Here is a 144,179-nt window from a genome sequence, read left to right on the forward strand (position 1 = left end):
GCTCCTATTAATTACTGGTTATAGCGAAGGTAGGAGGGACGCAGTGGCTCAGTGGCTAAGATGCTGAGATTGTCGATCAGAAAGGTCGGCAATTCAGCGGTTCGAACCCTAGCGCTGCATAAACAGAGTGAGCTCCCGTTACTTGTTCCAGCTTCTGCTAACCTAACAGTTTGAAAGCATGTAAAAATGCAAGTAGAAAAATAGGGACCACTTCAGTGGGAAAATAACAATGCTCCATGCATCTTTGGTATTTAGTCATGCCAACCACATGACTAGAAACGGAGATGAACACCGCCCCCTAGAGCCAGAAACGAGTAGCACGCATGTGCAGGGGAACCGTTACTTTAATAGAGAAGGTATTTGCTTTGGATGAAATGACAGTACGGGACATGTATTTGCCTCAATAGGCACCAACTGTCCCACAGCTGTGACCCTATGAAAAAAATAATGGTCCTTCTCTGTCACAGCACCTGCTCTCTGAGATCAGGTGTCTTACATCTGTGCAGCTGCTACCCTGATAGCATTTCAGAAAGCTTTGCATTAGGGTGGTAGGGGCTAGCTTCATCTGATCTGCTCTTCTTCATTACTTTTCTTTAAATGCTTTATTATAATATTGTATTCTTATATTTTGTTTGGTTTTATTTTACATCACTCAGATGGTGATTCCACTCAGAAGTGTGGAATCAGATGGTACCTAAATTTAATCAATGTAGGGTTAGACTAGAAGACCTCCAAGATCCTTTCAAACTCTTGTTATTTTGTTATTCAATTAAATAAATTAAAATGCAGTTTGCCCAATAAGGTATTTAATGTCCGTACCACCAAGATAGCTTTCTTTCAAATGTTTCACTCACCCAGTGCCAAAGTTGAGCAGTCCTAAGGCAGGCCTGTAACAATGTTTTAAGTAGTAAGTTTTCTGGCTCATCAGACATGGGAGTGCAATTTGGAAAAGCCACGTTTGAACAGAAGAGGTTTTGTCCAGAGTTGAAGCAGAGTTCCACGATAAGGATGAAAAAGATGAACATTACTTTTCCATGGCTGCATCTGGACTCTAGATTCTTAAGAGGCTTGTTTTGTTCTTGCCTTAAGGCCTTTTATTACAAGTTGTTTTCTTGTAAAGGTGGCGCAGTGGTTAAATGCAGCACTGCAGGCTGACTGCTAGATCAGCAGTTCAGCGGTTCAAATCTCACCGGCTCAGGGTTGACTCAGCCTTCCATCCTTCCGAGGTGGGTAAAATGAGGACCCAGATTGTTGTTGGGGGCAATATGCTGACTCTGTAAACCGCTTAGAGAGGCCTGAAAGGCCTATGAAGCGGTATATAAGTCTACTGTTATTGCTATTGCTATTATTGCTTTTGTTACAAATTTCTATTCCAACAACTGCCTGGTATCATTTGAAAGTTTTACTTTTGTTTGTCTTAACTGATCATTAGTACTCTGAAGATTTTTTTTAAAATAAAGGCACAGTAATTATTATTGCCACCAGTACTTCCTACAGGTAAGACTTCTTTTGAACACTGTTCTAGAGTTTAGTCCAGTATAACTTTTGAAGGAGAATGGTGGCCTAGTGGTTAAGATGGTGGGCTTGTTGGCTGAAAGGATGGCAGTTCAAGACCCAAGTACTGCACAATGGAGTGAGCTCCCTTTCCTGCCCAAGCTCCTGCCCAGCTAGCAGTTCGAAAGCATGCAAATGTGAGTAGATAAACAGATACCACTTCGGTGGAAGGTAACAGTGTTCCCTGCACCACAGCGTATAGTCATGCTGGCCACGTAACTGCAAAGTGTCTTCAGATAACATTGGCTCCCTCGGCTGGGAAATGGATAGAAGCACCGCCTCCTAGAGTCAGACACGACTGGATGGGGGAAATCTTTACATTTGACTTTTTATAAAGAGAACACATCGAAGAGGAAAAACAGTTTCACCTAAGACTCTTTAAAGAGTCTTCTCCCTGTCCCATATTAACACCATGTTTTTGAAATAAATAAATTATAACATGAGAGAATGCAAATTAGTTCTTGAGTGCAACCTAATCTGAACAGAATACCAATTCTCACAGCAGTTGGAGCACATTATCTCTGAAAATTGAACTTGAACTTCACGGGAAATCTTTTCCTTGATGTGATCAGAAAAGGGCCGAGTTTGTTTAGAATGAAATGGGGAAAGAAGAAATGCCAAGTATTTATCGGAAGGATGTATAACTTGAATGGAAAATATCAGGCTTAATATCCTCATGCTTAATTTCATGCCTTAAGAAAATAAAATGCAAATGGGGGGATGACCCCAAATAAACCCCAAAGCAACTTCCCATGATATGTCCAATGAACTTTTAAGTTTACACGTCTACCATGCAAAGAAATACAAATAATGCCTGCTAATGCAGCAAAGAAAATGCAACTTGTGTCTGATAGAATTTTTATTATTATTATTATTATTGGACAGATGAACTAAAATAAGCCAACAACATAATTATATGCCAACAGCCATCTCTCTTAGCATAGTGATGGCAGACTGTGTGCCCCCTTCCCATCCTGTCTCAGGCCCCCTTTGGCGAAAAAGAAGCAGTCATGGCTTTTACCACAGGGTGGGATTCCGCCCCTGGCTAGTATATCTTCTGGCATTTCTCTCTAAAAATACCAGAACTTTTGTAGGTGCTTTCAGGATCCACACGTTGAGGCCAGGGAGATCAGGGAACCACCTTCCTTAAGTGCACTGGAAGCCTTATTGCTACTTTAGTTGGGCCAAAACAATTTTCCTCCCCGTTAAAACCCAATGAAGGGTTGATGCAAAAGGTCTGAGGGAAGGGAAGGAAAAGGGTCAACTGAAGTAAAAACAAAGACAAGTCTCAATGTGCCCCCCCATGTAAGCCACTTTACATGTTAAGTCACGGTTTACAACTTTTTTTAAAAAAAGAAATGGCAGTACCACCATCTTAGAGTGGAAATGAGACAGATAAAAAGAGAGCTTGCATTCAAAGACAAGGATCACTTCCCAAAAGGAAGTGGGCAGAATGGGGGGAAAAAGGGAACACAAAAGCAGTAGCCCAACTCAAAAAATGTGGTTCGTCTCTTAAAAACAGCACTCATAATCCATTGGATAAGGGAGGAACAGGAGAGAAATGGAGGGAAGGAAAAAAAATCCCCACAGAACTGGTGCAACGTCTTGCCAAGGATGATGCATTTAACCAAAACTCCATACAGTCCCTTGTGTCTACATGTCCTGTGGTGGCAGCATAATTGCTCAAGCTGTCTTGGTTGTGTATGTGTATGTGTATATATATATTATATACACATACACATACACACACACATAAGCACATATACATATGCATACATCCGAGAATAGAGAGTAATTTCCTTTTTTAAGCGTTGGTTTTGCTCTGGTTGGGAAGACTCATCTCTCCTTCACGTGGTTCTGTGCTACTGCACTACTACTACTGCTGCTGCCGCTGCCGCCACCACCACTGCCATTGCCATTTCCGTTACTGCTACTACTCCCACTGCTGCTGCAGAGGATCTCTGTGAGGTCATCCATGATGGTTGTTTCTTTAGGGTCCACCAGATTAAACTCCCGGATGAAAAGGATGAAGTGTACGTAGAGTGTGTTCAAATGTCCATGCAATTCCAGTGCCAGAGTTTCCTTGAAGTGTGACGAATAGATGTGGGCTAGCACATGGAACAGATACTTGCAGATCTTCTTCACTAGGGATTCAAATGAGTTTGGGAATTCTTTGCCTGTTGTGAAAAGAAGGAGAGTGAAAGGAAGAGAAGCCATCATCTTCAGTTGAACGTCTGAACATATTTGTTTCCTTGAAAAATTCGTCTCACGAGTTTAATTCTCCTGAGGCGATTTGCAAGCAATTAAAAACAGTAAAATAATTATTCATGAAATATTGTTTAAAACAAGCAGCACATCTCTTAGACTCCTTCATACAGGGCAATTGGTGTTCCTCTGGGAGAAAGAAATCCAGGTAATTGGCCTTCTGCAAAGATTGTCCCGTCAGCCTTACTTCCTTCAGGGTATCTTTTACAGTGCAGATGGTGGCAATGGCTCTAAAGCCAGGAGGAGAAGAGACCGACTGGAGCCCCTTCGGCTTCGGTAGTGATGGCCCACAACCTGAGTCATGAACAAATCCTGTTCAGGCTACTGCACCATACTTTTCTTCATTCAACTCTATTAGATACGTATTAGGTTGAGACAAGCCTGAGAAGTCTTTTTTTATGCTTAAAAAGTGTGACTTGCTCATTTTGGAGAAGGTGATTATTTCAATCCCAACCATAATACATTCTAGATTTTAGATGAAAAACATTTTTGGCCAAGTCTGTTGCTGAACTAGAGGTAGTAAGGTAAAATGAGTAGTGTGCACAAATGAAATGAGATATGATTTAAGTTCATTTAATTTAAATTGGATCAAACAACAATGAATGAAAGCCATAAAAATCTGTCTGAATTAGGGTTTTTCCTGAGAATAAACATACCATATTTAGTAGGAAAGACATCCTCATCCGTCACTAACTTCTGCACTGAACTCATGACAAAGTCAACATATTGAGGGGCTGTACATTTGATCTTCTTTCCTCGTTCATCATACCAGTAGTATTGTCTGCAAAGAGAATGAGCAGTATGGTAAAATCTGTTCTGGATATGTAAGTTACCAGATAAGCTATAACCCACACATGAGGCTCCCATGATTATCTCTTGTGCTTCTCTTCACCTCCTCAGTTATCATGGAAAGAAGTCAGCAAAGAATTGGGGGATTTAAAAAATAACTGAAATACCATGTGTGCTTAAATTCTTTCTTTACACACAGCCAAATCACACCAAAGAAAGCCCAAGGGCAGCTCTTAACCTGAAAAAAATAGCTCATCTCAAGACCACCAAAAAGCAAACAATACTGCCTTAGCTGAGCAGCTAAAATCCCAATTAAAGTTTTAGAGTACTGTTATTAGAGCTTAAGCTCGCCACTCTAATTTGAACGAATGACGTTTGTAAAACTAGAAATTGGTGAGAATCTGGTGTCGTGAGCGATGATAGTGCTATAGTGCTTGGGTCAGGATAAAGTTTCAGCAACTGCCATTTGTTTATAAAGCAATTCTATGAACCCTTGTTCTACTTTAAAAAGCAGATCCTATATATGGCAGAACTACTATAAGCTTTATACTATGTTTCAACTGCAGAAACACACTGAGAGGCCCTAGTCACACTTTAGGATGCTGTTTTAGGTGAGGTGACACAAGCCTTTAGCAATGTAGTTTTCATAAACCAGTTTGTCACAGAATGACTATTTTAAAGATTTACTATATACATATGGACACACTTTAGTCTCAGGTTTTAAGGAAACAGTACTTGAAAATGGAACAGCCTTATTTTGTTTTGAAAGTTAGCAAATAGGAATATTTACAAACAGTTCCTAGAAATCTTGATTTAAATAATTAATATCCCCACTTCATTTCTGACACAACTTTGATCACATGTGTTAAACAGATGTGTACATTGTACTGAGTCAAGTGGAAAGGCACTTACTTTTTCATAAAATAAATAGAAATTTTGTCGAGTTGATGAAAAGTGTTATGCTAAGGGATTCATCCCATAAAATGGATGTTACAGGCAACAATTTACATAGTTCCAATTTAAAAAATGAACTATATTTAAAAATATATTTAAATTGAGCATATATTCTGTTGAATTAATCTTTCTCTTGAGTATATCCTTCCGTATTCAAATGCAGGTTTGCATTTTATTAATAGAATATTAAAAACGAAATGTAAGAGCAAACAACTCAATGTAGAATTGTAAGGTCTCGGATTCTGGTTTTCAACAACAGGCTGATAGATACAAATGCAGCAGATTTTGTATAGTAACATGAGCTGTCAGGAGATGGCAGCATAATAGCAGATAACTTTAACATAATAAATCCCATACAGTAGCTAGCACACTTCTTCAACTAGTCTTAAACATAAAACTACATTTTATATGCATTTTTAAGTATAAATTGTAGTTTGTGGTTGTGAAAACGTTGATCTATTATGAAGAGGGGAATTCAAACATTTCTTGGAAGTATCACATCAATTCAAAAAGCTCCTTCAAAGGAGGTATTTTCATCACAACTATATGAATAAAGATTCTGTGCTCTTGCCATGACATTTTTAAAAGGAATGCAGATTACATCTAAAGATGCATTTCATTCATGGGGCTTCAGACTGTATTAGTGAATTTTTAATGGAGCCAGCACATGTCTAAGTCTAGTACAGCATTTATAATTAACTTAATATTCAATGAAGTCTTACATTGTTGAAGGAAAATATATGACACATACTTAATTGTCATAGGTGTGTTATTATTTGAAGAGCCAGAGCAGGGCGGTGGCTAAGAAGTTGAACTTGACGCCCCTGTTTCAAGCCAGCCATGGGAGCTCAACTGAGTGTCTTTGCGCTCAGTCCCACCTGTCCCAGAGGTGGTTCTTGTGGAGAAAAAAAACATAGGAGATGGAGTAGTGTGAACTGACCTGAGCTCCTGGAAAAAATTAAACTATATAAATTGTACAAGAGGGATTTTAAATTTAATGTTCTTCACATTCAAGAAATAAACTTCAGCCAGTCTAACCTTGACCCCATTAGATAAGTTGTCTTGTCTCTTCCAGCCAGGAAGACCATTGGCAATGCTGGCTAGAAAAATGTAAAGTCATAATTCTAATTGGAGGGCAACAAGCTGAAAACTTTACACTGTTAGCAATTTTACCATTGTTTAGTGAGAACCTTATTGTATGAAGCAACACCAATTACCGGTCGGTACTATTACTAATGGAATTTTGGCAGTTTCAAATATTCTGTCCATGGAGCCCAACCTATCTTCAAAATGCTATCTCAACAACAACTCTCATTCTTGAGAGAGAAGAAGAATTTGACTCTTGATACGATTTATTTTATTTTTTAAAAAAACCAATTGCAAGCAAAGAGAATAGGAATGAAATTCCTCCAAATTCAAGCTGCTCTGATCATTAGTGGAGTCACTGAAGAATCTCTAAAACAAGACTGCATTGCCAAAAAGACAAGATTTTGTTTTCCAAATGTAAGACTTTGTTCCTTTTGCCTAATGGTTGGAGGTCAGCAGTTAGATAATATTCTTGCCCAGGACCTTTCCTGTGTCTCATTTTTACCAGGAGATTAAAGGGGAATATTCCAAAAACACATATCCAGTATTCTGTCATAATCCCAAATAGAATGAACATAAAGGTAAAGGTTCCCCTTGCACATATGTGCTAGTCGTTCCCGACTCTAGGAGGCGATGCTCATCTCCGTTTCAAAGCCAAAGAGCCAGCACTGTCCGAAGATGTCTCCTGGTCATATGGCCGGCATGACTAAACGCCGAATGTGCACAGAGTGCTGTTACCTTCCCACCAAGGTGGTCCCTATTTTTCTACTTGCATTTTTATGTGCTTTCGAACTGCTAGGTTGGCAGAAGCTGGGACAAGTAATGGGAGCTCACTCCAATACGTGGCACTAGGGATTCAAACTGCAGAACTGCTGACCTTTCTGATTGACAAGCTCAGCGTCTCAGCCACTGAGCCACCGCATCCCTAGGATGAGCATAAATATCCTTTATTCATCTATGCAGACTAATAAGGACAGAATGTGTGGAAAGATTATCACATGCCTTTGTTTATCAACATCGATGAAGAAGTCCAGAAGTCACTCCAAAACAAAGATTATGAAACAACAGTCTATGTTCCCTGAGCTTGCATGTTAAGAATAAAATCTAAATCTAAAATTTAAGTAGATAAGAAGAGTTTCTAAGTGCAAAAGTGAGCAATTTCTGAAGTGTCCAGGATCCAGACACTTCCTAACCTTCTGAAAGGTTTTTTCTGAATGATTTAGAATATGTCTGAGAGGCCTCTGTACTTTTATTTCATCCGCTTTTCAATGTGTTCTGGTACTCCCTCTGAAACAGCACAATTTATTGTACATATCTCCGTCTTTGATAGACAAACAAAAACTTTTCTGTGTAGAAAAAGATGAAACTGATAAACTTCATATTTTTATAAAAAATTAGCCTTAAGCCTACCACCCTCATTTTGTAAAAGATTCTTTCATGTACAAACAAAACTGTTTTGTGTGAGGATATGTTAACAAATATTGGCTCAGAGCACAAAAATGGTACTTTGCACATAACCATTTTCAGAAACAGGGTTAGACTATGAGATGTTTTCATAGTACTCAAAAGAGGATTTAAATTGTGTCTTATGTACTTTTAAACAGTCATGAGCTGAAGAAAATAAATTCCATATGAAAATTTTTTAAAAAGATCAAAGGGCAAGGAGAAAACAGTAGCAACAGGAAAATCTCGCTTCACGCAATCAGTAGGGGAAGTGCCCATTTTATCAAAGAAACAAAAGAAGAGGTTAAACATTAAACTTTGACATCTGTCTCTAGATAAGCTCAAAGCTGCTGCTCAGATTGGGAAGAGTCTCTATATACAATAAAAAAAGTTAGTGAGATCTGGCCACAGAAACTGGAGCAATAGTCTTAAAGAAAGCAAATCCTTAAGAAACAACCATCTAAGCTTCCTAATATAGTATAGTAACAGCTAAATAGACACACAGAAACACACGTATGATTTTTTTAAAAATTATTCTACCATAGAACAAATATGCAAAGGTCAGCCAGTAGTAGACCCAAAAGATGCATAGCTATTGTTTTAACGGTACTTAATTTATGCTACAAAGATATTTCTAGTTGCAGAGAATGTTATTTATTAAGCAATGAGCAAAAGCACATAGAGAGGCTGCTGAATCTAAACAAAAAGGAAATTCATGCAGATAAAATTTAAGCATATTCTCTGTCTTACATGTATTTTGCTTATGTCTGCAGACTTCTATGAAAATAGCACCACACTATTTCTTATTTGATTCAATAGCCTTATTTGTTTAAATCAGTGGTTCCCAAACTTTTTCAGTCCACAAACTGATCCTCAGTGCCCCCCACCCAGTGGTGGAATTCAATTTTTTTTACTATCGGTTCTGTGGGCGTGGCTTGGTGGGCGTGGTTGGGGGGGTCATGTGACTGGGTGGTTTGCAAGATGGAAGGAAGATAGTAACAGTAAAATTCAAAATTGTAACAATTAATTGCACATTTATTCAAAATCTAATTTAAAAACATTTTTAGTTAATGTTAATTCAACAAAATTGTTGAACATGATCCAGTGATACCAGGTTTTCAAAGTCTGATAGTCATTTATCAAGAATCTTAGTAACTAGTAACTTAGTAAACTCAGTAGAATTTAGTAACTACTTCACTATTCAGTAAATTCTGTGTAATACAGTACATGCCTGATCATTCACACACACACTGCTGCCTTTCCCCCCCAAAATAACAGGGTGGGGTGGGGGTAGATAAGGAAGAAGACTTTGCTCTGTGGTATCTGCCATTTCAGAAATGCTCATTAGACTGCTCCACATGATCAGTCTTTCCGTATTCCTCAATATATTGGTGCCCAGCAGATGGTCAAAACCCTAGTAGTATTTACGGAGCTGTAGATGATACTATGGCAAAATGCAAGCCTTGCAGCTCATGTATACTCACACAACATAAGAGTGATGCTATTATCCAGATTTATCTGTGACAAAGGTCTCACTGTGCATAAATATCAAGATAGGAAGGGCACTTTATTAAAAAAAACTGCAGCGTTTTGACTCCATTTGGTTATAAAACATCTTGTTTGGCATACTGGGAACATTTAGACAGCATTTTCTTCTAATATGGGATGTTGTTCTAATAATTTTGTTTTGTTTTGCTTTGCTTTTTCCTGTATGTGACAATATCCAACTTTGGACAGTAATTAGACCACTTTTTTATTTACTTTTTTTAAAACAGTATATGTTGGAAATGCTTGTCCCTTTTCCACAATCTCCCCTATATTTCAGCCTTCAATGAGATTACTTTGCAACTCAAAGTTTGAGAAACCACTCCAAGTGCCGTTCCTCCCACTCCTCACTTTTTAAGGCCATCTCTACAAATGGAGCGAGGTGGCAGAGGGGGGGCTAGCCACTCTCTCTTCCCCCCCCCGCTGCATGTTTACCTGTGTTGCATTTCTAAGGTAGGAGGGGTAGAGATAGGCGAGAGTGGCACGTCCGTGTGGAACGGGTGCAAGAGGGATTGGGAGGGGTGGCTCTGTTGCACAGGCATGCCATGGAGCAATCCTCACAGAGGCAGCTCGCAGCGCAGCTCCGGAAAGGGAGTCAGAAGTAAAGCCATTTATAAAAGCGTGAGAGGCAGGAAGGCAGGCAGACGCTCTTGTGCAGTGACATCGGACTCACTGCATAATTCCTGAAATGCAGGCCCAAGGACAGCCCCGTTCAGTCCCGCATCTCTTCTCCGTGCACAGCACACACAGAGTTGTATCAGAGGAGAAATGCAGGCAAAAGGCTCTTCTCTTCTTCCTCTGCTCCCCCCTTCCCCGCCCCCCGGCCTGACATGCTTGTATACCTCCTGAATGAGCGAGCGAGCGAGTGAAAAATCCTTTCATATCTTTATTATCTAAGTGGTAATTATTTTAGGTTCTTTCAACTAATGTGTCTCCACCCAAAATTTAATACAAGAAAAATTGCCATTGTCCTTCATGCATTTAAATTTTTTTTAAAAAATCAAGATTTTATTTTTAGAGCAGATTATTTTGACTGGATATCTTCAATCTCAGGAAATATTATGAAGCTGCACAACTGAGAAATATCATGTGATTGAAATCCAATATTGAACCTAAGTTATAGTTTGATTTGGAGTTTTATGACAAATTTAAAAGAAATTTAAATGCACTGACCTAGGGGGTATCCCTAAGGCGCCAAGCCACATGGCACTCTGCCTGCTCCCAGGCTTCCGTGGCTTGGCACATTTGAGATACCCCCTAGGTCAGTGCATGGAGCTCTGCCCGGCTGGAGAGGGTGGTTGCGCGAGTGCCTGTTCCGTCCCCAGCTCGCATGCCTCCCAGCCTCACCATGCCCTGGCCCAGCTCTCCCTGTAGGGTCAGGGCACCACCACCGCTTTCGCCGCCATGCTTCAAGCACAACTTCTTCTCCGGCTTCCAAACTCTGGAACTCGGCTTCCGATTCTTTCAGCAACAGCCACTCTAGGAGTGCGCTCTATGGTTGTGGGCCCTATGGCAGCCAGCGTGGTGAGGCTGGGAGGCATGAGAGCTGGGGGCGGAACAGGCGCTCTCACAACCACCCTCTCCAGCCAGGCAGAGCTCCATGCACTGATTTAGGGGGTATCCCAAATATGCCAAGCTGCGGGAGCTGGGGGGGGGGCAGATAGAGCACCACGTGGCTTGGCACTTTAGGGATACCCCCTAGGTCAGTGAATGCCGCTCTGCCCAGCTGGAGAGGGGGTTTGCCTGGCGGCTGCTTGTGAACATGGTCACCTCATGGCTGCTTCATCCCTGAGGCTGTGCCTGGCTCTTTGGGAGCCCGCTCACAAGGGAGCAGCCTCCTGGCAACTCCCCACTCTGGCCAGGAAGAACGCCACTTCCCAACCTAGCGGTATCCCGAAGGCAGCAAGCTACGTGAGCGCCTTTCTACCCCCCTAGCACCCCTAGCATTTTCGGGGACCCATGGTAGATGGGTGTAAACTAATCAAGGAGAGAAGCAACTTAGAACTGAGGAGAAATTTCCTGACAGTTAGAACAATTAATCAGTGGAACAATTTTCCTCCAGAAGTTGTGAATGCCCCACCACTGGAAGTCTTTAAGAAGATGTTGGATAGGCATTTGTTTGAAACGGTATAGGGTTTCCTGCCTAGGCAGGAGGTTGGACTAGAAGACCTCCAAGGTCCCTTCCAACTCTGCTATTGTATTGTATTGTAGATGAAAAGAAGTACCATTTTAAATTAGGCATGATGGATTGAAGTATTAAGGATTCCTAAACCTGGTGATCCTAGTGAGCTATAATAGTGTTCCCACATATAGCAGATAAGAGAATAATGTGAATTTGGTGTGACTGAGTCAGCTAGCTCTTTTATTTTATTCAAAAGACCTTAGTCGCACAAAAACATAACTGAAATTATCAAATACAACTACTGAGCTGGTGTATGGGATTGTCTCTGGAGTAGACTCATAAGCAATAGGCAGCCTTCTGAAAAACTTCCCTGAATCAATCTGTAGCCTGAATCAAGCAGCAGATAATTTTAAAAAAAGTGATTTAAAAAGAAGCAGTTCCATGGTTAGGATATAAAGCAGTTATTAATGAAAACTAAATCAAAACAGTGCCTAAACCAATATACAGAAGAGTGAAGCTGAAAACTGAAGCAGGCAGGAAGAGGAAATAGTAAACAATTGAGTCACAGAGATCATTAATATGAGTGTTGAAATCAACAAGCAGCTAAGTTAAGGGTCTGATTGAAATCTGAACTCATACATGAAGAAAAATTATACTTTCTTCATGTAACACAGAGCTTTAGCCAAATACAAACAAACAAACAACCCTCCACAAAGTGAAGGATAGACTAAATGGGTAGGATTTGGAAATATTTTTCTGTGAGAGAAAGTGACTACTCGGGTCATAATAAGAGGAAAAAATAATGTAGGCTTATTCAGGTAAGATTTTTCCTATGCTGTTGTGCTCTGCCCCTCCCATGCTGGAAATGTGGATGCCATTCCTAAGTGAGTATTCTAATCTCTTGAATCCAAATGAAATGTCACACAACAGGAAGTTCCATTTTAGCCTTCTGAATTGATTGCTCTCTTTTTTAAATGTTAATGTTTTTGGGAACATTTTTCGAACGCCACCCCAGTTAGTACCAGCATATTTACCCTTAGAAATATCAAACTAGAAGGGTGGATGGAAATAGTGAACTATCCACCTGCAAATTTTAATGCTTGCTAGGTAGATTTTGCCTTTTATTAACATTATCCATTGTCCAGTGACAATGCCATTTGCATTACTTTTTCCCTATGTATTCTGAGTTAAAAGTATTTTCTTCTTTCAAGAGTAATGATAAAGTAATGCAATTTTTACACTCAATTTACCCTGCAATTGTACAGGGACAATTGTTTTGCATTCCTCAATTGGAAAAGAAGAAACATTCATGCCATCAAAATACAACAAAAAAGCTACAACGTACGTATTGCATACTGCCATGGTCTGACACGACTCTCCTGTACAGAATTCGGAGATGGTACTATACTGTAAATTGATATGGTGGAAGAACGTCGTCGCTGAAAGACAAAAGAAAAACCAAAGTTTCCATTATTACTCTGCAAGTTTGGAGGCTAAAAAAGAGGGCTTAAGAGATGGGAAATTAGACATAAATGAAATCGTTCATTCAGCATTATCACAACTACCCAAGCATTTTCTTGCTAAGAATTGTATTAGCCACAGCTGGATCTGGATGTCTTAGGGAATGTCTTTCATCCAACAATTTCTCCTCAGCCACTAGGCAGTAAGCAGCATTCTTTAAGGTTTCTCCTGCTACCAGTAAGTACAAAAGAGGGGCCATGATGGTGGACGTTTACTATAAAGGAAATTCCCTTCCTTGAAAAGAGTTTGTCCATGAGGCAAGGATGGCCCCCACATATACAGCCTTCAAGAAGGAAGTGAACCTGTCTGTCTGTCTGTCTTTCTGTCTCATTTATATGGTCAACCATCTCACAGAAATGGGCAGCATACAACAACCAATAAAAACAAATACATCAAATAGTTGCTATAAAACGAAATCAATATAAAAATAAAAAGACATTATAAAAAATAAAGCATATAAAGCCACATAAAGACAGTAAGGAATCACCTGTAACTGAGCATTTAAGAGTGTTCCCAGTGCCCCGAGACCCCAAATCGTCTTGAGGAACTTCTGGAATCATAACAAGGATAGAGCTAATCTGACTTTGGGGGGTGGGGGTGGAAGAGAGTGGTCCATAGGGCAGATGTTACAGCAGAGAATGTCTGCTTCCTAGCATCCACCAAATAAAGACCCTGATGTATGGTGTTTGCAACTTCTTACTCTGGTAAATCTAATGGGATGGGCCGATGAAATTGGAGAGAGGTAATCATTCAGACAATCTGGTCCCATGTCATGACGGGCTTTAAAGGTTAAAAACAGCCCCTTGAATTGAACTCAGAAAACATTGCAGCTCGGGGGACAGAGGTGTAATACTAGAAGTGCTGTTCTGGGAGCACACATAACTGATAGGGACCAAAAACTGGAATGTGAAACTAGTATAAGACAACAATTCTGTGTTCCTGATGGTGGCCCACTCTCCGTCTCGCACAATACTTCTCCATGGTGCTCCTCCACCGCTTTGGCAGCCTCATCCCCAAAACCAAGTCCCCAAAGACCAGGGACCTAGAACTTCCCATTATCCTAATCAAACCTCCCTAGATGGGAAAGCTCTCAGCACCAGCAAAACCCCAGCTGCCCTTTCCCCCACACTACCACCCACCCCCACATATCACAAGACTCATACACACACACACACACACACACAAACAGGCTCCCTCCCGTGCTGCTCTCACCAACTAATGGAGGGCTCCTCACATTCCTCACTTCAAAAAGAAGCTTCTTGGGTGAGAAGCTAAACATTTTCAAGGAAAAAACTAAGACAGTCCAGTTGCCTTTTTAAAGCACCTTTGGGTCAACCATGACCTAGATGCTTGAGAATCCCCATAGACACTCTGCAAAGCAGCTCTTTCACTCTCAAAGAAGCTGGCTGAAAAGGATTATGCCCGGAATCTAAGCAAAAAACCATGCTTGGATTTCAGGAAGAGACTTTTCCAGCTAATTGTCAGGAAGCAAGATTCTCCTTTTATCTATTCTTTCACTCAAGAACATCTTTGATTATGAAAAACAACCAACACAATGTTCAGTTGTTGCAAATCTCATAATACTTACTGTTGCTAGCTAGCCACTCATTAAGGTCTATTTCACGTGGTAATATAACTAATTCTTTGAATTCAAAGTCCGTAATCCTGGACTTCGTATATTCTGGTTCAAGATACAGTTTCTTTTCCTCTGTTGCAGGCTTTTTACCATTTGGTTTTCCCTTGGATTTCCTGCAAAAGAAAAGGGGAAAAAATAGATCAGAGATTAAAATCAGAAATGTAGGTTATCTAAACTTATGTTTTCTCCAATTTAGCCTAGCCTCTAACATTTCTCTGAAACATTTGCTAACACTACAATCACACCATAATGTCATATGGTTCTTTTTGTGTGTGATTGCAGCTACTCCCTTTTTTGCACAGTTCCAATCACCAATTTTCATTCTGATGTTCTTAAAAGAAAAAGAAAAACCTTTATATGTGTGTACTTCTATAATCCAGATTGTAAAACATTATCTTCAACTTCAGGTTTTTTTGCTGGTGTTCTGAGAATTCTGGGAGTTGAATTTTATACAATTGGAAAGGAGTTCAAGGTGAAATTTGCTATTTCAAATAATAAGAGAATGAAGTTTTGTTTTACTAATCAAGGAGATAAGGAACCTAGAATTAAGGAGAAATTTCTTAACAGTGAAGACAATTAACCAGTGGAACAGTTGCCTTCAGAAATTGTGGCTGCTCCATCACTGGGGGCTTTTAAGAAGAGACTGGACAGCCACTTATCTGGAATGATACAGAGTTTCCTGACTGAGCAGAGGGTTGGAAAAGAAAGCATCCAAGGTCTCTTCCAACTTGATTTGTTACATTGTATTTGTTTCTTGATTCTGAATTATATTAAAATAAATCTGTAAGTCCCATGCTCTTGTAAGAGTCACTGTTGTGACACTACAGCCTTTTTTGTGGTATTTTACATTTAATGAAGTGAGATTCTGACTCTTAGATTTCTTTCTTTTCATTTACACCTCAATTTTTCTCCAGATACTTCAAGGCTGTAAAGGTCAGGTTCCTAGGTTGTCTCTCATCGAGTCAGGCTTGCGCTTTTCCTCTGCCCTCCATTCAAGCAGAGACTTGATTCAAATGCCAAATACTATTCAGCAAAAAGGAATGTGGAGATTCATGCACGTGAAAAACCTGGATCTTTCTTATTTAGTCTAACTAACTATAATCATTGGAGGCCATCGGATTGACCTCTTCTTCTGCAGTGCCAAGCTACAATCATTGGATCCATTTGTCCAGCTAGTAAACAGTACAAATCCAGCTGAAACACAGCACTTTGCCTCGAGCTAGCCAAGAAAGCACACCACCCTGTGTTTGCCTCATTCCAAAGAAAGTCCTGTTCCACCTCTTGAAAACTTCAGACAAACTGGCTGGAGTTGTGTGGTGTGTTCTTTAAGGAAAATCTCATCATAGAAAAGGATTTGAAAAGCTACGAAATAGACAAAGAACAAAGAATATAGTAGTCTTAAAAAAATAATATTTGCCAAAATTGCAATTACTTGAAAAATTGAGTGAGATGGAGTTTAATATTACAGAGTCCTCAGCCTGAGGTGTAATCGTAATGGATTTCTTGCTCCAGTAACAGGTTAAGCTTGGTGACCTTTGAGCATCCTTTTAATTTCATGATTCTATAGATCTAACTCTGGGTAAAGTTTAAAGGCACACTGTACAAACATGGATCATTTTGCCACATTCAAAGAAATTGTTTTAATAGGGTTTTTCTTTGGATGGTAAACTTGGGCTGGCTGACTTTCTTTGCTAGCTTCAGGTGAAATGCCTCATTTCAACTAGATTGGTACTATTTACTAAGCAGGATGAGCTGGAATTTGACCTTCCTGGGTGGCAAAAAAATTATAGCGTCTGCTTCAAATTATTACAGTCAAGCTATTGACAGTAGCAAGAAAAAGTGATACCACTGTTTTCCTGTGGAGGAAAACATCATACTAAAGATAACAATTGATATTGTTACATTTCCTCATTTAAGATGGAAGACTGTTGCTACTTTAAAGGTGAGATTAAAAAAATACCGTGTATGCTTTTAGGCAAGTGCAACTATCCACAAGGAGGAGGGGAAGAGGACAAAGAAGACATTATTATGTCAAGAAACAAACAGCCATCATAAGATAAGCATACAATCACTCAATCAGGGAGGCATTTTAAGAAGCAAAGAGCTTGAATTTAAAAATAAACAAAACATGAAAGCCTGCTTACTCAGAATGCAAGTAATTTGCTGAGCTATCTGATATTGTTCTCTTCTCAACTCTTTAGAACAGGGGTCCCCAAACTTGGCAACTTTAAGACTTGTGGACTTCAACTCCCAGAATTCTCCAGCCAGCATACCTCTGCTCTAAAAACTGCCTACCATTCAAATTTTCTTTCATCATTTGGAGAGAAAGTGGAAACAGTTTTAAACAAGCACGGAGCTTCAGAAGTTATCATTTCTATTGCCGGAGAATGTTTACGGTGATGCTGAAGTCTGCAGCATGCCAACTTGGATTCTGAAGGAAGTATCCATGGGCACAATGGTGCACATAAGCAACATATTTGGAGATCTAGGATTTTTTTTTTTAACATGACATCATGTGATATCATATGAGCATCCTGGAAGTTAATAAAATATGTTCATCCCACTTTCCTTAGAGAATCACATTGAAGATATTTGGGGAAATAACATGTTTGAAAGAACTGAAAGTGTGTTTTACAAATGAGCAGAGAGTTCATAACCCTAACTCTCAAGATTTTCAGTTCGGGGTAGGCTGCTGTTTGAAATACTGGCTTTCAGTTCTTGCAAAATCGGGGTTCCTATTTGTAAACATAAATGTGCTGGCAAAACAAGCAAACTATTCACACTAAGATTTTTTTCACAAACCATCTAGCAACGTCTATGCCCGCTTCTGCATCACAAGTTATTATTTCCACCAGTACCTGATTAATCTGTAATCCTTCCACTAAAAATACAGAATACATAGTTAAAGAGGCCAATGAAAAGCTTATTTCATGCAAAGTCTATTTCACGATGCTTAAATATCAATTAGCATTCAGTTTACAGGTAGGCTCTTCTTTCTTGGTGGCTCAAAAGTCAGCTTAGATCTCTTATAGTCTCTAGGGAGATAAAACTTACTACTGTAGCCAGGAGAAGCAAATGTGAAAACTATTTTTTTTCTCTCTCAAGGAAAAACTGACCCAAAAGTTACCCAAACCAAACTTGATAGACAAATCAGAGAAAAGGGAGAGCAAAACAGAAATGAATGCCAGGAAAAATGGGTGGCAAATTGTACAATAAATAAGGATTTGCTTTTAACTTTTTCTGCACACAAAACTAGCCTACTTCTGCACACCAGCCTACTTCAAATATAGTTGAGAACAATAAAAAGTAACAGAGTTGGAAGGGACCTTGGGGGTCATCTACTCCAACCCCCTACTCATGCATGAGACCTGTACTAGGGATTCGAACTGCCGATCTTTCTGATCAACAAGCTCAGTATCTTAGCCACTGAGCAGCAAGCAGTGTTGGAAAAACTTAATTGTAGCAGAAATTATATAAAGCATCCTCTTCATGGAGGCTCTTTGTCAACCTTGGGATTGTTATTTTTGGTGTTCACAAAAGCTCCGACCAGCTTCTCAAACTCTCCAAGCACATGGCAAACTTTTGTTCTTAATTTTATTGTGCTTATCTCAGAGAAGATGGTCCCTGACAGATGACTCCCAAGCAAGTCTCAGCTTTAAGTCTGAGGGTGGAAAAAGGACATAATAACGTTTCTGGGAGCAAGAACTCAGACATTTATGCCTTAATCCCAACTACTTCCCACTGTCTTTTGATTTTACTGCATCACTGAATAATTTTTTATATCTAATCAGAGGACGGGATGAGTTGTAGATTCTGAAAGAAAAAGACTGCCCCATTTCTGTATTAAGGGGGAAAAATTGCTTCCTATCTTGCATCTAGTTTGTATGCTTTATCTATGAGGTTCATTCTATTATTTTTATAATCTTATTTTTTTAATCTACATAAAAATTCATTTTTCAAAAAAGTATCTCATAATACAATCCCTTACATGGTATTGTTGTGTCTGAAGTGTCTATGGGTTGAACTATTTGCAAAGTCAAAATGCTAATGAATAACTTAATTCCAGGTTCACACATCTTTATAAAGTTAATTGTACACAACTATCATCTCAATAATTAGTAGCAACAACTTCTTATAAATAGCAGACCTAAATAGTTATTATAATAAATCTCAACTCTAGAAGTTAATAATAAGGTTCCAAAAACTTTTTCCAGCCATCATTAATACTTCACTTCCTAGATTAGCATTGATGATTTTTAAAATTTGGTGATGTTGAAAACTTGCAAACCAACTTCCAAACACACCTCATTGAGCTTCACAGATGGAAGCACATTATTTTGTACCTGGAAACTAATATCAAGGAATAAAGCTCACACTCATATCCTGTCAATTGCAAAAGTCCCAAATTTTTTATAAGGGTGCAGTTCTTTTACAGCATACGGAAATCATAAATTTGGGAATGAGTACTTAACTTCCTTATGAGAGGAAAATTGTTCTGTTTTAAATGAATAATCTAGATAAAGACAACTATGTAAATGTATTTAACTATATGTACAACTACAAAAAAACAGATAAACAGAAGATTCTACAGAAGAAAATTATAAACATTAGAAATGTAAGTGTCACTCATATCTTCTGTGAATCTTTCCATCAAATCAAGTAAATTAGAAATGAATTGCTTCCAGGGTCAACTGTACCACTGTAGTCAAAATAAAAATTATAAACAATGTTTAAATAAAACTACAGTAGCTATTATTCATCAAGAGCTAGGGGCATGTACAGTAAAGATGATGACTAATCAGAGGAGATTAACAGGAGACTCATATACCGTATTTTTCGGAGTATAGGATGCACCCTTTTCCCTCAAAAAAGGAGGCTGAAAATCTGGGTGCGTCTTATACACTGAATACAGCATTTTTTTGTTTCCAAAAAACTCGCCCCCCTTCACCAAAATGGCCATGCATAGCCTATAGAAGTCTTGCAGAGTCTTCCTGGGGGTTGGGGAGGGCAGAAATGAGTGAAAAACAGGCCAGTTTTTGTTCAATTTTGCCCCTCCCCCGGGAGCACTCTATAAGCCTCCTAAAAGCTATGCGTGCCCTTTTATTGAGAAAAAATGGGCCATTTTTTGCAAAAAATAGGCCATTTTTTGCTCATTTCCACCCCCCAGGAGCACTCTACAAGCCTCCTAAAGGCTATTCATGCCCTTTTCTGAAAAAAAAATTGGGCCATTTTGGGAGGTCTGCAGAGTGCAAAAACTTTTTTTTAAATTGCCTCTTCAAAACCTTGGTGCTTCTTATACTCCAGTGCATCTTATACTCCGAAAAATATGGTACCTAGTTACATAAATCACAATTCTATTAAAAGTAGATGGTTATAGTCTTTGTTCCAATTGACTATCTAGTCTTATTTACTATTTAAGTTTGCCAGATGACCTTTACTTTCAGGGGTGATGTTCTTTATTTGAAATGTATATAAAAGATGAATAATCCATTCCATAATTCCAAACTATCTTATCTTTTAACTTTGAATTTGGCAATCTAATCACCCTTTGGAATTCGTATAAATATCAAACTGCAGTCCAAGTACCAAATATGCTTGTTATTTTCCTGGAAACACAACTGAGAATAACAAATTATAATTCCATGACTTCCCATCCAATCATTTTCCAAATTACATTTTTTTTTAAATTTAGCCTTATGAGAAATATTGGTTGTTCCAGAATAAACTACAGTTAGTTGTTGACTTACAACAGTTCATTTAAGTGACCCCTTTGAAGTTATAACAGCACTGAAAAAAGTAACTTTTGACCATTTTTCACTCTTATGAACATTGCATCATCCCTATGGTCATGTAATCAAAATTCAGGTACTTGGCATATGATTCATATTTATGACAGTTGCACTGTCCCAGGATCATGTAATTCACCTTTTGTGATCTTCTGACGAGCAAAGTCAATGTGGAAGCCAGATTCACTTAACAACTGCAGCAAGAAAGATAATAAAATGGGGCAAAACTCACTTAGTAAATGTCTCAATTAGCAAAAGAAATTCTGAGTTCAATCCTAGGGTAAATAGACAGAGTTGTACAATTTGGGAGAACATGAAAGCAAATAAACCTATTGTAATATTTCCCCCCCTTTTTCCCCAGTACCTCTAAGTTCGAGACAAATTCAAGGATAAGTAACAAAAAATATACTTATTTATTTATGTACTTCAACAGTCAGTTTGGTGTAGTGGGAAAAGGTATCAGGCTAGAAATTGGGAATCTGTGAGTCCTTATGCCAAAGCCAGCTAGATGACTTTGGACCAGTCATTCTCTTTAAGCCCTAGGAAAAATGTAATGACAAAACTATTCCCCAAAAGTCACTACCAAGGTAAATGCACAGTTGTCCATGTAATTACCAGAAATCAAGACTACATTAAAGGGTGTGTGTATACAAATATAAGCACACACTTCAGATAATGATCAGGAAAGTTACTAGAATTTCTGTAAAATCATAATAAAACCTTTCCCAATCCGACGTCCTCCAAGTTTTCCACCATAAATGCTAGTCTGTGTGACTAATGGAAAAATGTAGCAGGTTTTAAAACATCTTATGAGCACCAAGTGGAAGAGGGCTCTTCTAATATATTCTACCATCAAACCATTGGTGAAAATCTAACAAATTTTGTAAGCTACAGCACATAACACAAGATGCTAGAAATTCTAGATGACATGTAACAATGCTTCCTAGTTACATAATTCAATATACTTATACTCACATAATAATTAAATCATCATGTAATTTGGCTGGTTTTGCTTAACAAGTCATATGAACCCAACCACTGATTTTTATTACATAGTTTTTCTTACTGTGATGTATTCAATAAACTATTATAACAATAACTTAGCATAATGTTCATATACTACCACAGTCACTTTTGGCTGGTTTCTACAGGACAACAAGCTCCACAGCACAAAATATTACATATGATGCATTGAGGCATAACATTCTGATGAAACTTCATTTGTGGATTTTGTGCTTGGGGGGGAGGTCAAAATATTTAGGAAATAAACATTAAATCAAGTAGGAAAATAGGCACAAAAGTAATTTTCCTCAGAACTTCAAATGGTTATCTTCAAGAATCATACACAGAACTGAACTTTGTTTCCTACATAAACTTTCTGAAGAAAAGATGGTTGACACGAAACGTTGTTTGTCAATTTGTCTACCACAGAAAGAAATGAAAGTTTAATAATGAACACTATTGCTGTCACAAGAACATATTGTGTCTTTTTGATTGATTCTAGCAAATTTCAAAACATGATTTGGGGATTTTCAGATGGTTTTCTGTGTTTAATTAACTGTTACACAAAATAAAAGTAAAAACCTTGTGATGTGATGTGGAATGGCATGGTATGGCATTTTATGGGTAAAAAACTGGCTGAGAATGTAATTTTTATAATTATTAAGACTAGACTTACTGAAGTCTTGGATGACAAGGTGACAATGATGGCTTAGTTACAGATTTGGAAAATGCCTCACTTGACTCTGCTTGTGTGATATAGCCCCTACTCCACCCAACAAAAGAGTAACAATTATTTCTATTAGCATTTACTTTAAAAAAATACAGCTTGCTCATGAGTATGTTCCCCACGATCTGCCTTGTGCCACTTGTCTTCAGGCAGTGTTCTCTGTCTGTTGACAGGCCATGCCGCCAACCTAAGGCAGCTCCTAATCTCACAAGACCATAATTCTTAAAGCAGCTCCAGTGAATGCTCTTCCATGGCTTCTGTAGCTTCCAAACACCATGCAAAAGTATGCCATGTTCTCAAACAATTTCCAGAGGTTCCAGAGGCCGTGCAAGAGCATACCCGATTTGAACACGGCCACTGCAGTCTCCAAACATCACATGAGAATGGGGGGGGGGGATGCTTTTCAGAATAGCTATTGTCAGGTGTGGATGAATGCTGGGATATCACCCAAAACACTGTGACATGCCATTTCAACAGGCATGTTATGGTTTCACCTTTAATGATATACACCAAAGCTTTACAAATCACGCTGTTTAATTTATTACAAACACACATGAAGTATTGTGAAAATGTCGGCTTAGAATACATCTGGAGAAATGTTAGTAGTAAGATAATTAACATACATCTTATCATATTCATAATGCTTTCTAATTACCTCAGATATATACCTAATCACATCACAATTACAGCTTAGGTTTCATGTTTGATTGTTTTTAAGGTATATTCATCAAAGAGGACAGGAAACTTGGAGTCCTCAGGCTACAGGTAAACTCTTTTTATATGGTTTCAGAAATCATACTGTGGATTTTCAGTGGTAAACCGCTAAGAAACAAAAGGATTATTTCTTGCCATTTTGGCAGAAAATGAGATAGTATCTTGAAATCCCAATCCTAACTGCACCTCTGACAATTCTGCCTTCTTCAATGATATATTTGACCTACTAACAGTGTTTTTTTTTTAAAAAAAAAATTGGCTGTTGAAGTATCCTGACTGATACTTAATAGTTCTATCACTTCCTTTCACCTTGTTTCCATCAAGTCTTTTTACTGTTTTATGATGGATGGATGGATGGATGGATGGATGGATGGATGGATGGAATGGATGGATGGATAGATGGATGGATGGATGAAACAAAGGAAGATACATTATATGAAAAAAAATTGTTCCTAGTTTATACATATTTTTAAACCTTGACCACATATAATAAAACTATTCCTTGGTCCATTATATTAATCAAAAGTCAATTAATACAGAAATCTACTGACAATCCAAATTTGTTAAACTGTCTTTGTTAACACTGCAGATTATTATATTCTCCATCCTTGTCAAAGCCATAACACTTGATACAATCCAAATTGTTAATATACTGTATAATTCAAGGGTATTACTGATTTTTTCAGCAATTATGAATATTAAAGCAAAATGTGGCAATAATGGGACAAAGTAATATCATATGAGTAGGTGTCCCTTCACCCATTTCAAATTTTTGGCACAGTGAAGTAGACTGCCAATCTTTCTCATATATTATCTGAGAATAAAATGATGAAAAAAAATCCTTGTTTAACTAGAAGTAACATCAAAAGAAATATACTTCATATTCTTTAAGATTAGTAATCAATTTGTAAAAATGAGATTTTAACTAAAATTGACTTATAGCAATACTCTTTAAGCGTTTATACAGAAACAGAAATTCCAATATAGACAATAATTGGGGACTTTAGCTGCTATTGCCTCTTGACCAATTTGTGAAATCAAGAAATATTTTAATGTAATACACTGTCATTTCACAATGTTAAGCAATCTAAATTTCTTTTGCAATAATGCAAATGGTTTAAATATTTGACTGGTAATAAATTGATCTAAAGTGTTAATTATCTCCACTTATCAGTACTATCACTTCAAACAATCTCCCCAAAACACTGTCCATGATTATGGAATGATCTTGAAGTTGATTAAATTAAATGAGGGGTTACAATGCATATACAGACTGAGCTCTTTTCAACCAAATAATTGTGCAAATTCATACTAGCTTTGTCTTTCCTATTGAGCAATTGTTCTATGAAAAAAAATGGGGAAAACACATCTATCAGTATATTTGATCTATGGTAGTGTGGAAATCAATCAAGAAAATGCTTGAATATCTCAAAGTGGGAAGGCTCCAGGAGGGACAAAAGAAGAAGGAATATGGAACAGAGAGTAAAAGAGACACAACAGAGAGGGCAAGCAAGATAGAATTGTGGTTGATCACACATGTGTTAGATTGAATTTGGCTCATTTTTGTCCATTGAATGACTCCTTCTCAAGGACCTGGGATAGGCAGATGTTTAATAATATGAAACATTATTAAATATTGAAACTAATTTCTGTGCGTGACCCGACAAATGTGCATCCGACAACAGCACGGCGCCAAAACCGTGGCGATAAAACAATGTCGACAGCGCGCTGACAAATGAGCACAGAAGTGCACCGACAAAAGAGCGCCGACAGAAGCGCCATTACGGTTAAGGTAAGGATTAGGGTTACGTTTAGGTTTAGGGTTAGGTTCAGGGTTAGGTTTAGAGTTACGTTTAGGGCTACCTTTAGGGTTAGATTTAGAGCACACTTCTGTCGGCGCTCTTTTGTCAGCATGCTTCTGTGCTCATTCGTCGGTGCGATTTCGAACTCACGCTTTTCTCCCCGCGGTTTTGTCGGCGCGGTTTTGTTGAGTGTGCATTTGTTGGTGAACCATTTCTGTGAGAAGCAGCGGCAGCAATTTTTCAACCTATCAATATATTCCATTATATATAAGGGAATATATATAGCTCAGGGTTGAACTGTGGAGTCCTTGATGCTTTCTAAGCTTGGCTGTTCGTTTGCAGATGCTTCATTACCCCAGCAGGGCCCCATGAGATTGCCTAATGAGGTAGTGAAACTTCTTCAAGCAAACAACCAAGCTCTGTACCATTACTATCAATATTTTCTTTGAAGCTCTTGAGCAAGCTCGCAGTTCGAAAGCTATAGCAACATATTTGAGTAGTTTATTAATATACATGTTGGAAAATATAGAGCACACCCTGTATCTCTAGTTCCTCAACCTTTATCTCTAGTTCCAAGGCCAGCAGCCTCTCTGCTTCCACAGCAAACCCTTCTAACTTCCCCTCCTAATAATGTACACAATACATTCCATTCCTAAGGTACATGCACAATTTCCTAAAGCCTTCATCAACGGTTCATTCTGTTTTTCACACCACCTACTTAGACTTTCCTTTTCCTCTCCGCACCCTTAAAGTAAGAAAAAAGCAAGAGTAAAAGTTTCTCTTTCTATCCAAACCAGAAGGACTCAGTGAAACGAAAGTAAAACATTTGGTAAAACATAAAATATCTTGGACATAAAGGAAACAAGAGTCATTGAAGAAGGCCCTGATATTTGAAAATGTCAAAGGCAATTCAGAAAAGACTCCAGAGAAGATATGATCTCCTGGTACTATCACTGATATCACGTCCACGAGTTTACAAGAAGCAATCACTGGCAAACAATCTTGGTGAACTGATGTTCATCAGGTCGTGAAGTGTCAGAAGTGACTGAATAATTAAACAACAGGAAACATCTCTCCCATTAACAATAAAATGAAGTTATTTTTTCTTACAGTAATGATATGAGACAAAATATTAAGTTAATAGTTGTAAACATTCCATGTAATAAAGTAAATGTTCCATATAATAACTCATAGTCATCTACCACCACTTTAAACCCTTCTCCAAGTTCTGGCCAAATTGTAGTTTTTATTGTGACAAAAAGTAAAAAAAAAACAAAAGGAGAGGAAATAGTCATATTTTCTGCATTTATTGCATTTAATTTAAATATTCAGTCAGGTTTAATATTATCTTGGGCCCACCTCTTTCACTCACCTGATGTTCCCCATTTTTGGAGTGCAGTCTTCAGCATACCAGTTAAAAGCTAAATCTCTTTGGCATGGAAAGTTCTATGCTTCTGAAAGGAGTAAAATTACTGATGATTCTAGGTAAGCATTTTAAAGATCTTTTTGTTGAAATACTTCAGTATCAAAACACTTGAAGGCATACAGATATTTTTAAAAAAGAAATGCCCAAAAGGATTTGAACTGGGTAATGTACACAATTGAGCCCAAAATTTAGTGAGAAAGTGAGGAATTTGTTAAGTAAATTGTGCCCCATTTTACAACATTTCTTGCCTTTTTTGTTAAGTGAATCACCGCAGTTGTTAAGTTAGTAACATAGTTGTTAAGTGAGTCCAGCTTCCCCATTGATTTTGCATGTCAGGTCACAAAAGATAATCGCTTCACCTTGGGACACTATTATCATCATAAATATGAACCACTTGCCAAGCATCCAAATTTTGATCATGTGACCAAGGGGATGCTGCAACAGTCATAAGTGTGTAAAATAGTCAGAAGTCACTTTTTTCAGTGCCGCTGTAACTTTGAATGGTCACTAAATGAGCTGTTGTAAGTTGAGAACTCCCTGTAGTGAATAAAAAGCTACAGCAGAATGTTTGGTAAGCACATTGGTTGGGGGAAAGGTCCCTTTAGTAGAATTGTCAGCACCTCTGTTTCCTTTGAAAATGCTGTTTGCCTTTCAAGACAAAAATAATCCCATTATCCATAAATTTAAATGCATCTGCTCTTTAATTTTTGCTGGCACTTTATTATTCTAATTAGGCAAGCAACAATGAAAAAAATAATGGTTTCCACCCATATTTGCATATTAGTCATTCTTGTACTTGCTTTTCATTTCCTTCAGTCTCCCAGACAGAAACTGGTTATCTATGTCTTGCTGTTTAAAAACAAAACTGGTTTTCTAAAAATTCCAGAAGCATTCCACTGCATGTACAAGCATGTATTCACTAAATTTTCCTATTGGGTACTTTGGTAGAAGAAAATACCAGTACTATTGCTACCAGAAGCAAGACTAAATTGTTTTTTCGGTAGGCCAGCTTTATACCAAAGTTCCCTAGTGATAGAGATGAGTGTGCCATTCAGAATTTTCTCTTCAGGGAAAATAGCTAAAATATTTTCAATATGGTACAGCCAGTAAATGTTCCTGCAGGTTCACAAAAAGAAAAAGAAAAAGGCAAATTCCTTCATTGAGCTGCATAAAGTCAGAAATCCTTTTCCAATGTATCTTTTCTAGACATGAGCTAATTGTGGGCCCAGTGAAATCGCCCTCATAAAAGAAGGTAATACAAAGAAAAACAAAACACTTAAAAAAAAACCTCATTGGTAGTTTATTTAGGAAGAGAAGGAAGGAAGAGTGTTCTTTCCATGCCAGGGAAAAGGTTTTATTTCATATTCTCATAGCAAAACTTTGCCTTAAAAGGCAATAGCTACATTGGCGCCTGATTGAATGGGAAGCCTGGCAAGATTGTGAAAGAGGCCAAGTGCCACAATGTTACTTCATAATCTAGCATTCTCAGTATGAAAAAAGGCTCTTTTGCACCAGGCATGACATTGAACTAATTTAAGAATGATTCCATTCCTATTTCTGGAATGAAGTATATTGAATTAAAGACTCTTGGGTTACTTTTCAATAAAAGTCACAAAGAATCAAGATTGGGGGGGGGGGAATACCCACAATTTCAGGATGTAGAGGCCACTGCCACTGCCAGGGAACATTGCAAGCAAATGCTAACAAGTGGGAGTATAAGGGAACACACAATGATCAACACAACCTTCCTGTGAAAACAAAGGGGGAATAGCACAGTAAAAATACAGGATACAGATGTTTTAAATTAAATTAGTCAAATAAATCTCCCCCCCCCCCAGCCACTACACTTAAATCTAATCATTTTAATTAAATTTATGTAGCTCTAGTGTCACATACTTCAAAATGCAAGTAAGAGATACAATTTTGGAATGTTCTTCCACATAAGCAGTCTCTATAAGTAGAAAATTAGTGTATCATGGGTAAAGGATCTTTCCATTCTTTTCTGTTTTCAGGAAACTATTTTTTACATGCAGCCTAGTGTTATTTTTACCTAAAACGTCTAGTCTGTCTTATACTTTTTCACCTTGCTAATTACACTGATCAACAACAGTGGCATTAAATTAGCCCTCTTCTAATATTTTAAGCCTTCCCACTAACGTAAAAAATAAAAGTAAACTACAAGAATGCCAAACTTTCAAACACTGATTGCAATTTAGGAAAATATATTTAGCATTGCAAAAGGCTTGCATATTTTAACAAGCCTTCCATCCTTTCTCATACGGAATTGCACTTAACTGAGCCACTGTTAACACAGACAAGAGTAGCACATACAGTGTGTAAATACAGGTAATACTCAACTTGCAACAGTTCATTTAGGGACCATTCAAAGTTACAATGGCATTTTAAAAAGTACCTTGACTGTTTTTCACTTCTGATTAGTGCAGAATTCCCATGGTCATGTGATGAAAAGTCAGATGCTTGGCAACTGATTTATATTTATGACAATTGTATCCCAGGATCATGTGATAACTTTTGTGACCTTCTGATAAGCAAAGTCAATGGAGAAGCCTGATTCAATTAACTGCCATGTCACTAATTTAACAAGTGATTTACTTACTGTGATTCAGTCAACAACTAGAAAGGTCATAAAATGGGGCAAAAGTTCCTTAACATACATCTTGCTTAGCAACAGTACCATCTGCCTGTAAATGTGAACTGGTGGGACTACAAAATAGAGGAAGCAATAGAATATGAAGAAGCTAAAATGTTCTGGAGCTATAGAATTCACACAGACAGGCACCTGCCACTTAATACCTCTTATTTAACAACACCAACAACAACAACAACAACAACAACAATAATAATAATGCCAAAACAAACTGGATAGTGGGCACGTCAGAACCTGGAGACAGAACTTGAAGAAGAGAAAGAACTGGACAAAATCACAAAAGACAAAATAATCTGCAAATACTGTACAAGCAGAGCGACTGTGGCAAAAGAAAGCAAAGACAGTATCAATAGTACTTTGGGTACCATCCTAAAACATCTGAAGCACCTCTTGAACATCATATCAGCACTGACAAAAACACCATCTGTCAATTGCAAAATGCAGCTTTACTTGGAACAGTTTACATCCTGTGACAATAGCTTAATATTACTAAACAATATCTGTTTATTTCAGGTGCTTGACAAGGACTGATAAGTGAATAAAAATGCCTAATCCAGTCTAAATATCTGGCTGATTGTGCTGCCAATCATAATAATGTAACTTTTACACAAGGGCTCTGATGTCAGAAGATACAAAATGAGAGCCAAGGTGGCGCAGTGGTTAGAGTACAGCACTGCAGGCAACTTCAGCTGACTGTTAGCTGCAGTTCGGCGGTTCAAATCTCACCAGCTCAGGGTTGACTCAGCCTTCCATCCTTCCGAGGTGGGTAAAATGAGGACCCAGATTGTTGGGGGCAATATGCTGATTCTGTAAACTGTTTTGAGAGGGCTGAAAGCCTATGAAGCGGTATATAAGTCTAACTGCTATTGCTATTGTTATTGCTAAGGCAAAGCCTACTCAATATTCAAACTAACAGCATATCATCTTTTGGATTACAACTTCTATCATCCTTGGGAAAGACTACCAATAGTCTGGATTAACGGGACATGTTATCTTTCAGATACTCTGGAAGCAAAATGGTAAAGACATGAACGCAAAATATACTACTGTGGAAGGATTAGCAGGGAAATAATTCACTTTTATTTCAATGCAAAATAACTAATTTATACCACCTCACGAGATTGATATCCCATTGCCATTTCTCATTAAGCATGCTGCCCATATGCTGATTAAAAGGTACATATTAATAAAGATAGAATATTTATGTTACAGGTTTCCCATTATGAAGGGCTACAGTTGGCCCCTATTGAAAGACAATAGCACTGTAAGGATTCCCCTTTATTCTGCACTGAAACACATTCTACTTTTTTTAACTCACACATATATTGCCAGTCAGAGGGTTGTATCAGCTGTGGACAAGAGTCAATGAGTTGTTTATGAGAACTTATGGTATCAAGCAAATGTTTAAAGGGACATATCATACAGCATATTTTGGAAAGATGACAATGAAAAAGAAAACTATTCTGTTTCTGAAAAAGTAGGAAAAATGGCTGTATCATCTAGGTATTGATAAACTTACTCATCTTTTAACTTGTCTATATTCCTTTTCACTAAAGTAGTAGCTACAACTATTATCAAATGGCAATAAATTGCTGCCATTTTGCATTTATTTTTAAGCATTATTCAGCTGAAAAAAGGCAGTTAAGTTTGCACATTTGCTTATCGAAGCTATACTAAATACATCATGATTCAATCAGGCAGCAATTTTATTGGCTTTAAAAATGAGTTGAGCGAAATGATACAAGATGTGTTAAATCCAAAGATTTGTCAGCCTCAAACAAATAAAAACATATTGGCTGTCATGAATTATATAATAGATAATAATAATAATATTTTAAATATGTGAATAGGTACATATTTTTAAAAATGCCATTCTGAAGACTGGTCCAAGATGGTGATACCATTTACTTTAGCTGTGGTGCAACAAAGGTACACACACCGGTCAACTGCAAACAGTAAAACTTAGCAACTGGAAAGAGGGGGAACAATCATATTAAAACAAGATGTATGAAAGGTTATCTTTTTGTTCATAATTGCAATGAAAATCGACCGACCCAATTCCATGATGATGCTACAGTACTGATGACCAAAAATGCCCATCTTCACCTATTACTATCCACTGTTCCATCCAAGACAGCTCAGCTTCTCAGAACGTATGTTCTCTGTTCTACAGTCTTCTGCAGGCTAAATATTTTCAACACGGCACAACATGTCAGCTGAGATCAGCCGTCTTATTGTTGTTTTAAACTCCCTAGAGCAAAAGAACAGGTAATAGGCCTGTCTTTAGCTCAAACTTGCCTGGTCTTGCCAGAAAAGCCAAATAGGGATGGAAAGAGCTCCAAACTGAAGCAAATTGGTTTGTTTTATGAGAGCAGAGGAAATTCAGACATTTTCCATATCTCCCCACCACATCTGGTCTCATTCACCATGTGACAATAGCAATAGGATTCTTCCAAGTTGGCCCTTTGGCATTTGTATACTGAAGCCAATATATGAAAAAACTGCCGGAAGCATATGGATATTCTAGTTAACCATCTGTCAGTATTTAATCCATTACTGGATAAAACGAGCAGTCTATTATCAAACAACACCTGAACATGAAGGTGACCATATAGACTTGATAGGACTGGCATTCAAAGCACAAGGAATCTTGAATTTTCTGGCAGGACGACTGACAAGGCAATACTGTTTCTTTAAGATTCAAGCAATTCTATTAAACAGTATGATGTTTCACTTTATCAATATGTATTATCTTTCTGGACATACCATAAAATATATAAAAAGCTGGTTTGCCCTTAGGACTTGCAAGCATACACAATTCTTAGAAATATAGGGAGTTTCATTCCAAGTATTTTGATAATTTAAAAGTAAAGATAAAATTTCCTTCAAGCCGAGCTCCATGTTGTAATTTTCTTGGCAGCAGTACAGAAGAAGGTTGATATCATTTTCTTCTGTGACATTTTATCAACATACTGTTCTACCCTGTAGCTAAAATATTCCTCGAAGAGCTCCTATCCAAGTGCCTGACTCTGCTTATTTTTTTAAGCCCAAGTAAGGGAAGCCAGGGAAATGCCACCTGCTGATAAAGTTGCCAAACCTTAAATTTATTGTTCACTTTCATTCTCTTTCAGCATATTTTCAAAACTTACAAAATTCAGATTTATTACTCCATGGCAATGGAAACAGCCCTCATTTTTATTCTAGTTACATTCTAAGACTCCAGAAACAAGAGATCGGGAAAAGTTCAAATTATTGAACTTAAAAAAATATTTTAAAGAAAACATTATTTTCCATCTTGATAGAGATAGCATCCAGGATTGGGTTGACATCATCTGTACACCGATTGGACTGAGTCTGTCACAACTTTTAAACCGCACCCTTGTTGCCACGGCTCCCCTTCTTTTGACTCAATGTCAGCGTGGATAGGACGTGTTCTTCCTTCTCCTCTAATTGCTTACTAAAAGGACTTTTATTCATGTTCAATTGACATTTGTGAATATTCTTTCCATCTGTGATTACTGCCAGCTCTACCCTCTCCTAGGTAGAGTCGCTGGGATTTTTCATTCAGTAGTAGCCCTGAAGGGCTTCCTTGCAGCTTTGAAAATAGAGGTTTGCCATTATCTGTAGAGTCGAGTGATCTGCTGTTTAAGTCCTTTCAGCGAGGTTTTTAAAAAGCGGTTAGCATTGTCTAGCACTCTGACCACGTTTGAGCTACAGGGCTGTTTTGGGCTGTCAGGACACTCAGTGAGCTGTGGCTACAGGATCGAGGCTTTGCATCTTTTTTCAGATTGAATTTGACAGCAGTGGCCACTTTTGAGAGCTTTTGCGCTCTTTAGTTTTCAATCTTAAAACTGGTGATCGCTCTTGTAGAGGCTTGTGGAGTTGGTACTCTTATAGCAAGTGGACCTTTTAGGTGGATTCAGCCCCATTTAAAGCCAGCTGGCGGCAGTAACCTCACTCCTTTTTGAAGCCTCCAAACAGCCGAAGTTGTATTCTGCCTGACAACAACTTCTTAGCTCCCCAGTCAAACATGGGGACAGCAGGCAACAGTACTGGAGCTGATCTGAGCAGGGAGATGTAGCTGGAACCTCTAAAATGGGGCTAGAAAGAAAGAAAGCCTCTAAAGCCTCTAGAAAGCCGAGCTCTAAGTCTATCAAGAAAGCTTCCCAACCCCTTAGGGGGTTTAAGCCTGCCCCAAAAGATGAAGGCGGGAGGCAAAAGACTCTAGAGAAGATTTGCCTTAAAGCAGATAAGAGGCTGTCTCTTTTATCGATACTTGCTGAGCCTATTCAACCAGGCTTATTATACCATATCATTTTATTCACTATGAAAAATCAATTTATCTTCAGTGAACTATCAAATTTTGGATATTTTTCCCCAAGCAGTTCTAGGTTGTACAAAAAAAGGATTGGATAATCAGTAGTTTATCATGCCTTCCATTCTAGTAGTCTACAAATTTTGTTTCTGTCTAAAAAGAAATAATAGGAATCACAAGCAAACCATGAGTAAACAGAAACAAATACACTTTTTGTGGCATTATTTAATAGGTTTACAGTTGAGCTACCTGAAGCAAAATATTTAATTTAATCATCAAATATATATCCATCCATTATGCACAACTATTCCATAAACTTTGCTTAAACTTTTTTCATCAGTTTAAATAAATTTTGCCTTCCTGCCAATTTTCTACCAATGAGGTATGTACTACTTGATGTATTTCTAATAAAAAGTAAATCAAATTTCAACTTGGAAAGATTAAAAGATGCAGAACTCCAGCTGCAGACAATAATTTGCTCGGTCAAATGTTTGGGTTGCTGAACTATTTTAGGCAAATGGAAAGTTTGAGAAAAGAACAGAACATGATAAAAATAGTTCAGACAACTCCCAAATTACATTTTGCCCACTGGTCTCCTGTTTTTTTAAAAAAAAAAAAATACTGTTTAAACAACTTTCTATATTATTAGTTTTCTAGCAGAGTTAATCAGTAGATCATATTGGGAAAGAGAGCGTTTTATTTAAGCTTCTTGCTATTTAAATGAGACATTAGATGGTCCATTAGAGATAAATTTTAATGTATTCCTTAAACAAAGATTTATTAGAAACTTGTTTTAAACTGGATAAGTATGTAATAAGTGAATTACTTCATAATAAGTAGAATGTTTTATTTCAAATATTTTATCTTTTACTTTCAATTAAATTGTTACATCAAATTATTATAAAATTGATTGTGGCCTGTACATACCTACCCAGTAGGATTGCTAATGATTTTATATTATTTCTAATTATGTATTGCGGGGAAAAGTTCTAGAAGGCAGAAGTTATATTCATTAAAAATGTTATTATTACAAGAAGAAAGCTAGACATATAACTAAATAAATATGGAATAACAACTTGCTTGTAATTTATTTCAAGGATATTTCATCTGCTTTACTTTAATGTACTAATTATTTAATCAATGCAGCAGAATTAATATTTCATAAAATCCCATCAGACTCTGCAACTAAATAATGTAATGGGAAGCTGTAATATTAAAGAAATAACCTGTTTCAGTACTATACTGTCTTTTATTTACAGCTACTTAACATTCAATAAAAAGTAGTATAAAACTACAGGTTCAAAAAATAACTTATTTTAGTTAACTATTGAAGATATAAATTGATTGGCTTCCTCCCCTGAGCTGTTGGCAACCATCGAAATTCTGTTTCTTACTTTTTATTTTAAATCAATCTAGGTGAAAAAAATGTTCTAGTAACAGTGGATAAATATAAACAATACTGGGATGGACACGTGTTTTTAATTGCATAAAAAAGATAACTCTGAAGACTCTTGATCTCTCTTCTTTAATTCTCTTAGCAAATACTTTAACAAAGGCAACTCATTCCAACTTTTATATAATTAATGTGTGGCTGATTTGATGTGTTAAACTGATTTTAAGCTGACCTATTTTCAGACTCAGAGCTGTATTCTGTGATGACAATTTAATGGAGCCCCCAAAAGAAGCAATATAGAAATTATCAAATCAACAAATCTACATTTTAAAAATGTTACTGAAAAAATTATTTTGAATGTTACTGTCAGAGACAATCCACCATCATTGACATTCATATTCAAAACTATTTCCCTCCAGGTGATAGACATGTCTGAGAATCTTGTGAATCGTCTATGACACATCCGGATGGAATCAGATTATAAAATATTAACCGATTCTATTCATGTGTTTATTCTTTGGGACCCTTATATGTTAATTGTTTCCTTGTGCCCCTTTTCTAATACTCTGATTACTGTCTATTTGCTCTAACAGAACTCTTGAACATTTGTCTCATCAATCCTGCTAATTAATTATTCCAAGCAGAATTTGATAGTACAGTGAAATCTGCAAAGAATTGTCTCTTTCTGATCTTTCTGGTATCTAACTTGCGTATCTGAGCACATTTGAAATTGCAGTTTGTAATCTGTTCTATTGCCTCTTTGAAAAGCCCAATGAACTAAAGAAATACTCCACATTTTTTCTTTGATTTAATCATACGCATTGCTTAAGGCTACAGAAACACACACAAATAGACAAATTCTATCTCAAGAGCACTCACATTCAGTGATTTAAAAAATTGAATTCAGTTACTTCTATAAATTAAATCCCGTAAGCACATCTTCAAGATTCCCTCATTCCTGGATATTATTCTGTTGCTCTTGATCACAGAGAAGAGAAGACTGTCCACAAGGGGTTGAAAACCTGTTGCTGAATTACCATTTCCCCTCTGATTTCACAAGACACCCTCATGTTTTTAAAAATGTCTTAGCAAACACTAGAGCTGGAAGCTTTTTGCTATTGTTCTTGTTTTGATATGATTTTGCCTCATTTTGAATTATGCCAATTTTTTACGCATCTCAGAATACCAAATTCCTAAATATTGAAGGGAAAGAGAGAAAAGGAGGAGTCAAACGTATCACTTTTTATAATGTACTGGAATATGTATTTTCTAGGCCAAGGTTCTCTAAGTGAACCTGTAACACAAATGCAAACTTTAGGTGTCTGGTAGTTAAGAAGGACACAATGACTGTATGATGCTATCATCTTTTTCTTCTTTCTTAATTAGTTTGATTCAGCAAAAAAAATGGCAGCGCACACTATCAGGCAAACCACAACTCCACCTCAGAACAGAGTCATTGCATTTAACACCCTGTAAGATATTCTGTACCGAGTCATTAGTGTTATATTCACAATTTATGGTGCTTTTTATAACTGGCAAGTTTGCTATTTTTTCCATTGGCCACGTCATAGCTACTAAGCGTACAAGTCAGGGTCGGTCACTTTCATACAAAAAGTAATGCAGCTGATGACAAAAATTATGATTTATAGGAAAATATGTTAATTTCAATTTACTGACGTGGAGTAAAAAAATTCATGTCATTTCCATGGCATAAATACCATAAACAGGGCAGGAAAGAATCAGCATTTTTTTAAAAATGCTAACTTCCAAAACAGAAATGATATATGCTTGATTTTCTAAGCCACGTGTATCAGCACTGTTCCACAGCAACTTGTGTATACATTTTAGCCAAATTTACAAAGTTGGAGCTATAGTTTTGCCATGTAAGCTCCTCAGGTGTCAATCAAAGAAGACTACACGTTGAAATAGAGAGTGGAGGAGGAAAAGGAGTGCTGCATCTTTACAGACATTACTGTTGTGCACTGAATCTCAGAATAGCAATAAAGCAAATTAGAAGCTTCCTACTGCTTCAGAAATTCAGGTTCTAAAGAAATTATCCAGTTATCCCAAAAAGCCTAAATATAAGAGTCATCTTCATAGCATCACGTGGCAATCACAGTAGCCATACCCTCTCCCCAACACACACAAACACATAAGTAGACACACACAGAGATGATATTCTAACTAACAATTCACACCAATTGACATAAAAACAGCCCATTCAAACCTGACCAAAACAAGATGTCTTACAATAAAAACTACCAATGTTTAAAAACACATTAGCATTTCATTTAAGTAAGATTTATTCCAGCGGAAAAGTACTTTCCATTTTAATGTCTACAAAAGAATTTGTGTACAGTCACAATGGGCAAGTACATTCTCCCATCAAAAAGCTGTCCTTATCTCACAGCTCAATGTTATATTACACTTTTCTATGAATCAATACATACTTTCAGCATGTTTTATCATTTCATCTCTTTTAGTTTTTTTAGGTATTTGCGTTCTGTTCCAAAAACCTGTTTTTGGATTTGCTATACATTTATAAATAAAAACATCAGAAATAAAAGTCTTTAGGAAACTTGAAGTCAATTTTAAAGAATAAGACACTGCATACAACATAACTTATTTTAACATTTAGAAAGGATCAACTGTTATAAGAACATGTCAATTTATTTCTCTCATTTCATGTGAGTGGCATTTGCAAATGGAGTATTTAAACATCAGCATTCTTGAAAGGTAAGCTCCTCTTTTGATTCTGAATACTAAATAACAGAAAATATTTGGGACAAATTCAAACTGTTTAAACTAATATCATCTTTACTAAAGGTATAGCTATTTCTCCTAAATGTGAGGCATTGACTAACTTAATCTTTTAAAAAAAAACTTTCTTGCAACTTATTTCTTCGAGGTATCCTGCCCTTTTAATCTGCTTCCCCCCCTTAATCTGATTCAATCAATGGTGGTTTTATCATTAAGTATCAAAAAGGGGCAGATTATCCCATGAATTAATTAGTACCACATCTACTGCAGAATAAGATATAAGAAAAAAAGTATAAACAGTGTTTACCTTAATACTTTTCCTACTGCTTGTAGAACCATTTTGCAACTTATTCCAGTTTTGGGAGTTTGAGAAAGTACAGGTCTTTCACTGCTGTGGTTACAATGATCCCCAACCATGTTCAAGAGAGACAGAAAGAGAAGTGGGGAGAGGGGTGGTGTGATGGTGAGAGAAAGAGAGAGAAAGAGAACTGGAAGCTGCTAGCACCGACCTCGATAGCTCACCCTCTTTCCTATCCTCCTCAAAAAACTAGTCCAACTACATTCACAGAGTTCACAGCTTACTTCACTCTAACCCTCCCTCCTTCCTTGCTTCAGCCAATAAGAAAGCAGCAATGGAAACAGGAAAAAAAAAACCACGCTCAGCTAGAAAAGGCAAACAGCTGCTCCTTTTTACAAATTCTTCAGTAAAAGCCAAGCCTGGAAAGTTAATGCCAATAAGGAAGCATCTGAATTGGTTTTTTCAGGCTGGCGCCGGCTGTAAAACAAGACAAGAGAAGTAGTGTGGGGAATAAGCAAGCTTCTTTCAAGCATCTAGTTTGTACTGCAGTTTTATTAGGGACGATGCATGGGTAGAGGAGAGGAGGGGACTGCTTTAATTTGTATTAAAAAACAGAACTGCACGAACAAGTGAAAACATTTCATGATAAGCAGTTTCCTGTCTCAATCTTTACTCTTCAAAACATCAATTAGCCTTTGCAAATTTGTCTTTCATAACTATGCTCAATCTGATTTTTACCTTAGTATCTAATGTATTCACCAATCCTTCCCCCCTCCACACACACAGAGTTGCATTGCTATAAGCACACACTCACACAGACACACACACAGACACACTAAATGTTACCTGCCAAGTGATCTGGCACTAAAATAGTTCAGTTAAGAATTGACTGGTGTTAGTCAACAAGCATGCTATTCACCGTTTCTTAAATCACTAATGCCTATCAACAGTGATAGACTATAAAAACTTGAGGTAATGCAGCAAAGAAGATACAGATCAAGCATCCCATCTCTATCTCAAATGCAAAGAGCTGCTTTCGCAGTGAATGGCTAATTTAACACTGGAAGGTATTTTATAAGTATTGCTCCATCATGGTTTTAATTCATTACCAACAGTGTTACGTTTAGTGAGAATTTATCTATTCAACAGATCTCTCAATTCAAACATACGATTAGCAAACCAACACTAGCTAGCCTCATTCATATCCTTATAGTTATGAAACAGGCAAAAGGAGGAGAAAAGTTGTAAATAATAGCGAAGATTCAATAAAACTATGAATATATATAGGAAAATTAGCTAGTTATAGTATAAAGATAGTCAATAATAATGATCTGATCTTATTATATGCATGTTTCTTACTTTTTATGGTTATTTTAAGATGTATATAGCTGCCCAGAGTCATATCTGCAAGATGGGCTGCTATATAATTTTGATAAATAAAATAAAAATAAACAAATAAAATTATGTCCAATTCTTTGGAGGGGAGGTTGTAATAATTTATAGCAGGATTGTTAAACTCAATTTCGTTGAGGGACGCATCAGGGCTGTGTTTGACGTCAGGGGCCCGGAGTGTGGCCAGAGTGGGCATTGCCTGTTCGATGTCACTCATATCAGGGACAACTGTGGCTCTCCCGGGTACCATTTTCCTTGGAGAAGAAGGAGGCCGTCACAGCCAGAAACAGAGCTTGGGAGCCTGGCAGAGGCACTGTGGGCTGGTCCCTCACTGTTTCCAGGGTGGCCCCCATGGGCCAGATCTAAGCACTCCGTGGGCCACCCTTGAGTTTGACACTCCTGGTTTATAGAATCAAGTTTATGAAAGAGGTTAAATATATTTTTTCCAGGTATACCTCGCCTTCCATTGGATATTTTTTCTCTAATGTACGTTAAAACAAACCAAAGGAGATAAAACTGCAATTTGTCTTATTATTGTCTTATTTATTAGACTGCAATTTGTCTAATAAAATTACATACTAGTATAACAGTGGTCCCCAATCTTTCTGGCTTTGCAGACTGGCAGCAGCAGTGTGTAGTGGTTTTGTATGCACATGCACTGCTTGCACAAATGCAGCTTTCAATGCTTGCTTGCTCGCCCTGGTACTTTTCCAAGGGGCAGTGGTGCAGCGGCAGGCTGCAGACCAGGGGTTGGGAACCTCTGCAGTAAAGCAAATTTTCCATTTTCAATCTTATAGTCAAGTAGTCTCACAAGAATCAAAGAACATACTGCTAATAAAAATTTCATTTACTGTAGCTTTAATCCTAAAAAAAATTATTTAAATACTTTTACAGCAACTTGTTATTTATTTTATTTTATTTATTGAATGTGTTTGTTGTCCATCTCATAATAAAACTACTGCAGCCTAGAGCATTAAAGTCCTAACAATAAATATCTCTGAAACAATAGAAATCCCAATCAAGATAAAATTATGATTATAAATTAAAATGGGGATGGTGTTGCCTCCTAATTCATCAGTGACTTCCAGTGTGAAATATTCCCATTGGTTCCCCAAAGCTATCTGGTGAAATCAGGTCTTCAGGCTCCTGCAGAAGGTAAGAAGGGTGAGAGCCAATCTCACCTCACAAGGTAAGATGTTCCCAAGGGCAGGAACCACAGCAAAGAAGGTGCTTCTCTTGGACTCTGCCAGTCAGAATTCCTTGACTATTAGGGCCTACAGCATGCCTCCTCTGCCAACACAGGTGAGATGGGCCAGTCCCAGTGGGTGAGATGGTTCATTAAGTAACCTGAACCCATGTCATGCAGGGGTTTAAAGATAATGACCAACACCTGGAATGAATTGCCTCCGGAAGCAGACTAGCAGCCAGCGCAGCTCACCGAGCAGTGATGTAACATAGATCATTCTACGGACGCTAATAACTGCCTGTGTCTCCACACTATGCACCAGTTGAAATTTCCAAATGCTTTTCAAGGATAGCTAAAGCTGGCTGTATTTAAGCAAGTAATAGCAAAACACTCTTCACATCTAATGTAAATGGACATTAAAACAAACAATACTGAGAATTTAACTATTCTGTAGATAAACTTGCAATCATTGAAGATTTTTTTAAAAAATAATCCCTTTGAATGAGAAAACATTTCCAAAATGTAAGTTCCATATTATGAGACTTCCAATGGCAATATTTATTTAAAGAAAGATGGGTATAAATCAAATTAATGAATGAATGAATAAAGTAACCAAGTTCAATCCCTGTCTGTTAACAGAGTTTATCTGAAATATATATTATACACTTTCTTTACACACTGTTTGAACCATACGTCCTGAATTTGCCTCACAGCAGTAAACCCTATATTTGTTATTATGCATTCCTTTTGACTTACATACTTCTTTATTCACTCTAACAAAACAATTACTAAGTGTGCATGAACATTCAAACACATTGTTAATGTTCAGTCTGATAAACTGTAAATACAGCACAGTCATTTTGCCTCAGTAAAAGGAAATCCTCTGCCTAACAATTATGTAGATGCATCTTGTAATGCACGTAAAAAGGAAAGCTTTACAATAAGCTTATAAGCTATTCTCAAAAGACAACTGATTGTTATTCCAAGCAACAAAAAACTCTAATAAAACTCTTAAAAAATAAGCATTGCTTTATTTATTAGAAAGCATTAATAAAAACACAATACTTTTGAGAATTTATAACATAACTATGATCAACTGTTGCTTAAGTAGTAAATATTTATACTTAAGTAGCTGTTTGTTTGCCTCTTTCTGGAGCAGTCATTAAAAAATACAAAGAAAGAATATTAATATCATGAGCCCTCAGAAGAAAGACTTTTCTCTATTATAACAGCAACTAATGAAATAAGTGTAATATATTACTGTTAAAAATACAAGATAACGTTAAGAAATACAGTTTGCTCAGCTCTAGCTGAAAGGCTATGTAACCTAAATTGCAACCTATATTAAAACACCAAATTGTAACCTATTTATATACCATGTCCTCAACTTATTTGAATGACTCTATTTCAATATAATTGTGCTTCTGATATTATCTGAGAATATAACCTAAATATACTAGAATGTATTTTAAAGCCACTAGAAAAAATATTTTCATTTAAATGTCTAGCAAGAGCTTTCAAGGAAGAAAAGATTAATTGCAGGTTTTCACATGAAATTACTGGGAGAGTTGTATCTGTGCTGTACCAAGCTATTTGAAGGATGAAACAAGAACATTTTTTACAACTTTTTCTCGTATGCATTAACTCCTAAAGATGATTTGCTTTCTGTGTTAAAACTGAATTTCCTGAAAGAAAATTTTCTGAAGTAGTTTTGTAGATGCTTTTAATTTCTTGGTTTCTAATTTTGCTTAATTCCTTAGTGTTCAGTGGCTAAGATGCTGAGCTTGTTGATCAGAAAGGTCAGTAATTCGAATCCCTAGCGCCATGTAATGGAGTGAGCTCCCCGTACTTGTCCCAGCTTTTGCCAACCTAGCAGTTTGAAAGCATGTAAAAATGCAAGTAGAAAAATAGGGACCACCTTTGGTGGGAAGATAACAGTATTCCGTACGCCTTCGGCATTTAGTCATGCCAGCCACATGACCACAGAGGTGTCTTCAGATAGTGCTGGCTCTTCGGCTTTGAAATGGAGATGAGCACTGCCCCCTAGAGCCCGAAACAACTAGTACATATGTGTGAGGGGAATGGATGGAAACTAATCAAGGAGAGAAATAATCTGGAATTAAAGAGAAATTTCGTAATAGTGAGAACAATTAACCAGTGGAACAGTTTACCTTCATAAATTGTAAGTGGTTCGTCACTGGAAGCTCTCCTGCTTGAGCAGAGGGCTGGACTAGAAGACCTCCAAGATCTCTTCCAGCTCTATTCTGATTGATTGATTTTCCAAATAAATTCTGAAGTTAAAAATGCTTTATGGAAAAGGAGATTGGGAAATGCTTAGAATTGCAGGGCTCAACTCTCCATTCTGGTACACAGCAGAACCTATTTTTTATTATTTTCCATTGTATTTATCATCCACTTCCCCTCAAAAAAATTGTCCTAAAATATCTAGGCATGCTCAGAATACTTAAGTTTGTTTTTTAAAATAAATCTGATGATTTTTGCCCATCTTCTGACAAATGAAATACAAAAAATACCTTAGTTCAATCACAAAAAACTACTGACTTCCCTCTGAAGTCTGTCATGACTATACTTCAACATAACAAGGCTATTAGCTACTTATCTATCATATTTATAATTTAAAGTGCAGAGAAAATTATTTAATTTCCTTAAAACAGGAGCCATTTCAGATGAGTCAAATATAGTACTTTTATCAGACTTCTGGTTGAGAGCCACGGTGAGCTAAATGTCTACTTTGCAGTAGGGCAGGACTATGACAGAGATAAGTGCAGGAGGCAGGATTTTGGCTGCCAAAATTCTCTCTGGATTAGGGAAAGATCTTTAAGATAGCCTGTGTGACTCCTTAAAGCCGTTTCTTGTGAGTAAACTGCAGGAATTATCTTTTTGCAGTTTGCTTTTGGATTAAGCAGCCAGGATTTGAGAAAGGCACTATATTTGCTCACAGTCATTAGTGCAGCCATTTTAAAGAACATTAAACTTGACTGAACCTGAATTCTTAATCACTTTTTATTGGTGCTCCCCTCCCCCATTGGTTTAGAAAAATTAATACAATACAATAGCAGAGTTGGAAGGGCCCTTGGAGGTCTTCTAGTCCAACCCCCTGCTTAGGCAGGAAACCCTATATTGTTCCAGACAAATGGCTATCCAACATCTTCTTAAAGACTTCCAGTGCTGGGGCATTCACAACTTCTGGAGGCAAGCTGTTCCATGATTGATTGTTCTAACTGTCAAGAAATTTCTCCTCAATTCTAAGTTGCTTCTCTCCTTGATTAGTTTCCACTCATTGCTTCTTGTTCTACCCTCAGGTGCCCTGGAGAATAGTTTGACTCCCTCTTCTTTGTGGCAACTCCTGAGATATTGGAACACTGCTATCATGTCTCCCCTAGTCCTTCTTTTCATTAAACTAGACATACCCAGTTCCTGCAACCGTTCTTCATATGCTTTAGCTTCCAATACTCTTCAGAATGACGTTATACTGCCCTCACTGGGTGAGTTGCCTTCACTTTAGGGAAAGAAAGTTTAAATATAATTTTAAAAACTTTTGAAAAATATTGTTTTCTGGATTAATTATCAAAAGCATACTTAGAATATGGATTTTAAACAATTTAACAAAGGATTAAGATCTCAAATGGACTTGGAATTACAACTAACTTTTCAGAAAATTTCTTCTCATGAGAAAGTGGCATAGTTTACTTTTTTACCAGCCAAAATAAGATAATGGGACTTTAAATGTTGGAAACTAGAGTTGGGCACTAGGCGGAGTTGGACTGGAGTTGGACACTAGGCGGAGCTATAGGATAACAAAAGAATGGAAGAAAATAATTTAATAGTGAGCTATTTGATGGAAAGTATGAAAAAATTATGAAGATTTTTGACAAATAGTCTTCGAAACTCTTGCAAATGACTGATAAATGGACAGTTAAGGATGCAATGGAAGAAAAATAGGAGGCATTGGATAAGTTTGAAATTAACTTGGATGTGGAAATAAACGTAGAAAGGAAGAATGCCAAAAAAGGATGCATTAGAGTTTCAAATGAAATGGATGATGTTTTAGTGCCATGTATAGAAGTTGTAAATAAAGGAAATATACAATTAATACACAGAAAGGGAGGGGGAGGGAAGGAGAGAGAGAGGGTTCCCCCCCCACCATTGAATGTACAAAAGACATCTATGAAAGTTTTGAAGGACTTTTTGAGAACTGATCTCCCCAAAAAGGATAAATTTCTTTATCAGATTTACAAAACAGATTTGCTAAGGTTTGAAAGATCTTCTGGGGAAGGATTAAAAAAAACAGTGGCAAGAAATTAAGATGTGGGATTTTATTTGAAGGATAAGATAGTTAAAAGAATAGGAAGGAATATATAATTGGCTTATTTGATCAAAGTTAAAATTGATAATTACTTGTATCTGACAACCCTTACTGGACTTTTGCTGACATGGAATGAATAATGAGGAAAAATAAAATTGTTTGGAAAACATGGTATATTCATCATAAATTGTGATTTGTATTTCATCTATTGCATCTCTATTAAATCAAAGAAATTCCAGTGGAAGAATTAGCCTCAGAGGAGCAAAGGCAGCAGCAGATCATGGCATGGAAGACACTGCAATACTTTGAGTTTAGGCTTGGCATTGTTGGAACCATGTTCCACCAACATGGATGCCCCCCTCTCAAAAAACATGAATGTCCTGCTGCATGGCAGACCACTCCAGCCTCACAAAATCCTACCGTATCACATGGATTCAGGCAATTTGCAAGGAAATTAAAGGTACTTCCAAGACCTGACATATTTAATTGACAAACATCACATCAATAAAAAAACCAGTATCCACGAACACTGGCTGACAGTCAAATACCATGATCCCAAATCCTTAATCTCTACCCAGACTGACACCAAACAGCACCAGTTTGATTGGAGCAACACAAAAATCATTGGCCATGCTACCACCCACCATACTCATGTGTTCATCAAAGCCTGGCACTTCACAAGCAATTCCATCCGACACATTGACCTGCAACCAGCCTACGAACCTCTCAGAATCCATATCAACCACACAGCCAACAGAGACAGTACCAACCCTCAACCAACCCATGCAAGTCCTCCCCCCAATGACCGTCACCTGATGTAATCACAAGACTCTTTTCCCCATCACAAGACTCTCACTGATGACTCACACCTGACCCATCACAAGACTTCCACTTGACACACCCACACCTGAAACCCGTATAAACAGAAGAACACTCTTATTTTGGAATCTACTTTATTGCCACTACACAAAATATCTATGAAGAACAGTAGAATGCAACCATTATTTGGACTATTTTTCTTATGAGAGACTTTCACAATGGATATTTCTTTTTTTTAAAAATTCCCTCTTGTTAGAGAATGGATAAAGTGCATACCTACAGTCAATTAATAAGATTAGCTTGTGCATTTTTATTATTGAAATTATTCTATAAATATATTTTAAAAGGTTCAGACGGATAATATCTTCTAGGGCTTTGCAGAGATCTGGTAAGGGCGAAGTATGATTTACACACACACACACCTAAGATGTTCTAATTTTAAAAAAGACTAGTTTGGCTGGGATGTTAACTACAGTTTAATGTTATAAGAATAAGCCTCAGCAGGATTAGAGCTTGAACTCTGTCCTGACCACCAACAGTATGGCTAGGAGGTGTCTGAAAATACTCATTTTCACTGTGTTTTAATTGTAGTATTGTAAGTCATGGAAACTTAACTATGTATAATTAGTTTTAACTACGGGGAAAAATGAGTCACTTTCAAAGCATATTTTATAAACGTGTCTTATTTCAATTACCAGAATTATAATTAACCACATTGGAAGGACAGGGAAGAAAAATGGAAGCTTATGAGCCTCAAGGCTTTATTTAATACAAGTCAAAGTTTAGCAGTACATCCAAATAACTACTCAATTATGACTTATTATGATTAACATAGCTAATGTATCAAATTTAAAAAAATCTGCTAAGCTTATGAATTCAATACTGATGTGACCAAAAAAAGCTATCTACAATGAAAACTGTTATCTATATAAATAAAAATATAAATGTTTGTTTGTTCAAAATCTTAAATCTCCGAAAGTTCTTCACCGATTACTTTGAAATTTTGACACAACGTTGCATTTGAATACGCACGTGTTTTTATATACGTATATTATATAGATGTCACACCTGTGACAGCTAAAAACATGCTTTTTTGAAAACCAGCACCATCTGTTGGACGTAAAAGCAACACACACTATACTAAATATTTCATGACTCCATTTCAATGTTTCCGATTGCATTGTTATATTGAATTTTCATAGATTTTGATTTATTTTCATTTTGATTTAATTATTTCATGTGACATTGCGTTGGAATTGAGCTGTGTCGTTTACCATAGTGTTCATTTCGTGAGTACAGTATATTCGGAACAGTTCGGCCTCTCTCCAGCTTCGTCCTGATGGTCCCTTTATATGTGTGGCTGGGCTGCGGCCGCACCCTTTCCCCTTTCTGCCCCTCCTCCAACAAGCTTCGGCCATTTCTGCCAAGGGGAGCTGAAGTCCTTCGACCTCCCCCGCCCCTCCCCGCCCGCCAGGCTTTTGCTGTCTGTAGTGGGGCAGCACCTGCACCATCCCTTAGCCGCCTCCCCCTGCCCTTAAGCCGGCCTCTCCCTGCCCAGCCCAGAGGAGCTCAAGAGGAGGCAGAGGCGGAGCATCTCCTCAGCCTGGCTGGCCGTGCGCGCTCTCCACCCCCCCTCACAGCGAGCTAGCTATGGCCTCACCAAAGCGGCTCCAATGGGGCAGCGGCGGCGGTGTCAGCCTGAGGGGCAGCGGGGCTGGAGCGGCCGTTGGGTGCCCCGTGAGGTGGTGGCTGCAGCGGCGGCAGCATCTCTGGATGGGGCCGTGGCTGGTGGGGGCTGCCTCATGCCTGCATTGCCAGGGGTGGCTCCATCCTCCTCCTGCTGCTCCTCAGGGGACGCCAGCTGTCTCCTCTTGCCACCGCCGCTGAGGAAAGCCGGGTTGGGGTGGCGGCCACCTCCTCCTCCTCTCCTCCTCAGCCTGGCCAGCCAGTGCCTGAGAGAAGTGTCGTCATCATCAGTGGCGGTGCTGGGCCTTCCTCCCACTGGTCCCAATGCAACAGCAGCAGCAGCAGCCTAACTCAGCAGCGGAGGTGCGGGAGAAGATGGCGCAGCCCGCAATACTGCCTTAGCGGGCCAGCAGCAGCGGGGGTGCCGGCTTGGAGGACTTCCTGCCCGGCCTGCAAGCCCAGCCGACAACGCCTCCCCCAGCCTCTGCCACCACCTCCATCTCCTCCTGCCCTCCCGGGGCGCCTCTACCGCAGAGCCTGGCATTGCTCTCGCAGGGAGGGGGTCCAGCGGGTGCCCAGTTGAAGAAGAGCAACTTTCAGATCACCAGTGTGACCCTGGCGCAGATCTCGGCCAGCCTCAGCTCCAACAACAGCATTGCCGAAGACACGGAGAGCTACAACGACCTGCGCCATCTTCTTCCTCTCCTGCGCCTCCAACGATGAGTCAGGCTGCTGCTGCTGAGGCTGCTGCTGCATTGGGGCCACTAAGGACTTCTCCTCCTCTGAGATCCTGGATGTCTCGCTCTCCCGGGCCATCAACTTGGGGGAGTCTGAGTACAGCTCCTCCGAGGAGATACTCAACAACTTCCACAAGACCGACAGCTCCAGCGCCATCTCCCCCAACCAGCCTCACCCAGCCCAGCAGCCCCGAGGTCTGACCAATGGCAATGCCCACCCACCACCCCACTACGCTCACAGGGGACACCCCCAGCCTCACTCCCATGCTGGGGTCCCCCCGTCCATGTCCAGAGGGGCCCCATCCAGCCCATCGTTCCAGAGGCTGCCCATTTGGGGAGGAGCTTGGAGGGACCAGGCCGGGGCCTGTGGGAACATCCTCCATGATGGCTCTTGCAAGGGCCACCATGGCTCACTTCCATACAGGGGCCGTCTCTGCCGGGGGAGCTGTGGCCGGTTTAGCGAGTCACAGGGCTTGCCAGGTGGGCAAGACCCTCATGAACCTTGCTGCTGCTGGCAACAGCATGACCCTGCCCGGAGGGAACCACCCTGGGAATGTTTCTTTCTTCACATGCTTTTGGTAAATGTGCCCCATCCAAGGTCTTTCCAGCAATTGAAAATTGTTTCTCACATGGACAATTATATGTTGCGTGTTCTAGAGTCAGCAAACCAGACAATCTCTATATCTGCACAGACAATGGAATAACAAAAAATATTGTATACCCACAAGCATTGTGAAATTAAACATATTAGAAACTTGGACTTTCTCCTTTCTTTCTTTTCCATTTAACCAGACTGGGCCACAGCAACATGTGGCCGGGTACAGCTAGTAGATAATATAATAACCCAGGGGGCAGGACGAGTTATGTGAAGCAGAAACAACAAATTTTCCTAAAACAAATGTGATTATTATTATTTTGTTGTTGCATGATTTTCAGGTGGTGGTGGAGGGAATGACAACCAATGTGTGGTGACCTTAGGCATTGCTAAAGTGACAGCAGCCTCACTGTATAGGCTCCACTATAATTATAAGCACAAGTAATAATGTTCAATAGATTTGCTGTTATGGATTTCAGATTTGGTATATTTGGTTTCACGAATAGATTTAATCAGATCTGAAATCTGATTAGTATTAAATTAGAAATCTTCAATAGGTATTCTGCCTTTTAAAACTAGCAGTTACAGGAATCATCCTGAAACAAGTGAAAATTCAATTATAGCTCTTTCAGCTTTTTTCAATTTTGAAAAATCATTATTTTCAAATAAATGTATCTTAAATATGATTCTGTAATAAGTGAATATGAATATTGCTTGATAGCTAGAGGTTATTGAACACAAGCTCTATTAATTTCAAGTAATAATAACGAATCACTTATAATCATTGTAAATGAAATTAAAATTTCAAAAGGAAAAAGTTGATTTACAGAGACTGGGTAGCAGTGCTTTGGACCATTAATTATGAAGGTGTATATGTATATGTATATGTATATGTATGTATGTATATGTATGTATGTATATGTATGTATGTATATGTGTGTATATATATATATATATATATATATATATATATATGCAAAACCACTCTGAGTCAGCAATGCAGGCACAGCATGATAAAGTCAGAAGGTAGATTAATTCTAAATTGCAAAGATAATGTGTTTGGGGTTTCTCAAAGAGAACTTAAATGTTCTCCACATCCTATTCAGAATTACAAATTCTAATTCAAGAGCATAGTTATAATCTGATAAAAAGGTGAAAAGGAAGAGCTAGATTCTCCATCCTACCCCAAAATTGTCCTATGATAAGAAAGTAAGTGCTTACCGTATTTTTGGAGTATAAGATGCACCTTTTTCCCTCAAAAAAAGAGGCTGAAAATCTGGGTGCGACTTATAAATCGAATACAGTATTTTTTGCCTCCTGAAGCCCCCCCCCTTCACCAAAATGGCCGTGCATAGCCTTATGGAGGCTTTCAGAGAGTCCTGGGGGCTGGGGAGGGCAGAAATGAGCAAAAAATGGGCCAGCTGATGGAAGACTCTGGTGGGATTTGCTGGCCCACAACCATAGAGTGCACTTCCAGAACAGCTGCTGCCGGAAGACTTGGCAGCCGATCTCCAGAGTTTGGAAGCTGGAGAAGAAGTTACGCTCGGAACCAGGTGGTGGCAGCAGTGCCCTGGCCCTGCAGGGAGAGCTGGGCCAGGGCATGGTGAGGCTGGGAGGCACACGAGCTGTGGGCAAAACAGTGCTCGCGCAATCCCCTTCTCCAGCCGGGCAGAGTGCCATGTACTGACCTAGGGGTATCCCGAATGTGCCAAGCCATGAGAGCTGGGTGATGGGCAGAGCACCACGTGACTTGACACCTTCGGGATACTCCTAGGTCAGTGAATGATGCTCTGCCCAGCTGGAAAGGGAGGTTGCCAGGCAGCTGCTTGTGAATGTGGTCACCTCATGGGTGCTGTGCTGCGCTGCTGCAACAGTGCAACACAGCCGTTTGTCCCTGAGGCTGTGCCCGCCTCTTTGGGAGCCCGCTTGCAAGAGAGCAGCCATTCGGCAACCCCTAAACAATAAGCCCCCCCCAATAATAAGGCCCAAGCCATATTTGGGGCTGGGCAAAAGAAAATAAGACCCTGTCTATAAAACACAGTATTATAATGTGTGCAATCAGGATTCTAAATTGTGTGGAAAATGTCTATTAGCAAAATAGATCCTGCTCCAATGCAGCGAGTTTATTTTTAATTAATTAAATTTTAGTTAATTTCAAATTAACTAAAGATTCCCTACTGAATTTCCAACAAGGTACATGAGATGATATTATGTTGAGACCCTTTGGCAGAACTATGTATCATGTATATAATCATAGGTAAGTGCACAATCAATTAGTCATACTGTCACAATAATGTACATCAAACCATGTGATTGATTCTGCTAGAACAAATTACTGGACTTTCTAATATGCAATTTCATCTTTGAATAGGTCTCATTAAGTACACATCAAAACAGATAAATTTACCAATATGTTTATCTCAAACCCTATAACATTAGGTTGTGGCATCACAGTCTACAAGAATCTTCTAATGTCCCCTCCAAAATCAGAAGCAGTGGCAAACCGATAGCTGAACTGCTATAAAACTTCACCATGAAAAACAAAATCCAGAAATAAAAATTTCTAAGTAAGCAAATAAGGGATGCTGTATTTATGAAGATGAAACTAATGTGGGCAATGGTATAATGATAGACTTACTCCGTTCTTGTCTAGTGCCATCGCTGTTTGCAACTGATCAGTTCAGCTATTTAATTCTGCATTTTTTTTTAGTAGCATGTAACATGTTGGTTGTGGGAATGGCACTGAGTGATTAAGCAAATGGGAGAGGCTCAGAAGATTAATGATAGGGAGGTATATTGTTCGGTACCCCTGGATTCATGAGGCATATCAGCAACACTGTATTATAGGGCTTTAGTTTAAGAAATGTGATATTGACCAACAACTCTAGATGGAGAAGGACCTAAAAATGAATCCCCAAAATTTACAGATACTGTTTATCATTGTTTAAATATACCACTACACAAATTAATTATCACAATCTTTACTTGTTGAAAGACATCTGCAGAACACACAACACCTGAGGATTAACAGTAGAGCTGCATTCTGCATGGCATCAAGAACAAGGATAAAGTGGGACCTGTAACTCATATTTTACCTTTTGAAGATGTAAAAGGCTGACAAGACTGAACTTACAGTTACAAACTCTAAACTTCCATTTATTGGTCCTATCAGAATTTACTCTCTTAAAACTGCAGGGTGGAGCATTCATTCTCTCCCCAGTAAAGGAGAATAACCACCTGAAAGTTTTTGAATTTAAGAAATCTTTGGGGTGGAATTTAATAACTATATTTAATGTTTTCAACTTTTTTTTTTGTTAAGTGGGTACAAGTGATGTAGAGTCTGCCTCTCCATGGCCAATAAATCTTTTATTTCTGACATCTGCACTAAAATTACTTAAAACAAACTATTTGTGGTAATTTTACCCTGCTTTCCAGTAGAAAATGCCGTAGAACTGGCTTACTACCATCAATAATTAGACAAACATTATATTTAGGCTTACAGTTCAAAAATGAAACTTGAGGGGAAAGGAGACAAGTATAGGCACACATTCTCAAAGTTATAAATTCCGATATAGATTTAGAAACCTTTTAAAACTCATTTAATTTTTTTAAAAAAAGGTTTTGGTTTCTTCATCTTCCCCTATTTAGTGTTTAACATTCTTTCAAATTAAATGAACAACAGAAGGCCACAGAATTTTTCAGGGGCTAAGGCTCTGGCGTGGAAGCTGAACAAAATTGTGCCCTTCTACTTTTAGACAAACTTCACTGACTCTGATGGAGTGTCACTACACAAATGCAAAACTGTGAATCTGGCTCCTTGAAAATAATAATAATAAAAAATTGCCAGCTGAATCTGGGAGGGAATCACTTTAAATGCTGACGGCTAGCCAAGAGTTTCCTGGAAGCAATGTTTTTGATTTGCCTCTTATTGCCTTCAATCCAGAAACCTCACTCCTTGTTTCTAACACCACCTGTTTTGCACCCGATCACTTCAGATCCAATATTATACCTTTGGAATTGAACTTATGTGCTTACAACTTCTCCCTACCACCATACGGTTTTTCTCTCCAGTTCCTTCTCTGAGTCTGGTCTAACTATAAGGGACTACACTCATTTTAGGCACGTATTTTCATTAGGATTTCCTCAATTGTTCATCTAGGATTTCATAACCCAAAGTTTGACTGTAACCTGTAAACGAAGTCGTTATTTTTCTTATCTTATATTTTTAACGGCTGAATTTTGCTTTCACTTTCTTCTTACTTTGAAGCCTAAAGTACACAGTTAAGATCAAGATCACACAAACAGGAAATGCATATCATTAAGATTTTCTCTCCTCCCGGAGCATATTTGTTCCCAAATGCCACCAATTAAAGATTATGGATTGAAATGGCACAAGTAAACATTTCATGCTACAACTACTGCTACATCACAATCCTATGTTCTATCAGACAAGGAAATAATGCATACCCTGAAGCATTACTTACACTGTTGCGTAATTGCTCATGTTTTTCAGTTACATGGTAAGCTGTATAGATAAAATGATATAGCAAACAGCTGCTTATTTTTTCTTAAAATTTCTTAGACCAAAGGGATAAATCAATTATTATTGTGCATCTTCTATGACAGAAAGGAGAGGGAAAAAATCAAATGATTTTAGTAGGAGAGTAAGATGACAGAACTATTTTCTTTTCCAGAAAAGGTAACTGATAGCCTATTTTAAAAGAAAAGTAGTACAAAATGAAAAATGGTACACCACAATCATATTTTTACAGGTTTGTATACCACTGTATCTGTTTACATCGTCTTTTCTCAGACTTTCCTGAACAGACTTTTGTTTCACACCTTTATTAACCCACTTAAAATGAGACACTAAGTGCAAAATTAATTAACTATAAATAATGGTTGTTATGAGGACCTGCTTTATATGCACAAACTACAACTTTCCTAACAAATAAAAAGTTTAAGCTGAACAAAAAGAGATATTTTCCCTGCTATTGTTTCCATTAAATAATGCTATGAGGTCACCTACTAGTCTTAATTAGAAATAAATTAATCTTCTTACCGGTATTCCTTAAGTAATAATTTTGTTAAGAACCTCACAGCATACATGGGTTAAAAAAACATCATTTCAAAATAATCAAAGCAGTGTTTCATGTAAGAGGAGGAGCAGCAGAACCTGGGAGATGAATTAAAAGAGGAATTAGCCTAAAATCCCTATGTAGCCATAAGTGAACTAAATCCATTCTCCCTTGGGTTCCATTGACTCTTATTTAAATCCAAGCAGGTGCTAACCATTAGTTGAGAAGATTCCTGTGCATAGGCATGAATAGCAATAAATCAGTTTAACTGGACCTTATGTGTGGATCTAATCTTTTGCACCTGACTCTCCAGTTCTTATAGCACAATGAAGTTTTGTGGAAAATATGGAATAGTGATGCTGATGACGAGAATCTGATCATCCTCTCCTTAACTGAAAGATATATTAAAGATAACAGAAGAGATGAGAGTTCCATACCTAGATTTCATTTTGCATCTAACCCAAGGCCAAGAATCTCATTACTCTGGGGTTCTTGATGTTCCCTGAGCTTGATTGTTTCCTTGCAGACATTTCATTACCTAACTAGGTAACATCATCAGTACTAGAAGAGAGTGGGATTTGTTCTCTTGGGCTTGCCCTGTCAGTGTTGTGGGGCGAGTTCTTGGTGATTGTTTGATTAGACTGTTATTTATTGTTATCTTCTTTTTCTTAGTTGATAGTTCCCTTGGTTGGAGTATTGTTTACTTCTTGATTGTTGGTCTATTGTATTAGCAATAGCAATAGCAGTTAGACTTATATACCGCTTCATAGGGCTTTCAGCCCTCTCTAAGCGGTTTACAGAGTCAGCATATTGCCTCCAACAACAATCCGGGTCCTCATTTCACCCACCTCGGAAGGATGGAAGGCTGAGTCAACCCTGAGCCGGTGAGATTTGAACAGCCGAACTGCAGACAGCTGAAGTAGCCTGCAGTGCTGCATTTAACCACTGCGCCACCTATTAATCTTTGTGTTCATCCCTGCTTATCTGTGTGTTGATTAATAGTGAGGGGGAGTTTAGGTCTTTTTGTTTCCTTTTTGATTGCTTTTTTAATGGTATGTAGATGTTGTTTATCTCTATGAGCCCATTGCTGGCTGATTTGTCTGACTGCCAGGCTTCCAAGAATTCTCTAGCATTTTTGGGCTTGACTTGGCCTACAAATTTTCCCAAGGGACCACATGAGAAACTGGGATTGTTGTCTCATCACCACACACATTTCCCGATGCTGCCATTGCCCCATACCCCTCCTGGGATGGCTACACTGACACCCCAATACTGATGCTCTATGCCCAATGCTCCTACCGTCTTGTCTTCTCGCTGCCACTATAGGCTGGGCTGAGACCTCCGACAGACCAGCTATGGCCCATAGACAGTAAAATGCTCAGATCTGGTCTAGGATGCTCAGAGATTCACAGTAGAAACTATGGTAAAGTCTGCCCATGTATTGTGAAATTAAGGAATTTTCATCATGTCTTCTATTGTTATTTGGTGTTCATGGATGTGCTCTGCTAGTCTTCTGCCTGTTTGTCCTACGCAGTAGCTGTTACAGTATGTTGTAGATGATTCCTGTTGCTGGAGCTGATGGAGATTACTTAGGATGTTTTTGAGATCTTTAAATTGGTTTGTGTGCTATGGAGATGCCGTATGATTTCAGTAATCCACTGGTGGTTTCTGAGAGGCTTTTGATGTATAGCAGTGTTATCTTTTCACAGCTTATATTAGTTGTGCTGCATTGGGTTGAGTGATTAGGCACTTTTTGATAAAGTTGTGCGCTTTGTTGGAAGATGTTATATGGATGATGTTTCTGATGTTCTTGGTTGCTATAGAGTGTTTGAACTCATCTAAACAGTGTTCTTAAGAGTACTACACACTAGATGAAAGTATTAAAATTCCTATCAAGTTTTTCACAACACATAAAAGTGATAAGATAAGCCATTATCACAATTCATAGAAGCATAATATGCAACCATCCTCGATGTATGGATTCCTATTTCAATACACACCCAGAAAAATATACACTCAGAGGACACCAACTCTCCTGCCTGACATATATTTAAGCCCTTTCAATCATAATTAAACTTTCATCTTCACTTTCATGTTCACATTCCTGAAAGTGTTCATCAACTCCACGAGATCACACCATTTCATTCAGATCTATTACATTTTTGTTGTTTTTCCATACTTAAAATAGTCCATACATTTCTTTGCTTCATTTGGTAATCACGTTCTTTACTATTTTCTTCTTTTTCATTCTAAGATGCAATCTTCTACATACCATGGACATGGTATGGACCCATATATTTAAAAATCTGCTACTCACTAGTACTGGTCAGTTAAAGCTTTCACATATTGATTTTCAGTAAATAAAGCAAAGTTGCAGTCTTAAACATGCCCTTGCCATATGCATTATTCAGCCTTCCTGCTAATGGTAAGAACAGTTTTGGCATATTTTGGCCAGTATGCCAAAAATGCAAGCAAATCTCAGTTTTATTCCAAGCACTGTATCCTATCCGATTTCCAGCTTAGAAATTAAATGTTGCCCACATCCCATCAACTAAAAGTTGCATGCAATATTTAAAGACTCGAAAATGATGCTTGAAAGTGAATATAGTCAGTATTTCTTGACCAAATTCAATGTATATAGAATTTTGATGATTAATAACATTGCATGGAAAGCTGTTGAGAAGAGGGGTTACATTAGAAATGAATTAGTATCAACATATAGTCCAGTAGTCAACATTAATCAACTAGCAAAATATGAATGGAATATTATATGGCAACCTGTTAATGAACACAGGAATACTTTATTTTAAAGTTAAAATATTATTTTGGATGCTTATTTTCCAACACATGCAAAAAATATTTACCTATATAAATGTAAGTTACAATGCAGTACATAACAGTTTGCATATTAACCTCTCATAATTCAACATTTCTGGTCTATTTATACTATTTTACTGTGTTTATAATAATTGTTTCTCTGAGAAACAAAGAAAAAGATGTTTCTGAAATCTCAAGTAACATGATTTAAGTACATACACTAAACCGAAAAATATAAGCCTTGCATAAAAGTCAAACCTCCTTCAACTATACAGATTTCCTGGTGTTCTTCCACATGCAAGATTTAATGTGCTTCAGCTATAGTGTGCTCTTGCACAACTCTGAACTCATCCCAAACCTATCATAAACAAATTATGTAATGATACAAAACTATTTTCTACCAAAGTCAGTGTCTTTCTATAAATCAGAAGTAAGTATGGTCTTATTCATGTACAATAGCAAGGATATAAAGTATCCAAAGAAGCATGTGCAAAAATAAAATCCTTAGACATAACTTGTTTTTAAACCCAAGGCAGTATTGATTATAAATAAAGCACACATAAGCAGACATAATGTTGGGGAAAGTTTTCCCATACATTCAAAACAATTTTACTCTTTCCTATTATTTTAGTAGACGGAAAATAAGAAATAATTGACGGATATTCTTATCTTTTCCTACCTGTTCAGTGTATAAGACCCATTCTTCTTAAGTCTCATGTTTGCAAATAGAAATTTTAGGGGGGGGGAAATCAGAATAGAATGATGTTTGTCCGAGTTTAATAAGAACAAAAGCACCTGTTTGTTAGAAAAGCATTTGTTGGTCAGAGAATCTCTTTCCTGTTTCACAATCATCAGTGGGAAAATCAGAAACCGCCAATTACTAGGAAGGAAATCATTACAGTCAAAACAAGAGCCCGAGGATGTAAAATAGTCCACCCTCTTTAGGAGCAACACTACTCAAAATTTAACAAAAACTATTTGAATCTGGCAGTTGAAGCAAAGGGGACAATGGAGAGAAGAAAGTGGCAATCCCACACATGTTTTCAAAGATAAGTCTGCAAAAGTGAAGAGTCAAATTGGATGGGCTTTGCCTTCCTCTTTTAATTAAGTTTGCAAGCAGCTCCGGTGATTCCCTGTTCCTCTCACTCCTGCTTGACTTATTACTCAAATATTCATGACTGCCTCAGGAGAACAAGAAAAATGACAAACAAAAGCAAGAGAACTGGTTTCCATATTCTTTAATGTCATAAAGATTACGCAGACGACAATTGAACAGGAAAGTAGATGAAACAGACAGTTATAATAATGTCAGCATATTTGACTGCTGCTTAGCTAATTTAACACAAAACGTACAGTATGTTATTCTTGAACAGAAGCCTAGTGGTGGAAGGAGGGGCTGAAGCTTCCACAGGCTCAGCCCACACCAAGCTGCCTTCAATAAATCACATTGTCTCTGATTAAGTTGCTTTGTTTCCCTTCCTGTACAGCTCTTCGGCTCCCTGACTCCTGAACATTATATAGTCAATCCATGAAGTTTCTGTAATACATAGCCAGTAATTATGCTTCATATGGAACTTGAACATAAGTAGCAAGATGCAACCCAGATTGGAGACTGGCAGTCTAAAAACAGACGTGCACATATAATCAACATTTAGGTGTCACCAACATCTCATCAGAAAAACCTCTTCCAAATATACTTTACTAAGTGAATTGGCAAGCAAGAACAGAAGTGGTACAGCTTCTAATATGACTGCAGCTGAACCATTTTAAAAATAAAATATTAAATTATATATCTACAATTTAGGCAGATCAAACAAAAATTAAACTGAGAAATCTTTTATGCTCAAACAATGAAACAATTTAGATTTGACAGATCAAAATTTAGAGTTCAGGGCATTAAATTACCATTTATCTGAACATACTTGAGGACACACAGAAAATAAAATGTGAAATGGGACAATTTTCCTCAAAGGTTGATGTCATTTTCAGGGATTACTTAAAATTATTCAGAAATAACTAATCAAATGAGAAGGGGCACAAATTGCTAAGACTGGGCAAGAGAAATATAAATTAGAACTATACTACATACACCTTAAAAGTCTTTTGAATAGGAGAAAATGAAATAGAAAATGAGTGAAAGGCTCTTTTAGTTTACAAATTGAATTACAGACAGGATGGACCTCCACACATACAATATTCTTCCCATTTCCGAACAGGAAAAATGTTAACTATAAATTTGTTTGCTGTAAAGGGTAGATAAAGATTAAGGAAATAACCAGTATCTTAGTAATAGGTTACAATTAATTTGGAAGGAACTATAACCCATTTTAAAGCTTACACTGGAAAATATATCTATATGTGACTTTTATTATTCATTATTAAATATATATATTGTGCATTATTCATTGTGAATGTTACTAAACCAGCTAAAGCCATCAAAGTATATAGAACATGATTTCCAAAACATGCACATACAATTTAAGGCTTGAGCATGTATTGGCTGTGGTCCTAGAGGGGAGGACATGATAGCAATATTCCAATATTTGAGAGGCTGCCACAAAGAGGAGGGGGTCAATTTATTTTCCAAAGCACCAATCAAGGAGAGAGGGGCAACCTGGAACTGAGGAGAAAATTCCTAAGAATGAGGACAATTAACCAGTGAAACGCTTGCCTTCAGACGCTGTGGATGCTTCATCACTGGAGATTTTTAAGAACAGACTCGACACTCGTCTGAAATGGTACAGGATCTCCTGCTTGAGCAGGGGGTTGGACTAGAAGACCTCCAAGGTCCCTTCCAGCTCAATTCTGATTCTAAAAAGAGCTGGCAAAACATGCAGAAGAGGATTTTCAAAAAAGAAAGTGCAGTGTAAACTATCCCTACCATTTTGACCGGTTGTTTGATCCAAACCATTTTTAACTGAGCATCAAAAGAATCTGAAGAAATACAAATTACACAAAATGTGTTTGCGATGCCTTAAGAGTTCCAAAGCAGGAAAAATTTAAATACATGTACATGGATATACAACTTTCATTCTACATCAATGCCAGAACTAGCTTTGAAGCAATAGTCAGGAGGCAAAGACTGTATCTGTACCTGAGGCACTCCACTTAAAAGGTTGTTGACCCTAAAAGCCATTTGAAGCAATAGCGGAGAAAAATATTTCTATTAGAAGAATAATGCTCAATCCTTGGATTTACTTTTTACAAATATTTCTTTAGAGGGCCACTCTATAAAGTATATGTAATCACAATCGAGTCTCTAGTAAATATATCTTACTGTACATCTTCAATATATGAAAGACTGATATCTGGTGTTCGAAGACTCTCATACTACAAACTTTCCCTGTTGTTTTAAGTTTGGGGAACAATAGTGGTATCCCTCCCAAAACAGATTACACAGTCATACCTAAAATATTATTTAATGAAACAGTTGATATTATTATACATCACCCAGAGACCTCTGTGAGGGAGATCGGCAGTTTCAAAATTTGATAAAAGTAATACACATTACTTGTAATATACAGTACAATTCAATGATTTTAAATGTTAAATATAAATTACCTTAATAACATCACAGATTGAAGTATTCTTTGAAACAGTTCTATTTTGACTACCTTCCTTAACACCATTAAGAAGGGTGCATTTTCAATTTTTAAGGGGAGGTTATTCCCGAAGTATAGCGTACTTATTGAAAAATATTTTTCTAGCTCCTAAATCTTACTAGGTCGGTTATTTGTTAGAAAAAGGCTGGAGATGCATTCAAGCTTAAGTCTTACAAAAACATCTGAAATCAAACACCTTTAAGGATTATTTTCTCTCTACTTTTGAACTGAAATACTGGGTATGTGTTATCAAATTGAAACTTATTCCAATTTTATTACTACTTTATTTTTATAAGTTTTGTCAAGATCTTAATAATATGAACATTTCCTTTCAGGAGTCAACTATATGAACTTCCTTGTCTACTACTTTTCCTGGTAGAAAAAAAATCAATGTTCTTTCCCCATTTCATTTCCTATATTCCTTTTGAGAACTGTAGCATACAACGAGTATATACGTTTAAGTTGTGATCTGAAAATTAATAATAGAAAATCAATAGCTAGCCACAACCTGCTAACTAAGAATGGGATTATCCTGCTGGGGTATTTTACAATCCAGTTATCAACAAAGCAGAAGCAAAAGGAAAGTCACTGGTAAGGGTAGCTGTCTTTAGAAAAGTAATTTTAAACAACGCTTAGATATCCAAATTGAAAATTAACATGCCTTAGGAGCTGGCAATGCAATTTCACACCCAGTATAAGCAGGTGTGTGTGTGTGTGTGTGTGTGTGTGTGTGTGCGCGTGTGTGCGTGTGTCTTTATATACTTCTATACTGCCCTTTACTATTGTTCACTTTTCATGATGTCACATTTTAAAACCAAGCTTCTACGAATAATTTTGCATATTAAAAGTCAGGTTCTTAAATTATCTTGTACTTGAATTCCTTATATTCCCAATATCACTCCAAGAGCAGTGAATCACATAAAGAAATTACTTATTTTTATATTCAGCTATTAAGAACTTGTAATAACTATGATCACACACAGCATGAGGGGAGGGGGAGCAGGGCTGCTGCATGATAAAAGCTGCTTAAGTAGATTTAGAATAAGCGAGTTTAAGTTAGTCAAAGAGTTAAAAATATTTCAAAAGTCCTAATTTTACATTTTTTTTAAAAAAATAGTCTTATAATAATAATATTTCTCACTATTTATTTGTAAGTGGAACGATCAACAAAAGGCAGAGAGTTAAGCATGCTTACTACATGTTGGATTGTGGGCAACATTCTTAAACGTCCTAAAATATAAGGCTGCTACTCCCAAAATCCATGTTATAACATTGCGTGCATTTTTTTTAAAAAAAAATTATTTTAGAAAGGAGGAGGAGAAGAAGAATCTGCTGTTTATTTTCCCCTCCTTCTACAGCAAGTTATAATCAGGTGATTGTGCATAAGCACATTTGCCCAAATACAGGAAGCGACTGCACAGCTTGCCAATTTGCTCCACCCAAGTGGTATAAAGCACTGCTGCAAAATATAGTCCCTGACATAATCCAGAAGGAGGAAAGTTTGGCGGTACTGTGGAAAAGAGCAGTAAGGCCACATTTTAAAAGGGAGAGTAAATCACTTCAGCTGATTGGAATGAGAAGAGCTTACAATATGTTTTACCTTTCAAGGCTTTTAGAAATATACTGAAATGCTGTAAGAAATCTGAGATCATTCCCACATCATTAGGCAAACATATAACTATCAACTCTGTAATATCTTAAAGACATTGATTATATCTTTTAATTTCACTGGTGAAATTTAACTATGGTCGTACTTTCAGCTGTTCCATGACGTGTAGCTTTGAGGCACAAATATATGTGTGTTCCCATATAGAGCAAAACCAAAGGTAAGCAGACATAATAATAATTAACTTATTAACAATAGCCATTCACAAAACAGATGCATGATGTGACATAGGCAAGAAAAGAGGGTAAATATATAAATGTTACAATCTGACATTTGTGATTACATATTAAAATGGATACTCACTGCTATGTAGATGTCTGAAGGCTCAGTTTGAGTTTATTTCCAAGTATAAGATTAACTAAAAGTGGAATCTCTTTTCAGTCAAGTTCAGCTCTTGATGACTACATAGAAACATCTGGACAGTACTTTTGCCAATGCTATGGAAATGGTTTGTCATTGCTTATTTCTGGTATGGGTTTAGATGTCCTAGTCAAGCCTACTGTTTGGGAATTTCCTAGTTGTCTCTGTTCCTAAATCGGCCTAACTTTGCTTTGCTTCTAAGTCTAATAAGGCCAGCTACTGCCAAGGCAAAATGGGCGTTGGTTCTCATTGGTGGAGACAGCAGCCAGGATGGTTGTCTCTGTCCATTGACCAATCTACAGTTGTGACATCACAGGTACTTCTGCTGCTCCTCCCAGCTTTAGACTCAGTCCGATCAGGACTGGATGCATAAATTAGTTCTCCTCCAAATTAATTAGTAAGTCTTTAACAAGGCCAGCTACTGCCAAGGCAAAATATAAGAGCAGATGTCAACTGCACATTCATATAGCTTCGTTAATCGCAGTTGTTTTACATATGCCATTCTGCTATTCTGTTACTAACATTCAATATACATCTTCAACTGTTGAGCCATTCACTGGAAGTCAGCCTGGATTAGAATTGTATTTCCATTATTTAAATTATCCATGGAAGTCATTCGTCGTATCTTAGTACTTTAGCCCTAACCAGGCAATCCAGATGACAACAACAGCAACAAGAAAAGCAGGTAACTCTGGTGGCAGATCCAGTTCTAATGCAAGTTAACTGCTAACAAATGCAACAACATGCCTAAGTTTTAGCAATGACTTTAAGCTGTCAAAAAATCTGCTGGGGGAAGGACGAACTTTGAAAGGTCCTGATTCTATTTTTTATTGGTTTTGATTTTCTTTCATGTCTACCTTGTTTAAAACTTATTCTTGAAAAAACTCGAGATTAAATAAATCTATATGATGAAAACGATTCCCAGATTACAGATGCACCTCCTGCGTTGGATCCCCTCAAGAAGGTTCCTTCTTTCAGATATGATCATCTGCTCCAACAACTAGATGCTCCTATGTACTAAAGAGGAAACTATTTCCATCTCCTCCTGTAGTTCCCACCATTACCTCTAGTGATATTCCAGAAGACCCAATAGCTCTTTAGAGCAGATTCTTATAGTCCTTCCTGTTACATGGGATAGAGTAACAAAAATAACTCCCTTTTCTACTGATTGCATGAAAAATGAATCAATTTTTAAAATCAAGTCCCAAATAGTTGGTTCATAATATCTTTCTAACTAGGTCAAAAGTGAGAGGCATTATATTCATCCTCCAGGGCTAATTTTAGCTGGTGTTGATAGGAGTGGAAAGGCACCTTTAGAATTCCACAGGGCTTCACACTTCTCCACTTCTTTTCCACAGACTCTTGGTTGAGGGTGGTGCAGGGTCAGGTGCCCTAAATATAATACTTCACCTTTATATGTCATTGTCTGTCACGGAAATCCAGGCTCAGTGTCTGGAGGCTGTGAGGATCTAGATGGGGAGGATCAGGCTTAAGTTGATCCTGAGCAAAACCAAATGGCTTCCAATTCTAGAATTTTCCGTTTCCAGGGACTAAACAGCTCTAGTTCGTAACACGCTGGCACTCCTGCAGGCAGAACTCATGTATAATTTGGTGATCCTTCTTGGCTCTAGACTCCTGTTCAATGAGCAGGTGGAAGCTGTGGCTATTAGACACATCCATTTTATATGCCAATTTGACACTTTATATACTCAGATCTTAGTCACCTCCCATCTGGACCCCTCCAATATGAAGTATTTTATGCTATTGGTATTTTTTTCCTGGTAGCTGTGAGCCACTTAGCATCATTGTGTGAGATAGGTACACAAGAGAATCTGAATGATTGCCCTTGTTACTATTATTTATTTGCAAATATCTAAATTCTGCTTTTCTAAACATAGAGCCACAATAACAAGGGTAGCAGATTTGCATGAGGAATGGTCAGCTTGCTTTCTAACTTGAATTCTTTCTATTCAAAATAGACATGTAAATAAGCATGTGGGTTTCCAGGTTTTACCCTACTATCTTATAAATAGCAATGTGACTAACTGTATCTAATTATCAAAACTAATAACATACATTATGTAGTTTTGCTTTCAGGTTTTATAACAGTCAAAAATATTTGAACTATTAACTGTAACATTAGCTACCCACAAATACATAATGACCTTATATTCATTAAATTGAAAACATAAATTAAGACTATGTATAGAAAGAAGCAAAAGAGAGTTTAAATTATTATATGCTGTGGAATCCAGAAACCTTGGGATTGAAATAAACTCTCTTTTGCTTCTTTTTTTTTAAAAAATAGCAGATATTAAAAATAGAAAGAAAAGAATATAGCTGACCAGAAGACAAAACTAACAGTCAAAGGGGACATAGGAGGGGAATCCCCCTCGAAACTCCCCCCAAAGGTGATCTGGACCTGGACTGGATGGGGAAGGGATGAGCTTGTCCTGCAGGGCCCACAATCTCTCGGCCCTGGAGAAGGTCTTGGTCAAGGCCTTGTGCCTACGCTGCTCATCCTTCTGGGTGGCATGGGAAGGGCGAGTGGCAGCTGAGGCCTTAAGCCTCCTGGAGGAGGTAGCAGGTCGCTGCCGGGAAGAAGTCCCCTTCCCAGGGGACATAGGAGGAGCTGGAAACCTCCCAGCCCTGTCCGCCATCTTGGCCATGTGCGCAGAAACTCATGGCCCTCCTCGTGCTTCCGAAGCGATCACCCCGCACCTCCACCACAGCAGCAAGCCAGAGTCTTCACTCCCACTTGCAGCATGCACCAATGCAAAAACGCCGCAATCAACGGGCTTTGGGGCTGCTGCGAAGTCCAGGGAGGTTTAAATGAGCCGCGCACCTCTCCCAGCAACTTCCATGGCTCCACAGAGCGTCCAGGAGCTTCATGCTCTTCTCTGTGCTCTCCTCGGCTCCTCGCGGCTGAATCAAGTCTCCAGGGAAGACGGGAGCTGTCAAGCTGGAAACCCAAGGCCCATTAACCCCAAAAGCCGCTGCACCAGTAAACAAGAGCTCCATGTGGCTGCCAGGTAGAAAAAATGGCCACTGGAACGCCGACCAAGCCTCTACAGCTTCAGAGCCCTGCACCAACCCCCAGGCAGCTGGAAAAGCCGCAACCACCGGCAGGGACTTACACAAGGGTAGAGGAAGGGCCTCAGAATCAGGGTAGCAGGAACAAGTGAAGAGGGTCCAGAATGGAAAAATAATCAGGAGTCCAAAAACGTTCTCAGGTCTCTTCTCAGGTCAGATTGGATTGAAACTGGAGTTTGAAAGGAGGAGCTCAGAGGCATGGCTTCAGCTTCAATCCAGTCTCAAGGCCAATTGGACATGATTATACCATCTCTGGACCATCCTACAAACTCACTCTGGAAAACAACTACAAAGCAACCCCTATGGATACTGATGGTACTGAAAGCTGCTGACAGATCAAGGATGGACACACTATTCCATCCTTACTTTGCTACAGGATATCAATGACATGAAATTCTAAGAATTAAATCCTTGCGTAATGTGAAGAAGAACAAGGCAAAATTCAGGTTTACTGTACAGATTTTGTTTATTTTGCATTGTGTGCAAAATAAATCAGCTAAACAGTTCTGTTGTTTATATTGTAAAAAAATATGTTAAGAGTTCTTTAAATTGTTCAGGTAAATTTTTCACATATTCAACTATGAAGTTGTACGTAGTTTTATTGGAAAAGAATTAGCTTCCTTAACATGGTCAGTATTCCTTTTATAAAACCATGAAATATTGCAAATTGAAAATTCCAAAAAGCAAATATGAACTGGAGGGGGGGCAGGAAGTGGTTTTCTACTGGTGAAAGGTATTAATTGGTCTCGCTCTCTTTCATTGGCACCCCTCTCGTGCATCTGTCATACTTCTTCTACAGCATAGGTTCCCACTGTGAGTAGTATTAGTAATAAATGTAGAATATTCAGTGTGCCATGAGCACTTTTTCAAAATGTCGGTGACCAGTCAAAAATAGTCATTTAGTAGAACCCAAACTGCTGAAATTCTCTCTGTAATTATATACTTTGGTTTCCCAAGATGTTCTCCAGCATTTCAGCTTACATTTGACTTGTATCTGGCCAGACTTATATGGGACCCATAGGCATAACCAGAAACACATATTATGTTGAGAATATATATTGCTTACCATTCTTTTCTTTTCTTTAAAGAATTTGAAAAATAAAATGAAGACCAGGAAGCCTCCTAGGTGACGATGTGCATGTTGGGCAGAATCTAGGAGCAACACTGGGAATCCCAGCCCAAGACATTCCTCCAATTCTTTGATGCATATTTAGAGAGGGAATCTACAGGATGCATCCAATCCATTGACAAACATACATAATTAAACTTCATCAACTAAAGAATCTCCCATACTGAGAAGAAAAATAACAGAAACAGTATGCAGTTGTTCAGCTTTTTCATAACACCACCCTCTTACATCAAGAGAGGTTAACAAGAGCAAGCTTTTATTTTTATTTACTCAATATTTTGTGTTTCTTGATCCGCATGGCAATCAAACAGTAATGCAAATATTTTTTTTCAGTTTAAAATAACTGCACCTATGTGATTAAATAAATATTCTAAATAGATGAGAATAGAAACCAAAATCTGAACATCAGTATATTACAAACACAGTACAAACTTATTTTCATGTACAGTTAGTTTTCATCTGTAAGTCACATCTCAGTCCTCCATTTTATGTGATTTATGTGTCTGAATTTTTTTTAAAAACTTGTTTTTCAGGATTTCCTAATTTTTAGGTCACAAAGCCAGGCACACAGATGGAAGATGATCCAATATAGAAGGAAGCAGTTTGGAAAAGCACTTCCTCTCTTTACACAGTTGCCAAATAGCTTATCTCAACTTGTCAGCAAAACCTCAGAGGGGATATTGAGAAATAACAAATTTATTGCCAAATATCCATTCTTTTTATCTATCACTAATGACACAATTTGCCACAAATATTGATGAAAGTCCACAACACAGAGACACAATTTCATAATATGTTATATAACATGTTGTGAAGTTGTGTCTCTGTGTTGTGGACTTTCAATTGATCAATTGATCCCATCCAAGCCTACAATAAATCAGACATAGTAGAAAGTGTTTACCTTATCAAATTCTGGAAATTTCTTCACCCAAAGTATAATCTTAAAAGGTTGCTAGATGGTAATAAAAATTATTAAAAAGGTAACAAATAAAGTTGTCATACAATATTGTTCTAATGGTAACAACCAATCTTTTCAATTTAGATCTGGCATCAAGTCTACTAAGATAAATTAGTATATTAACCAACCTGGTACAAAAAAAAAGTCTGCATAGGACTGAAGCTGTGACAGGAATGCACACACAATGAAAATACATCCACTGTCTTCTGAAGTGCCATCCAGCTTACACAATAGTCTAAAATGTCTTCTGGCTACCATTAACTATCTGAATGCCATGAACCATATTACATTAAAGGACCAAGCAAAATAAGATAAAAAGACATCATCTGTGATTCCAATAATCAAAATCAGGATCCGATCAAATCTTGAGAATTTTGCTTGAAAGAATGAAAGACACTGTATTTTCTAAAGCCTACTACACTAGTCTTGGACAACAAAAATAAAACCTATTCCAACTCCCACACATAAAACTTATTCCAACATAATGTGGCTGAGTTTGCCATATTATGCTTATTTAATTCTAAAAAAGAAGCAATCTAAATTATATGAGTAAGGTAATTACTCTTCCATTATATGAGTAATGTATGAGGTGCAATCAAAATCTCATTTGTCTACAACTTGGACTAACTCAACTGAATTTTTCCTTACTGAGGGACTGTATCACAAGCTCTTAAGAAATAACAAGCATCAAGTTACCGTACTAGGAAGATCAGGTAGCTGCAGTAATAGAAAAAGCAATTAATATTCCTGGTGGCCAAATGCAAGACTCTTCACAATCTAGATTTTATGTCTATAGCATGCATACACCTGACTCATTCTCACAGCTTTCAACACTTAACAAACTAAAATTATTTTTAAAATTATGATCTGGAAGAAGAGACAAATATAATAAGAGGCATATAAAGCTCAGTGGTGTGACAGTTGTATACAGAACATGTTATCTTCCCCATTGATGCTGACTTCTGCCGGAAATGGGACTTAAAACCAAAAAGGGACCAGAAGCTAACTGCTTATTATGTTGCCCTGTTTGAAATCACCTCCCTTCTCATTTGAGAGGTAGGCTGCATTTAATTGTTTACAAATGATTATCCCCAGGAAGTCAGAAGACTTCGGTGTCGGGATTTCCATTTTAATTCTTCATACCAAAACTTGTTAAAATAAAGCAACTACGTTTTGCCAACAAAGAAAATAGCCTCTCCCCAGACAACTATGCTCTTTAAGTCTCCAAAATACCCTCTATCATTTAGACTGCCCTGACATTCTTGTTGTATCTGCCAGACACTGATATATGGGTCTCAGCAACAACATAACTAACAGAGCTCTCCAGGAACTTTTCTAAAATATGCCTCCCACTCACTGCCTCCTCCACTGAAATTCCTTCACTCTCTAAGTCAAACATACAAAGTTTCTCTTAACAGGATAAAATAGATTTTATAAAAAGCTACCTAGAAAATACTTTTATAACAAAGTGAATTTAAAAGTGGCACAAGCTTTTAAACAAAGCCTTGAAGAATTTCTTAAAGCCTAGCATGAAATACAAAAAAAAAAGGGGGGGGGAGTTAATTCTGTAACCCTTGTCTGGATGTTCTAAATTCCAAAATGGCACAGATAACAGAAATGTATTATGACAGATCTTAGTCAGAAGTTTCTAAGAACCTGTTAGTATCTTCCTATATTTTTTTGTGTGTGTGTGTGTGTGTGTGTGTATTTGTATTTGTACATTGATGGGTGCATATATGTAATCATAACAAGAACTGCTATTTATATTTGGTTGAAAGAGGTATGAGATCATAATCAGAATTAAATCATTACAACTGGAGTACTCTGGTAAAACAGAATGCCATCTTTAAATTATTGAGGGAAAGGATGTATAACAGAAGAAACTTAATGAGGCACAAGTCTATTATACTTGCAGTTGCAATTGCTTTTTCAGAAGAAGGAACTTAAAGAATCATTCACAAGCTAACAGTACTGAATCAACACATGACTATTTCAATGGAGCTTCTTTAAACAGAATTAAATCTGGATTTTGCTCATAAAAGGATAATTTTCTTGAAATTAAAGGACAGATTATTCTCCGTTTTCTACAAAATGAAATTCCAGGGATAACATTATACGCTTTAGGTTCTCATAACAAAACTGTTTCTGCCTTCTCATGATCAAACAGGTATTCTACTGTCCAATCAGTCCCACTTAAATTTCTCCTATGTATGGAAGCAGTTATATTGCCTAGGAATCTCATCTGAAATGTCTATGTGTATGTTTTATTGTTACTTCATAATCTAGAATCTATGATTAAAATGTAAGAGGAAATATGCCACAGGTTAATAACATGGTGCAGAGGTATTCAGAAATAGTGGAAGATGTGCAGTAGGAATATCCCTTTAGTGCGGCTAAAGTGATAACATGAGATTTATTGGCACCTTATGCACATACATAAGTGTCCTCTGTTCAAACAGGACAAATTTTAACATTTCCAGGACAAGCTTGTTCCTTATAGCAAAACTGATTAAATGATAATTAAAAGCAACATTATAAGACCTTGGTCAACAGTGGCCCAAACTCTTATAGACCTAATAAATATTCAAGTACTCACTTTATTTTATATATATATATATATATATATATATATATATATATATATATATATATATATATATATATATATATATATATATATATATATATATATATATAATAAATATTCAAGTACTCACTTTATATATATATATATATATATATATATATATATATATATATATATATATATATATATATATATATATATATATATAGAGAGAGAGAGAGAGAGAGAGAGAGAGAGAGAGAGAGAGAGAAAAGCAAGCTCTTCCATAAAGGAAAAAAAAGCAAGAAATACATTTTTACCTGACTAAAAATTCCATAAATTTTAGTCCACTAGTTCTAGTACAGTTCCAGAAAACTGCAGTTTTATATGTTTCTTTGATAATTGAAGTTTCATCTTCAACAGAGATGAGTTACTAGTACTACAGAACTTACAATGACATTTTCTGCATTCTGCAGAATGTTCTTTAATTTTGAGAACTGGCTTTGGCAACTCCACCTCTTCTCAATTTTGAATAAACTCAAGTTCCCATGCTGTACATATTTCCTTTCCATTGAACCAAAATAATTTATTTATTTATTCAACAGGACTCAGCATATTTTTAAGAAGCCCCTTGCACTAAAACTATTAATATGAAATTTTCATCTTTGTAAAACCTTACATTATTTTTGATACTTCTAAACTAATACAATGGGGGGGGGGAGTAATATGGTATCATTTGCACCTAAATTGTCAGTGACAGAAAAGAACCTTCTTTTCTTTCCTTCCTACAAAAATACCTTTTGCAATTTAAGATGCCAAGTTTAACAGGTTTTCTCAAAGTCATATAGCTTACTATCTTTACAAATAGGAATATTCCAATTTACTAGACACATATCATACCGAGTGAAAACACCTCAAAAGAACTGAGCTGGATCAGATCTGGTTAATACTTGGAGAGGAATTCACCAGGAAATTCCAGGACTGGAGTAGAATAGAAACAGACATCCTGACAAAGACAATAGTCAACCTTTCCATACTGTGATTATGAAAATAATACATGACACAACAGTAACAATAAATGATGTAGTTACCAGGAATCAGACTTGATCGTGTGAGACTTTATCAAGGATATCTATGCATACAAAGCTGATACTAACAAAAATAATATAGTATTATATAGGTATAGAATAGGATAACATTTCCATAGTTTTGTCGTATTCTTCATTTTAGTTTAGTTACTGTGTGAATCCAGTCATGTTGATATATATAAGCTCTTATTTTATGGCCAGGCAATATTAATCAAATCATGATTGGAACAACCCATAGTTAAATACTACGGGAAACCAGTCATTGTGGGGATAAACTATTACATCAGAGACTGAAACATATGAGTTTCTGATAGTTGCAACTATGAATTTCTGTAGGACTACATGAAAATATCTGATGAAGCTCTCACATCAACAAGTGATCCACGAAAGACACACAGCTCCAGCAAAATGAGTGAAGGTCATACTAATGAATTTCAGCATTGTTACCAATTTCACCTGATTATGGCATAATTCAAGATATTGATTCAAATATGGAAATATTGTCCTATATTATATCTGCACAGTACTGTATTATTTTTACTAGTATCAGCTTTGTATGCAGACCTAAACAACTTTGTTTCAAAATAGAAAATATACTCCATCTTGTGGAGGATATATAAAATTGCAAGAAAAAAACAATGCATAAATTTTGCTTAAAAAATCCTGATTCCTGCCTTCAATATCTTTTATACAATATTGTTGCATGCTGAAGAAACTTGGTGCTGAAAGTGACAGAATTACTTATGAAAAGAACTATGTTATGCTTTTAAGATATTTTAAAAGGTTATATAAAGGTGACAAAGTATTTTGATATTAGACCAACTTCTAAGATTTTTCTACACTATATCTAATAAATTTAGTGGATGCTGCCCTCTAGTGCACAAAAATGCTAGAAAAGCAAGATATTTAAACACTGTAAAGGATTCCTTACGTAAAATATGGTTCAGGTTGGACTATATTTACTCTAAATCCCTTATTTATGAGTAAATACTTAACATTCATTTGAGCAAATACAATATTCATTTGCGCATCCTAGATACCCAAATGGGAAAATATTTTACTATCGCATTGTGATATGTACACCAAAAATTAAACTGCAGAAGTTAAATCACCAAAGGGGGGGGGGGGGGGACCACATTGAAAAGTTTATCTATGGAAGCAAATTTCCCAGAAAGAACCTATCATACGCTATGTTTCAGACCTCTATTTTTACCTCAAAATCAGCTTTACATGTTTCATTTAAGTGAATCTAGTTTAAAATGTTTTGAATTTCAGCCACTGTATCTGTTTTCAATAGAAACTCTAAATTTTGAGCAGTACAGTTGACAAATTGGTGGTATTAATTAAGAACAGTAAAAATGTGAAATATTTTGAAATACCTAAAGTTATACAGGAACTAAGAAAAATAACATATATGTTAGTCATAAGTTATAAAGACATAAGATTATTATATGAACTTACTTAACTGAATGAAATTCATGGCTCACTGACTTAAGAAAAACAATGTAGTTAACCTTTGCTAATTAACATTTGGAGGCCCAACAAAGGAATTTAATCCATTAAGATTTTCTTAAGTGGAAGTTATGAACAACTAAAGAGGTGGGAATAATTGCCAAAATAAAAGTCCTACTCGTAACAATTGTTCCCACTCTTCTTTGAAGTCAGTGCTTAACATAGGTTATTTTCTTACTTTGTATTCTTGCATTTTGATTGTATCTACCAATATATTGAAGTATTAATGAGTATTACTACTATACTATCTTGTTTCATTTCTAATCCACAGAAAAAAAGTTATTACAAATATAGATTAAAACCAAAATATCTCATCCAGTAATGGAAAAAGTTCACGTTTCTATTACATAAATTGCATATTCTGTAAAAATAGTTTGGGTGCATTTTGGAATATAAGCGTCCTTCTGTTGATCTTGAGTATTTTTAGCAACATACATGCTAGCCGCCAAATGTCTAAGGAGATCCGAGTAGGATATAAGTGGAAAAGACTTTCCATTTATGTTATTCAGCAATTCCATTTATGTTATTCAACTTCTAATATTGGAGGCAAAGTATAGCTAACAATGACATTCGTATCCTCCTCTTTTAAATCAATCCATATTAGTACAATCATTACATTTCATGTTAGAAAATCCCTAAAGTTTATGCAAAATGAAGTACTTGCTATTTTCTGTTCTGTTCTGTTTCTGTCATCAGGTTCTAATATTATTTAGCTACACCATACACAATTTTATAGCACTCTATCATAACCTTTCTATTTACTATAAATATACTCTAGTTCCTATTATTTAGAATATATTTTACTTGATTAGCATCTTCCATCTCCATCTTCCATACAGGTAGTCCTTGACTTACAATCACAATTGAGCCCAACAATCCTGTTGCTAAGTGAAATAGTTGTTAAGTAGGTTTTGTCCCGTTTTACAACCTTTCTTGCCACAGTCGTTAAGCGAATCATTGCAATTATATCTGGCTTCCCCATTGACTTTGCTTATCAGAGGATTGCACGACCCTGGGACATTGCAATTCTCATAAAGATCAGTCAGTTGCCAAGCATCTGAATGTTGTTCCCATTGATTTTGGGGATGTTGCAACAGTTGTAACTGTGAAAAATGGTAATAAGTCATTTTTTTCAGAGTTGCTGTAACTTTGAACGATCAATAAAAGCATTGTGGTAAGTGGAGGATTATCTGAATTGATTTTGTGATGACCAACAATAAGCAATATTCCAATTCTGGCATTATAGATATGTATACAAGTAGGAAAAATGCATACAAGCTATACAAAATCAAGACAGAAATCCCAGAATGAAGCAGTGATTTTAATTCCTTTAAATAAAAGCTTTCTAGAACTTAGGGAGGCAGTGTGTAGAATCCTTGCACATATACATACACTTGTTTTATGTAACTGAGCCACTTTAAAGAAAGTTTATACATCTGAATCTTTTATTGAAGAGCCAAGGTGGCGCAGTGGTTAAATGCAGCACTGCAGGCTACTGCTAGATCAGCAGGTCAGCGGTTCAAATCTCACCGGCTCAGGGTTGACTCAGCCTTCCATCCTTCCGAGGTGGGTAAAATGAGGACCCAGATTGTTGGGGGCAATATGCTGACTCTCTGTAAACCGCTTAGAGAGGCCTGAAAGGCCTATGAAGCGGTATATAAGTCTACTGCTATTGCTATTGCTATTGTATTACATTTTGTTGCATTTAATTATTGTACTGTAAGTTTAAGAATGAAAGTCGCTTCTCCTTATCCCTTTTTTGACACAGAGTTATTTTCGGTTTTAGAAAACGACATGCCTGCCTCCCATATTTTTCTTGTTTGTTTACCTACAGAGATATGCAGATATAGTATTGGAAAAGGAATGCAAGAGTTGTTAAAGAAAGCAAACCAGACAACTTAATCCCAGGAAAGGAGAGAATGGGACAAAGAGATTCCAGATAACTCCACCCTGATTCTATTTGTATTAGAAGAATAGAAAAACCCTCTGGCAGGCTTTTAATATTCCATTATTATGTCTTGAAACAAGTAGTAGTATTCCTGTAATCCTTGTGGTGTCTGCTTTCTGACCTATGGAGCTCAAAGGGCTAATACTAGCCTTGAATTGTGCTACCTGATTTTGTTGTTTTAATGCATCCTCAACCTTTAAAAAAAATTTTGGGGAAAAAAACTTTAATCTTAAAAAAAAACTTTAAAAACTTAAAGTAAAAAGAATGCAAACTAAGAAAAAAATAAACAAAACATTCAGTAGTTAGTCCTTGAATGATGACTGGTCACTTAAGGACCATTTGAAGTTATGACAGACCCCTCCAAAAACTACTTATAGCCGTGTTTTAAGTTATAGCAGCTGTAGTATCCCACAGTAATTGATCCATATGACTGACCATAGGGATGTTTCAATGCCTCCCTACCAGTGGTGGGCCAGCATCATCCACATGGACACTCATAGCATGCACGCACATGCATGCAACACGCGCATGCATCTTACTGTCCAGAGATGCCTCCACGAGCCTCTGCAATGCTCCAGCTGCTCAGCGGAGCATCTCGCAGGCGCTGTATGCGCCGTGTGTGTGCGTGGAAGCGCTGAAGACTTTAAAGACAGATAAGGAGGGCGGGCGGGCAGATAGGCCCTTCAGAGCACCATACCAGAACGGTACCCAGTGCTCCGGGCAGGCTCCGGTACGCCTGTACCGGGGCCTACCATGTGCAACCCACCACTGCTCCCTACCTATCCCCACCACCCTACTCTGCCAAGTCCCTGCAGGGCTTGGACTGAATACACTGAAAAGATGGCCACTTTAATGATGCATTTGCATTGGCCCAGAGATGATGAGGAATGGAGTGGCTTGCCATGCGAGGGTTTAGCAAGATAAAGAGAAAGGGGCTATTTTTCTCCTAATTCCAAGATTTGAAAAGCCATTGCCTTTTACTTTGCCTGAGACTGCTGCTAATTTTGGACATCTGGCTGCCTTTCTTTCTTTTTCTTTCTTTCTTTCCTCCTTCCTTTTCTTCCCTTTTTTTGCAATTTCAAAGTGTTTACAAAATTTGTATACTATTACTTAAAAATTACACAAGCCTTACTGAAAATGGTAATATAATCAGTAGGCTGCCAGGAATATGAAAAGCATAGCTGCTTCAGGGATTTCAGGTGTGAACAAACTACACTGAAAAATTGCCAACAAATACTATTATTAATGATTTTGGATTGAATCTACTACTGGTAAATTAAAATAGTACAGAAAATTAAAATATTACCTTGTCTAGAATTCTAGGCAGGATCTACTCCTTCCAACTATGGAAGATAAAAATGTTGTACTGCCAATTAGGCTACTGAAATAAGCATCTACAAACTTAGGGATAACATCCAAATCTTCAGCTCTTACTAACACTATGTAAAATCCATCTCAAGAAAATGTATGAGCTTATATATCAACACTGAGCATAAAGCAAAACTTGCTGCCTCTCATTGTATTACGTGGAGTGGATACAGTTGGTAATATTGTAAAAGGCAGTTTTATTCATGCTGTACTGACTGGAGGAACTGAAGAAAAAATGTTCCCTTAAATTTATTTTGCAACTTACCTGGGGAATAATCGTATTCCCTAGTTCCTTGATGACGAACCTAAAGCACATGTGCCACAGGTGGCACGCAGAGCCCTATTTACTGGCACAGCAGCCCTCAGCAGCCATCACGCCAGCATGCACGTATGCGCTGACCAGCTGATTTTCGGACTTCCGGAGGGCGGGGAAATTTCTGTTTTCTCCAGGCTTCAGGAAAACTCCGGAGCCCAGAGAGGGCAAAAAACAGGCCCAACAGGTCAACTAGAAGTTTGGGAATGAACTTCCGGTTTGGGCAGTCGGGCCTGTTTTTTGCCCTCCCCAGGCTCCAGAAGCTTTCCTTAAGCCTGGGGAGGGCGAAAAAGGGCCAATGGGAAGCTCGTCCCTGAACTTCCGGTTCAGCCGTTGGGCCATTTTTCACCCTCCCCAGGAAATTAATATACCACTTAGATGTAATAATTATTTTTTAATCTCTGTTGGGAGCTTTGAAAAGTTCCAGGCTAATCAGACTTTCTGAAATTATTCAGTTCTCACTGTTAGTTGCTTGTGGAAGGGTCCTAATCTCCAGCTGGAGAAATTTTGTTGTAGAGTTTTATACCTCATTAAAAGTTAATTATTTTGCTTTTCTTTCTTTTCTTTCTATCTATCTGTATATAGTACAATCAGATACATCTTAAATTTTTAAAGTATTTTTCTTTAACAAAACAAAAGTGCCAAGGAAATGGTTAAAATGCATTAAAGCAATTAACTCTGTGAAATGTCGGGATTACAGTGATATATTTAATTTGTTGTTTGAGTTAGTCTTAGGTATGTATGGAAGTTGTAATTGCCTTTATCTTTACTGCTCCTTCACTGAAAAGTATGCTGACATGATATGTAGAATTATCTACACTGCTACTTAAGAATTGTCTCTTTTGTGGATATAAATAGGCGCTGAGAAGAAACTGCTTAGTATTCATTTATTTTATTGGCAATCATACAAATATGTTTTTGATTTTCCTGTCTAGCCAACAGATCTGGAATTCCCAAGTAGTTCATCATCATACTCAACTACTCAACACAGACTTTGAGTTTAAGTGGGGTGAGGTAAGTGCTGCTACCTACAGAGGCAGCATCTCATATAAATTGATTAAAAGAAAAGATTGCATTGTTTACAATTTGCATTGGATGGTACTGATAGTTTAACTTAATCCAAAGTGAACATTTTTGAATGACAACTAAATTACAAACTTTACAATATTTGATTGCAAACATTGTGTATTCTTGGAAGTTACGCAGAAGTAGTATTTCTGCATGGCTGGGATAATGCAACAGTTGATGAAATGTCAGTGGTTCTGTGTAACAAATAAAACTAGGATAGTGATGGCTAACCTTTTGTGCCAAAACTGTATGATTGTGCGCAATTGCGTGTGCACACATGCCCCACCTGCACATGCGCGAGCAACCCACCTGTGCATGCATGAGCAACCTCCCTGCCTTAAATATAAATCATCATTGCTAAGCACTATTTTTATATTTTCAATAAAAGCAGATTTTTAATGAAATTACAAACCTTAGCTGTTCTGCATTAAAAAAAGAGATAAGGTAGTTTTATATATTTAGTATTACAGCATAATTACTCAATAAACCCTGGAGTCATTACAGTGTGCCTAATTTGCCAAGGTGGTAGAAAAACAGTCCACCACTTTATGGGAAAAATAATATAGAAAAAAATATGCCGCAAGGCTATGGAAAGAAAAGACTGATGAATTTCCATGTTTCCTAAAGCCTAGTGTTTCAATCATGATAGACTCTACAGTCTCCAATAGCCACTAGCATTTAGGAACCATTTTGATCAAATGGAAGTATAGATCTGGCTTTCCAAAAACTCCACTGGTACTTAAACCTCACAATACAATATAATTGTTAATCATCATAGTTACTGAGATTTCTCCCCAAACCAGAACAGACAAGAAAACATGAGATCAAAGTTTATTGAAAAACAACTCTCACTACCCAAGTGCTTGCAAACCATGGACAGACTCAACTCCAGTTTTAACTGCAAAACTGTTACCATTTAGATCAAGCCAAATTTTAAAATGTTAGGGAATTTCTGGAAGCTTGGCATTTTAAAAAAATTACCTATCAGTAGCTAGAGATGAATTTATTTGCATATTATTTAAAGGATACAATCAAAAGGAAGAAAGCAAATAGGGTAAAATACATCTTTTCCAGCTGCCAACACCTAGGAAAGCAGGAAACAGCACCAGATAAACAATCACGTGGGACACAATTCCCTAATCAATGACTCATCCAGAAAACATCCCACCACATCCCACCAAGACCTGGCAAGGCAAGCCACTATATAGTATACAAACAGTCAGTAAGCTGTTTAGTTCCTCACACTGACAATGTTACCTAAATTTCTACTTTCTTCATTCAATTAATCTGACATATTTTTGTTCTGAAGAAAAACTGGCAAGACCCTCATATGGGTTACCTTGAACTTACAGAGATAAGATGGACTATAAATACAAAAATTATACAGTACTTAGATGCACACTATTTTGAACAATAGTGGTCATTTCTGATTCCAACTGTTGAAGCCAATCACATACTGCAACATGAGAAGTTTCCTTCCTAACATAATTAAATTTATGGTAGGTAGTGCTTTTCTAGAATAACAAAAGAGAAGGAGATGCATTTCTCAGTATGGATTACTTTCCTTACTTTGAAACCTGCCTAAATGAAAATATAAAATTATGAGAATTATTCTAATATTTCTCAATAAATTAATCAGCATGCTTTTTAAGATAATAGATAAAGCAAGTAATATTTGTTAGATTTATATCTTACCATTTGATCACAAATTTAAAGTAGCATACACAATGTTCCCTCTTCCTTTTTTCCATAGCATCAAATACACACACACAGACACACACAAACACACACACACTTGAAAGCAGGCAAATGCTATACATACCTATACCTACACACACACACTCACAAACACATTTTAATTTGGGTCCATCAGAACTGTCTAACACCTTAATGACACCAACACCATGAGTCCACTTCGGGGGGAAAGGGCGGCATATAAATAAAAAAAATAAACATTCAAACCATCACTCTGGCTCAATAATTCAACTGATAACTCTCTGCATATTAGTTGATATTTATAGGAACTCATTCCAGTACAGAGGTAAGTCATTGAAGTAAAAAAAAGTGGCTTTTAAGATGCAAGTTTGGAACTGTATGTTCCAGACACGCATAAATGAAGGACTCTGGTTACAAATGCAAGGAAGCCTGGAACTTGAAGAACTGAACTGCAAGAGATCTGAAATCTGCAATTTAAAGTAGCCTTAGTAATATTTTTATAACAGGATGATTAAAAGTAAAGTGGTTAATTTGTTATCATTTATTCATTTTAATTGCCTCTATTATTTTACAAATAATTCAAGGTTGGTGAATATATCCAATATTTTTTCCTCCTCCAAGTCTTCCACAACATCCCTGCAAAGTGGGTTGGGCTGAGATAGAGTGACTGGTCCAAAGTCACCCAGCTGGTTTCCATGCCTAAAGTCTCCATGCCTAAAGTCTGCCTGAAGTCTCACAGTGTCCCGGTTTCCAACCTGGTGCTTTAATCACTAGACCAAATGGACTCTCATACTTTAAAGCAGTCTTACCGTATATACTCGAGTATAAGCCGAGTTTTTCAGCCCACTTTTTGGGCTGAAAAAAGCCGCCTCGGCTTATACTCGAGTCTACAACTGGATCCGGCAGTGCTGTTGCCTGTTGGAGGAGGAGGAGGCGAACCAGCCTGCCATCGCCGGCCACCGCTAGCCCCGCCGCTCTTCCCGACCCCTTCCAAGCCCCACAGTCCAGCGGATGGAGCAGAAGCAGCCCCGGGGCTTCGCTGCTGCTCCCCGCATTTTCTGCACGGGGATCCCTTGGAGAGGGGATTCCAGCCTGCCATCGCCAGCCACTGCCAGCCCCGCCGCTCTTCCCACCCCCTTCCAAGCCCCACAGTCCAGCGGATGGAGCAGAAGCAGCCCCGGGGCTTTGCTGCCGCTCCCCGCATTTTCTGCACGGGGATCCCTTGGAGAGGGGATTCCAGCCTGCCATCGCCAGCCACTGCCAGCCCCGCCGCTCTTCCTGACCCCTTCCAAGCCCCACAGTCCAGCGGATGGAGCAGAAGCAGCCCCGGGGCTTCGCTGCCGCTCCCTGCATTTTCTGGACGGAATAAAATGAGGTGAAAAGAACCAAAAATGTGCCGTTTTCTCACAAGGAATCCCTGTAACTCTGCTTCTCAGCCACCATTCCTTCCAGTTGGCAAAGGCATTCAGGATTTGGGGATGGAGGGGGGAGTGTCTTCCCATTCATTGGGGGGGGAGTTGAAGACCACTGAACCAGATTAGGGAGTGTGCTAAAACAGGAGCCAGGGAACCTGAGAAAGGATCCGAAGTGGCATCTGTGAATAGGCCCAGGTGGGAAAAAGGTGCCCAGAACATCCAAGGAGTTTGGATTATTCTTTATACTATTGATGTTGTTTGTATATTTTTCTCATGGATTGCATCAGTGAGGTTTCTTCTCGGCGGGGCTGGTGGTGGCCGGCGATGGCAGGCTGGAATCCCCTCTCCAAGGGACCCCCGTGCAGAAAATGCGGGGAGCAGCAGCGAAGCCCCGGAGCTGCTTCTGCTCCATCCGCTGGACTGTGGGGCTTGGAAGGGGGTGGGAAGAGCGGCGGGGCTGGCAGTGGCTGGCGATGGCAGGCTGGAATCCCCTCTCCAAGGGATCCCCGTGCAGAAAATGCGGGGAGCAGCAGCGAAGCCCCGGAGCTGCTTCTGCTCCATCCGCTGGACTGTGGGGCTTGGAAGGGGGTGGGAAGAGCGGCGGGGCTGGCAGTGGCCGGCGATGGCAGGCTGGAATCCCCTCTCCAAGGGATCCCCGTGCAGAAAATGCGGGGAGCAGCAGCGAAGCCCCGGGGCTGCTTCTGCTCCATCCGCTGGACTGTGGGGCTTGGAAGGGGGTGGGAAGAGCGGCGGGGCTGGCAGTGGCTGGCGATGGCAGGCTGGAATCCCCTCTCCAAGGGATCCCCGTGCAGAAAATGCGGGGAGCAGCAGCGAAGCCCCGGAGCTGCTTCTGCTCCGTCCGCTGGACTGTGGGGCTTGGAAGGGGGTGGGAAGAGCGGCGGGGCTGGCGGTGGCCGGCGATGGCAGGCTGGTTCGCCTCCTCCTCCTCCTCCAACAGCACTGCCGGATATCCGCCCAACGCTGCGGGGGCGCCAGCGGGAGCTTTGGCGGCTTCACCTCAGCCGCAGCGCTGGGCAGCAAATGTGCTGGTGCTGTTGGAGGAGGAGGAGGTGGCGGCAGCAATAGCACCTGAGGACAGGACAAGAAGCAATGGAAACTTGTCAGAAGGAGACTCAAGCTGGAAATAAGGAGAAATCTGACAGTAAGAACAATTAAAATCCTAGGAAAATGTCCTTTCATGAAAAATTACTTTTTCAGTTAACTCTGCCTGACATTAGTTGGGCGAACAGAAATATTAGTTGGCCAATTCTAAAAGGGAGCACCAGAAAGAACTTAAAATATTTTTTAAGAGAGCTGGGTTTTTCATTTATATTATATGTATGAACAGAATTAACACAAATTGCAGATACCAATCAAACATAAAGAAAAAAAGGATGAAATAATGCTCATTTTTAAAAACTCAGTGAAAATAAAAACAATATACCAAGAAGGTGGCATACTGGTTGTGATTTGATCTCTTCGGGGGATCCCGGGGATCCCCTATACAAGTATTTTAATATTGCAGACTTGCAGTATTATAAGTCATACTGATATTATAGAACACTTTAATTAAGTGGGTCCCTTGAATAAACATAACTTTGAGTTTCAAATAACACTGATTTTTTATTTTTGAAATTTACCGTAGCTGCTGCATTTCCCACCCTAGGCTTATACTCGAGTCAATAACTTTTCCAGCTTTTTGGGGTAAAATTAGGTGCCTCGGCTTATATTCGGGTCGGCTTATACTCGAGTATATACGGTAAATAAAACAAGATATTTGGGGCTCAAAGGACTCTAATATTTTAATAATGTGGCCTAAAACCCTCCATTTCAAGGACTAAGAAAAAGGTAAAGTGGTGTAGTAATTAATATGTTGGACAAGGAGCAGAGCAATCAGGTTCTAGTCCACTGTCAGTAGCAGAAGCTGATTTGGTTACTTTTGCTCATTCTGGCTTAACTGAACCTACCTCACAGAGCTTGCTTTGGGGAAAAAGACAAGTAGCTATGTACTTTGCCCTGAATGAAAGCAGTAGCGGCTACTAAGAATGCAGTATTACATATTACATATTCTTCTAATAAGGTATTGCCAGTTAAAGAATTTAAAACAATGGATAATGGTAAAGCCTCCTTTAAATAGTTAGGAGCTATTTAAAATGCAGCATTACATGCCACATATTCTTCTAACGGTATTGACATATAAGAATTTAAAATAATGGATACTTGCAAAGTCTCCTTCAAGTTGAGCTTAACTTCATGGAAACATCAATTCAACAGAAACATTCTACAGAAAGAAGGGCTCCAGTTACTTTTTCTGCTAGTTGTGCAGAAACAACTTGTTCTAATCTTCCCACTCCCTGCAGTTTGTGGAAAATGTACCATAAAAGAAAAATATTGACAAATACAGATAACCCTTGACTTACCACCACTGTATCAGTTAAGACTAATCCCTGTGCCATTGTTAAGTGAGGACCAACTTCAAGTGAGGACCAACTTCAATCCAAGCCATTGTGGGCTTGGTCCCTCCCAGCCCCACACATACCTATCAGTAAAAATAAGGGACTGTCTCCAATTCCCCGCACAATCTCCTGCCATGCCATTGCTGCCCGTTTGGCTGTCCTGTGTCCTACCTTATGGGTCAGTGAGCAGCACCAGAACCACATGTCCCAATCACCCTGATTCTAGGATCCCTTAAGCTGAGGCTTGTTTCATGCTGTGAAAAGGGGGAAAAGGTGCCTTCAGCTTTTTGTTCTTTTCGCAGTAAAAGCCAGCCCTGCCCAGGAGCTCTTTCCAAAGAGGCATTTTGGCACATTCTGGCTCAGGGATTGCTTTTGGCTCCCATCCTCATCCCATTCTTCATAGTGGGAAGACAATCCCAGACTTGCCCAGGAGCTCTTTGCAAAGGAGCATTTTGGCATCCTATCGCTTTCAGCCTTTTTTTTCCTTTTCCTTTTTCAGGATTACTCCTCCTTAACAATCATGAACCTAACATTATCAATAGGAAGTTGTTTGTAGAGTAACGATTGCAATAAAGAACACAAATATACTTTCATCCATTTGCAACTTTTCTGTTAACCCTCATTTATTACTTCACTTCTCTGTACTTCTAAACAAGACAGCCTAGCTGTACCTGACAGAAAGATTTAATCCAGTGTTCTATTTTGAGAAGTGACCAACTAGATGTACCTGGGAAGCTTACAGCCCTTTGTCACCATCATCTTACATTGCACTGATGGGTTTCTGTAGCCTGCAGATGATCCCCAAAGCCGGTTAGACTAAGCTGCAACAGATACAGAGAAATGCTCTAGGAGGCTAGAAATACCCAAGGGAAGGGACTGGAATTGACCTGTTACTGTTATGTTGTACAGGCATGGTCTATAAGAATTGGTTAATGCTTTGAACATATTGGAAGATCCTATCTCATGAATCCTCTGGTAAGACACATTAAAAAGATTACTGAATATTTACATTCTCAATTTGTCAAGGCAGAGTTTAAAAAAGACAATAAAGTTCAATATAAATCTGCACAATGTCTGTTCATAACTAATTCAAGGGCAATACTGTAACTTTCTCAGAAGTACTTTCCCACTTATTGTTTACTGCACATGACAGCTGAACACAAAAGAAAATAAAGGTTTGACAGCCATAATGATCATACTACATTTCCAGAAAGGAGGTGGAACAATGTTTGTTGTTTTGTTGTTGTTGTTGTCCGGGAGGTAAAATAGAGGAAAGGGAAGCTCTGAGTCCTCCCTGTATTGTATACTTCATATTGCAGATTCAAGCGTTATGAAGAAGTATAATCTTACAAGAAACTTCTCAATACACCCTTTTCTGAATAGCACAGGCAGTAAAATGAATAGGTCTGTGAACAGTGGTTGAGCATTGCAAATTGGCTTCTTGGAATTAGACTAGTACATCTTTTTTTTTCCTCCACAAAATAATTTATTTCTGAAACTACAGCAAGTTCCCCCAAGGGGAGGGGGGGGGAAAACACCTTTCTATGGGTGGCACAGTTTTCTATTAGAAAGATGTATAATCATTAGCATTTTCCTTCCCCCAAACATAATTTACACTGGTTTTGCAAAGTATCATCTGGAGATAAAGCACTAAGTATATTTTGCCACTTCACATATCAATATTATAGCAAATATTACAAATCAAAACCATAGGAGGCAAAATCCTCATATTTTTCAGAGAGGAAAATCAAATCAGAAATTTGATTCAGGGTAACAGACTGCATTCTGAAATGGACATCTAAAACAAAAGTCTAAAATCATCCCAGCACCTGACTTAATTGCATCAGCTTATTAAAACAATGAACACTGACTAATTATAACCACATCTGGATTCTATAAAGCTTTTTTGTAGCACAGCAAAACTCCAGAGTAACAAAATGATACATACCAGTTACATATGTTCCTAATACTTAGAGGTTCTTAACTATACAAGCACTCAAACATGTACTTTGAGCTTTAAAAAACTTCACTTGCTCATTTTGATAGGTCTGTTAAATTATTATCCCAATTTTATAAAAAAAACAAGTCAAACTGAGATCAATGGATCAAAAGCCACCCACTTCTGCATTGATAAGAGACCATAATGAATATAAAAATATCCATCTAGACAATATTTCAGGGTCCACTTTTCTTTTAACATCAAATAAAAGCTAAGAATTTCAGGACAGGAAAGATTTTGCTTTTTTTATGGGTTCTTTTATGGTTAACCCAGTGGAAAAGAGAAAGTATCAAGGACAGAGTTAGGCAAGAGAAGGGACTCTGAGGGCTACTAATATATTTATTTATATTTTTCATTCTACATGTTCACTATTAAAAACTAACCAGTTGAGGATGTATATGTTGGGAAATCTCCAGCTAGACGGGAGGGTCAAGAGGGGCCCAACTTTAGAGGGTAAAGAGGGGCCCAACTTTAGAGTTATTGCACTGCAGTAATGGAACAGGCCAGGCTTCCCGCAGAATACTTGAAGCCTTGCCATTCCCAAGGGAGTGCAGTTAGTCTGTTGGAATTCTTATAATATAGCTGACTAGCACCAAACTATTGTGGAGACTTTTCATGAGTGGTTTTCAATCTGATGTAGTGCTCAGTAACAATATAACAAAGCAGCATTATTTTGATAACTTGCTTATTCTCAACTATACTATATGCACACAAACATACACACACATTAAAACCCCTTTTGAGTATAAAAGAACACTTTGGGAATTAGATTTGAAATCTGCTAAAAAGAAAAGGGATAGGAGCTACCATAATCACCTACCATATTTTTTTGGAGTATAAGATGTACCTTTCCCCACCCACCCACTCATCCACCCAAAAAGGGTGAAAATCTGGGTGTGCCTTATACACTGAATACAGCATTTTTGGCCTCCTGAAACCCTGCCCCTTTCACAAAAATGGCCGTGCTGAGGGTTTGGGAGGCCTGCAAAGTGCTCCTGAGGGCTGGAGAGGGCAAAACTAACAAATACCGGGGCATTTTTTGCTTGGTTTTGCCCTGCTAGCCCCCAGAAGCACTCTACAAGCTCCCAAAGCCTATGCATGCCCTGTTTTCTTTTTGCAAAAACAAGCTATTTTTGCCCCCCCCCCAGCCCCCAGGAGCATTCTACAAGCCTCCTAAAAGCTAAGCATGCCCTGTTATTTGAAAGAGAAAAAAAAACAGGCTATTTTTTGCTCATTTTTGCCCCCCAGCCCCCAGGAGCACTCTACAAGCCTCCTAAAGGCCATGCATGCCCTGTTTTTTGCAAAAACCGGTGATTTTTTGCTCGTTTTCACCCCCCCCCCCTCAGGAGCACTTTGCAGACCTCTCAAACTCTCTGCATGTCCAGTTTTTCACAAAAAATGAGGCATGCAGAGGGTTTGGGAGGTGTGTAGAGTGCAAAAACTTTTTGCTTAAATTTATCTCTTCAAAATCTTAGTGCGTCTTATACTGCAAAAAATACGGTACATGGATTAATTTCTGAGCGACAGGCACATTGAATATAAACCTCTGAACTGCACTCTAGAAATACATTATGACACTACCCACGACCAAGAGGACCAAAATACTAACACACATGTCACTCTTTTGTCAACAAGTCATTGCTGTCAATTAAGTTTAAAAATAAAGAGGCTACCAGGGACCAGCAATTCTGCTTCCTGGATGAAATTGTGAACAAGAATAGCTTCTCTTCTCCTGTTAATATAAGAAATGCTATATTGCAGTCATTCCAATTTAGTACTTCTCTGTGCAAGAAAATAAGTATTATGAATATTAAGATGATTCTTAAAAACAAAAAAAGGATAAATTTCAAATTAAACTATTGTCTAGGTGAACAAGGATGACCAATATCTGATTATATGAAATCAATAAAATACAAAGGCTGATGGCTTAAACTGTTAGCTCACATTTGTAAAATTAGTACTAAGCTATCCAGGAATAATCACAGGGCACAAAGTCTTAATAGTTAACATAGCCAGCAACCTTTTGTGCATGGTAACTGTCCATTGTATTAGATAGCATTAACCTCAATGTTTCAAAGTATTTTCTCTTTTCAAATTTTTATTTTCAATGAAATTATTTTCACTAGAAAAAAAAATTAAAACATGGATGATCTAAAAAAGGAACACAATAAGCCCAAACACGTATTTTTTTAGCTTACCCATAAAGTCTTTCACTGGAAAACTGCAGATTTCTTTCTTATATAAACATATGTGCTGAGTCACTGTACTCTTTAAAGTGGCATGTACTATATTTCAAATTATCAAAAGTTCTTTTAATCTGCCCTTTTCAGATCAGTTTTCAGAAGGGCTAAAAGCACTGTATCCATATCCACATAAAAATACTTACAAATCTTATTTTGAAATGATGTTCATGTTAATGTTTCATTACTGTATTGGGGTTTTCATGGCAGTCAGCATCTGGAAAAGATGCCAGCTCCTATATTAATATAAGGGAAATTATAACAAATTTTGCAATGGATCAATCCCACTGCACTACGTTCAGCACTACACACTCTAGTTCCAAGGCTGTAGCATTTCATGCCTTCTGAATAGACTTGGTTTCTTCACTGAGAATGATGGAGAAGTTGCCTATTTTAGGGTTTAACTGATTTTTGTACTATTGCAAACCAAAGGACTGCCAAACAGCCTTCTTTTCCAGTATGACGCCAATTTGGCTGCAAATTTACCAAGTTGTTTAACACTGAAATATTAAATCATAAACCAAGAAGCCTCTTCCAGGCTCCACTGAATAAATTAAAATAGTTCTCCACAGTGACTACCCACTTCACCTCAGATGAATCCATCCAGAAAAAAAAATCCTCCCCTATTCATTTACGTTTAGCTTTGATCTTCTGCATTTTTAAATTTACATTTCTATCTGGGACACAGAATCTTCCACATTTGTAATTTGTATTTCTCCATAGTATTTTCAAGGTTTCTCTTGCACAGAGTGTACATAGTGCTCTGCTTTTGAATAAAATCAGGCAAACTGTCTTCCCCTGTTTAATCATGAACAGTAGAATGGCCAATGTGTGACAGTGCCCTATCTTGCTCAATGTGGATTGATTCCAGGCCATCTGTCAGAAATTGTAGGCAGGACATTCTATCTTCCTTGCAGCATGAACAAAGTGGTACCAGCCACCTCATTGCAAGTGGTGGGGAAAGAAGAAAGGAAGAAGCTGTTGCTTTTCTTGTTTGCGTATTTTACTTTGGCAGCAAGTAAAAAGCCCTGTTCTTGCCAACCTCATTATCATTGTAAAACATTCCAATTATGAGATGGAAAATGGGCTGGGGGTGGTGGTGCAAAAACAGGACAAGAAAGGGCAAGAATTCAAACAGTGCCGCACAGATCAACTGCACTTAAAGGCAACATGAGATGAGAAACCTACAGTAAATAACCATACCTTCTGGACAGCTGTAGGTACTTTTCCAGTAACAGTCATTTTCTTTACTGAAGGACTTTACTGAAGAATATCATTCCCTAAACTGAGTACTTCTGCATAAAGTATTAGGAGTAATTTTGTACTACTCTCATTTCATATTAAAACTTGTGCAGCATTACACACAATGCAGTACAGTGGCTCATAACCTAACCACTGATTAACAAGCAGTTTAAAACACAGATGCAAGCTGTTTCTTCCCATAAGAGGCAAAGAGATGTTCTTACAGGATTCACAGCAAGAATTGTATGTTGCTTCATATTGTTATGAAGCAAGAATGTCTTTGACAACTTTCGTATTCTAAACATTTCTGAATGTACTTAGAATTAGGTTCTTAGAATTAGGCAAACCAAACTTACAAGGACTGTTGCATAAAAACCCACTCCTCCGATTCAGACTTTTTCTTAAAATAATATCAATCACTTTATGTATATTATCTTGATCTCTACTGAAATGTATTGATTTGCAAAGCTTCTTTAGAATATTACATCTAAATAAATTGAATTCAATTTAGCATCTTATTTTCAACTTGATTTTCTTAGATGAAAGTGTGTCCACTTAAAATGGAGATTGTATGTGGGTTAGTCTCAAATTGGTGCCGAAACAATGCATGACTATCTGGGAGAAGTATACTGCAGAAATATCAAGTTACAAAGTCCCACAAGATCTTCACTTTCTCATTTTCGATAACTTCTTCCACTTTATGTTCCTATTATTATTGTACAATTGTATCACAGCGGCCAGTTGTTTCGCCGGATTTGGCATTGGTTACTAGTCGGGCCCCACCCAGGGGCCTAGGACGTCGTAACGTATTTTCGTAATATGCGTGCAGATCCAAGCAGTGCGGCTTTTTGCATTTGACTGATGGTGATTTTGTCAATTTTTAACTGTTTTAAATGTAATTCCAGTGCTTTTGGAATAGCACCCAGTGTGCCAATTACCACTGGAATTACCACTGCTGGTTTATGCCATAGTCGTTGAATTTCGATTTTTAAGTCCTGGTATCTTGCGATTTTTTCATGTTCCTTCTCGGCGACCCTGCTATCACCTGGTATTGCGATGTCTATGATTGTGACCTTATTTTTCTCAACCAGTGTGATGTCTGGTGTATTATGCGCCAGTATTTTGTCGGTTTGTATACGGAAATCCCACAAGATCTTGACCATCTGATTTTCGGTGACTTTTTCAGGCTGATGTTCCCACCAGTTTGTTGCTGTTTTAATATTATAATTTTTGCACAAATTCCAATGGATCATTTGTGCTACTGAATTGTGCCGCAATTTATAATCAGTCTGCGTGATTTTTTTACAGCAGCTGAGTATGTGATCAACAGTTTCATCAGCTTCTTTGCAAAGTCTGCATTTGGCATCATCAGAGGATTTTTCGATTTTGGCCTTAATGGCATTTGTGCGGATAGCTTGTTCTTGCGCAGCCAGGATTAGTGACTCTGTTTCTTTCTTTAATGTACCTGTTTTTAACCATAACCAAGTTTGTTCACTGTCCACTTTATCTTTTATTTTTTCCAGAAATTGACCATGCAGTGCTTTGTTCTGCCAACTCTCCATTCTTGATTTTATCACATCTTTTCTGTATTCTTGTTTTGTCTGTTGGGCCTTCAGTAGATTTTTGTTCTTTACTTCGATTAATAGATGTTCTTGAGTGTCTTTTAAATAATCAGCCAGTGCATGTTTTTCTTCTTCAACTGTTTGCTTCACTTGTAATAATCCTCTGCCACCTGATTTTCGGGGCAGATATAGTCTATCAGTATCACCACGTGGATGTAAACTGTAGTGTATTGTCATTAGTTTCCTGGTTTTTCGGTCCAAAAGGTCCAAATCAGCTTGTGTCCAGTTAACTATTCCAGCTGTGTATCTTATAACTGGTATTGCCCAGGTATTTATGGCCTTGATTGTATTTCCACCATTCAATTTAGATTTTAAAATTTTCCTAACTCTGTTGGTGTACTCTCGCCTGACAATAGTTTTTACTTCTCCATGCTTGATGTTATCCAACTGCAGAATGCCTAAGTATTTGTAGGCTTCATTTTCTTTGCATTTAATTAGTTGGCCATTGGGCATTTCAATTCCCTCAGATGCAGTGATTTTGCCCCTTTTTATGGATACAGTGGCGCATTTTTCCATGCCAAACTGCATTGAAATATCGGTGCTGAATACTCGGACTGTATTTGTCAATGATTGGATTTCTATTTCTGACTTTCCATAGAGTTTCAAATCATCCATATATAGTAAATGCGAAATTTTTTCAGCTTTTTTGGCTGTTTGGTAGCCTAATTTCATTTTTTTTAAGATTACTGATAGTGGGATCATTGCGATGATGAAGAGAAGAGGTGAAAGTGAATCACCCTGGAAAATTCCTCGCTTGATATTAACCATTCCGTAGCTCTCATTCCCTACTGCCAACTCAGTTCTCCATTGTTTCATTGCCTTTTCAGTAAAGGATGTAATATTTTTGCTAATGCCAGTTGTTTCTAAGCATTTTATGATCCAACTATGTGGCAGTGAGTCAAATGCCTTTTTGTAATCAATCCAGACCATATTCAAGTTCGTTTTTCTGTTCTTACAATTTTCTAATATCATTTTATCAATTAGAAGCTGATCTTTGGTGCCCCTGCTCCTTCTTTTGTTGCCTTTTTGCTCTACTGGCAAGATGTTGTTTGTTTCCAAATAATCCATCATGTTATCTGCAATAATGCCTGTGAGTAATTTGAAGGTTGTTGGTAAGCATGTTATTGGTCTATAGTTTTCAGGTGTTGTTCCTTTAGTTGGATCTTTCTGAATCAAGTATGTTTTTCCAGTTGTAAACCATTCATCAATTTGGCCCTTTTGTAAAATTTCATTCAGTTGCCTGGCCAATATTGCATGTAAACTGGTCAGATATTTGAGCCAGAAACCATGTAATTGGTCCTTTCCAGGTGATGTCCAATTCTTTACCTTTTTAACTCGATTTTTGATCATCTCAGTTGTTATTTCTACTACTTGCATTTGTTTGTTTCCAATGCTTTTCTCAAAGTCATGTATCCACTTTGCTTCCTTGTTGTAGTCCTTTGCATTTTCCCACAATTCTATTATTATTATTATTATTATTATTATTATTATTATTATTATTATTATACAATTGTATCACAGCGGCCAGTTGTTTCGCCGGATTTGTCATTGGTTACTAGTCAGGCCCCACCCAGGGGCCTACGTGATTTTGTCAATTTTTAACTGTTTTAAATGTAATTCCAGTGCTTTTGGAATAGCACCCAGTGTGCCAATTACCACTGGAATTATCACTGCTGGTTTATGCCATAGTCGTTGAATTTCGATTTTTAAGTCCTGGTATCTTGCGATTTTTTCATGTTCCTTCTCGGCGACCCTGCTATCACCTGGTATTGCGATGTCTATGATTGTGACCTTATTTTTCTCAACCAGTGTGATGTCTGGTGTATTATGCGCCAGTATTTTGTCCGTTTGTATACGGAAATCCCACAAGATCTTGACCATCTGATTTTCGGTGACTTTTTCAGGCTGATGTTCCCACCAGTTTGTTGCTGTTTTAATATTATAATTTTTGCACAAATTCCAATGGATCATTTGTGCTACTGAATTGTGCCGCAATTTATAATCAGTCTGCGCGATTTTTTTACAGCAGCTGAGTATGTGATCAACAGTTTCATCAGCTTCTTTGCAAAGTCTGCATTTGGCATCATCAGAAGATTTTTCAATTTTGACCTTAATGGCATTTGTGTGGATAGCTTGTTCTTGCGCAGCCAGGATTAGTGACTCTGTTTCTTTAATGTACCTGTTTTTAACCATAACCAAGTTTGTTCACTGTCCACTTTATCTTTTATTTTTTCCAGAAATTGGCCATGCAGTGCTTTGTTCTGCCAACTCTCCATTCTTGATTTTATCACATCTTTTCTGTATTCTTGTTTCGTCTGTTGGACCTTCAGTAGATTTTTGATCTTTACTTCAATTAATAGATGTTCTTGACTTTCTTTTAAATAATCACCCAGTGCATGTTTTTCTTCTTCAACTGTTTGCTTCACTTGTAATAATCCTCTGCCACCTGATTTTCGGGGCAGGTATAGTCTATCAGTATCACCACGTGGATGTAAACTGTAGTGCATTGTCATTAGTTTCCTGGTTTTTCGGTCCAAAATGTCCAAATCAGCTTGTGTCCAGTTAACTATACCAGCTGTGTATCTTATAACTGGTATTGCCCAGGTATTTATGGCCTTGATTGTATTTCCACCGTTCAATTTAAATTTCAAAATTTTCCTAACTCTGTTGGTGTATTCTGTTGGTGTATTCTGACAATAGTTTTTACTTCTCCATGCTTGATGTTATCCAACTGCAGAATGCCTAAGTATTTGTAGGCTTCATTTTCGTTGCATTTAATTAGTTGGCCATTGGGCATTTCAATTCCCTCACATGCAGTGATTTTGCCACTTTTTATGGATATAGTGGCACATTTTTCCATGCCAAACTGCATTGAAATATCGGTGCTGAATACTCGGACTGTGTTTGTCAGTGATTGGATTTCTATTTCTGACTTTCCATAGAGTTTCAAATCATCCATATATAATAAATGCGAAATTTTTTCAGCTTCTTTGGCTGTTTGGTAGCCTAATTTCATTTTTTTTAAGATTATTGATAGTGGGATCATGGCGATGATGAAGAGAAGAGGTGAAAGTGAATCAACCTGGAAAATTCCTCGGTTGATATTAACCATTCCGTAGTTCTCATTCCCTACTGTCAATTCAGTTCTCCATTGTTTCATCGCCTTTTGAGTAAAGGATATAATATATCTTGTAAAATTCTTGGACATGGTACCAAGTGCCCCAATGACAATGGATATCACTTGTTGTTGTTGTTGTTGTTGTTAATAATAATTATCACACAGTCAGCCAGATGTTCAGTCTGGGTTTGGCATTTTTGTCTACCTATTGAGCCCTTACCAAGGACCTGGGATAGGCAAATCTGGATGTTTGACAGTGTTAGAGATATCATTGCAGGATGAAAGCAGTTCCAAGTAAAGTTGTCTTCTGCAATATACTAATGGCAAATTTGTGAATGCCTGTGGTGTTCAAGTGATGCTGTAGTTGTTTTGGGACTGCACCCAAGGTGCCTATTACTATTGGTACCACCCTTGCTTGCCTCTGCCATAGTTGTTCTATTTCTATTTGTAGGTCTTTGTATTTTGTTATCTTCACCAGATCTTTCTCTTCTATTCTGCTGTCTCCAGGAACTGTCACATCCATTATCCAGACTTTTTTGACTTTCTTATCAACAAATGTTAAGTCCTGGGTGTTATGTGGCAGGTGCCTGTCTGTCTGGATTCTGAAGTCCCAGAGCAATTCAACTTTTTCATTTTCTATGACTTTTTCATCATCATCGTCATCATCATCTTAAGGTTAACATAGTTGTGATTATCCCATAGTAATAAAAACATTTAATTGGAAGCCCTTGCTTCAAATCACTCAGAAACTTATACCTAAGACACACAAATATCATTCTCAATCCCATCCTCTTATTTTATAGAAATAACTGAGACATACCAAAAGTTTAGTAACTATGCTTGCTAAAATATATGCTGTGAAATATCAAGAAAAACTATTAAATAAACAACCTCCCAATTCTTCTTTCAAAATGCTTCAATTGCTTCTGTTTCTTCTTATAAAACAGTTACATTCTTCCCATTGCTAATTATTTAAATTATCTGCAAACCAGGATGGAGGCAACATGCTGACCATTCCCGGACTACAGAAAACCAAAGCTCACTTATCCTGCCAAGGCCACATAGGTAGATTTTAAGATTGCAGGCCTGCTTAAGGACACAGGTCAATTACAGCCTAATCTGTTGTAAAACCCATGGACTTTCTTTCTTCCCTGTCACTCCACCCTACCACAATCTACAGAACAGAAACAGCTGCTCCAGATAAAGCTATAAAGTTGTCTTTCATATTACACTAGAGAGCTGTGAAAATGTCACTGTACACTTAAGCGCTGTTACAACTACACTGATACACTGCCTGTAGGTCTGAGTACATACAGGAAAAGAGAAGAAGAAAATATTTCAAAGTGGCAAGTTAAATAACCAGAATAAATTGTAGTTGAACAAATTAGGTAATTATAGGAACCACTTCTGTATAGGAGGCACAGATTTGTCTTGCAATCACTATCTTTCAGTTTCTAGAAAAGGGACAGAATATGATTCTTCCTGTGGATTTTAATTAAAATCTTTGTTTTATTTATGTATAACAGCATTTACAATACATTAGTATATTATCTAACTATGCAGTTAGGAAATTGAGGGTTGGTAAGATGGAAAGTGTATGGAATCATATTTAAGCTAACTGATCAACTGATTAAAAAATACTTATATACTGCCAAATCAAACAGAGTCACAGTAACAACAAATAGAATCTGTAAAACATACACTAACACTTTTCCCTATGCGCAAAATGTGCACAAACGCTAGCATCAGAGATGTTCTTCCTTAGCTCACGAATCACTTGCCACACAGTTCTTTCTTAATTGTCCTTTGAACCATAGAAAGGAGTGCCATCTGAACCTTTGGAGTTATTCCATAAACAGGGGTGTCAAACTGGTGGCCTGCAGGCCAGATGCATCACACACAGGCCATGCCCACCCCAGCTCCGCAAAAGCAAAATACATCACAATACTTCTCATGACGTCACGTGATCAGAGTTTGACACCCTTGCCGTAGTAGGAGGCGCCCAACAAATAACAACATGGTTCCCCCATTTTACTTGGGGAGGGGAGGAGTGTCTATGGACCAAACAGATCAGTTCTTCCTGGAGCAGGCAATAATAGAGATACCTATATGCCCAAACCATAAAGAAAGCTGCTAATGAAAACTAAGTCAATGCAAATGAAAAGGTGCTAATCCAATAGAGGAAAAAATCTGCAGTTCAGAGTTGAACTATATACTCCTTGGTGTTCTCTAAGCTTACTTGTTTGCTTGCAGACATTTCATTTCATAAGTAGGTAACATAATCAGCGCTAGTGAGTGTGGGATTTGCTCCCACTGAAGACACCACAAGATAAAAGAAAGTATCAACATCATCTTATAACTAGACCTGATTTGGCAGAAGAATACTAATGCCCAGTCATATGCATTATGGAAAAGAAAGTGAAACAGCCATCATCTATTAGGCTCTATCCATCTCGTTTAAAAACTAGTCTTGATTATCTGTATTTGGATATGGGAATCAAGAACAAGTATGGAATTTTAAAGTGTACATTTTACCATGTCACTCAATTCTCCCTCCTTGAAATAATTCCAGAGATAATGTTGAAATATTAGATCATCAAAAGTGATATATCCTTAAAACTAATTGGCCAAAAAAGGGATCATAATAGACTTTTGGATTTAACAAGCATCTTAGTCAAGCAACATGCAGGTTTTGTGGCACTGCTTAGAACAACACAAAGTTATATCGAAGATACATTATTTTGCACTTAAATTTATTTATATATATATATATATATATATATATATATATATATATATATATATATATATATATATATATATATGCATTATAATATTATTAATTATATTATTTTGCAATTAAAATACACACATATACACATAAACATTTATATTGTTATAGAGCATCAATGGTATCAATGACTTCTCAAAGGGTTTGGGATGCTTGAGCACTTCCAGAAGTTTAATACACTGAATGAAAACACCTTATCACCTCAGATTCTGGGGAAGCAATGGGGAGTTGAAGACAGCTCTGCTGAGAGTAATGCCAATAACTGTGGTGAAATGAGGAGCCGGTGAAGGGACCAGCTTCTTGGAATTCCTTTCCAGACAAAGAAACAACTCGGGATAGACCACATGCACTCCATACAGGAGCGCCTCAAAAAGAGACTGTAATAATGCAGTCTTGGATGAGTTTAGAGCTCTGGGAGTCGAGGAATTGCCATCTTCACTCAAGATGTGGTTCAATGCCTTTCAAAAGGACATTGGGTCCTTTCTTAATCCTTTTTGGAAATTATGGACAATAATAAACTTCAGAAAGACCAATTTCATTACACTGAGTAAGGTTCCTTTAATCCTTAATGAAATAAGTCTTATGCAAGTTTAAGGACTTTTTTTTTAAAAAAGTCTTCTTTTGGAATGAATAGCAAAATGGTAATTAGAATATTAATTTTGGAAGATTATAAATGAATCAAGAAACCAGATGGATTTGAAAAAAGGCTCTGAAATTAATTATGACAATCCAGTAGGTTGTTTAGAATTCTATAAAAATATTAAGATTTTTAGATTAAGTATAAGAAACCATCCCGTATGAAAAGAAAAACATAAGAAGACTGACTTAATAATTTTCTTATTTTGAATTTACAAAAAGAGACATGTTAAAATTTTGAAAGAGCTTCTGAGAAGAGACAAGAATAAACAAAAAGAAATCAAGTTCTAGGACCCTTTTTAAATAGATTAAAGATCAAGATTATTAAAAGCAAAGAGAAGGAATAGAAAATTGGTTCATTTGATCAGCTTAAACCTTGGAAGAAGAGATATTTTTGCTATATTTTTGGAGAATGTTAGAAGTAACGTTATGCTTTAAAAATAAAGTAATTTAGAGTGGGTTTATTTGATTAAGGTTAAAGCACATATGTTGTTATTTCTGGTAACTTAATGATTTGCCATTTCTTTGTACATCTCTTTTCTTTATGCACATACATAAAGGTAAAGTTCCCCTCGCATATATGTGCTACTTGTTCCCAACTCTAGGGGGCGGTGCTCATCTCCCTTTCAAAGCCGAAGAGTCAGCCCTGTTCAAAGACATCTCCGTGGTCATGTGGCCAGCATGACTAAACGCTGAAGGCGCATGGAACACCAAAGGTGGTTCCTATTTTTTCTACTTGCGCTTTTACATGCTTTCAAACTGCTAATATGTACACACAGATATACATATAGTTTTTTAAATGATTTTTCTATGCAGTTTTATTTTTTAAACTTTTCATATTTTTCTATTAGTTTTTTATCTTTCTATCTTTAAACCTTAATAAAATTATTATAAAAAAGAAAAAACATCTTAGCACAAGTATGGCACATTTTAGTGGCTGGTACTTACTACAAAAAACAATTTTTAAAAATCAAGTGTATTTTGTCTGGCAAAACAGAGAATCACCTCACAAAAATTAAAGTCACCAATAAAAAATAAATTGTGAACACATGCCTATTAAAAGAGTGACTGCAAGATAAAACATAGTATATTCAAAATAAACAAGTTAAGGAAAACCAAATAAGGTCATCTTCTACAGATCATCTTACATAAATAGCAGTATCACAGCAGAAACTGCTACTCATTTCTTAAAAATAGAATAACTTATTTTTAGCTCAGAAGACAGTGCAATTGTTTCTTCTGTTCAAAATTGCTAATCAACTTGGTAAGCTAAAAAAGTGCTTTCCTCAGCAATGCATAATTATAGAATCTGCCTAGTGTCTTGTGAGATGCAGTAACATCATATTTACAATTCTGTGCATCATTCATCAACACAAGAAACAGATTGCCATAATTGGAAGTCCACTTGTTTTCAAACTTCATTATTTTCTGACTTCAAATATAGTTTACATTTCAAGAGGGTTAAGAGAGACTTGTGCTTTCACTCCATCAAAGGGAAATTTGGGAAATCACTGGTATTCTATGTTCTTGTTTGCTTGTAAATATGTTACACTACTTAACTAGGTAACAGCATCAGTGCTAGTAAGTGTGGGGTTCACTCCCAGGTTATTACAGTAGCTTGCCCTGCCAGTATTGATGAGGGTGTGGCTTTCTCCTTGGTAATTCCTTGACTAGGATATCTTTTTCTGCTAGAGTGTTTTTCTGGTGTTAATCCCTGCTTATCTGGTTGTTGGTTGATGGCAAGAATATGTTCTTCTCCTCCTTAGCTTTCTTATTATCTCTTTAAAATGGTCTGTAAATGTGATTTAATCTCTATGTGCTTATTGATGGCTGATTTGTTTGAAGGATAAGTTACCAGGAATTCCCTGGCATTTTGGCTTTAACATTTTGGTCTAAGATGCTCAGAGTTTCCCAGCTGAAACTATGGTTGAGCCTGACCATGTAATATTAAGGGATTTCATTTTGTTCTCTCACTGCTAGTGTTCATGGATGTGCTCTACTAGTCTTCTGTCTGTCTGTTCTAAATAGTGGCTGCTATAGTCCTTACATTATATGTTGAGATGAGTCTTGCTTTTTCTTCTTGGCCTACTGGGTCTTTTTATTTGCTTAGGACATTTTAGAGGGCTTCCAACTCTGTTATTCTATAATATAGCTTATCTCCAATGATGATGTAATATCAGCTGGAATTCTATTCATTAAAACAGAAATGTATTTTGTATTTTTACATCATATAATATTGGTAAATTTTTAAAAAGTGAAATAGCATTTTTTCTCTTAGGAACCAGAGCTAGCTTCTTGAATATCTAAAATAATATTATACAACAATGGCAGCAGTATACAAGTGTGATTTTTTGAAAGGTAGTTATATCCTAAGTAAGATGGTTGCCATAATTTTGCAAATCCAGGACTTTCAAAGACAATTTGCAATGCAACATACAGACCCTTCGTTCAAATAAAACAGTGGCTGTCTAGCTTGGATACATGGCTTTCTGAATTATGATCCATTAAGCTTAACAACCTACCAGCCATTATAACCTGCATGACAGCTGTTTGTTAAATCCTGCATACCAGGAAGGATTTTATCCCAAGCTGATGACATGGTAGGTTGATTAAGCCAATGTGCATTATCATACACAGCTGATGGGATACAAATTATGTATCTGTGGTAGCCATTATGATATTAATGTCAATTTTAAAATAACATGATAAAAACCATTTTTCCGGTTTTTTTGCAGTGAAATGTAATTGGGTCATACACAGTGCCTCTGTTATAGGGAAAAAAAACATTTTAAGACTTCAACCAGTCTCCATTTAAAAACAAACAAAGCCAAAGCCTGTTTCAATACAAGATAAATTCTTCTGAGTTAAGCTAAATAGAACTAGTACATTTTCCCCACTTACTATATGAGTAGAAAAGCTTCTTCAAGTTGAAATCAACTTCAGGTTGATCACTCTGGTCACCTGTTTTACAACTCATGAAATCATAGATATGTCACGGTAATTTTCTCATCAAATTTGCAAGAGGTTAGCCACTGCTTTGTTCAGAGTTTTTTTTTTCAATTTGCAATTTAGCGTACAGCTCTGGTCTTTCCTGGTAATACTGCTCATATATGATACTCTTTTGCATGCTCAGATCAGACATCTAGTGGGAGCAGTAAACTCTCAAGATGGATGAAAATCCAGATAATTGCAGAGACAGTTCCATACTCTTTTCTTGGCAATAGCATGGAAATGGTTGTCCTTTCCGTTGTCTGGACATGTTATTTCCTGCTCTCCAGATTTATTTTCAAGGTGGTCTCCCATCCAAACATCCTCACCAGTTTTGTCCTGCTGACCTTCCTTGAAGTCAGCCAAGGATTGCTACCATGTTTCTCCAAAAAATAAGGTCAAGCCTTATTTTAGCCTTCAAATATACGCTCCCCTCCAAAAATAAGCCCGAGTGAAGCGGGAGGGCGTGGCCCGCACAGGAGGCAGCCCTTCCCTTCTCCCGTCACTTCATGGAGGTTCAGCCCTTTAATTGCTGCCCACTGGTTAACTGAGCCAGTGAAGGCTGTGCAACTTGGCCCAGATCTCCAGAGCACCTCCCCAGCTGCCAACCTACACGCCCTTTTCCTGCCAATCATTCTTTATTGGGATCGCAGCAGGGACACACATTTCCAAAATGCTCCATCTGAAGGCCTTCAGCTTTGCAATTCTGGGAGGGGCATCTATGCTGTGATCCCAAAGAAAAAATGGTGTGTGCGTGAGAGGGAGGGAGGGGGAGGGAGGGAGAGAGGGGGGGGAGGGAGGGAGAGAGAGAGATCTGATCCAACCTCGGAGAATTATCCAGGTCTGGCAGCAATGTTCTCTCCATCTCCCCCTCTCCCCGCCCCCTCTCTATCTCACACACACACATAGGTCCCACACACCCCACACCCCTCCCATGGCAGCCACATCCCTTCAATAACCTGCTTTCCTATTCCATTCTCCACTGCCACATGCAGGGAAAGAAAAGTAGTCTGTGGGACTACTTCCAACTTCATGAGGTTTTTTTTTTTTTTGCGAGGAGTTGGAAGGTCTGAATTTCTGGTGTTTTTTTCCCATTGTCGCACAGACTGTCTGTCCCTCTGTCTGTCCCTCTCTCTCTCTGTCTCTATCTATCTATCTGTATGTTCTGGAGGTGGGGAGGGCCCATTTTCTGGCCTCTTGGGACATCTGTGCACATCATTTGTCACCTCCCCCACCTCCTTAAGCAAAAACAAGCAAAAAGGCCTGTTTTTTGGGCAAAAATGGGTGGAAATGGCCATCTGTGTGCTCAGTCAAAAGGTGGGAGGGGTGATATGGGCGGGGCAGTCCCATGGTCCTGTGCAGGCCAGATTAATGGCTTTGGTGGGCTGCATGCAGCTACAGGCTATAGTTTGAGGACCCATGTTCTAAAATATATTAATAGTGAGCTTTGGCTCTTCTGTATAACAATATACTAAATATGTTATCAACTTGTGCCACAAAATAACTGTTTATGAAAATGCAGATAGAACTGAGGTGGCCCAAAGGTATAGTACTGTAATTTAGAAATGATTTTTACACCCATTCCTTGCTATAATTACTGCAGTTACAAACTTAATTATAATTTCAAGCTTTATGTGCTAGCAATGGAAAAAATGCAAATGTTTTCCAGCATGCATTGCTCGAGTGTGAAAATAGTTTTCTGGGTCTTGAAATACTCTGTCTTCTAGGCAGAACTTTTTTTTTCTTAATTTCCAAACAAACCGTTTTGCCTTCCTACTGTCAAGTATCACTTTAAATGTAGTTGTAACTTTAAATAATATTTCCACACAGGTAGCCAGTAAAAAAGTATTTTACAATGTTAGGGTTACACAGATGCAATCAATAATGTTAATTTTAGGTGACAGATTGAAGTTGTGATAGCAATGTTGTGGGATTAACTCTTCTAAGACTCCTTGAAGTCAAACTAGTCTCCTGTGTAATGCAGTTATTTCCATTTGTGGAGCTGGGGTGGGCATGGCCTGCATGTGACACATCTGGCCCATCGGCCGCTAGTTTGACACCCCTGATGTGATGCATAAATAACAATATTTAATTTAGATCATATTATTCAACTGCAATGGCATGAAAGTACTTCAAATCAGAAAACTCTGCATGAATGTAATTTATATTGCAATGACAGGAGATGACTCTCAAAAAAGTATATTTATTTATATATAAACATTAGTATATTTATTTTCTTCAACAGCTCAAATTGACTTCTATAGGGTTCTCCCTTCATTTTCTTGCCATAACAGTATTCTGCAATGGAGGGGGATTAAGAGAGAGAAAGAGGAGAGAAAGCGCAAAGTCACCCATAGAGCTTTTTCAACCAAGAGTAGACTTGAATTTGATCTCCAGATTTGTATTCCAAGTCCTGAATCACTATGTCATACTGAATCTTTCTAGCCCCTATCTTTTGCACATCACATCAGAATTAAACTGAAGAACAGAATCCACTGAACTGTTAAAACCACCACCCAGTTCTGTGGTTTTTTACCATGCAACTGTTGAAAGACAAAAATAAAATTGTATCAATCAAAAGAATACTGATTCTTCTGCATTAAAAGAAGAGCCATTTTGCCACAATATCTATTGTCTTAATTCAAATCTTTTAGGACTAAAATGCAACAAAGTAGTTAAAACTTGACTGTATAAGATGGAGAGAGGAAGCAATTTAGACATTCTTTGTGTCGATTTATTTTTACACTGTGACAAAAGTACTTCATAATGTTGATGTGCATGAGCTGACCTTTAGTTTGCAGTAAATATCATCTCATCTAACATTGTTAATTTGTCCTGTATGTCACAGAGTAAGGCCTTAATACTGTTATCATTTTTTATTCTAGCATTCAGTAAACTTTTTCATTGAAATAGCTATATTCCTCAAAACGAAAAAAAGAATTTAGATAAAACAAAACAATCTGTTATTTATCCAACGTCGTACAAGCCATAAAAGATTTCTGATGTCCATTTATACTTGGTAACATGGTAAAGTTTAAGTGTTCTCTCTGTTTATGGGAGTTTATTCATGTAATGATTAACATAGCTACTATGTCTGAATTTGGCTGGTATCTTGAAGGAGTGAAGAGATGTTGCCATCTAGATAAAAAAACACTGCCTTGCTTTTCTTTTGCCTTAGAAATGGCAAAATACATGCAAAGGAAGTGGGGGTGTTATGATTGCACTTTTAAAAAGGAAATCCTTATCTCTTATTTCCTACATTAACATAGTGTCTCATTTAGAAAATATCTTTCTCTTTGAGTTCACATAATTTAAAACTTGTAGCTGTGACACTGTCACACCAGTTTTCTTTCAGTCTTAGTAATTTCTGGTTGTGAAGAGCACTTCCTGTTTGCGTCCTGTTTCAAACACTGCATTTTTCTGCCTTGGAGGAATACGCAATGAAGTATTTACAAAAGGAGATCAAGTTCTCCCTCAGAACTAAGACCATGTTCTGGAAGCATACTTTATGTAGATCAGGGATATCAAACTCATATTGTCATGACCGTGTTACGTGACATATCGGGACTTTTCCCCCCTTTGCTAAAATGAGCATGGGCATGGACAGTGTGTGACACATCCGGCCCGTGGCCTGGGAGTTTGTAATATTTAAACTGTTAACCACAGAATTAATATTAGGTAGTATAATAATCTGCTTCCTAAATCATGGGCGCTCCATCACTGCAGGTCTTTAAACAAAGTTTGGACAGTAATTTGTCTGGGATTGCCTGAGCATTCCTGCCCTGGGCAGTGTTTGAACTAGATCTCCACAAGATTCCTTCTATTCCTATGATCCTATGAAGATTCCCACAATGAATCAATCAATATTTCAAAAGTGTCAGACATGTTTAGAAGATACCAATTGCTTAATCTAAAAAAAGTATATGACTCTTAGTTATTTTACTGAAAGGGCCTGGTATAAAACCACATCTTTAGAAATAATGTGTAGATGCAAAGGACTTCAAAACAAGGGAAATCCTTGCTTTAAGAAAAACAATATATAATTCAAAGTGATTTAAAAAAAAAAAATCACAAAAAAGAGTTTTAGGAATTTCTTTAAAATAATGAGTGCATGATAAGAATCTCACTAATAGAATTCACTAGGCTACTATTTTCTTAATTTGTACTGTATTAACTTATTGTGTATTTATTTTAACAAAGCCACACTATGACTTTTCTGTAACTCAATATAAAGACAAAATTGGCCCTAAGCTAATCAGACTTTGCATTTTATTCGTTTACAAGGGAGAAATGTCCCAGTATTAAATGTCTATTTAAATAAAAAAAAGAGAAACTGAAGGAAAACTTATCTATCACACTTCTACAAGGTGAAAAATAGAGGAAGGTTTCTGCAACTTATAAAAGCAAAAATGAGGCAAATATCTGCCCAAGGGAGAATAAGCAAATTATTCATTGATTAATGTAGCACTATCTTAACTTACATAAAAAGCTAAGTGTATTCAGACCTGTTTATTAATTAGAATATGAGGCTTTTAACATCTCATTAAATGCTGACAATCACTTCTATACTGTCTGTCAGAGTGTGCACAGTGTGACTACTATTTTGAGACAGCCCAGGAGCAAATTACAGTACAGAGAGGTTTGTCTTACAAGGGATAGATAGATAGATAGATAGATAGATAGATAGATAGATAGATAGATGATAGATAGATAGATAGATAGATAGATAGATAGATAGATAGATAGATAGATAGATAGATAGATGAGAGGCAGGCAGGCAGGCAGACATAAATGTACTAAGCAAAGCGAGGCAATCAATCAATCTTCAACTATAACACAGAAGCACACAGGGAGAGAGAAACCACCCTCACAGGGCCTCACTTATATAGACAGTTTCTTAAAGTGGCAGTAAACCTTCTGACTCATTCTCATTTCATCATCTTGGTTTACAGCCTTACAGCAGCTGGTCAGCTATTAAATCATTACCTTAACATTGTCATAATGAAAATAATAAAAGCATGTTCATGTAATCACAAGTTCAACTCAACTTATATTTGAGTTATCCAATTTTATCTAACATTATCTAACATGGATCCAACAATTGATATATTAGAAAAAAGTTAACTAATTAGTGTACCAATTGATAAAGCACAGAACATGTACAAATGTGAGAGGAAGAAAGGGAGCAAATCCTAGTTTTATTTGTACAAAGACATGCTGCATTCAGGAATGACATTGTTGAAGAAGAGCCATCTTAGTCTAACAGTCTGAAAAAAGTACTGCCAGTGTCCATTAGATTCAAAAATACTAATAGCAACAGCACTTAGACTTATATACCACCTCACAGTGCTATACAGCCATCTCTAAATGGTTTACAGAGTCAGCATATTGCCCCCCCACAATCTGGCTCCTCATTTTATTGATCTCGGAAGGATGGAAGGCTGAGTCAATCTTGAGCCAATGAGAACCGAACTGCCGACAGCTGGCAGTCAGCAGAGGTAACCTCCAGTACTGCATTCTAACCACTGCGCCACCACGGCTCAAATAACAACACTGGATAATATTTTTTTCTCCAAAAGTTTGGCTCCCTGAACAATTTTTGAGATTATGATGGACCCCTTCAAATTGAACACAAATATAATTTCAAAATGACTATCACATAGGAATCTTAAAAAATATGAAGTTAATTTTAATGACTACAATGTATTTTAATTACAAGATGTTTCTGACATGCTACATGGATTTAACACGGCTAAAAGTGTTTTGTTGCTGATTTTCATTTGCATTGCATCTCGCTGCAATGTTCAACAAGTCAGGCAGCATTGATGGATTCCAGTTGCCTTGATTCTTCTTTTTCCATTATGGCAAGGTCCTGGCGAAACCTTTCACCATATTTACCACTGACTACACTTAGATTGGCAGGAATTAAGCCCAACTATAGATGCAGAAAATGAAACTTCATGTTGCACTTCATGGTCTTGTATACTGTAAGTTATTTGTCAACCAGTTGAATGTAATTTGATGCTCTGTAATTCTAAGAAAATTCTCAATGGCATCCTTGAATGCTTTCCAGGTGATTTTCTATGGCCCCACTGACAGATCTTTGAATTGTTCATCATTGATAATGTATCTGATCTGTAGACCAACAAAAATGCTTCCTTAAACTTGGCATCAGTTATTTTTGGAAAGATCTCTCTCAGATGGTAATAAAAACCTTCACCTTCCTTGTTCATCGCTTCTACAAATTTTTTCATCAGTCTGAGCTTTATGTGAGGCAAATATCCTTGCTGGATCAACAAGAGGTTCATGTGCCATGCTTTTCTGTCCTGAAACCAAATTCTTTCAGATTGGCCATTTCTTTTTAATGTAATGTGACACTCTTGCACAGCTGTCCTATTCCCATATGTAACAACAGTACTTAGCATATCTGAGCTGCATTCCAAGCAGCACAGCCACTACTTTTAGATCTCCACAGTTATTCCAGTTGTACTTGGTTACTATATGTATTTCAATAACAGTTCCCTGTTTTCGTGTATTTCCTTCAGGTGTGCAGCATAGCCAACAGATACTAAAGATTTTATATACTAGCATTGTGTAAAAACAGAAGATTTCCATAAAATGATATACTGTGTGTTAAATTACAGGTTATTTTCATAATTAGCAGCCAAAAATCTGTAAGATACAACGAAAAGGGTTCAGGAAGCAAAATCTTTGTTGCCCAATGTAATGATTATACAGAATATGAATTATATCTATAGTATTGTTCAGTATTTTAAGTGCACTGAATCTGAAAACCTCCTTACTTACAATCAAATCTAAAGGACATTAATATGAAATCTATATTGACTATCGCATCCCGATATACAACTCTTTGTATTAAAAATATATGGAATGAAGTGTCCACATCCCACACATGCTGTTCCACATACATTATTTTGATAGCCACAATAGGTTTATCTCCATTATATTCAGAAAGTCTCCTACGGATTATCTTATCACAGACATAAAACATACACCGATAAGTGCACATGTACAAAATACATTTTAAATCAATCCAAATGGGTAGCTAAGGATTTGTACAATTTGTAAAGGAAGTCCTCGACTTACAACTGTTTACTTAACAATGGTTCAAATTAACAACATCCTTCATTAAATTAGAAGTTATAACCATCATCCTGCTTTCACAGTCATGTGACTGAAATTTTGGTATTTGGCAACTGTCCTGCATTTACAATTACTTTGCAGTGTTGTGCAGTCACATGATCACATTTTCCTATAGTTTTCTACCAGTTTCTGTGGCAAAAAACTTGAAAATTACAGTCCAAATGTTATTTAAAAGTGGAGGACTACTTATGATTTCCTGCCATTTATGATCACGTTGCTGAAATTCAGCAGGGCTAGAAGTTTTCATCTCTCTATTCAGACTGAGAACATATAGATTGGTGAGAATTTGTTTGTTTTTTACCTGCACTGTTTTGTTATTTTAGAGGTGCTCCATCTGATTTAACTAAAGAATTTGACTGTGCTCCAGAATAGTAAAAAATTCTACACATTTGTACACAACTATACTGTTAGAAGAAAACAATCATATGCAATATTACAGCCTACAATTGTTTTCTCACCATCATCATCATTCTACCCATTGTCTATCCACTGCGGGATGAAGGCCTTCTTTTGCAAAGTAAAAGATTTTTCCCAGATGTGCATTTTCTCTGCTATGTTTAGAAGTGTTCATATAGTTGTTAAAAGGTTAATATTAATAGTAACAAACAGTGTACCAAGTTTAACTGAAAGATTAAACGCTATTTTCATGTCATTGCCCCCTCTACTGCAATCATGGTTACTCAAAGAATACTATAAAACATAGCCCATAGCTATAGAAAGGTTACATCTTCTAAAATAAATGCACAGTATTCTTTGTCAGTCTTCTGAAAACTGTTAAAAAGCAAAGTTCTTTTAGGGGGCCTTTTCTTGAGTTTATAACCGATGCCAACTTTTTGTTTCCTGTTTTATTCTTTATCTTTTTGTGCCCTTAGGTGGGGGAAGGGAGGAGGCTGAGGTTATTGTTACCCTTGTTATGATTGTTCCTGACTGGCTTTAACTTTACCAAGGATGTTTTAACTTTTGTTTATATGTCCTGTAAGCCATTGAGAGTGATCTGATTAAAGCAAGGTAGAAGTATAGTCCAGCAATCAATCAGTAATCCCATGCAGTTTCAGAATGTACCAACCTGAAATAATGGACCCGAATTTGTAGCAATCAAATGAAAAATGTTGATAGATTGGCAAGGAAGTTTTCAACCAATCCCAAACTATAAATGTATTTTTAAAGAAGTGTTTTACATCATGCAAATTTTGAAAAATCCAAGATATGAAAATAAGAGAGAATGTGAAGGAAGATTGATCATGGACTGAAGAGGCAAACCATACTGGCAACATCTGCTCTACCATGAGAGAAACAGGCAATATCTCTTACAGACAACCAGTTCTTCTGAGCCAAGGAATCTTCCATATGAGCTACAGCCTGCTTCTTTATAAGGGCCTATTCATGAACAAGGCTAGGGAGCGGGAAATGGTATCAATCAAAAGCTGTGTATGAAGAGCAAAGAAAGGAACTATGTAGCTCTCTCTCTCCAGGAGAAAAACCAAGAATTAGGACCGGCATTGTAATGTCTTTCCCTCTGCTTAGAAGGACTAAGACTTGACCTATTTCTATCCCTTTCAAAGAAAATCTGTAAGTACTCAAGATGGTTCAATTAATGCTTATATTAATCTAGCTGGTTTTAAGATTTTCATCAGAAATAAGTAAGTGTACAAGATCTGGTGTCATCAAGGAGGAAAACTTATATACTGTGAAGGTTCTCACAGTAAGAATATTTCTAGGTGCATTTAGCAATTACAGTATCATTTACAATTCCACCATTTCTCCCTATAGCCCATAAACAATTTATGAGTTAAGTGGAAGATGGCAAAGATCTTCCTCTTTGTCTGTGTCTGTGTGTGTGTGTGTGTTTATAGGAGTTTATTTCTATTTCCAGGTGTTCAGGTCCCCTATGTAGCAGAATGAGAAACAATAAGGTATAGTGGTGATGGTATTGCACGCAGCATGGAAATCAGATTGGAGACTCTGGGCTAGTCAACCCCTCTCAGCCCTAAAGTAAGAAGTCAAAAATAGCTAAGTATGCTGGACCAGAGTAGAGTATGATCCACAACCTTCAATGAGGTGGTCTTCATCCTGCAGTAGATTGATTTGGGCTGATCAATATCATTAAGCATATTAATTTGGGGACAAGCTAGTGACACAGAAAAAAATCTACAATTTCTGAGGGGTAAAACAAGAAAATGGTTGCTATATTACACATGCTAAAAGCTTCCTCATTAGAGGTAATGACTGGATCTTTGCTTATCGCACATTGCAACTTACAAAATGGAAATTTATGACATGAGTTGTACTTTTATTGCCTGAACTTGTTTTTATTACTTGAAAATTATTGAAATGAAACAAAAAAAAATTCAGTTCAAGACATAGGATTACATGTTGCTTCCCTGCTCCTGCTAGAAATTGATGCCCTGAGGCATATTTAGAACTAGAAAAAATGCTAAAGATAAATGACTATCTTAGAACAAAGTGGTGTAAAGAGGCAGCAGCTGTAAATTATTCCCAGTCTGATGAACAATGCAAGAAATATCAGATTGTTCAAGAACAGAGAGAACAGTGCTATAAAATTAAATATAAGTGTGAATGAAAAACCTGTTTTAGGACTCTAAGTCATCCCTTTTTTAACTTAAAAAGTTTTTTTTTAAAAAAAGAAGGAAAAAATGAAGAACTTAATTACCGGTAAATATGAAGGAAACTAATCAAATTTTATCAGTCAGCTATGCATTATTTAAATAATGCAATTCATACAAAAAAAAATACAAGCTAAGTGTTCAATTCCATTAAAGCAGTTTTCACTGACAAAGCTGGGGAAGGATTGATTATTCTCTCTTTAGATCCTAAAACACTTTCAAAATGTACTTGAGAATCCATAAACTGCAGAATGAAAGAGAAAGTCTGCAGTTCCTGCAAGCAATTTCACCCCAACTATAGCAGAGCCTAACATAGCATAACTGAAGTACAGCAAAGATAATAGCAATATTGTAAGACAACACAGCTATGGATTTTAATATTTGTATTACAAATTGTAACATACTATTTCTTCAATTTGCATATTGGCCCCATAGTTTACATTCCTTTTTTGAAATGACTGATAAAAGCAAAAGCAAAAAAAGAATCTAGAAAATCCTTTAAAATTAGCTGTTGCTTAATTTGCTACTGTCAAGGAGATATCAGCTTTGTTAGAACAATTTCTATTATTTGTGATATAGTTATTTCTTTTCTTCATAAAAAAATTTATAGACTAATTGAACATGCTACAGATTAATTATATATTAAGGCCAGAAAAAAGCACTCTGCATAATGTGCAATTAATTAGTATATGGAAATTTGCTGTGATTAAGGTATGTTAAAGGTTCCAAGTCAAAGAAATTAATGGACAGAGTTTAACAATTACTAGCCTTGGTAACTAAAACAGTGCTTAATGACATGCCTCTTAAACCTAGCTGCCATTTTTGTGCTTTGTGTGAAGGTTTCTAAACTATGTTGCTAATAACTGTTAAAAAAAAAGTATGCTAGATAAACTTTCACAGAATGGCAATGTTAATCTAGAAATGAACCTATTTCCTAACAACTGTCTTTGGGACTGTCTAAATGAACTACTATAATCCAAATGTTATGGTTGTACTGTTTGTCAGTGGAATGGATACTACTGGCAGATCAATTCTTCCTTTCCATTAAGTCACTACCTCAGGCACCCCCAAATCTGTCCCAGAGGACTGACAGCCCATACTCTTAGGCTAATTGTATTTAAAATATTTCAAAAAATGATACTTGCTTCTGTTACATTGCAGCAGATCCTATGATGGTCGAATCATACTTTTGTCATATTCAAAAGCACAGGTTTATTTAGCAGTTGTGTTTTTTTATAATTGTTTCCCAATAGGCATATTTATGACTTTACAATTAAAAAAGCAACAAACTAGCCACCTTTCAGATAAATCTTTTTTATGTGTGTGCAAAAAATGCAAAAAACTTTCAAACAAATTATATCAAAATGAAATGCAAAAAAGATGCACTTCTGGATATTAATTAAAGCTGCACATTATATTTTCTATGCAAAGTAGTCTCATTAAAAGTTCCTGTGGTTTAAAAGGTGAAATTTACTGCACAGTGTACTACTATATGTGGTGCAATTGGATTTGCCCATATAGTCAGTAATCTTAACGGACTGTTCAGCAGCAAATTATAGCTTATTTATCTTGTACAATCAGAATAAATTTTGATTGTTACATTATGATATTTTCAATAGCTGATATCCTCAAAGGACCTTATGGAAGCTGCAGCTTACCTGTCATATTATTTATTAATAAATTATTTCTTCTTAAGTATATATATACAAAATATTTCTGAACAATGCAAAATGCACTTGGTATATAATGTCATTAAGTTTTGATCTTCTCATTCTTAGATTTTATGTAGAGTACACCCTAATTATTAAGAGATTAGAAGCACTATCACAAGTGTTTGAAAACTTCATTTCATTCTCTCCTATACACATTCCATTTCTGATACTATTTCACATTTTGTGCTTATTGCTAAAGCGGAAAGGCACAAAAAGTTCAAGACAAGAGAAGGAAGTAGATACTTTTAATTATGTTTATAAAGTCTAGAAGCATTAAATCTAAAAATTAGGTATCTGGGAACCAGAGAATTTCAACACAAGTTCAAAAGGCATAGAGTTCCTAAGATCAACTTGGAATAATGAAAACCAAAAATAAGAAACAAGTACTCCTGGTTATAAAACTAATCTATTCTTGTTACTGAAGGCCTAATACTACCATTGGCATTTATGAAATGAAATTATAAAACATTCCAATATTATATTTAGGATTGACAGAAAGAAATGCTAAGTCAGCTATAAAAATAAATGCTTTTGGAAGTTAACACCAAATATGTTCCAGTAAAAATGCATCTTAAAGATATTAACATACAATAACATGAGAGGAAAATTAGAAATTTCACAAGTTTCCTTTCTCTTGAAAAAGATAACTAAATTTAGCACTGCAGATAAGATTTGTTTGGGTAACTTGTTTCTTTTAAGAAATTATATGTTCTTTAAAAAGTAAATGTAACTTCTATTCTTTTCCTTCAAAACCAAAACAACCCAAGCAGAAATCATAGTAAGTAGAAATAAAACTTTAAAAAGCAGACAATACAGGTAAATGTATCATTTACTATCAGCAAAAATCAGATACTCAAGTTATGAGAGAAATACATTTAAACAGGCTTCAAGATCATGAAATGCTCATGCACCTAAGGAGAGAATGGTTTTTGAATAACATAAGGAGGATGAATTTGACAAATTGACTACAACAAGAAAATATTGGTGCTGACAGCATTTCAACAACATAGTATCCGATCAGTTACTGTTAAATATAAGGGCAACAACTCAGTTGATCAACAGCCAATTTCCCACATAACAGGATAATACATTTTTCTTACTTACTATAACATACAAGAATGTTTTCTCCCCTAGTTAGATCTAGAATTGCAGAAAACTTGTAAATTTCTCTAAAAGGTGTCATTAGGCCATGCTTAGTAGAAGAGGATCAAATTATTGAATAAACCTAAAGAGCTTTTGAAAAACATCTCACCTAGTAAATGCATTTGGAAGCACTAATATTTATAAATCATAGAAATCAAGAATGTATAGACAATTACTGTAAATAAAGGGACTTAATCAAACCAGCATACCATCACCAAAGACTTTGGTGTAACTTTAAAGTAATAGGAAGTTGGTCTACTTTTTGTCTTCTGTGTAATAGAGTATTACAATCCCAATACACTGAGCTCGCCTTTTCAGTAGGCAATGTTTGATTTTAACCTCTGTCAAGGTCTTCTCTTCAACCTTTCAACATGCAAACATGCATTTAAATTGTGGGTTAAAGTGCAACAGCAAAGACAGAAATCTAAAGTGACAGAAATGGGCTGAGACTGATATACTTTAAATCCAAATTATTACAATTTCAATAGACTGAGGCAATATTTGTGTATTAACTAAATGTCTATGGAGATTCTCAGTCATCCAGGTTATGCTTGTCCCAAAGGTGCTTTTTCCAAGAGGCAACTGGACTTTTTGGTTTTTTCTTTGAAGATGTTTCACTTCTCATCCAAAAATCTTATTGGATGAGAAGCAAAACATCTTCAAAGAAAAAAACAGAAGGTCCAGTTGTCTCTTGGAAAAAAACACCTTTGGAACATTTGTGTATTAAATTCCTTCTAATAACCCAATTGAATAATAATATTCTGGACAGCTGGCAGGTTGAAATACATTACTCCATTAATTTTTAAAAATATTTCCCTTTCCACTCTTTCCATGTATTGCATCTATTTCTTAAAAGCTATTTTTTAAAAGCATCAGCAGTCAGTAGTCTCTTATTATAGCATATTTCAGTCTCAACTAGTATTACTACTTCTCTTGGGCCCCTTGTTCTCTAGCAACACAGGATCTGGAAGCAAGTGTTGTAATGCTTTGTATTTTCAATTTAGAAAATGGTAGGTTAATGGTATCTGATCAAATATCACTGTCCCTGTTCAGAAAACTTTAAATACACTAGCCACCACAGGAAGCCATTTATTACTCAGATTAAAGTAAGCACTGTGCATTTCACCTGCACCACACCCTTTCTGGGCTCTTGCCCACGTTCTCACCGCTTGGCAATTTTTCCCTGGAAATCTGCTGCCAGGTCATGTTTAAGGTGTCTATAACCACACCGTCCTACTCAAGTAAAATTTGCTAAAAAGAAAAAAATACAAACAAACCAACCACCACCCCTCCAAGTTCACCAAGACTGGAGCACTGTCCCGCTTGTATTTCTTTACAAGCTCAAACAGTCTTAAACTGCTCTCTAAAGCAGTGGTTCCCAACGTGGCGCCCACAGCCCACAAGGGGAGCATGATTTTTTTTAATGGGGGCAATTTGAACCTTGTTTAAACCAAGCTAATGTCCTTTTAGGCTTCCTCTGAATGAGTAGAGTTCACTTTTTGAGTAAAGTAAAAATTATATGTGGAGGGGGATCAGGATTTTAAAGATGCTTAGGTGAGGCATGGCCACAAAAAAGGTTGGGGACCACTGCTCTAAAGGATGCACAGCAAAGAAGAAAAAAAGAATCCCCAAACTCAGAAGTTCTCACACAACATTTCACGGTGGTGTGTCTTATTAACCACAGCCAACTTTCATTCTTGTTTTATGGACTTTCGATTCCGTGCAAATATTTAGATCTACCCTACAGGATGGAACCCCCTTTCGTCTTCTTCCATTCCCCCAACTTTTTTTGCTTTTCAAAAGCCACCACGATTTTAAACGGAGAGACGAGATTGGGGAGAGGGGATAAAAGAAGCCGAAGGGGGGGGGGGGAGAAGTCATCGGCCACGCACGACTCAAGAACAAACTTCCAACTTTCGGCGCGCCTAACTGACCCGGCGTCTTCCCACAGTCCAGGAGAGGAAGAGGAGAAGACTTGGGCGAGCAGGGGCATCCCTCGAGGAGGAGGAGGAGAAGGGGGGGGGGGGGAGAAAACCACCGACCTGGAAGCAGCGCCTGCCTTAAAAGCAACCACCCCACTTAGCACTACTACTCACCCCATGAGCCAGTCCATGACGCCACCGCCGCCTCCTGCAAGACGCCGCTGCGGTGCTGTGGGCCGGGCGAGCGAGCGAGCAGGCAGCGGGTCCGGCTACGTCCTTGCCTGCCTGCTTGCCTGCCTGCTGAGCTCGCTTCACCGTCCGCAATGGCCTCGGAGGTGACTCATGGGTGCCGGTCCCAACGCGGACCTCGTCCCGCCTGACTCCTTCGCGTCGCTGCTGCCTCCGTCCGAAACCGCCGTTATTTTTTTTTATTCCTCTCCCCCCCCCCGCCCCCCGCCTCCGGGCGGCTCCGCTGGGTTCCCGCCCCCAAGGCAGCGCCCGCCGGGTTCCCTTCAGCCAACCAGCCGAAGTAAGCGAGCAACACACACCCTCGGCTCTCAGGGTGGCCGGAAGTAAACACACAGCCTTTCCTCCAACATTTTCCCCTCCCCTCCCCTCTCTCCCACGCCCGGCTACGGCAACGCGGAAGGGACAGCGCGCCTGAGGAAAGATGGGAAATGGAGTCCGGCTCCGAGCCCCTTTTAAAAGGAGCGAAGAGCGAGACCGACGGCTGCTGCAAGAAGAGAAACCGAGGGGCAGCCGCTGAGTTGCACGCGGATGTGCGTTTTTTTTCCCTCGGCAGGCGCGATTTAGAGCAAGTTGCTGAAGGAGGAAACTATAGAGAAATAATATGTAATACTCGGTTTTATCTTTTTTTTAAAATTCTAACTTGACAAAAATTGGCGTACGCTTATTTCTCAGCAACTATGAATAGAATTATTATGATTAGTTGCACGGTCAGCCAGATGTTTTGACTGGATTTGGCATTATTATCCAGCTATCGAGTCCCAAGGACCTGAGATAGGCAGAAGTTGTTCGATGGAGTTAAAAGTTATCATTATAAGATTCAAGCTCTTCCAAATAAAGCTGCCTTTTGCAATTGACATGATGGTGATTTTGAAAATGCTAATGATGCTCAACCAGTGCTTTTCTTACCAAGAATTGTCTGGGGTGTCACAGATGCTTGTCTTTTTGAATTCTAAAATTCCAGAGTAGTTTCTTCGTGATGCATTGGAATATCTGCAAGAAATACCATTTGCCCACAAGCAAGGACTTTAATTATTCTTAATTTTTACAAATACCAAGAAAAAAAATAATGCAAACTAAGGAGAAAGAAAAAGTGGAAAGAGACAGAAAATAGAAAAATAGATGATAGATAGATAGATAGATAGATAGATGATAGATAGATAGATAGATAGATAGATAGATAGATAGATAGATAGATAGATAGATATAATAGGCAGATAGGCAGGCACAGACAGATGATGCCTCTCCCTCTCTTTAGACAATTATGAACAATTTGGCTAATTTAGCACCTTATTTAATAATCAAAGTTTTTTTAAAAAGTATTTTCTTCCCATAACTCAAACTTTATCAATAGTCAGATTGCAAAAAACATTCAACCCTAATCAGCAAAAACTATTAAGAGCTACCAGAAATATTACCATACATATCTTAATCTTAATTAAAAAATCTATTTTACAATCCAAGCTTATGTTCAGAAATAAAGCAGAAGAAATCTCTCCCCATTTATAAACAATTCATTAAAGCCTTGTCATACAATCCTGGTCAAAAAGAAATCCCACTAAGAGCTATCAGAAACCACATATCTTTTTTAATGCTTAAACAAAGATTCACTTTATAAAATTTTCCTTCATATTGAAAAAGCTTGATCTTTAGTACCATCAATACAGCTTATCTTCAGAAAGTTTTTAACTTCTAAGAAATCTGTAATAAACAACTTCCTAAATAATTAAGAGAAGAAATAGACAAACTCAGTTGTCTTTTTGAAAGGTGCCAAGTATGGCTTTGGCAAAATGGATAAGCCGCCAATTCCCAGACCTCTCAAACTTGCTGGAGAATGCTGATTCGCAACCCCTTTAAAGGGAGAATCTCTTTTGGAACTTAATATGGGTGATCCTTGCCTTCTTAATCCACAGAGGAATTCTGAAGAGCCAATCCCTTCACTGGCTCCTAAACAAACTTTTGCAAATCTTCACATGTATTTTCTAAAATTTCTACTTTGGAGCATACTGTGCAAACTGTTGATAAACTGTTAGAGTTAAAAGTTCAATATTGGAGTTAAAAGCTCATATTTCAATGTCAGAAGGTATATTTGGAATCAGAATCACTCTCTGTACAATTAACATTTTAATTGGCTATCAACAGAGTCCTAGATCTTAAGGAATATGTACTTTCTAAATTAAAAACACACTTTCTGGCTCTGGATTACTGTCTGCCCACTGTGGAGAGAATAAATTTGTTTCTTTTGCTTGTTAGACAATTTATCTCCCAAAAATTCCAAATGCAATTGGAATTGCAAAAACGGTTCAAGTAATATTTCTACTTTCCAACTGGTTTGGATAGACAGTTCAAAATACTATTTTCAACAGCTCATGCAGGGAGAGAAAGAAACCAGCTCAGCACATTGCCATCTTAACAGATAATAGAAAGACAGGGCATAACATGAATCAGGAGGCCTTTGATAGACTGAAATATTGCGGAAATCAGCAAAATGGAGGGACAAATGCAAAATTCTCCATTTTAATAGGAAAAATCAAAGGTAAAATTATAGGTTTTAAGGAACCATATTGGGCAGCAATATATATAAAAAAGAACTGGGTGCATTGACGAGTTACAAATTAAACGTGAGCCAACAGAGTGATGCAGCTGTAAAAAATGTAATGCAATCATATATTGCATCAACAGAAGCATTGTCTCAGAATCAAATAAAAAGCTAGAGAGTTGGAGGAATTGGGTATGTTCAGGCTGAAGAAGAGAAGACTGCAGGGAGACATTACTGCTGTCTTCAGGTGCTTGAAGAGGGTCTATATGGACCATCCGCAGGGCAGAATTATTGAGTGTCGTTTCCAGAAGATAGGTTTAAATTATAATTTAAACAAAGGTTTATAAGTAAACAAAAAACCTTTGTTTAAATTATAAGGAAGAAGATTTGGGGTGAGAATCAGGAAACTAATTCCCAACAAGAGCTGTTCAGCAGGGGAACAAATTGTTTCAGAAGGTAAAGGACTTTCCTTACTGGAAATGATTAAATAGACTTGATGACCATTTATGGGGAATGTAGTGGTGGATTCCTGCCTAGAAAACTTTTGGAATAGACGATCACCAATATATCTTCTTATCCTTCCATTCTCTGATTCTATGATATAGTCAGAAATCCCACTGAGAATTATATTCATTTTCCAGAGTTAATGCCATTGATCCTTTTGTTCTGACCTATTATTTTGACCTCATAGACAATTCAGTTCTTTGTTAAGGAGGCTGTAAGTATTCTTCTTGTATTACCTTGTATATCTTACCTGTAGCAATCCATGCTGCCTCATATGCGACCAAAGAGAAAATTTTACTCTTGAGAAAAGCACCCACTAAATATTTGTTCTGATTGAGGACTCAGTATTTCCCTTACGATATCCTGCAGGGAGAAGATCCATATATAATCCAGACAAAGCCTTGTTGGCTCTGAGGGCCCATTGTGGTGAAGCCAAGAATTTAGTGCATTGAGGAATCTGCTGTGAGATGCTTGAGTCAAGGAGAAAAAATGTTAGCACAATTTTTAGTTTAGAGACATTTTTAGCTTATCATCCAGGAATTATTTCAGGGTGAATGAGAATTTCATTTTGAACTTTTTTTTATTTTACCTCTGTGTTTTGCAATGCTGCATGTATATTTTGCTGTTCTGCTGTTTGCCTACTAAAACTAGAATGCTGATCTCTGTGGTAGAATTATTAATCCTGTCAATTCTCTCTTTTGCAATGACTGTGTTTTAAAATACAACTATTTTTTTTAGAATAGCTACTCATTTTGTTCAGTCACAGTCCCACATGCTTTTAGAAAAGATCTCTATGTTCTTGATCATGTACTGTATGTACCCATATACGTAATAGGTTAATCTTTTCTCCAAAAATGCTCTCTGTATTTTTTACTGTTGAAGAACCTAGTGTTAAAAAAGACTTGGCTGGGAACAATTATAGTGGTAAAATACTCATGATTTGATGTGGCTCTGGGAATGTTGCAAAACACTTGAACTAGGCAACGTAGTGTTCTTAGATATGTTCAGGCACTACTCCCCAAGACTTTCCTATTGGAAAAACTGACTGAATATTAATCTAAAACAATACTCAAGAGGACAATTTCAAGAAAATACCAACTCAGCATATTTCTCTTCTGTAAGTTTTAGTAGATTAGAGATTTATTACAGAGATTTATTTCAGCATTAATAAATCAAAAAATTATCAAACAGATAATAGCAACTGGACCATTTCTTTGTTAGGGAATGACCAGAAGAAGGAACAGCATAAGATGTTTGATCTCTCTTCTCCCATTAATCTTCCATATAACACCACAAAATTGAAATCCTATCTTCAGTGGGTTAAAAAAAATCATATTTCTTCAGTAGGGGGTTCAGGATGAAGATTTAGAAGCCTGAATTATTCAGTTATCATCATCAGCCCATAAATATCTGGAATGGATCAATTGTCATAAATTGCTGGGATAAACTGCGGTTTTGACCCAAGTATTGCCTATTCTTCTCTCCTCTTTTGTTAAAACGAATAGTTGAATGTCTTGAAAGCTATGTTCTAGACTATCTGCAGGCTAAGACAAATACACATACATAGGAATTGTTCACTCTGGGAATGGTATCTTTCCAAATTGAACTGAAAGTTCTGTGCTCATAAGAAATTGTATTTTGATAATGTGGGGAATTGCTAACTAGTTTGACGATTAAGAATCAGTCTAAAATCTAATCACTATGCCCTATGTAGAATGAACTATTTACAGACTGATAGAATGCTCAGCGAAGCAGGATAATTACAACAGAATGCAAAGCCCTGAAATAACCCTAACTTAGGAAGATATTGCCCTAGTATAGTTCAAATAAGAGTGAAAGAATGCTAATGACTGCATAACAATTGTTGGCAGGACAGAAACTTCTGTTGCATCAATTCCCAGCTTTCTTACCATGTTTTGTGAGGATGCTATTCTCATACAGAAAGGGATTCTTAATTTTTTCCCTTTCATCATTTTTAAACTGTCATTGAAAACTTTCCCATCTGTCCTCTGACTGAACTGTACTTTTAATTAGCATCCAGAGACTTGCTTTAACAAGTTAGTATCTTCCTACTTGCTTCCCAAACCTGTGTGCCACTTTGCTTTATCTGAGCCCGCAAGATAACAAGCTCTCCTCTTCAATTAGATAATTATTTCCCACTTTTGCCCTAACTAGGCACCTAATACTTGCTAAATGCTTAACAGTTTAGCTAATCCTTGCTAATGTGTAACTTTCTCCTGCTGAAGCCAAGCTATGGAACTATTTCCTGACATATTTCCCCCAAAGCAATCTAAACTACTCCAACAGGGGTTGGGAGGAAAGGTTGAAGAACTATAAAACTTATCCAAAAAAGACAGTTCCTTGTGGGCAGTTATCTCACAGCTGACTTTTCCTACTGCATCTTGCACTCGCCATAGGAAATGATCTTCTCTCTTCTGAGTAAGTAACCAGAATTATTAAATAATATTTTAGATGCTTTTATTATGGCTTCTGTAATCCATTCCTTCCTGATATCCTCACCTGTGTATGTTATTCCAAACTCTTTAAGAGAGGAATAAAAATGCAGTAATACAGTATTCTAGATCAAACATGTCAAATACGCAATCCACAGGCCGGATCCTGCCCACGATAGGTCCAGAGTTGTCCCCCGGAGCCATCCTAGAGATGGCAAGGGACCAGCCCAATGGTGGGATTCAAAATTTTTTACTACTGGTTCTGTGGGTGTGGCTTGGTGGGCATGGCATGGCTTGGTGGGCTTGGTAGGGGAAGGATACTGTAAAATCTCCATTCCCTTCCCACTCCAGGGGAAGGTTACTGCAAAATCCCCATTTCCTCCCGATCAGCTGGGACTCGGGAGGCAGAGAATAGATGTGGGCAGGGCCAGTCAGAGGTGATATTTACCGGTTCTCCAAACTACTCAACATTTCCGCTACCGGTTCTCCAGAACTGGTCAGAACCTGCTGAATATCACCTCTGGACTAGCCGGTGCCATCCTGGCCCTGGCCCACCTGGCCACACCCACCCAGTCAGCTGCAATGACCAGGTCATGACATATACACACCCCAAGAGCCAACAAAATCAGCTCGCAATGGGATCAAACAGGTTTGACACTCCTGTTCTAGATCTACCAAAAATAACAAGGCATTGCTCATAAATGCTACTAGAGCAAAAGACAGAATAACATAAATGGGTCTTCCTCAATCTGACATCTCCCTTGAGGTGTGATTTGTATTATTCCCAGATTCTGGGAAGTAGAGATGTTGTAATCTCACTCATTTCTAAGTTATCCGTCTAGGGAAGAATGATTATTCCCTCCTTTTATTTGGTGGCATTTTTGGAAAATATCTTACTCCATTTGTTCAGTTATTCCTATCACTTAGCTTTATCCTTAACGATCATCTGTGGTTGGCCTGTGTGTCTTCAGTGTGAACTGAAATTGTGGAAATGGTTAGGTGACTCAACTTGCAGTGAAAATTGATAATAGTTTCTGTTGTTTTAACATTCTACTTCTCATCTTAGTTATATGGAAAAAAAATGATGGATCCCTTAAAAACACAGTTCCTAGAATGATGTCACATGGTCTCCTATTTTAAAGGGTGAACTCTGGAGTTGCCATCTCATTGTTAGTAATATCCATTTAATATTATGCTAAAGCAGCACTGAGCAGGTATCTGTAGAAAGGGAGCCTTTCATATTTTTTTTCACTCTTGGGTAATCTTTCTTTCTTTCTACATTCATTTCAGCTTTTAAAAGTTGCTTCAACAGTAGACAGCACAGCTTAAAAGCAGAAGATCAAAGAAAGGTGGCATTCCGCAAAGAGAAGCAGGCTTCCCCATTGCAAAACTAAATGCACCATCAGCATAAAAACTTAATGAGCAAAATATGGAGCCAGTTTTACTGAAAACGATCAGCCATGAGATCATAAATAATGGTCTTTCTCTTCCTTGTAAAGACTAAAAAATCCTTCATTTGCAAATTACTTTCTGCTTTAGAAGGGAAAAATTACATTCTGCAGAAATCACGCAAGGACAATTTCCTCCCTTTTTCAGATATATTTTTTTAAAAAAAATACTGATAAGCCATCTGCTGAAAATAATTATCCTGTATGCAGATACTTGATCCATCATTATCTATAAATACTGGAGAACAGATGTCCCTTATTTGAATTATGGATTTTTTCTTACTCTTTATAAAAAAAATTTTTTTTGGCAGGGGACTGAAATTGTCTGCCATCCAGTTCTATGTGTATTTGTATGTTACAGGGCACACATTTTAATCCATAACTGACTTTCAATCTATTTATGTCAAATATTTTCTGATTTTAGTGATAGCTTAACAATGACAATATATAAATATATTTATTTTTAGTGTAGCTTTGGAGTATTTATAAATTTGTTAGCTGTCTTGAAATATCTTTTTAGAAAGAAAATATGCAACTACAAAAAGAATCTTACCCATGTCCCCTGTACTCAGTGAAGAGAGGCATCAATCTGGTCATTCGCAGAATGCTTGGATCCATGTATTCTCTGGGGGGAAAACCCAGTATTCTTGGAATGTTTTCTGCCTAGAATGCAGGGTTTTGCATATAACTAATTTGGTGGTGCGTATTCCTAAGTAAAATATGTAGGCAACAGCTACATGATTAGTTTTTTTAAAGCTGAGAAATATGAACATCTGTTTATTTGAAGATATATGTACCAGTGAGAAATTCCTATTGTATGGCTCATGCAGATATTTATTCTTTGAAGCATGTCACACAGAAAAGGGTACAACTTGTGTAACACATTCACTCTTTTTTCTGTCAGATAAATATCCTTACATCCTCTAGAATTCAGGGGTGTCAAATTCACAGTGTCACGGGAGAGTCACATGGCATATTGGGACTTTTTTCCCCTTCGCTAAATGGGGCGTGGGCATGACCAGCACCTGACACATCTGGTCCATGGGCCAGAAATTTGACAGCCCTGCTTTAGATTTTTGGAGACTACATCTTCTATAATGCCAGTACTGGCTGAGAATTAGGGGATTTGTACTCCAATATGTCTTGTTAGCAAGCTAGGACAAGCATGTGTTGGACCTCCAACTCTTGGCACAGTAAGATTCTCAGCAGATGTTAGGGTAATTGAAACACCACCACCTCCCATTATCACTATTCCTGCCTCTTTGGAGACTGTAGTCTTCTGATGCATAAAGTCCTCATCTGTATTTTCTGCTTGCCCAGATGGGCTATAATAAAATCAACTTCTGTTTTTATTTCTCCTTTAATTCTTACATCTTTCAACAGGATTTCCAGGCACTGATTGCTGAACACCCTCCCTCCCTTTCAGTTGGCTTTGTCCCTTTTGAATGCATTGTAATCTTCCAGCGTTCTAATCATGAGTATTAGATCACCAGGTTTCAGGATGCCTGTCACATCCTATTTGTTTTCCTGAGTTAGGATCTCTGGTCCTCTCTGTTTATTTTGCATATTCAGTGCATTGGTGTAGAAACATCTGAGTTTTTAAGTGGCATTGATTACTAGCATCTTTGTTGCAACGTTTTGCAAAACTTTGAGGCCCTGCCCTGGCCTCCTGCTTCTCTCTTTGTTTTCTGCTTTCTTGGCCCCAGTCCTTGGCCACATAATTGGCTTTGGGCTTTCGCCACCCTCCCTTTTTGTTCTTGTTTAATGCCCTCCTGATGAGACTGGTGAAGCGCCTGCCAAACATTTCCTTCCTAGTTTTTGTAAGATGCGTCCCAGGAATCAGCAAAGGTAACCTGGGCCATTGTTGTAGAACGTTGTAGAGCTCTTCTTCATGACACCATCTGCATAGCCAGTTGCTTGACTTCCGAAATCCTGTTTTTTTTTATTTTTTAGGCTATAACACTCAACTGGATTGATTGATTAGAAAACTATTTGTGCTGCCAGTACTTTCCCCTGCCTGCCAAAGGACTCATCTCCTCCAGAGATTCTTTCAAGGTTTTTTCTGTTGATGCCATTGAGGGAAAGGATATTTGTTAGGGGATTTGAATAGTATTGATAATCTCTTCATTGTGTTCTGGAAGACCACATCCCTTCTGCAACGTCACATCTGTTTTATATATAAATACCGTATCTTGGTTCTCTCAACAGCAAATCACCACCTCCACAACACACTTCTTTGTTCTCAAGGTGGATGTTAGGTTTCTTCAATCCATAGGAGCCCAAGTATATTCTATGATGTTCTGTGGTATGGCTTGCTTAACTGATCCGCTTTAGAATTCTAGATGGCTGCTCTAGAAGTCTAGAAGGGCAGCCCGGATGTCTATAGGTCAGACTTGTGAGATAGCCAAATCAGGGAACTAATTTATCTAGATCCCTTTCAGTCTGGTTTCAGGCCTGGTTACTGCACCGAAACCTCTTTGGTCGCACTGACCAATGATCTCTGGCGAGCCAGGGATAGAGGGCATTCCTCTATCCTGGTGCTTCTTGACCTCTCAGTGGCCTTCGATACCATCGACCATGATATCCTTCTGCGGCGGCTGGAAGAGGTGGGAGTGGGAGGCACCGTTTTGCGGTGGTTCTCTTCTTACCTCACTGGCAGGTCGCAGTCGGTGTTGGTCGGAGGACAGAGGTCGACCCCTAGGCCCCTTGAATACCGCAGGGCTTGGTCCTGTCCCCCCTCCTATTTAACATCTACATGAAGCCACTGGGTGAGATCATTCGTAGGTACGGGATTAAATACCACCAGTATGCGGATGATACCCAGCTGTATCTGTCCGCCCCGTGCCAACTCAGTGAAGCGGTGGAAGTAATGTGCCAGTGCCTGAAAGCTGTCAGGGTCTGGATGGGAATGAACAAGCTTGCGCTCAACCCGGACAAGACTGAGTGGCTTTGGATGCTGCCCCCCAAAAATAGTCCAGATATTCCATCACTTAACCTGGGGGGTGAAGTCTTACACCCCTCAGACAGGGCCCGCAACTTGGGTGTTCTCCTGGACCCACAGCTGACATTAGAACATCACTTGTCAGCTGTGACTAGGGGAGCTTTTGCCCAAGTTCGCCTGGTGCACCAGTTGCGGCCCTACCTGGACCAGGAGGCACTCCAAATGATCACTCATGCCCTTGTCACCTCAAGGCTCGACTACTGCAATGCGCTCTACATGGGGCTGCCCCTGAAGAGTGTTCGTAGACTAAAATTGGTCCAGAATGCAGCCACGCAAGCGATAATGGGTGTACCTAGGTACACCCATGTTACACCTATCCTCCGCGAGCTGCACTGGCTCCCCATCGGTCTCCGAACACGCTTCAAGGTGCTGGTTATTACCTATAAAGCCCTACATGGCCTAGGACCTGGATATCTCCGTGATCGCCTCCTGCAACATACCTCCCAGCGTCCAATAAGATCGCACAGGGCGGGCCTTCTCCGGGTACCGTCGGCTACGCAATGCCGTCTAGCGGTTCCTCGGGGGAGAGCCTTCTCTGTTGCTGCCCCAGCCCTTTGGAACGATCTACCCCCTGAGATCCGGACCCTCCCCACTCTCCTGGCCTTCCGTAAGTCTGTCAAGACCTGGCTGTTCCGGCAGGCCTGGGGCTGTTGATCTAGACTGAACTTCATTACAACTAAGTGCATGTTGTGTTTCTGTTTTTAAAATCGTTTTGTCTTGTGTTTTAATCTTTTTTTTAACATTTTTTAAATTGCTTTTATGTAAGCCGCCCGGAGTCCTTCGGGATTGGGCGGCATACAAATCTATTAAAATTACAAATTACAAATTAATTTCACAGGAAAGCTAGAACTATACTTTATTGAGATAAGCTACAGTAACAGAATCCTGCAAGTCTGATTGTGCTTTCCTCCCCACCCTTTATATCTCACAAGCATTCTCTCCTGTGCCTGACCTTTTTTTCCCATCCCCCATCCCCTTGTACAACAGACAGATTGGAGAGAAAAGGATTACAAGAGAGTAAGCAGGCACAGAACTGGAAATACACCAAGCTTTTTCATAGCAGTGGCAGTTTATAGTCAGTGAGCAGCATTTCTTCCCCTTTGACTTTTTTACTCTTCTTTTCACTCCTCTCTCCTACAAAGTGGCCATCCTGCAATTTACATCCTCCACCTTGCCAAATTCTTGTTTGTTTTCCAGGTTCATTCCATGTTTTCCATTTTCTTTCTCCCTGTGAGCCAATGATTCTTTTTATTGATAGCACAGGATCTTTCAGATGACTATTCATAAAGCCACCTCCCACAACCTTCATCAGCCTGAGAATTAACCATTTTAAAAACAGAGTCATTGACAAAATAGTCAGTCTTCACTTACTGACCATTTGTTCAACAACTGTTCAAAGTAATGACAACGCTGAAAAGTAACTTTATAGCAATTTATAACCTTCACAGTATTCTTCACATGACTGACATAATCACAGTCCTGTGATCACTATTACAGCCACTACACATCATCCTGTGCCTGACTCTCTTTCAGAGCAGAGAGATTGGGGAGAAAGGGATTGCAAGAGGGTAAACTGTTTATTCTTCTGCATATTAAAAGCAACGTGATTATATTGGCAGCCTGAGACTGGAAGCCATGGACACACTGGGCAATCAGCTTACAGGTATGCCTTAACTTACCCTCACAATTGGGATAAGAACATTCATTCTTTAGCAGTGTGGTTATTAAATGAGGCATCATGTAACCACACCAGTTTTATGACCTTTTTTTTGCTACAGTTTGCTACATTTTCATAGCAAATCACTGTGATTGTTAAGCAAGCCATCACATGACTGAATTGTGACTTTCCCTGCCAGCTTCCCCACAGATTTTGCTTGTTGGAAATTGTCTGGGACAGTGCTCATGAATGCAAGATGTTTGCCAAGTGCCTGGATCTCATTCATAAGACTGCATGGATGTTGCAATAGTTGCAAGTGTGACTGCTGGTTGTAAGTTGTGTTCTACAGTATTATCATAACTTCAAACAGTTGCCAAATGAATGGTTGTAAGTTGAGAACTACCCATATAGTCTCTCTTGAAATCTCTTTTTCTCCAATCTCTCTGCTCTGCAAAAAAAAGCAAGCAATTCCTGAAGGCAAATTCTCCTTTGACTGACCCTTCTGCCCAGAGAGATTGAAGAGAAAGAGATTTCAAGAGAGTACTGTAAATTGTTTGCATAGCGTGCCCACAGCTCTCAAAGCTTGCACAATCACATTACTTTTGATGTGTACAAGACAGTAAGTGAGCAGTCAATCATTGCAAAGGGTGGGGAATGGCTAGGAGGAAAACAAAAGCCTGAAGGTATGAAATTGACTAATCTTGACCCTGTCCCAGTGGAAAGCACAGTTACATGATTTCTCACTTAGTGACCACTTTAACAAAAATCCTGGTCCCAGTTGGTTGAGGACTACCAGTAGTGTTTGGCTTCTCACAACATGTTAGGCTAAAGTGTGGTGTCTTTTTGATGGCTGAATCGATCATACAAATGCAGCACTATATAATTCACATTGCCAATTGAGAAGCATGAGGAATCTTCTCAGAAAAGTCAATTATATCTTACCTCAATCATAAACTCACTAGAAGATTTTTTTTTGGCTAGTTAGACTTAGTCTGAGTCACACCATACTAAACCATTGATTACCTAGCAATCCTTTGTTAATTACAGTTAGCTGTATTGTTGTATGATGCTAGGCCATAACTTTATCATTTAAAGACGTGTTGACTGATGGCATCCGCACCCAGCCTGCATATCTTCTGAGCGAGTGTCCCTCTGCTTACTTTTAGATGTCAACTGTTGGTGTTAGAGAAGATTGACATAGAAGAAAGCCCACCTATCAGATTTTCATTATGCCTTTGATAGCGAAATGGCTGCCAACATTCAGGAGATGCTTTTATTCTCCTCCCTTCCCTTACATTGTTTTATAAGGAGAAAGAAAGAGATTGGGATTGTTGGCATTGGGCGGCCAGCAGTTTGCCAGCACAGTAGATTCACTTAACAGAAATTTTGGGTTTATTATTTATTTATTTATTTATTAATAAGATTTATAGGCCGCCCAATCCCGAAGGACTCCGGGCGGCTTGCAAAATTTACAATTGTAGTTGTAAGTCGAGGTTTACCTGTACTTCACATCTCTATAAATAACCATCATCTTTTATATGCTACATGGAACATTCAAAATTATTTAACTGACAAATGTGCCTTTGTACATTACTAGTAAGAAAGAGTTGCTGTGTGAACGAGATGGACAATCTCTAAATTTGAGAGAAAAAGGAAGGGAGGGAGAATGACAGAAAGAAAGAAAGAAAGACATAGAGAAATAAAGAAGGAAATAAGAAAAGCAAGAAGGAAGGAAGGAAGGAAGGAAGGAAGAGAAAGAAAGAAAGAAAGAAAGAAAGAAAGAAAGAAAGAAAGAAAGAAAGAAAGAAAGAAAGAAAGAAAGAAAGAACCTGATTTTATTTCAGATTTGAAACTGGCACAAAAAAACAACAGCCGTTTTTGATCAGGGTTGCGAGAGATTGTGTTTTGAATCTAGCTGTTTTAGAACAGTGATGTCAGCATCTGTAATAAGAAGAGGACAAAGATGTATTACTTCAAAAACTATTTAGCATACTAGTGCAAGGATGTTTAGCCAAACAACTATTTTGCACATTTCTCACTGTTATTAAATAGCTTGTCTTTGTTATACTGTTTATACTTGATATATTTTCTGAACTCAGTGTTTACTATGTCTCCCCTTCTTTCTAAGCAGTATGCACATGTTTAATAATTTAAAGTCCTTTTTGTTTAAGGTAAAGATATAAAACACTTGCCATTTGCATTGGTGCTTAAAAAGAACCAAATAAATTAAACTAAATGTATGAAAGCCATTTTCTTTTCTATATCCCCTGCATGGTGATTCCAGTCAAAATCAACTCAAAATTTTCATTTTTGCTGCTGTTAGTTTGGCTTTTGAAATTTTAAAGTTTGCTGTTTTTTTCCTCCATTCACTGACCACAGAAGCAGCAACAATATTTGCATAAAGTGGACATACATTAAGTGGTTACAGTCTGCTATCTGATGTGGTCAACCACTAGTTTCTGTCATTATTTGTGCAGTATCCCATCCATAATTATCTATAAAGTTCTATATAGCTCAAGGCGTCTATGAGACTAGCTATCCCAAATGCATTCTGCCTGCCCAATTTTTAATGCCAGCTAAAGCTGCCCCCTTACACAAGATTTGATGGAAAAGGACTCCAAAATGGGCATTTTCTGTGGGGCTTCTTTTTATGGGACTGGTTGCCCCCAGAAGGAAGATTGTGCCCACTCTCATGGCAGTCTGGAAGTCCTTTAAGACTTGATTAATGTGAAATTGTCAGCACCAAATGTGATTTCATTGTAACGTGAGTTATATTTTTGGTTTCTCTTGACTATGTTGCTATTGCTCAAAAAATTTGTAAATAATAAATATAATCCAGATTTAATGCCAAGCTTAGTTTGACGTGTGTGGATACATCCTCTGGTTTGTTCAGCAAACCATTGTTATAAGAAACAACAGTTAAATGCAAATGAAGAGATTACAGCATCCAAGTGAATCAAGCAGGCAGAAGCAAGTTGTAATTAGATGCATTGCACACCAAGATAGTGGTAGAATGAGACAAAGCTATTTTTTTACACTGTAAAATGTTGACAGATATGGTAGTGGAGCTTCATATAAATCATATTTATATAATTATTCTTTTATCTATGTTGAAAGAGGCAAAACAAAGGGCTTTTGATTTAACACTTTCATGGAAGGCTACAGTTTAACAATGGAACAAATATTTTCAAAGCTAAAAATTTCCTCTTTCACATTTCAAAGTTTTGTTGAAAAATATTCCAGCTGGGAAATCTAGAAGCTCAGTACTATGCTAGCCACTCTGTAGGTAATGCTGAGCTAAATAACCAATGGATTAAATCAGTTTCTAGACAGCATTTCTATAGATCAGGCTTGAGAAAAGTTGGCAACTATACATTATCAACGCTTAGAATTTTCTGGGTTGGAAATTCTGGGAACTGAAGTCCACACAGTGAAAAGTTGCCAAGGATGAGAAATGCTGCTATATATGCATTCATGGCAAGGGGATGGAATAATTTGGCAATTTGCTGAGCAATGGATAAGGAACACAAAGTTGTTTTAGTCCAGAGTGTCAGAGAAATCTAGGACCTTTCCTAGACAGGACATGTCAAGATTGTAGTTTACAACAGTGTTCCCATCTTCTACTTGTTAGCAGAGAAACAGAATAACTCTGGTTCCGCCAAACTAGACTATATCATATTTATCCATGAAAGAAGTTAGCACCTACCCCACTCCTAGAAAATTGAAATATCCTAGGAAATACTAAAAAGACAGAATATTATATTTGGCTAGATGAGAAATGGAGGAGCGTTATTTAAAGACAAAGCATCTCCCTTCCATCCCTTCAGCTCCAGGTTGATGGGATTAAGACCTTCACCCTTAGGACATGATCGGATTAGCCCTCTATCCCAAAAGTGGATTGCAAATCCCGGCGCTACTGGCTCGCTTGTGCTCACGCAGGATGCTTCTGCACATGCGCATAAGCATCCAGGCGGGTGGGTGGAGCCTCCCACCGCCACCACTACTGGGTTGAATCGGGAGCAACCCAACTCTGCTCTACCCATCTCACCACATGGCACCTGGGAAGATTACATCAGCCAGGAATGGCTCAAGCAAGCCTACAAAGTTAGCTAAGACCCCCTGCCCCATGGGAGTCTGACAACCAATCAGAATACAAGCTCAAGTTCAAAGCCCAGAGAGAGCATAAAACCAGGGACTTTCAGCATCTCTGCCTCTTTTTTCTTCTTCTTCAACATATTTGAAGCATGTGATACCTCTTTTCTCCAGCCATGTGGTCCTGTCCATCATTAAACCATCTTTACAAGCAGCCACCATGTTTCCAGTGTCATTTTCCCCACTTGAAACTGAACCCAGAAGGACATTTCTTCCAACACCCAAATGAAGCTTCAGTAACTATATTTCCTGTCAGTAATTTGTTCCTACAGTGAAGCCAATCCCATCCCTAGACTTTATCTTAGGGAGATATTTCAGGAGTAAGGAGGAAGGAAGCCTTGACTGGCTTTACTACAATAAGGGTGAGCCATTTTATGGCAGCTTTGAGGGGCGAACAAATAAAACAATTATGCCTTTTCATAAAATCTGGTAGTCAGCAAAGGGGCTACCAGAGTACTACTAGTTTTCAAAAATGCATCTAGCATGTGGAAGGGCCTGCTTAATTTATTCCAGGATTTTGTTCTGTTCTTTTTGGGCATTAAAAATGTGTTTGTCTTATCTGAAGGCATATGCTGCCATTGTTATGAGTTTCCTTACCTCAACATGGCAGAAAACCAAGTTGCTGAGTTTTGGTCAGAGAAAATGCTCCAAGGCTGCAAATATGGGATTTGGATCTAGAAGTTGCCTGGTACTCTCCCTTTTCTACCTTCATATTCCTCTGCCTGCCTTTGGGGAGAAAGGAGTGGGTACAATTAGGATAGTTCCTTTAATACAACAGTCTGACAGGGAAAACATATAACATCTGCTTTCAACGGTTCCTGGAATTCATCCAACAATAGTTCAAAAGCCATTGTTATCCCAGACTTAATCTATTTTGTACTTGCTGCTGCTGTTGTTAAACCTTTCCTGCCCTACCCACGTTGTTATATAATTTATGATACATATTTAACCCTGGTCTAACTCTGGAACTTATTAACCTGCATGTTGAACATAAAGTGAGCCATGTTCATTACTTACTTGCAAAATGATGGACAGTACAACTGCATTAATGTCTTTATGCCGTTTCATCAGATACAGAAACTCCCATTTCATTCAAGACAACCCAGGATGCAAAATAAATAGGATAATCTTTAGATTCATGCAGGAAAAAATATCCCCAACCCCCCCCCCCCCCAGGTTTCCAACCACAGAATAGATTTTATGGCTAGGTTCATATGGCTTGAATTATTTAAAACGCACACACACGTACACAATATTGGTTGGGATCTTCTAATACGTTATGCTATAAACAATGGCTTACAAAATTTGGGATTGCAAAACAGAAAGAAAACTGTGATGTTTCAATCCATGCTTATGCTGTTACCGCAGTGGTGAAATTCAATTTTTTTTTACTACCGGTTCTGTGGGCGCGGCTTGGTGGGCGGGGCAGGGGAAAGATACTGCAAAATCCCCATTCCCACCCTACTCCTGAGGGAAGGATATTGCAAAGTCTCCATTCCCACCCCACTCTGGGGTCAGCTAGGGGTGGTATTTGCTGGTTCTGCGAACTACTCAAAATTTCCGCTACCAGTTTTCCAGAACTGGTCAGAACCTGCTGAATTTCACCCCTGTACTACTGTTTAGATGTCATTTGCATTTCACACCATAACTTGAACTGGCCTTTTCCAATCTGCTATTGCCCAGTTGTTCCAGGATTTAAATTCCCATAATTCCCAGATTTTGTTCATATGAGCTGGGAATTATGAAAGTCCAGCACACATCTGGTGTCATCAGATTGGAGAAGGCTAGCCTAAGGATTCAAATAGCCTGAACAGCAAAAGGCTTTTTGATGCTGGAGTATTTTCAGATTCCATCACAACCCCATTGCAATATAAATCTACTTCCCACTAACAGAAAGAATTGGCAGTGTTGGAACATTCTGCTTTAAATATGCTATATGTACTTGCTTTTTCATCAATTCTAGCAGTAATGATAAATGCCCAGAGCCACTGCTTGAGCAATTACAATTTTATTTTATCATTGATATCTTACTTTACCTGCCTGAGAAAGCCTGAAACAGCAAGCAAAGAGAACAGTGAACCCTCAGAATTGCTGAACAATTGAACAGAACAGGGGGGAAAAATCCTTCATATCTATCTACCCATCAGATTATTTCCTTTCAGGGTAAGCAGTTTTATGAGAAGAAATAATAAGCGCAATGAATTATGCAGATTATGAAATAAGGAAAAGTGAAGGGAATGCAGCTTAATCTAATTTATGCCAAACAATTCAACTACATTTCTCTATATTGCTCTGGCCTTCCAAACAACCTTTGCACCCATCATCGCCATAAATTGCTTTGTGCATTGTCATTAGTTCTTTATACCACTTCAATTCAGCTCCTTTTCACCTACAATCAACTACCGTAAATGAAAGAAATAGACTATTTCAATAATGCAAATCCTTTTGTACTATCGGAAACATACAGTCATCAACAATCCCTGTACAAGTTGAATGAAGGTGCATTTGCCCAAACGCTAGGCAAGAAAAAAGAACTATTGAACCATCCTATCTGGACTTAGAACTCCAGGCAACAACTCCTCCTTCGCTGCCATCTAATAGCCTTCTGCATTTTTGTAGCCCAGTTGTGATTGTCCTGATATTTGAAAGGGCAATTTGGAGGAGGGAGTCTGTGATGATCTCTGAACTTGTTTTTTTGCTTGCAGAAGTTTCATTTCCCAATTAGGCTACAATGTGAACACTGATGAAGTTATTTAGTTGGGTAATAAGATGTCCACACTCAGAGAACACCAAGGATGTTCAACCCTGAAATGAAGATAGTATCTTCTGTTGGGAGTTTTGAAATTCTAGAAGGTACTCATTTTTTTTTGGAACTCTTTGAAAGTTCCATTTTCAATTATCCTCTGGTATCTAATGAGATGAGTAACAGATTAACAGAGTTGAAAGGGACCTTATAGTCCAACCCCCAACTCAAGCAGCAGACCCTACACCATTTCTGACAAATGGCAGTCCAATCTCTTCTTGAAAATCTCAAGTGATGAAGCTCCCACAACTTCCGAGGGCAACTTCTGTTCCATTGGTTGATTGTTCTCACTGTCAGGAAGTTCCTCCTTATTTCTAGGTTGAATCTCTCCTTGGTCAGTTTTCATTCATTATTCCTGGCCTTCAGGTGCTTTGGAAAATAGCTTGACCCCCTCCTCTTTGTGGCAGCCCCTCAAATGATGCTTTACAGGTATTACTTGATTTGCAATCATTCACTCAGTCACCATTTGCAGTTATAATAGACCCCCCCCCCCCCAATAACAGATCTGAATTCTGATGACACCCCCAGCAGTCACATTGTCGCCTTATGGGCCATTCAGCTACTGGCCCACATTAATGGCTGTCCCAATATCATGTGACCATGATTTACACCTTTTTAAACTAGCATTTATTTCTGATTCCTGGCACAAAAAAACTCTCATTGTAGACAATGGGTTTGCTTAACAACTGCAGTTTTCGTCTTACAAATGCCATATTTGCTTAATGACTACTGGAAAAAATGTCATAAAATCATGTCAATTAAGACAGAATCATCATGGCATATGATGATAATTCCAGGCTCCATTACAGTTGTAAGTCAAGGACTACCTATATAACAGCTTCCTCTAGTAAACTTACTGCTTTTTAAAAAATGGGTATTTGGCCTTAACTCATCCATATATAAATTGTTTTTAAGGTGTGGGCATGGCCTCTCCTCTTGTAAAAAAAGACCCCATTAAGTTTTACTGAAATATAGATGCTTTAGAGCAGGGGTCTCCAACCTTGGCAATTTTAAGATTTGTGGACTTCAACTCCCAGAATTCCTCAGCCAGCTTTGTTAAGCAGCTTTGCTGGCTGAGGAACTCTGGGAGTTAAAGTCCACCAAACGTAAGGTTGCACCATGCTGGTTGGGGAATTATAGAAGCTGGATTCCAATACTCTGGATTCCGGAAGGCACCAAATTAGTGAAGGTGGCATAAGAAATTTTCCAGGATGAACTCCTGTAATACAGATGGGGTGGAAATTATCCACCCACCGTTTAATCTTTTTTTTAAAAAAAATAGCTCATGTGTTTAATTGATAGATAGGTGCATCATATGAAATTAGAAAGCTGAGTTTATTGAAATGGGGTGAAGCTGAGGGAAAGTGATTAAATTAATCATGGGTTGGTATATCACATATACATAATTCATCTTGGTATTGATTTGGAATATATATCCATCATATGGCAAACACTATTGATAAAGCATCATCCTGACACAGTTCCATTCCCTACCTGCTAGTTTCACGAAGTGCAAAGTGCTAGTGATTGTTTTCAAGGGAAAAAAATGCCTAGTTTAGTGTAGTTGGGCAAGAACCTTAAGCCATAATTGTCCAATCTTCCATCTCCAGATGTACTGGGCCTGTACTGAGTTCCCAAGCTCCCAGCCAGTCAGAAAAGTCACACTGGTTGGGGAGATGCCTGGTGCATCTGGAAGGTCACAGGTTAGAGAAAACTGCCTAAAGACTTAAGCACTAATTCTTTAATCTGCCGATAAGCTCTGCTGGTTAGCCTTTCTATTTAACAATAAGCTCATTGAAATGCTTAGGAAGGTCCTGCTCTATTATGACTTTTTTAGAACCACTTTTCTCACTGCTTCCCAAGTATGACTTGCTTTTAGCATTTCAGCCTTTTATCCTCTTGCTTCATATTCGATATTTGCGCTTCTTTTTTAAAAAGTACAGTATGTGCTTCACTTTGAGCTAAATCCTTTCTTTAAATTGTTAGTTTTTAACTTTAGAAGTTTATTCCAATTTAACATAGCCAGCATCTTATAGCTTATAAGCCAGCAGGGTGAAAATATTACAGATAGGTTGATGGACAAACATATAGGCCCGTGATGGTAAATCTATGGCACGCATGCCCAAAGTGATACCCAGAGTCATGTCACCTGGCGCTCATAGCATTGCCAATTCATCTTCTGGGTTTCTGGCACGCATGCGCACACGACAATCAGCTGGCCTATGTGTGTGAGGCAGTGCCAGAAACAGGAAGTGCATTTTCTGGTGCGCGCATACCCCCTGGCAGCTCCTCTTCTGAGTTGTGGCCCAGTGTGCACGCATGCTCTCTTTTTGGCACTCAGTGCCAAAAAGCTTTGCCATCACTGATGTAGGCAGACCAAATCTTTGCAAAAGACAGGAAGAATCTTGTAAGCTGATCTAGGGTTCATTCCATCCTCAGGATTTCAAGGAACTAGATAAGATGTTTAGTAGCATAAACTCTGTTGTATGTGAACTGACACTCATTCTACATGGCTTCATCCATGTGAGAGAACTATTGTCCATTCTCCAGCGTTCCATGTTTGGAAAGGATTACAGAGAGAGTAGGAAGTAGATGATCTGATTTCCACCCCCCTAATTAGGTATCGTATATGGCCTTTGGATGAGAATTGCGTTGAATGATGATCACATGGCTTGGATGATAGGAGCAGCCTCTTCTTATTAGCTCCCTCAGTACTGTTTGGTATATCATTCCTGGCAGATGTTAGAGCCATCTCTTAGGGTTGGGAGATCTTTTTATTTAAAAACTTAGCAGAATTCTAATATCAGAATTCAGTCCATTCCGTTATGTTACATCATTCGCTTTCATGGCTGTAATGCTCTTAATGATAGAAGGATATATACTATATACCTTTTTGGATGGAAGGTAATAAGCTTAGATGGAAGATGAGAACATGCAATGGCTGAAATCCATTTTCACTAATGCCATTCTCTGAAATGTCATCATTGGGCTGGGAGACTGTGGAAATGGATGTGTACTGTAGTTTTATAGCTGCTTGGCTTTCTTCTTGTCCCATTGCCCAAGTAAATAGCATTTAGTATGGCCAGAAGATCAAAATACAATTGCACCATCTAATGGTCATGTGAAAAATAAACAATGCTTATGCACCGTATGACTTCAGATGATACCGAGGGAATTGGAAGAAAAGAAAATGCAGGTATGAGATAAGAAATTCTATCCCTGGTTGATATTGAAAAAGCTGTGCAAGGTTAGACGTGGTTAGTACTTTGATGGGAAAGGCAATCTTAAACAAGACTGGAAAGTAATGCAATAAAATCTCCCCCCCCCCCAAAAAAAGACAGCAAAGGCAAGCCACTTCTATTTTTGTTGCCAGGAAAACTGGTTAGATACTATGAGCACATTTTGCAAATATGATAAGTTTTCAGAAAATGCTGACCATAATTTCTGGATTCTGTGAGTACTGCAGCTCTGTACTGAAGTAGACCTCCTTCAGAGAAGAAAGTACACTTGGACAATGTTCAAAGTTCCTTGCTGAGAGAAGATCTTGCAAACGTGAATGTGAGTTCGAACAAGGGAGTCTATTCCAAAAATATACCTTTAACGTTTGGTTAAATGTTTTACAGTGTGATAATAGTTGGCTGAGAGCCACCACATCCCTCCAGCTACCTTATTAGATTTCTGTAATGAATCATAATATTTACAAGCTTGTGTGTGTGTATTTACCTTTAGAGACGGGGGCTGGCAAACTTGTTGCCTTTTGTTATGTTGGAAGGAGATGAATCTGACAGGGAAGATTACTCTAACCAGGTTTCTTTTCAACATATCATACCTTCTGTCATAATAACCCATTCCTATACCCCACCAACACCTCACCCCTACTACCACTAAATCAATACATGATCCCTGAGCATGCCAAATTCCTGTTAGCCTCCTTTGCATGGGGTTAGTATCTTTTTGGCTGCACAAGGAACAACCCTCAGAGGAGAGAGTTTGCTTTTTTTGCCCATGCTTTAATTTACATTTGGGCCACACTGCCCAATTTATCTCCAGAGACATATTATGATATAAAAAAGATGTGAAGACTCTAAAAAGAGTTGACAGAAGAGCAACAAAGATGATTAGGGGACCGGAGGCTAAAACCTATAAACAATGGTTGCAGGAACTGGCTATGTCTAGTTAAAGTGAAAGAAGGACTAGGGGTAACATGATAGCAGTGTTCCAATATCTCAGGGGCTGCCACAAAGAAGAGGGAGTCAAGCTATTCTCCAAAGCACCCAAGAGCAGGACAAGAAGCAATGGGTGGAAATTAATCAAGGAGAGAAGCAATTTAGAACTGAGGAGAAATTTCCTGACAGTTAGAACAATTAAACAGTGAAACAACTTGCCTCCAGAAGTTGTGAATGCTACAACACTGGAAATTTTAAAGAACAGATTATATAATCATTTGTCTGGAGTGGTGTAGGGTTTACTGCCTAAGCAGAGGGTTGGACTAAAAGACCTTCAAGGTCCCTTCCAACTCTGTTAAATTTAAACCTGAAATGCTCCTTGCCTCCCAGTCAAAGCTGCAGCAGCAGGAGGACCATTTTGAGGACAATCAATTCAGGATATACAGTATAAGCTTTCACCCTTACCCCACCCAGCCTGGCAAGGTCAGGACTGAGAGGGAAGGGCTGCTGGTGTGCCTCCTGGACTTTATATTCTATTTAGGATTAACTCCCAAATATTTACCTTCAAGAACATTAATGGATGCAGCAGCTCTTTCTGCTACTTTTTAAAGGTCCGGTGGCTTCCTTTGCAGAATAAAGAGTTGTATAGTGTTGTGTAGACGAAGGCAGAGATTTCCTGAAACAAAAGCTCTCCAGGGGAAGTTTAAATGGAGACCGATCGATAGTCAAGCTTCTCAGAGCCTCAGAGACAGCCCACATCAGCTATAATGGAAGAATGATCTCACTGCTAACAGCCCTGGTAGATGCCAGGCCCAAGGGCACCTATGGGCTCAAACTGAGGAAGAAGGGGGGGATAGCATTTCTCTGCATCCTGTTAGTCAGCAACTATGGCGACTCACGTCCGGGGACAGCCAAAATGCTGTGCTTGGAGGCAATGCAATCTGTCTTGAATGAAGGCAAGGACACGCTGGCAGTCACCTTGCACCAGCTGTCAAGATTATTGACATGTTTGATTTCTATTCAGTCTGCCAGGCCTGGAGTAGGGCTTTTGGAGTACTGATTCAAAAGCTGGAATTCTTCTTTCTTGTATTCTTTCATGTAGGGCTAAGTACAGTTATTTAATTGAATAAAACTCTTTGTAGCAGAATGTCATAACTGACCTCATGGGCATAAAAATCATTCCCCCCTCCATCACATTTTCCCATGAACAAAGTCTCCTTGGATATCTCATCTGGGTCTTGTTCCCTTCGTCAAGAAATCTGAGCTCCTCCTGGCCTTTTTATTGAACATATCGTTTTTAATTCAATACATTTTATGAATGATCCAAGTGATACCTTCTCGTCCTTAAAAAAGACAAAATAGCAGCATATTGTATTTTGATTATCAGTGGTAAAAAGGTAAAGATAAAGGTTCCCCTCGCATATATGTGCTAGTCATTCCCGACTCTAGGGGGCGGTGCTCATCTCCTTTTCAAAGCCAAAGAGCCAGCACAGTCTGAAGACATCTCCGTGGTCATGTGGCCGGCATGACTAAACACCGAAAGCGCATGGAACGCTGTTTCCTTCCCACCAAAGGTGGTTCCTATTTTTCTACTTGCATTTTTACATGCTTTCAGACTCTAGGTTGGCAGAAGCTGGGACAAATAACGGGAGCTCACTCTGTTACGTGGCGCTAGGGATTCAAACCACAGAACTGCTGACCTTTCTGATCGACAATCTCAGTGTCTTAGCCACTGAACCACCACGTCCCCAATGGTAAAACATACTAACACCACAATACCCTCTTTGGCTGGAATCAGCCTTGGATTTCAGTCCACTGTATTACTTTGTTTCTTCCATTCTTGCTTGTTCAGCAAAATTTGAACTTCCCAGAAGTCCAGGTCCAGTTTAACTATGGTACCAAGCTTCTTCTTCTCTTTGTTCCCCTTTTGTATCACACTTACAACTGTTGTAGCATCCCCATGGTCAAATGATCAAAATTCAGATGCTTGGCAACTGGTTTATATTTATGATGATTGCAGTGTTCGAGGGTCATATGCTCAGCTTTTGCTACCTTCTGAGAAGCAAAATCAATGTGAAATCCAGATTTACTTTAACAACTGTGGCAAGAAAAGTCATAAAATAGGATAAACCTATTTAACAAAGGTTTCACTTAGCAACATAAATTTTGGGTTGTAGTCACAACTCAAGGGCTACCTGTACAGTCACTGCTGTGAGATGAAATCAGATTTTACCTTGGCCAGTGGTTAGGGGCATGTAAACACTTAAAACCAGCGGTGAAATTCAGTAGGTTCTGACAGGTTCTGGAGAACGGTAGCAGAAATTTTCAGTAGTTCGGAGAACTGGCATATACCACCTGTGGCTGGCCCCAGAGTGGGGTGGGAATGGAGATTTTGCAATATCTTTCCCCCAGCAGTGAGGAGGGAATGGGGATTTTGCAGTATCCTTCCCCTGCCATGCCATACCCACAGAACCGGTAGTGGAAAAAAATTGAATTTCACCACTGCTTAAAACCACGTGGGATAATCCAAGGTAGGGTTAAATATTTCCTCTATCCAATCATGTCTGATTCAAGGGTCAGTATTTATCTCCTGGTTCTCAGCCAAGGAAACCTGTGTTGTCTCAGAAATATTTCTGTCATCATGTGGCCAGCATGGAAGTACATAATGCAGTAACCTTCCTGCCAAAGTGGTACCTATTTATCTACTCATATTTATATGCTTTCAAATTGCTAGGTTGGCAGGTGTTGGTGTGAATAACGGAAGCTCATCCCATCACACAGTGCTCAGGTCTCTAATCTGGGATGTCAGTTTTCCAGCTGACTTCTTAACTGATGAGCCATTGTGCCCCCTTTTTTATGCAAGATAGAGAAGGGATATTGAATTCAATTTACACAACCTTTCTTGGCCAGGTGCCTTCCAGGTCTGTTGATGTGATCGTCCTAAGTTCCTATCCTGCATGGCCCAAAAGCAAGGTGACCAGCTTATGGAAGGCTCTCATAGTGGTATTTTACAAAATAGGTGGCCCACGTACTGGGAATACTGTGCAGGAGATTCATACACAACTTGCCAAAAAGCCCTAGGAGCAGTGGTGGGTTCAGCCAGTTTGCACCTATTCGGGAGAACCGGTTGGTAACTTTCTAAGTAGTTCAGATAACCGATTGTTGGAAGAAATCTCCTTTTGTTTTTTCCACTTTACAGGGCTAATCCTGTAAGGAAGGTAGGAAGGAAACATTCTAATGTTGTTTCTAGCCTAATCTTTATTGACCTGCTTACAGAAACTGGCTCTCCGGTTAATCCTTATTACATTGTAACAGCTAAGGCGAAGCGTCCATCGACCTGAGTGACCTTGAGTTGGCCACGCCCACCCAGTCACATGACCACCGACCCCCACCTACTCAGATGGTCATTAGGGCAGAGAACCAGTTGTTAAATTATTTGAATCCCACTACTGCCTAGGAATGATATTTCTCATACCATTCTTGAAACCAAATTTAGCCTTCTGGTCTCCAGTGGATGACTCATCCCTTTTGGGTCATAACCCACAAATTATAAGGCACATACATTGTTAAGCGAGACCATATATTCTGTGCAACTGACGGATTTTAAGATACTGTATTGTTTAGTTGTCCACATGGGGTGTCTATTAGTTGCTGCCAAGCATATGTCACCCAAGGAGAGATAGATTTTCATGAACTATCAGCCTTAATGCTGCCTTTAGAAGGTAGATAGTATGAATAATCTAACTAGATGACTCAGTGGCTAAGACACTGAACTTGTTGATCAGAAAGGTTGGCAGTTTGGCAGTTCGAATCCCTAGTATCGGTCTCCTGCGTGAGCAGGGGGTTGGATTAGATGACCTCCAAGGTACCTGAAACAAACTCTGTTACTGTTAATGTTAATCTCACCCTTGCAGGAAACAATATTTGTTACTTCTCCAAATGGCTTGGAGCTAAGTTGTCCAGCGAATGGTCCCACTTCCCACTCTGTAAGGAACAGCAGTCATGTCAATGTAGTTCAACATGATGAACTACTACTTAATAGGTATCAGAATATGATAAATTTATTGGACATCATGTGGATAGATATCCCAATTACTGTGTCATATTTCCCTTGGGAACGAATAGACAGTATGACACCCAAATGTGGAATCCAGTAGAGCAGATCTAATCAGTCTGGAGAAGACCCAAAGTAATAAAGAAATATTCTGTTCAAAGCAATAAACCCCATGTCAGGGATCTAAAACTGTAGCAAATATTTAATCACAATAAATTTGATTACAATGTATCACTGTATGATTCTGACAGAGTTTCCCCCCTAGATCTTAATGATGGCTAAGCTTGTTTTTTTTTTAAAAAAAAAAATTGCAGCTGAAAAGTGGTGTATATAGTGCAGAATGGTGTGCTGAAAGTCAAAAGGAGATGGGCAAGCTCTGGTTGAAATGGTCCTTCAACTGCTTGGTCACCAGATGAGCTGGTCTCAGTCTCATCCAGGGGTGGGCTACTGGGAATTTGCAGGGTTTCGGGAGAATCTCTAGCTAAGATTCTGTGCAGTTTGGAGAACCTCCCAAATCCCACTCCTGGCTGGCCCCGCCCACCCCTCCCCTCCCAGGAGTCCCCACGCAGCCCATTTTGGATGCAGGTACCATATTTTTGGGAGTATAAGACACACCCTTTTCCCTCAAAAAAGAGGCTGAAAATCTGGGTGCATCTTATACACATAATACAGCATTTTTTGCCTCTCGAAACCCCGCCCACTTCACCAAAATGGCCATGCATAGCTTGTAGGATGCTTTCAGAGAGCTCCTGGGAGCTGGGGAGGGCAGAAATGATTTTGCCCCCCCCCCCCAGCCCCCAGGAACACTCTATAAGCTTCTTAAAGGCTATTCATGCTCTTTTTTTTGCCAAAAAAGGCCAGGTTTTTTGCTTGTTTTTGGTCCTCCCCCCCCCCCCCCCCGAAACACTCTAGAAGCCTCCTAAGGGCTATTCATGCCCCTTTTTTGTAAAAAACCAACCAAACAAAAAAAAAAAACAGGCCTGTTTTGTGGGAGGTTTGTAGAGTGCAAAAACTTTTTTAAAAAATTTGCCTCTTCAAAACCTTGGTGCGTCTTATACTCCGGTGCGTCTTATACTCCAAAAAATACGGTAAGTACAGGGCATGTGCGGAAGCTCGGGGAGGGTGAAAAATGGGCCTACCAGAAGTTCAGGAAGTTCCAGAGGGCCTCTGGGGCCTGGGGAGGCCATTTTTGCCCTCTCAGAGGCTTGAGGAAAGCCTGCCATGGTGCAGGAGGCTGACTAGGTCATGCCCACCATGGCCATGCCCACCCAGCAGCCAGGCAGAGAACCTATTGCTGAAATTTTTGAAGCCCACCTCTGGTCTCATCCTAATTTACCATGGTCATTTTGTGAAGATTGAAATGATAGGGATGGACAAAAATGCCACCTTGAAAGAAAAATTAGAGGCAAAGCTCATTAACATATAATGAAAAACACTAGATCATATAACTACTGGTATTATTACACTAGTTTACACATTGGAACCAATTTGGAGTTAAGAAAGGATGTTTTAATTAAAGCTGCACTTAGCTGAATTACCACTAGATGCCACTGATGGCTTCGATTTTCCCCGTCCGCTTTTCCCAAGTGAGAAGAAGCTTTTCTGATGACTGAAGGAGAGATAAATCTTTGTGATTTACCTAAAAAAAATCTTTATTCTGGTTTTTGAAGGCGTGAAATAAGACGATTTTCTACATTGAACAATAGTTAAAAGAACAAGACAATGGCAAAGGTGTTTGAACAACTTTAGACAAGTACTGTGTGTGGGTAAGCTATGGGCATCTTCAATTCAAACACCCACATTTTGCCAGAAACTCTTGTTGCACAGCCTTTAAGCCGGAGGACACAAGGGGTACAAGGGGTCCTTGACTTACGACCACAATTGAGCCCAAAATTTCTGTTGCTAAGTGACACATTTGTTAAGTGCATTTTGCCCTGTTTTAAGATCTTTCGTGCCACAGTTGTCAAGTGAATCACTAGAGTTATTATGTTAGTAGCATGATTGTTAATTGAATCTGACTTCCCTATTGACTTTGTCAGAAAGTTGCAAAAATGTTCACATGACCCCAGGACATTGCAACCGTCATAAATATGAGTCAGTTGCCAAGTGTCCAGATTTCGATCACGTGACCATGGGGGATGCTTTCAAGTGTGAAAAACGGTCTTGTCACTTTTTAAAGTGCCTGTCAACTCCTAAAGTTGCCATAGTGAGAGAAGGGGGGGAACGCATTCCACGCATACTTTTGGCTTAAGTCGGATCTCATATTACTGCAGCAGGCCTGAGAGGAGTGCACCTCATTGGGGAATGTAATTTATGACACAGACTGAGGGGAGGGAAAGAACGGGTAAAGTTCAGCTATAACTGAAACAAAGCTCAGATCTGACTGCGAAAGGGCCTTGCCTAATGGTGCTCCTAATAAATGACTAGTTTTGCATTGAAACTTGGCTCTATACTCATGAATCAATTAGGGCATTTTTAGGAAACCTGACAGTGCCATTGTAATTTCAAGTGGTCACTAAATGAACTATTATAAGTTAAGGATTATGTACTGAATTTCTCAAAGTCTTCAGGTTTTTACTGTAGATATCCAAGAAAAAAGTAGGACTTCTTATCTAGTGGCTTTTAAAAAAAAAGGAATCCAGAAATGTATGAATAAGACTAGCAGGAGCTTTGATATAAATATGCATCATGTTAATTCCTGAAAGTAAATTGAATTAAATCCCATCTTCATTTTAGAATTTACATTGAGTCATATCATAATTAAGGAAATAGGTCCAAACATACTTTCAGATGTTGCTGCAATTACCATTATGGATTTCAGCTAACAAGACAGAGTGGAAGCCAATTTTGTGATTTTTTAAAAAAAGAAAAGAGACCTTAAAGAGAACGGGATTTTAATGCTATGTCTTGTATGTTCCATTATAACTAAATTCTGACTTTAATACTATAGCAAGATATTTTAATGTTAGAGTTTTAATGATGGAGGTGTCTAATGTGTAGTGTTTAAGATATGCACCTGCTGCTGTGGCCTAGAGGTGGAACTCTCACCTGAGTCACCTCACAATCAGGAGGTTGTGAGTTTGATCCTAGGTAGAGGCAGATGTAGGGTCTCCTGCTTGGGCAGGGGTTCAACTAGATGACCTGCAAGGTCCCTTCCAACTCTGTTAATCTGTTAATGTCAGACTGGAACTGTGGAGTGTTCATCTGTCACTCTTTCTTCAGCCCATCCTACCGCACTCTTGTGAGGGTAAAAT

The 144,179-nt window shown here is 38.1% G+C and overlaps 1 protein-coding gene across 2 annotated transcripts; it reads right to left on the reverse strand.

Annotated features, from left to right (window-relative positions):
* Positions 1–2,894: 2,894 nt before the first annotated feature.
* MOB2 (MOB kinase activator 2) lies at positions 2,895–114,360 on the reverse strand. 2 transcript variants are annotated; one of them, XM_032222798.1, is made up of 5 exons: positions 114,077–114,360; positions 14,868–15,028; positions 13,104–13,197; positions 4,476–4,600; positions 2,895–3,731 (listed from the first exon to the last, which is right to left on the reverse strand). In XM_032222798.1, the coding sequence occupies exons 1-5, from the start codon at positions 114,091–114,093 to the stop codon at positions 3,391–3,393; spliced, it is 738 nt and encodes a 245-aa protein (XP_032078689.1). In that variant the 5' UTR covers positions 114,094–114,360; the 3' UTR covers positions 2,895–3,390. The 2 variants fall into 2 exon arrangements, with proteins under 2 accessions (XP_032078689.1, XP_032078681.1); XM_032222790.1 differs by lacking the exon at positions 114,077–114,360 and adding an exon at positions 37,816–38,049.
* Between the last annotated feature and the right edge of the window lie 29,819 nt (positions 114,361–144,179).

The sequence above is a fragment of the Thamnophis elegans genome, chromosome 1, assembly GCF_009769535.1.
Source record: "Thamnophis elegans isolate rThaEle1 chromosome 1, rThaEle1.pri, whole genome shotgun sequence".
NCBI lineage: Eukaryota > Metazoa > Chordata > Lepidosauria > Squamata > Colubridae > Thamnophis > Thamnophis elegans.

Coding starts and splice junctions, on each gene's coding strand:
- MOB2 (XM_032222790.1), bottom strand. CDS start 37,925: ATGGTTGGGGATCATTGTAACCACAGCAGTGAAAGACCTGTACTTTCT. Junction 13,198..14,867: donor TGAGTGGCTAGCTAGCAACA/GTAAGTATTATG, acceptor TTTGTCTTTCAG/CGACGACGTTCTTCCACCAT. Junction 3,732..4,475: donor TGTCTTTCCTACTAAATATG/GTATGTTTATTC, acceptor TTTTCACAACAG/GCAAAGAATTCCCAAACTCA.